This window comes from Toxorhynchites rutilus, chromosome 3, assembly GCF_029784135.1.
Source record: "Toxorhynchites rutilus septentrionalis strain SRP chromosome 3, ASM2978413v1, whole genome shotgun sequence".
In the NCBI taxonomy this organism is placed as follows: domain Eukaryota; kingdom Metazoa; phylum Arthropoda; class Insecta; order Diptera; family Culicidae; genus Toxorhynchites; species Toxorhynchites rutilus.
This window is the reverse complement of record NC_073746.1, coordinates 275711219-275855397: the sequence shown is the minus strand read 5'-3', so window position 1 is coordinate 275855397 and position 144179 is coordinate 275711219. Positions and strand designations below refer to the sequence as shown.

The window sequence follows — 144179 nt, the reverse complement described above, 5'->3', positions numbered from 1 at the left end:
CCATCCGATTCAAAGAGATTGGTTTTCATCTCATCCGTATAAAGGACTTAGTTCCAGAACTCCTCAGTTCAGTTAATATATGCCTTAGCAAACTGTAGTCGTTTTTTTCATATTCACCTTCGAGATGAAAGACTTTTCACGGCCAACACGACCTCTCAGATTGTTCCTGTATGGTACTCTCCGGACAGTGTCTGTACTGACATGTCTTCCAATGCACAATGGTCCATAAGGTGCATTTAAGTGGAAATTAGCATCTAGAGCTCGACAGTTATTCTCTAGACAAAAACTGTCTTCGACAAAGTTATTGCATGTGATAGAGCGCATATTTTGATGTTGTCACAAATAGGGTGACCAACATTTACGATGAAATAAAAATTCTAACTTTCTTATCTTTTTAGATAGAGGTAAACATAGTTCTACAATGTTTTAGCCCCAGTTAGTTAAGAAAACTTTTTAGAACAAAGTTTTTTTTTCTATCCCTTGAAATAACCGATATAGCGCTTTTTTCTAGGTTCCGTTAGGGTCACCATAAAAAAAAACGTTTTTTTGCTCTAACTTTTATATTGCAAATTTTACATGCAAATTGTCTTCAAACTTTTAGAGCTTACTAAGACAAATATTTTTCGATGCAGAACTTGTCAATATCTCAACTCTACTCAAGGTTATTGATATTTCTTTCCAAAAATTACGCTCTCTTCATTCGCTTGTCATTCTTTTTGGGACAAACATAAAAAATGTTCGTAGACGGCATTTGAAAGAGCATACTTGATTTTATATAATGTGGGATTTCCAAAATTATGTTATTTTTAGTATTTGAGTAAACTAAAATTGAAATCATTTTGGGTGAAAACTCATCAATAACTTTGAGCAGTATTTGAGCCAACGAACATTTTTCATGTTTGCCCAAAAAAAATGACAAGCAAATGAAGAGAGCGTATGTTTTGGGAAGAAATATTAATAACTTTAAGTAGAATTGCGATATTGACAAGTTCTGCATAGCAAAATGTTAGTCATGATAAGCTCTAAATGTCGTCCCAAGACAATTTTGATGTAGAGGTTGAAATATAAAAGTTAAAGCAAAAAAAAACCGTTTTTTCATGGTGTCCCTAACGTAACTTAGATAGAATACAACTTTCTGGAAGATCTTTATTCTCTAGGCAAAAACTGTCTTGGACAAAGTTATTACATATGATAGAACGTTCATTTTAATGTCATCAAAATAGGGTGACCAAAATTTTCGATGAAATAAAAAATATTTCATTTCATTTCATTTATTCATTCATAGATACTTGCAGAGTAAGGACTTCTCCTTTTTGAATTCTGCAATTGGATTCAATACGACCACATCTTAAATTTTGGATCCGAATTCAATGAACAACTATTTTCCTATTCTAATTTCTAATTTCTTCCTTCCAGCCAATCTATACATTCACGATTGAACCGTCCGCGTGATCGAATGATTTTAATTTCAGCTGGTAGCTGGTTCCACAGAATAATTGCTCGCACGAAGAATGAGTCTCTAAAATGAGAGGTATTTACTTGTGGCAGAACAAAATTTTGGGTTCGCGTGCCTCTAAAAGAAGTAAGCTTTTCAGAAAGATAAAGGGGACCATGATGTACTATTCTAAACAGAAAGATGATGTATCGCATTTTAAGAAAATTATGAAAAGAACATCCCAATAGCTGATGGTGAAGATGAGAAAACGTACTAATTCCGAATATCCATCTAACACACCCATTTAGCGTAATCCTCAATCTCTCGATAGCAGCTACAGAAGCATTCGATGTTAATTCCAAGCCATAAGTGAAGTAGGGTAGTAGGAGAGTTTTAAATAATCGTATTTTAACCGTGGCAGATAACATACTTGCAGTAAGCCTCAAGTGGCGCAGGCCAGCATAGATTTTGGAGCACTGAGTATTCATATGAGCATCCCACTCCAAATCATACTGAAAAATTTTTTTAAGCAAATTTGTAGAAACAAGTTTTTCTCTTGACAGTCATTCCATGCCAAACCGATATAGTGGTTCTCAGATTTTCGTCAAAAGTGGAAGCCTTGTTCTTTATCGCAAATTATGAGACACGTATTTTTTATTTTTTTGTTAGGGTGACCATTTCCATTTTAGGGTGGCCCAAAAAAACCATTTTTTCGCATTTTTGCCAAAAATGACTTTTTTCCAAAATTCATAACTTTTGAACTATTAGATCGATTCAGATGATCGACATATCAAATTAATGCCTTTTTTGAAAAAGTACAACACCTGCAGAAAATTTGAATACTGCTCTCGTTATTATTGATTGTATTCGTATATTGTATTCGTTTTTTTATTGTTCTCATAGTCTCGGGACCAAAGGCGCTATAGTTTCTTATATTTTTTTTCTGGAAAGCTGAGGATTTTTCACATAACATATCTCGAAACCAGGGAGGCGTTTTTTTTCGTTTTTGAGTTATGATTTTTCAAAGTTACCCGATGGTCCAAAAATCATTTTTTCCACTACAAAAAAATCATAACTTTTGATCTGCTGGACCGATTCAGATGATCGATATATCAAATTAAAGCCAATGAGCTAGTCTTGTTTGAAAACATATTATACTCTGAAAAAAAAGGATTTTGTTTTCGTAATTATTGATTATATTTGTTTTTTATAGCTAACATCGTTTCGGGACCAAGGGCACCATATTTTTTTTTATTTTTTTTTCCTGAAAGCTGAGGTATTTTCACATATATATATCCGAATACCAGAGAGGTGTTATTTTTCGTTTTTAAGTTATGATTTTTCAAAGTTAACATATAAAAAACTATAGCGCCTTTGGCCCCGAGACTATGAAAACAATAAAAAACGAATACAATCAACAATAACGAGAGCAGAATTCAAATTTTCTGCAGGTATAACATTTTTTAAAAACAGACCCGTTGATTGGCTTTTAATTGATATGTCGATCATCTGATTCGGTCTAGTAGTTCAAATGTTATGAATTTTTGAAAAAAGTCATTTTTTAGCAAAAATGCGAAAAAATTGTTTTTTGGACCACCCTAAAATATTTATCTAACAATATCTATTTCTTTCCTCTACCTTGCCATTTTAAATCACCACCAATCACCAATAAAAACAAAAACCAACACTTCCCAAGCAGTGGTTAAGTGTTGACACCAATCACTGATGAAAAAGTACGCTAATTCGCAAAGATCTTACTTACAAGAGTAAGATCTTCGGAGATATTTAAGGTGTACACTCAGTTTTGCGATGCCTAGAATAGAGATTGTTTTCAATTTTTAGGAATAAATAATTAGCAGATAACTTTTCGCGAAACTTTATTGCACGTACAGCTAGTTAAATGTGTGAGTAATAAATTTGCATAAAAAAATCAATGTATTCAAAATATTTTATATCAAATAAATGGAAAGTATCATTAAATAGCATTTGTACACTTAATTTTGCAATTGACTGTACGTAGAAACCATTCCAGTTGTTCTGATTCTCAGCTAATATTTTACCTCCACATATTGTAATAGAAATAAGCAGAAACTAACGAGAAATGATCAACCATCATACATGGTGCCTGTCGGGCAATTTTCCAGCTGCGGGTTGGAAAATAAATTGCCCTACCAGTCTCGACATATTTCAATCATAACTTCCTGCTCGCATGGGTGTGTGTGTGTGTGCTGTTCTCAAAACCATACCAACGGAAGCATAGAGGATCTGCCAATTCAAGTGTTCAGTCATTTTTCTTGGGCTTGGATCATTACATCGAAAAATGCAACCTTGCACAACGTTCGACAGAACCGATGATGAAACAATCGATTAGCGTGAATGCAGTTTTCTGCTGTTGCCTCCACATTTCACCAAAACTTTGTTTCGCGGAAATTTTCCAAATGTCTGAAGTTTTGTACCGTTCCATGGAGGGAGGGAAAAAATCACAGCTTTTGTGTTCGTTCGTATTCGGTGAACGCTGAGGAAAAATTAATATAGGACATGACGGTCAGAGTTGAGAACTTACAACAGATTCAACGTTTGGGTAATTTTTCTCCGCACCCGGGCGAACTTACTAACGAAGTCGAATATAGTGGGGAAAGTTTCACGCTGATAGAAACGCGGGCTGTCTTCTCTGTCAGATAGTGGGAAGGTAATTTGCCGAGTTTCGTGTCTACGAACGAGAACGGTGTAACAGGGGATCTTTTCATTTCCGGTCGAATCGGATATTTTTGCGTCCAGCCACCGGGGGAAATTTTTACTTAAAAATCTGATCAACAAATCGTGCGCACGCCTACAGAATATTTAATTTGTTGGTGAAAAATCCGGAACTTCAATGAAAGACATTGTGCCTTGTTTTCGTCTCTTTGTCTCTATTCTTAAATGATTGCGTTCCACGTGGCCGTAACCCAATAAACAAACCATCACAATCGCTCCAATTTCCCATCAAAACTTTACCCATTTCCAGATGATATAGTTTTGCAAGTGATCTAAATTTGATTCGCGGATTACAAACGAACTCTAGTCTGATTTGTTTTAAATTATCGTCTGTCTGGGAATATTGAAGAAACCGATCCCTGTATAGAAACACCACAAAATGTTATTTTGATGAGACTATATTGATTTCAGTTGTTCGATAAGGAATTTACAATATACATATGATACATAATGGTGGCATAATATACCTTCCTCCTACATATAACTCTTTGTAATGGAAGCAGTGGATTATTTTGAATAACATTCCCTAGAACACGATTGGATGCTGCCTCAATGTACTGAAAGAGTGCGAAGAGACCGGCGAACGGTGGAAATTATGCCACAGCTGTGATATTTTTTTTTCCGGGAACTGGCTTCTGGTTGGATAAATCGCAGAATCGTGCTGTCTAGTGGATGGCATTTTTCTAGAGTAAGATATTCATGAATTGTGACGAAACAAGAACGATTATTCTGGTTTCCAATTCTAGGGAAAGAGTCATCCTTGAGAGCACATCGCTCACTTCAACAACTCTGAAAAGCTTTTCAAGCGAAATGAGATTTACCGCACCGTAATCGATAGTGATCGATTTTCAACACAAGTTGGGATTCGCGAATTCGGATTGCAATGCGTAAACGACATTGGATGCTAGAAGGGATTTAGATAATCAGCAGCAATAACAAATCTTCAATAATAACTCTATTGCAGCTCATTAACTGAACAGATAAGATAAGCAGCGATTGCAATTTGGACAACCATATGGTGAACTGCTTTCAGGTTGATAACGAACCCCATTCGATAGCTGATAGCTGAACAATGAATCCTTCCAATCAAATAATCGCCTCTTATCAATTGCTCTGACGACACATGGAATTGATTTACAATTCCAATCCGAGATACAATCGGGCGAAACCTCTCGAAGCAGCTATTTTGGTGACAAAAAGCAGCAATGTTCTTCGTTTGTCAGGTTGTGTTCCCCGTGTTTCGTAGTCTCCATTCCGCTGGTGCTCAAATTAGCTGTTTCGCTCCCGGATGGATGTCTTTTTCAGGGAATTCCAATACAGATTCCGGAACTCTCGGTAGCGGAGATGATACATGCTTCCTCCACCCACATGGGTACATTCGATGTCGATGCGCCAGCAATCGCGCAAAAATTGTTAGAATGTTGCGTTGAAACTTGATATGTAGCAAAATATCGCAAATGTTATTGGAAATGGCATTCTGCAACTGCACTGATTGAGCTCTGTGGCTCTTTTTCATCTCATTTTTTGGTTATGTTTTTACTTCAAAAAGAGAAAGTGTATCAGTGTATGTACGCTACATACTTTTATGTTCTGCAGATTACGGAGAGAAGAATATCATTTGATTATCAGTGATAAAAGCGTATTGCATACGCTGCTAGCTCTTCTCGTGAGTCAGAGATGAAAGTGAATATTTCATAACGACACTGCCGGGCGTATTTCACCTTACACGACAATGGAAATTCATTACTCATCGTGAATGAAGAGCAACTCTTAAGATATATTGATCGAGACGCTGAAGAAGAATCGGTCTGCGGAGATTCTCACCTTTCAGTAATTTTGTGTCATAAATTATATTAACGATATTCGTTAATAGCTGGTATCATACTTAATCGTGTCGTTATTTACCTTTCTGTTCATACAATCGGAGATCAAAATTTTCTGGCTAGATGTGACGCGCTGAGATACTTGGAAATTAGAAGAGTGGTGTCTAAGACACGACCGTACTGTTATCGTTGGACTACGAAATTATTTCGCTCAATTCGCCTGTTTTATCACTTCGGTTATTATCTAAGGAAGATACGAAACGTAATAATTATTACTCTAGTAGTAATTGTTGTTGCTCGTTATTCGAATTATCTGCACAACACAAAAACACATTGAGAATGGGTATCGACTTTTCGGGGGCGAAGCACTTTTTCACTTCAAAATTTCAAAGTATTATTTCGTTCCCTCGGAAAATGATGGCGTAGAAAACTAATTTCCGGTGGCTTTCCATTAATACTCATTCCATTCTAAAGGCCAATTCAAATTTCAAATTTATTTACACTTTGTGCACAGTTCATTCTTGTTTGGTTTTGTGTGCTCTTTCACACTCTTGAATGAATATTCCGTTCTACCAGCAAAGGTTGTTGTTTACCTTTTTGCAAAGGTTTCTCAATTTTATTGTAAGGGGTTTGTCCTTCGAATAATATGATAGAATTCAATTGGAAATATTCCAAGAGTAAGAATGAATTATGTCTTACTTTCTGTTTTAAAGGGTAAATTACAATTGTTTGTCAACTTTATTTTTCGGAAATTTGCTTTTTCGACGACACGAAACTTGAGCGCTACGAAACTTGGGTGTTACGAAACTTGACATATCCAGATTTACACTTCAGATTTTCCTTTTTTCAGATTCCACATTTTTTTTAACTCACGCTATTAACACTTTGACGGGGTTTTGGCCAAAAAGTTCGTAAAAACCTGGAGAGCAGCACAATGCTTTATTCTTATACTAGATGGTGCCAGGGAACCCATCTAGCGTAAAATTTCATCCCCATCTGCCATATAAGGGTAAACACTACCCGTGTTCAGTACTGCCCCAACTCAAGATAAACGAGTAAAATATCGATAAAAATATTTATAAAACAATTATTTTTTTCGAAATTACATTTTTTATAACATTATTTCAAACTCGTAAAATGTCTTCTATTAAAACAATCCAGACAAAATTTTTCGGAGCATTCCGGGCAGTGACAAAATTGTAATTGGTAGAATAATACAAACAATGATGCCAAACTATGATATCGAAGTGTCCTACTATGTATTGAGGCCAGTAGAAAACGAAACGCACATTAGTTTTAACGTAAAACATGTATTGTAGCGCACACGTTTAATACTTTGGAAGATTTCGCGTGTGCAGTGCTACACTCATGGCCCCAGCGGAATAATTTTTGATTGCAGTACGGTACTCATGGCCGTCTAAGTGTTAAAAAAAATACGGTTAAATTTCTTTGTGCAATTTTTATCGAATACACTCTTTAGAATATACGAAATGTATGTGAAGTTTTGGCAAGATTTGACAAAATGTTACCAGAGTCGGAATATATTTCAGTAACAACAGAGTAAAGTTTTTTGTTGGAACTTAACTTCGTTCTACATTGTCAATCAGTTTCAATGTATAAATTACATTCATTGTCAAGTTGGCAACAGCATGAATTGCACAGCGTAGGGCTGATGCACAGCATGCACGCAGTTCAGAATAGGTGGTGTGAATGTTCATTAATTTTCGCTTTGTGAAAGTGCCGTTGAAAAATGAAAAAGATCCGTTATTATCGGATACTCTGACATCGGTCAATGCTGACATCACTCTACGAAAAATGTAACGATTCATTAAGAGTTTTCAAACGCATATTACTCAAAAACGTTATTGCGACATATGCTGTGTTGTATACCATTAGACAGGAAATTAGACAGCATTTTTTTGCTTAAAACATGAACAGTGAACATAGTGAAAAAAAATAACAATTTGACGATTAAACTGGGTATGTTTTCTTTCGATTGCACTAACCACTCACTTTCCTCCCCGACAATGTGAGTTGATGCGTATAATTAATTATTCTCCATTCACTGATAATAAGCATTTATTAGTTATTGTATTGTATGTGCCCAATCATATCGTGCTCAATTCGCGTTTTTATCGTGTAGGTCTTGCTACTAACAATTTATGTAATTGTGGTCTAGGATGCCATTATATCGAGCATGTTATTTGGTTATGTAAAAATGCAATTATTGAATTTAACTGGCTGATGATTTAGAAGATCGAAAGGGTTTACTTGCACTTATCAGATTATAATAATAGGGAAGTCGCTTTTTTGATATTATGCTTCCTATATATGTCTTCCTAAGAAACCCGCCTCACTCCCTCGAATGCAAAAGCCAATTGTACTTTCCCTTTCTTATATATAAGCAGAACTTAGCACCTAATGAGATCGAGCACTACAGCAGTTACACGAACTTCTCAAAAGAGCACTCATGGCCATAGAATACTCAATATACATCACCGGGCTATAGATTTATTATAAACAATGTTCCGGACGGGGGTCTCCGTAGCCACATTGGTTGCGCGTTCGCTTAGTAAGCGATCGATCGTGAGTTCAAAACTCAGGGCCCTCATTGACCATCTTTGTGTTGTTACAGAATAGCTACGTCCACGCAACAATCATCAGCGATGGAGATCGATCCACGGTCGAAATAAAATCGATTCATCCATACAACTGTGCTCTGCTCTGCAAGACACATCGGGCTGCTGTTCTATAAATACCTCAACAATGATCAATCAACTGTCTCCGCTGTCCGGTGGTCCAACTGTGGATAATGGAAGAACAGAAAGAATACTCTTACGCCTAAATGGCTACTGTGTGAATGTACCATATGTAATGGTATAGAAGGAATACTGGCGAATGACAACTGTGTAATGTGCTAATTATAGATATGATAACCATGTGACATGTACACGACTAAAATTCGTGTAAAAGTTGATGAAGAGAAATCGATCAAGTCACTTACACCCCTTGCATTCTAAGCCCCTCAAATGGAATAAGCGCGTTTCTAAATAAAAATTATGAATGAAAATCCACTCTCTTTTATCGAATTTAGATTCGATTGATTGCAGTAATACATTTTCTGTTGAATGAGGAAAGGTTTACGAAAGAAAATTGGATCAGATAATGATGAGGTGTCTTAAGGAAGGACCCGGGTCTGGAAAATCGAAAAAAATGATTTTTTTGTTTTTTGGGAAGCTTATGCCCTCAAAAATGTTGTGTGCGATATACTTTTTTGTTGGAAAATTACAGCCAAAAGTATGAGATCACCTCAAGGCTATTGTTTTGCTGTATGCATTTTCAAACGCGTTTTTCTCGAAACCATGTTTCTTAAACTGGTGGTATCGATATCTCAGGATCTACTCGACCAATTTGGCTGATTTTTTTTTATCAGCATGTAAGAATGAATTATCTAAAGCGTTGTCATCCATTGGAAGCGTTTTTCGATGTAATTTTCTACATCTTTTGTATAAGGTTTTTGTTGCTTGAAACCGATTCAGAGGCGATAACTGTGGATCATATTAATTGAGTCGAATTCCCAGTGAATATCTCAGATGAAGAAAATGGTAAGAAAGGATTCATTTCTTTCTCAATTTGATATTTTCCGCATCAGCTTACCATCGGCCAGTATGGCATACCCCCGATCGGGCCAATTTGCTCGCTTTCGACCGTAAACATTCTCACGAGAGAAATATCTTGTATGTGAGGGATGCTAGATCATTTTGACGTAGGATTACGTCTTTCGGAAACATATTGGGGTACAAATTGAAAATCGAGAATCGAGCACATCGCGAAAATTGTCCAATTTCAATGATGGATTGATGAAATTTTTGCGTCAATCGATTTCGGCACTCCATAACAATTTTTATATTGAATAAAATAATATATATCATTAAACTAACTATCAAACAATTGAAAAATCTCAACCCCTATCCTAACGGAAATACCCACTTCTGATTGGTCGAGATTGACGACACATGCGGCGGTTCCCTAACAGAGACATCAAACCAAGCTGCCTAGGGGAAATCGACATTGCAAATACATGAAAGTAAGGGGAGCTTTTGCTCCCACCGAGATGTGTTCCCAAATAGAGACATCAAAACCAAGCTGCCTGATGGAAATCGGCATTGCAAATACATGAAAGTCGGGGTCATTTTTATTTTGCAAGTGAGAAGAGTGATACGAATAATTCTAGCCAGAGATCGAAATGCTCGCCAATTTGAGACGAAAAACATCCGTTTTCACCCACAGGGAAAAATAGCTGAGAATATAAGAGGCGAGAGAATGTTATACGCTCACTTCGATTCTCGCGAGAAATTCAATGCTGATTTTTATAATAATGGTTTTTCACTTCTTCAGTTTGGTTTTGGTTTTTGGATAATGGTTTTTCACTTCTTCAGTACAGCTGAAAACGTTGCATGAAAATATGCGGCAATATTGGTTTTCATCGTGAAGTGAACATGAGATGGATTAATATTTGTACAATTCACACGCTGTCCAAATGCAGATCGTTTGAACGCTGTCCTAACAGACTAACGTTGGTAAAGTTTGCTATGATTTTTCGCTGCATATTTTCAGTACCAAATGAGAGACGAAAAAGCATTCTCGTTGAACTTCCGAGATAGAGATTTTCCACATCTCTTTCTCTCTGAAAAAGATTGTTCGGTGAAAAGGAAGAGACGAAAAAATCAACAATACACACAATTCATCGAAAACTAGATTGATTGACTGAATATTTATCGTGCATCCGAGCGAGGATTTCGATCTCTGATTCTAGCAAATAAAATTTAAAATTTAAACTTTAATGTTGGTTGCTTCGTGAAACTCCATATCAATGTCCGATCGTGTATTGTGAAAAATTCAGCACAAGGGTAGGTGTAAAATTGTATACGATAGCCGTTGTGTTAACCCTTTCCCGTACAACATAGAGTCTCACTACATATAGTACATATAGTATTAGATGTACATATAGTATTAGGTATTGTTAGTCCAATTAAAATTCGCATTGGGTTGAATAAACAATCAGAAAGTAAAAATTATAAAAGAAAATTACCTTTCCCATTTCAAATATATTTTCCCTATATTAAAGTAACATGTTTTTACTGATAAGAAAAATTGATAATTGTGTTCGGTATTGATAATTATCTTAGATTACATTGGTGAATTTTTTTTCTTTATTTCATCAATACATATCACAAGAGGCATCTCGTCTAGGATCATAGAGGGCGGTTCTCATCATATCTCGTTCCACTTCGGTATCCTTTATCTGATACGCACCATTCAACGACTGTTTATCATCCTTCTGTCATCATCACCCGTTAAACACTGGTGGAATGAACAAACAATACCCAACAACCAAACAAAACGGTCCTTTTCAGGTCCACCTAATCATTATCAAAGAGTTTAACGATGTAATTATCCAAAATCAACAGATAACCTAACGGAATCCTACGTCAATTATGCGGTCGTGTCTCGGACACAACCCTCCTGTGACCTTTTTTCAAATATCTTCTTCTTGAATGGCGTTAACGTTCCCTGTGGAACTTTTGCCGTCTCAACGTATGCATTAACTAGCGTCATTTATGAATACTTGTTTGAGATTTCTTAAGCCATATAACACGCCTTGAATGTATTCCGAGGGGCAAGCTCTAGAAGACGCGTGACCACAGTACAAGTCGAAGGAAATTTCTCTGACGAAAAAATCCCCCGGTCAGAACGGGAATCGAACCCGAACACCCGGCATGATAATGTGAGACGCTAACCACTCGGCCACGGGTGCACAAATATCTCTGCATGGCACGAATAAATGTCTTCAAATGTAATCATTATGAACAAAATGAGCAAACCATCACGATATTTCTGAATCATGTTCGATAAATCACACAAACAATTGTTTTCACCTACTTTGAAATGACCTCAGTATGTTTTCACAAAATTAAATGTTTTGACAACGAAAACATGTCTTCACATCTGGCAGCTATTTTATGTGCTTAGAGAATGCAGGAAAACAAGAGCGCGGACAGGAGAATTTATGCACGAATACTGGGAGAAAACGCTCACCGGAGAAATGGTTTCTTCTCTTCGCTGGTGGGCATGAAGTGAATAGATTGATGGAATCTCTCATTCATACAAGCTGTTTCTCTGAGCTTTATAGTCTCTGAGAGAAACAACTTATGGGCATATTATACTTCTGCTGGTCCATTCAACACCGTATGATTGGAAATTTAGAATTTGGGCGCCTTACAAAATAAAATTCGTAGCACTTTTGTTATTCAGTATCTAAAATACAGAACGAGTACAGATGACTGAGGGTTATCTCATCTAAGTACTGACGTAGTTGTTGCCTTACATTTTGAGAGCACGGTCAAGGTAAATCCATTCTCGCTTAGGGGGTGCGTATTACACACTTCTCCACTATTCGTGCACTCAAAGAATGGAAAATGAAACTTCAAATATACCTTAAACAAGTATTCAAATAACATCATGTAATAATTTTCATCCAAATTTTTAACAATGTTGTTTTTACTTCGGGTCTGTTATTATGATGAAGAGTTGGTTGAATTTATTTTTGATAAAATAGCCGGTCTTGGGTTGAATCAAATAAATAATGTTCATAATCGACAGAAATGCCTCTTGGATTTCTTGTTGACAAATATGACCGAAGATTTTTGTGTGACTGAATCATTAACTCCGCTTTGGAAAAATGAAGCTTTCCACACAGCTATCGAACATTCTATATTCATAGATAACACCCAAAAACCATTTGATTATGAATTCGAGGAAGTCTCTGATTACACTAAAGCAAATTACCAATCAATTAGGTGTAAGCTTAACTATATCATTTGGCAGGATTTATTTAGAAGTGTGGAAAACGTTGAAGTAGCAGTGACGACTTTTTACTCGATGATCAATGAAATTATAGAGGAGGAGATACCAACAAAACGAAAAAGGAGAAATATAAACACAAAATATCCGATTTGGTTTAATCAAAACATAAAGAATCTAAAAATAAAAAACCGACTTAAAAACAGAGTCGTACATAAGATCTAACCCTAAAAGTTTCTTTAATTACATAAAAACAAAATTCAAAAGCAATGGTTTTCCATCACGCATGCACTTTGACGATACCGTGGGGAATGACGCAGGAAAAATTTGCAACCTCTTTGCAACATTTTTTTCAAGAAGTTTATATTGTAACAGCTGAGGAGGACCGAGATCGTGACTTCTTTGCAAAACTTCAAGAATTTCCATGTGATGTTGGAGTCAGAAAACTAACTTACATTGAAATTTTTGACGCATTAAATTAGATTGATGTCTCGAAAGGGCCAGGTCCTGACGGAATTCCACCGGTTTTCATAAAAAAATTGGCATCTGAATTAACTCATTCACTTTTATGGCTTTTCGATAAATAAGTCATTGGAATCAGAAAGGTTCCCAAAAATATGGAAAAACTCTCTTCTTGTATATCCCAAAAATATGGAAAAACTCTCTTCTTGTATATCCGAAATAAGAAATTATCGTGGAGTAGCAATTATTTCTTGCATTCCAAAACTCTTTGAAGCCATAATAAACCAAAAACTTTTTCAACAAATAAAGACACGAAATACGAATAAGCAACACGGTTTTTTCAAAAGACGATCAACGACAACAAACTTGCTGGAATTTATCACATTCACTTTGAATGCAATGGATAATGGTAATCAAGTTGAAGCTCTATACACTGACTTTAGTAAGGCTCGTAAGAATAAGGATCGGATCGTGTTGACTTCTTCTTCTTCTTCTTCTTATATGGCACTAACGTTCCTAGAGGAACTCCGCCGTCTCAACGTAGTATTACTTGCGTCATTTTCATTAGTACTTAGTGGAGATTTCTATGCCAAATAACACGCCTTGAATGCATTCTGAGTGGCAAGCTCTAGAATACGCGTGACCACAGTGCAAGTCAGAGGAAATTTCTTTGAAGAAAAATTTCCCCGACCAGAACGGGAATCGAACCCGAACCCCCGGCATGTTAGGTTTGACGCTAACCACTCGGCCACGGGAGCACATCGTGTTGACTTACTCCTTCTTAAACTTCAAAAAATAGGGATAGATGTCAAGGTATTGAAATGGCTAAAATCATATTTGTCTGACCGCACGCTAATAGTATGATTTAATGGGAAAATTTCAAAACCAATATTTATTACATCCGAAGTTCCTCAAGGCTTTCATTTGGGTCCACTTTTGTTCATTTTATTTGTTAATCACGTTTGCGTTCTTCTTAACAGTGTTAAGGCACTTATCTACGCAGATGATATGAAATCGATATGGAAATAAAGAATGAAGAAGACTCTCAAACATTCAAAAATGAAATTGACATCTTTTATAATTGGTGCACTAAGAGTTTATTACAGCTCAATGTTAGGAAATGCACTTTGATGTCTTCTACAAGAAGAAGAACACCATTGAACAAAAGTGTTAGGCTGGGAAACCAACTCATAAATAGATGTCAACGAGTAAGAGACTTAGGCGTGGTCTTAGATTCGAAATTAACCTTTGTTGATCATTATAATACAATCATCCATAGCGCAAATAATATCTTGAGCTTCATCAAACGCTTTAGTTATGGTTTAGTTCCACGATCCGTACACAATAAAGACATTGTATATTAAATATGTCAGATCAATTCACGAATACTTTAGTATTGTATGGTCCCCCTATATAACTTCACACGAAGACAGAATTGAATCTGTACAAAAACAATTTTTATTATTTGCACTTCGTAAACTAGGCTGGTTTTCATATCATCTCCCTCCATATGAAGCACGCTGTATGCTAATCATTATTAAAAGCCTAAAAGAACGTTGGAACTCTGCCATGATTCTATTTAATAAGAAATACTAGGAAACCTAAATTTCTACGCACCGATAAGATACCTGAGAAACCCTAACATTTTCTACTTAGAAAACTGAAGAACGAATTATGATAAATATAGTCCTATCAATTGTATGATGAACTTCTGTAACGAACACAGTGAAATAATTGATGTAACCATGTCAAGGTCAATGCTTAAAGACTATCTGAACAGAATAAGATATAGTTAAATTTCATTGTAATATTTGGGCAGCATATTTAGTCTACGCTGGTTTGATGAAATAAATAAATAAAAAAAAATATTTTTGATTATGTAACTTGTTAAAATCCTCTTCTAAATTAAACGGATAAATAATCCAGTCAGCTCTCTTTAGTTTTTTTTTAGTTTTAAGTAAAAAATTTTAAGTAGTACTAACAATGTATCGGTCTACAATTTTGATTGAGACACTAAATAAATAAATAGATGCACACCATTGTTTAGGTGCAAAACGTGAGATTTTCTCAGCTAAAATCGAAGGAACTGAAACACGTACATGCAAAGCACGTGTACATTTAAAATGGCTGAACCTGTCAACATAATTGAGATGCATGATAAGACCACAAAAAAAATAATAAAATAATGAATCGAATATGCATAACCAGCGGAAATTCAAAAGTCGAGATATTTTCTGAGCCAGACCTCGAATATTTTTCCACTCCTGCACATGGTAATGTGAAATGAATACACAATTTCAGTGAAATTCCACCATTTCTATAAAAAACTGAAACACAAAATGCTTCAATCATAACGGGAAAATATATTTTTCATTGAAAACATTCATTTGAATTAGAACCACTTTTAAGTGAGTGAATTTTATGAAGTTCCACTACTTGTTCTGGTCCTCGACTAATGTTGTATTGTTCTAACCATTTGTGATATTGATGCGGTTCCTGAGAATGTATATAAGTGAATAAAAATGAAAATAAAATTAAAGTGAATAACTTGTTTATTTTACGCAGTGTTTTTCTGTTTACAAAAAAATCGCCCAATGTACGATTCTTTGAAATCAAAATATAAATAAGATCTGTTTTGAATATTGATTATTTGCCGCAAAAAAATACGAACAATGACTTTCATTTGAAGAATGTTCCACTGCTAAACCGCTAATGAGTTGAACATTGGAAGGAATCACAAAGGACAGACCCTTCACTTGCGAAATCCCCGAAAGGCAAATGGACGTGGATGAATGAATTCATGCGTGACATACTGCAGTAGGTAACAAGTTAAGCGCAACCGAAGCTCTCCTTCAACCTATCTGTTAGCCGGTTCCGTGTGAGAATGAACACAGAAAAGCTATATTCTGTTGTTTGGGTAAATGATTCATTCTGTGCAAGGCAATCACATCCTTTTCTCATTTCAAAGATAATAAAATTGTAAAATACTCCAGATGAATATATAATTAAATCCCAGTGATAGGCGCCGACTGCATCGATGGAAATTCCCAACATGAATAGGTATGTAACAGCGAGGGGGTTTCCCCTCTCATATCGCTGAGATTCATTTTTAGAAATTTCCGCAAAAATCCCATTTTTACGAGTTTGCACGCAAATCGGAACGCTCCCGATTGTCTCCCAACATAATTTTGCAGCACTCACACACACGCAACCCGCTTGGCCTTGCGACTGTCTTTTGCTGCAACAAAATTTTGTCCAATTCCTTCACGCCTAATGCAGCACAACAAAAAAAATATATACATCTCACTGTCGTCTCCTGTGTTGTATGTTGGTCCAATGAGCAAAACTGCCCAAACGATACTTTATACCGAAGAGGAGTGTATCCCAGCATTTGACTGACTGGTCGGTCGTTTCGTCGCTGGCTATCGGTCTTAGCATTGCTGTGTTGACTTAGTAGACTATTCAGTATCAATTCACACGCGATCGCGACTATTTGCGCGTGCGGCCGCTTTGGGCCTTCTTTTTCGGTAATTTTCGAGTGTTTGTTTTTTTTTCGTAGCACGCCTGACATCGTGCATCGTGTTGGATTTAAGTGACGTTACTTAATGTGCTGCTGACAATGCGTTTCGGCTTTCATGTAAGTCTGTTGAACTGGGTTTACGTTAGAGAAGATTTTTTGCTCACTCTAAGTAGATAGCGAATGATGCTCCGGCTTGGGTATGATTAAGTGAAGATCTCGAGAATCGATCAAGTGCGTTAGTCACGTGAGAACGACTCTCCGTGCGCCATCATTATATCATTTACATTCGAAACGCAAAACGTAATTACGGCAGGTGGTGGCGACCGGTGAATAACGACTTCGTGGTTGCGGAAGTTACAACAGCCAATTCGCCAATTCGTCGAGAGGGCAGCAAACAACAAGTGAAGATGAGTTCGGCGAAAGCACGTGGATTCGAACGAATTAATTAACCTGACTGCGCGAAGACGTCAGATGTAATAGATACAAAGCGATCGAGTTTTTGTGGGTTTAAAGTGAAAATAAAGGTTGTATGGTAAAGTTATGTATTTTAATATAAAACCAGCGTCCATTCGAATAGATTTTTTGAATGGGTGTTTTATAATGACCTTGCAGAATTTTTGAGATCAGATGAAAAATAAGGCAAAAATATATATCCACTTAATATTTTGTTAGACCGACCATCCATGGGATGGATGACAGCTTGACATCGGCGTTGCTTTGAAGCAACAAGCTTCGCTGTAGTTTCTGGTGCGTTTTAGTTCCGCTCAGTTGCAATTACTCACCATAGTGGTTGAATGCTTGTTGGACTGTTTTCTTGAACCTTAACCCTCAAAACAAACCTCAAAATTGTATTGGGTTAAGGTCAGGAGATTGTGCTGGCCATTCGAAATTTCTATTTATCTTTCCGTGAGCCAATTTTATATCAGCTTTGAGGTATGCTTTGGATCTCCACATTACTAGAACATATACCGACGACCAAATCTCAGTTTTTTTTTTGTTGCGAACTTGCTTTCGATTTAATATCTCCAGGCAGTCTTCCGAAAAACACTTACACATGTCCACGCGATGTGAAAATTCCATGTTTTTGTTTGAATTCCAACATGATTCTCGCTAGTGTTGAGTGTCTATCCCCAACACGAACAATGATACACAAACATAGACATGTGAAAACAAACACGATGTTTATAATTCAAGAACATCATGTACAAACATATCACCCGATGTCGCAGTATTCATTGCTTTCGTTTCGTTTCTTTTCATACACGGAAAGTAATTATTCATCCCAAAACATTTCTTCGTAGAATACTTTTTCACAGAAACGAACTTGAAATTTAGTTCGCATTTCAACAATTGCACGAACTAAGAGGCTATAAGTTCATGCACCAAAATATATATTTTTATTAAGGCTCATATGGCGTCAGCCTAACGGTGCCGGGAGTTCAATATTTTAACAATGTTTGCTTACAACTATGTTAGTAATATGTAACCGATTACTCGCGGTTGGCTCGAGGTTAGTATTACAAGTGTTCTCATAATTGGGATGTTGCAGTCTTTAGTGCTCTGTACGTGTGCCCGACATGGGATACTTCCTATTGGGATGCAGCTGACCGTTAATCAGCAACGACCCCCTAGTCTGCACCCCATATCTAGCGTGGTGCGTCTTTTTCGACTCGAGGAATCCAGGATAGAATGATCACTAGCCGACGCAATCATCAGCTCGTGTAGAGTTGTCATGAGCGGTACAACCTTTGGCTCTTGTTGAATCATCAGTGAACTGCACAACCTTCGGCCCGTGTATCTGTAAAGAGTGTGTGTATGTATTGCCGCGACTAAGTAAAAGTTTATAGATCGTTCATGCACATTTTGCAAGTCTGATTAAATAATCCTTGGTTTCGTTCAAAGAAAACATTCTCTGAATAGAAAGAAGCTTTCTATTTTTTTTTTGCGTGCATGTTGGCAATAAAAGTCTGGGGAGCCGACTGCACAGCGGGCGACGTCGTACAAATGCTGACCAAAAAAATAAATACCCAAAAATTAGTTTTAGATGCAACCTTCAGCGGCACACAGCAGAACCAGCAGAGAAATTTCAGCGGCTAAAACACACCATTAATTTCTCGATGTTATCACAAACTGAATGAAGCAAAAAACTAAAAGCTACACTTACACTGCACTACATATGCTATGTGTGCATGCGATTGCATCATCCTTTCTTCTCCTTTTCTCCGCTCGTTTTATAGCTCGGGTCGCGATCGTCGCGAACAAGCAGTATTGGCCATTTGTATTCAAAGATCCAGCCAAAATTGTTGCTCCCGTGGTCGAGTGGTTAGCGTCACGCCTAACATGTCACTGCTGAATAATTCAATTTTAGTACTTGTTCAAATAGCTAATAATAGCGAATGTTACATGAATTCAATATATAAATTGATGCGTGCACTAAATAATGATATGAAATGTGAAAAACTCTCATATCAATCGATGTTTATTTTGTTCAGAACAGAAAAAGAGGTTTATTTTATTTGCCCAATATGTTTGATGAAGCACCCATTGTCATGAAAGGAAAGCATTTTTTCCATGTCAACATACCAACACACCACGCGTTGAGTGGTGGTGGTGTGGTGTCCGATTCGTTTCTTCTACTCTACGCACTGCCGGTGCTTGGGGTGAAAATGCAAGAGAAACTGTACACCATGTTCGAACATCATGTGAAACATTGGGATTAAACATCGTATGTCCAAACATACCACGAATACAAACATGTCACATTTTCTAACATAGGTACGAAAAAATCATGTTTGTACTCAAACACAAAACTGTGAACAGCAGCTTGGACATGTTTATTCCGGTCGCAGTGTTTTTTGTGAAACATGGAAGACTGTCTCCAGGTAAACTTCTTTTATCAGTATTCCGTCCATGAACTTGAGTTCTCCGATGCCACACGATTCCGCAGAGCCCCAAACCATTATTCTACCTATACAGGAAATGGTAAAAATAGCACCTCCCCCCACACAGCCCTTTCTTCTATTTATTTAATTGTGCAGAGAAGGAGTCATCATGCATTTTGAACATAAGTATAAATAGGTTAGATATAAACCAAAGTCTAGTAAATCTATGACTACAGAAACATAATATGGATGAAAATAGCATTTTCTCCTACGTTGCCACTTTATCCGTAAAATTGTTTGTGGAGGGTTGTAATAACTTTGTAGCTAGGTGATGTATATTAAGTATCCTATGGCTATGATTGCTCTCTTGAGAAGTTCGTGTAGCTGTTGTAGCAAATTGTAGTAAAAATCATCGGGTTTTAAGTTCCGCTTATTTATAGGGAAGGAAATGGAGAACGAACAAGTGAGTTCAGGGATGTGAAACGAGCAAAATAATAACATAACTTCTAAGGAAGACATATTTGGGTAACATAATATTAAGATCGCGATTACTTAAGCTATCATGATAAGACATGTGTGAGTACACCTTTTCGAAATCAGCAGCCAGATAAATTCTTTAAATGCATTTTTTACATTACCAAACAATATGCTCGGTATCATGATATCCCGGACCCCAATTACAAAAATTGTTAGTAGCTAAATCTTCACGATGAAATCTTGAATTTAGAACGAATTGATTGGACATTAACCTGAACATCAATCTAATTAAATCTCTATCAAAGTTTAACCTTTTGAGCCAGGCTCTCGTCAAATCTATGGAATAGAGTAAAACCATCCAAGATCATCTCCATGATAATTCCAAGATCATTCCTTCATTCTGCCAGTTAATAAATGCCTATTTTCGGTAAATAGAGAATAATTTATCATACGCATCGACCCACATTGTGAGCTAACGTCGAATTTTAGGCAAAAAGATGGCTCGTTGCGTTGTAGAGGAATACGACAGACTAGTAAAATCGAAATAACATACCCATTCGTCCAATTGTTAACTTTTTTTACTATATGGTCGGGGTTGCAGTGTGTAGCAGACTGTAAAAAATCGAAATTGCATTCAACCAAAGCGACCCATAAACCCACAATATGGCCTCGGACGATAGTGATCGTTTTCTCCAACAAGGCAGATCCGAATCATTAACAGATTTTTCTGTTTCGGGCAGTTCTTGGGATCTGATGTCGTCGGGATCTGGTAAGTAAGATAGCCGAAGGGCTGCCATGAAGTGTAGAAGCGTGTTAATTGGACTGATCTGCACTTTTCAAAATTGCGTTCAACCACAACGAACCAAGTGTAATGCATTCTTGAATCGATTTATTTTCATTCATTAAGATATTATTATTTCAAACTGATTTGTCGTGACTTCTATATTGATCCCGTGATGCAGATTTCAAAGCGATTTGATTTCAGCGATCCTTGATATCCGGCCTTGATAAATCCTCAATTTTTTCAAGATACCAAACCTTCATGATTCGATGCGCCAATGTCCTCAATTCGTTGAAGCAGTAAATAGACATGGCTTGGATAACGAATTCAGTTTACTCAAGACGAATCTTATGGGGCAAAAATTGAGTGACTCAGATATATCTGTTGGATGCCAGAAGGCGTGATGTGAAATTTTTGTTTCCATTGACGAAAAATTTGAAGGCAAAGTTCAACAAAACCATGTATAAACATCATACAATTCAGAGGATTATGAGAAAATCTTTTTATGAATTATTTTTGTGTATTGATACGACTTCAACAACCCATGAAGAAGAAAAATAAATTCATTTTTCCCTTAATTTTTCAATACACATTTTTTACACAGATTTTCATCCTAAAGTACAGATGTACAGATTTTTTTCAGAAAATATTACAAAATTAAATGTGGAAACCCTGGTTGTCTCTGATGGACGTCCTGGTTACGTTTGTATTTGAGAACCACTCTCTCTAAACTTTTTTTTCTTATTTCAGCAATCGTACATTGGTGTTCTATTGTCAGTTTTCGGACACATGGGGGAATTTGTGGGCAGTTTGGAGCAGAATAAAACAGGCTTTGATCACGAAGCCTTCCCAACTAGACAATAACAACTGTATGCAATTTTAACATTTCTCAAAATGACGGGAACGGCAAACATGGTGCGAAGTATATTTGGGTGTGTAAACTTTTTTGGCATGTTTTGCTTCGGTTTGTTTTTGTTTTATGTGTCTCACGACATACTTATGATTACTTATGATAACTAAAATTTCAAGCACATTCGATTGGAAAATGATAAGTACTGAAAAAATTATGAAACAAATACACAAAGCAATTATTCCTAGTATATGTGAAAACAGGGGTGGATAAAAAATTTTAAACACCGTAAACACTGTAAAAAACATAGTTTACGTAATTAACTATGCTATATTTTTACTGCAAATTATTGATCTAATTTTAATATTCTTTTTATTATGTAGCATGTCCATTGCTGTATACAGTTCATCTTCATGAAACGATTGGAACAGTTTTTCAAAGATTCTATTCTTCGGTGAATTATTGGCAAATTGAAAGATTATCCATAATGTTCTTGACTGAAATTATGCTTTCGAGCCATGTATTTAGGAATGATAAATTATACTTATTAGAAATAATGTTTTACATTCATTGCCATTTGCCACTTTTTGTTTACTAGTGTTTAAGTTGATTGCATGCGAAGAGTACGGTGTTTATTCTGTATACCGTTTCGAAGATGTTTGTTTACGCCAAACAAACGTTATCAAAGCGATGCTTTGCATGAGAATTAGAAAAACGGTGCTCGTAAAGCGGTTAATTTACAATTTCTGTATTTTTGACGTAGGACTACGTCTAACCGGAAGATATAGGGGGTGAAATGGAAATCTAGGCACTGAACAAGTAGGAAAAAATACAAGATTTGGAACGCTTATAACTCGAGCATTTCTCAATAGATCGCAAAGGTTTTTGCATCAATTGATAGGAAATATATCTACGCATCTATCATAACGAATAACATTTAATTTTTCTTGAGATAAATAATTGAATAATTGTCAAATATCAAGCATTGTCAAAATGCACTATGTGCCCATTTTTGATTGGTCCATTTTGTGCTCCTCAAATCGTACCGACCAAAACGGGCAACCAGAGCAGCAGCGAAATAGAATGAAGCACGATTGGAAAGGAAAAAGAAAAAAATGAACGAAACATTGGTCGCAGTCTCACACATGCGTAATTCTGGAGCCAGCCAGTCAGCTTAAAAATCCCCGCTCAGCTGCCGTAACGATCACATTCTTTCTGTGGACACCGACTGGACAACATCGTTGCTGGACGAGCTGGACGGCGAGGGATCGAGTGCCTTTCTCAAGGCAAGAGAGTGGAGGTGGTAGCGTTGGAGTAAAGTAGAGTAGAGTTTTCAAAGGGGAGACGAATGAACTGCAAAAGTTTAAAGTCTCTATAATACAATACCTTCCTACCTTCCTTCCGTAACGATCATTCTCATTCAAACCGTACACCACATCGGTTCGCATCACAACACATCAACAAACCAACCCAAGCAGCCATATCTGGACACGGTAAAGGAGGAAAAGTGAAGGGAAAGGCAAAATCCCGCTCGAACCGTGTTGATCTGGAGTTCCCCGCAAGGGTAGCTAGGCCGAGCGCGTTAGTACCAGTGCACCAGTCCACCTAGCCGAAGTTATATAGTTTCGGCCGCCGAAGTGATCGAGTTAGCTGGCAAAGCTGCTCGCGACGATGAGAAAACCCGCATTCGGAACAGAACACATTCGGTTCGGTGGACATCAAGACAACAGGCAGTTGCAGCGAGTGGCGAGTGGCAAACGCAATCGCAAAACGGCATCAGGTAGCAGAAGTAAAAAAACTTTTCTTTATACAAACTGCTTTGGTGGCAAATCCAGAACAAGGCGGCATCGAGGGCGTTCGAAATGGTTTTTTTCAAAACCACGAGTACTAAGTTTTCTAAATTGGAACCATTCCATAAAACAAGGCGCTTTTCAGGGCCATTAAACCTTCAAAAAAAAGTTTATGAAATACAGTTCAATGCTTTCTAAAACAATATCCAAAATAATAATAAAACACAAATTATTTTTTCATAATTTGTTTGCCAGGATATGATGAGTATGTGAATTTGGCAGTTGTTCTGAGCTTATTGATTTTCACCAATTCTTAAATTGCTTCTAGATTGAAAGTACAGTAATTTACACTTATCTCGACATTTAGCTAATTGGACGGACCTGCAATGCGACATATTTAGTTGGACATTTTTGTAAACATAGAGTTCGGGGTCCAAATTATGACCCCACATTGAAAGTCGACACTGTACCACTGTCATCGCAAATGTTCAATTACAGGTTAAAATTACCTCCAATCCGATACTGAGTGGTGGTAATGCGACGTGCCATTGAATGTAATTTACTGTAAAATATGTCACAAGCTGAATGGGAAGAAATTTTCCAACTGTGAAAGCTGTGGCGAGTGGCAAATGCAATCGCTAAACAGAAAGGTTTAGCCGAACAAGATGGGGATATCGAGTGATAACAAAACAATAAACTCTTTAGATTGAAGATAATTTTGTGATCCTGAAAAGGACCCTTTTTAGCCTGCATGTGAATCCAACGAGCGAACAAATCGTAATGAATGTATTTTTTTGCCATCGCTCCCTTTTAACGCTCATTCGTTCGTCTCGTTGGACTCGCTCCTCTGGCTGAGTCTGCCGATTTGTCTCTATCCTGTGAGTGTGTACCGCTAGAGTATAAAACACGCGGACCCCAAAAAAATATCTTATTTTCTTTCAAACCGTAAACCCGTGTGGTTGTACGGCATCGGCATCGTGGACGTAACAAAGGAGGACAAGTTTAGGGAAAGGCAAAGTCTCACTCGAACCGTGCAGGTCTCCAGTTCCCTGTTGGTCGCATTCACTGATTGCTCCGCAAGGGTAACTAGGCCGAACGGATTGGTGCCGGAGCACCAGTATACCTAACAGCGATTATAGAGTTTCGGTCGTCGGAGTGCTCGAGTTGGCTTGCAAAGCTGCTCACGACAATCAGAAAACCCGCATCAAGAACAGAGCAGCTTCGGTTCGGCGCTCATCAAGGCAACAATTAGTTTCAGTGAGTGTGTTTCTCCGGCACGTCGCATTAAATGTAATTTACTGAACAACATGTCACAAGCTGGATGGGAAGAATTTTCCAAATGTGAAAGCTGTGGCTAGTGGCAAACGCAATAGCTAAACAGGAAGGTTTAACCGAACAAGATGGGAATATCGAGTGATAACAAAAACACAACACCAAAGGTTCTTTTCAGAACCATCAACATATTCATAAAGAGTAAACAGTAAACTAATCCATTTTTCAGGTAGATAGGTAGGTATTCACGTAGGAGAAGATATATTTAACAAAAGCTGTCCCCTTTGTATAGTCCTACGTCACTCCGGTTATATCCCCGACATTACCCACCCGTCTTTTTTTTTATCATCATATTATCTTTCTCTTTGGCGTTTGAAATATAGCCAGAAAATTTCTCATCCCTTGGGACTTCTTAATGCTAAAGGAAGACTAGGCTCTATGGAGTGCACGTATCTGCATGTTCGTGCTTAGTCTTGTCCTAGGGTAGGGGCTAAGGATGATCGACTTTTGGATGTCGGCCAACTACTTTTTCATATTCAGCACCTTTAACGCTTCCATTAGAGCCTTCGGGCAATTCCAGCTCCGAAGAGATCGTTCGATTGGATTGAGTTTTATGGCTAATGATCGGATTCCTTCCAAGGTGTAATTTTCTTCTACACTACTTGCAGAACGCAGCTGAACTGATACTCCGCTTGTGGCAAGTGCAGAGTGCTGGTTTCTCTACCCGCAACGCAAACAGTCTGGTATTGCGCGTTTTGATTGACGCCTTCTGCGAAGTATTTCCGCAGTTGTTGCACTTGGACAAACATATCAACGATTCCAACTCTTCCTTTTTTGTGTGTAACCCCCTCCCTCCCGCGCCTCCAGTGCATGCCGGCCTCTGTGATTTTTTTCCTTCTTTATTAAAGAGATTTTCAGCCAAATGCTGGTTCATCTCTAGGGCCTCTATGAATGATTTTCTCGCCTTCTTCTCAAGATTTTAAAGGTCAGTTTTTTGTCCTTTCAGCAAGGACACCTATTAAGACCAAACTTCATGTTGACGTCCCTGACGTCTTCGACAACCCAACAACTGGCGTGAATCGGCGTAGATCTTGAGATAACCAATGTAAACGGTATGGGTCACATGTTCTTCGCCATAACCATGTTTTATATTCATGACCGTTTTGCTTGAGCGACATGCTGAGGGGGTTCAGTGCCAGACAAAACCATAATAGGCTTGCTTTGAAATACCTCCTTGTTTATCTGCAGCTTTCATCGTGGCAATACCTTTTCCCAATCACTGCAGTGCTATAGACGGAAGGAGTCCAGACGAATCTAATGCTAATGGAAGCTAATAATTTTCTTCTACACTATCTTCGGAACTGATACACCGCCTGTACCAAGTGCAGAGTGCTGGTTCCTCTATAAAAGCACGAAAAAGCACTACTACGGCTTGACAATACATGGGTTCACGTTGTCAACTCGTTAAAATCTTCATGTAAACACTCAAACGGGAAATTCTATCCCCAGGTATCGCGGCGTTCACTATTTTTGTTCCATTCGATGGCTTAAGATCTGGCTAGTCAACAGTTCCGCTCATATGCAGACACGCGAAAATGACTTCATTTGTGAATAGCCCCAAAAGACGAAGACTCATGCTGTAACGGTATTCAAGCTCTGTCTGCAAAATGGGAAAAATTGTAGCTTACAATGGCCAATATTTTAAACGAATCATTTGTAAACAATTTTTCACAATAAAGTTAATTTTTTAAGCGAGCTTTGAACAAATAAATCAAATAATATTTTTTAATATCCATTATTTTATTCAGTGTTAATTATTTCTTTCGAAAATAGAAAAATGATCCCCCCAAACAAAAATTATTCAACATTTAAAAAGTTACAAGCGTGTGAAGTGGGAAGAGTTTTAAAAACACGTGCCCTGTGGCTCGCGGTTTTAGTTTTTTCTGGTTATCCTTAAGTTTCGGATAACCAAAAAAACCAAAACAGCGAAAGATCTATTAAGAAATACTTGTGTGTTTGTTCAGTGCCTAGATTTCCATTTTACCCCCTATATCTTCCGGTTAGCCGGTTAGTTCCGTAGTCCTACATCGAAATCAAATAGATTCTTGTTCAATAGAAACGTCTCTATGGTAAACAGTGTTTGGAGTTCGATCAAAATCGAATGATACACAATGTGTCATGCAAGTAAACTCTCACGAACATATAACCAAATATGAGAGGATCATTCAGATACTTGTATGAATGTCAGTAATCACTTGTGTAAAATTTAGTGATTAAACTAAGAGAGGAACGAAGACTGTTGATTGCATATCCGATCTGTATCAAACATCGCATACCATTTTCGAAGCCTGCATACAAGTTTGAACCGCATATATCGTCCCATTTTACTATAGCGAAACCCACTGCACAGAAAAGTGCAAAGTAATAAATGATACAAGAAAAATTACGTCATCATTCAGTCACCATTTGCGGAGAGCAGCGAATGGGAAAAAGAGATAAAACGAGAGAGTTTTTGCTTCTCACTGGAGGGGTGTTGCTAGTAAAACTATGCGTTCTATATGAATATACATATTTCAAGGGATAGCGGCGTTAAAAATGAAAAATATAATCTGACTACCCTTCTTTGAGCTTCTATCGAGCTAAATAATCATATAGTTTGCACTCTCTGAGACTTAAAAATCAGGATCTGCTACATTAGTTGAATATGAATCTTTCGCTTTGTGTGGTCCGTACGATCCTGCTGTTTCATGATGCATGGAGAGGTCGATATGCATATGTTATAGGCAATGAAGAAAATAAGCTTTCTGACCAAAAGCGTATATGATAGCTTTGCTTGCATGCTGGTGTGCAATAAAGTGCGAGCCGATGCAGAGTTGTCTCGTTCTCTTTTGTGTCGTGATTTGCAACACATAACAACAAAAGAATACCGCTGGGGGAAATGTTTCCTGAAAGATCATATTTGAACGAACGAAAGCGATTTTTTCAATGAGTGGATCATTTGGCAAACACTGATGGTAAATGAAAACAATTTTTTTCGCACGTTTTTAATAACGACTTCAGTTTTCTAAAAACAGTAAAACTTAAAAAAATAAAATAAAAATGTTATTGGTTCATGCGAAAGTGAAAGATATACGAGGTATGCTCATACCAAATTTGAAATAAATCGGTTCAGTTGAATTTGAGATATCGTTTACGCCATTTTGGAAAAAGTAGAGAAAACGATTTTAAAGTTTGTTGTCAATAATTTACTTGGTAAACAATGACAATTTCAATAAAAATTTTCCAAGAACATATTCTTGAATATCTAAACGTCAGAAATATGGAGAAAAAAATGGTTTTTATTTTTAGAATTTCTAGACTAGAATATCCCTTTAAAAACAGCGAGAACTTTGTAGCGCACCATTGCAGCTTGCCGTTTTTTAGTTATATCGGTTTCTAGAAAAAAGTCACAGGAGAGTTGTGTCCGCATAGTTGACGTAGGGCTCCGTTAGGCTACCTGTTGGATGCTGGTTTCAGATATGTTTGAAAAATTAGATCGTTAAACTTTTTGATAATGATTTGGTGGTCCTGAAAACCGTCCTGAAGACCGTTTTGAAGAAATCCCTTTTTGGAATATTCATTATCCCATCCGTTCATTTTGATAAGACTCATTTAGCAATTTAGCTGAAACAGAGCCGAATTTATCGTGTACATTTTTTCTCATGTTGTATATTACACAGTAACCATTTATGCGTAAGAGTATTCCTATCTTATCGATACACTTTTTTTTATCTATTACACATTAGCCATTCAGGCGCAAGATTCCTATTCTATCGATAGACAACACATGTGTCCTTTTTCGGCGTAAGAATATTCCTTTTGTTCGAATATTCACAATTGGACTACATACACAGCGGGACTGTTGATATGAGGCCATTGTTGTGATATAAATAGCACCAATTACCGACGCAGCAGATTGTATGTGGAATGAGAGGCTTTGATACCCATCACATGATAATTGATGCATGGACGTAGTAGTTAGAACACTGGTTTTCAACCTTTCTTACACCATCCCCCCCTTTAAGAAAATTAATCCCAATGTTTTCCCCTATCAGTATTATCTAAAAAAAAATCTGTAGCATATCAGTAAAATAATGAAAGAATACTAACGGTTTTCAAGTTATATTCGCAATAAATTTGATTTTGTACTTGCATCTGACTGTAAAAAATTTCCGCCAAAATCATAATTCTTGAGAACGTTGTCGAAAAGCACACCTCATGTCATCTTCGATATCTACTCTGTTACGGTGTTTTGTTTCCATCAGAAATCCAGATTCACATGAATACTACGCAAAACGACTCTCGTAACGCTTATCACGTATATCAGGATAAGAATCGATCATTTGTAGATCAATGAGCTTGTTGATCCGAAACTTTCGTCACTACCAATCGAAAGGGAGTTCAAACGATGTCCAAATCTTGTTCTTTGGCATAAGGAAAATATGTGTCAAGTTCAAGTTGTTGCAAAATATCTTGACAAATAATGTACATTTTCTTTTTGTTAAGGTCTTCTGTACTGTTCCGTCGAATAACACACAAAGATGGTCAGTTGAGAGCCCTGAGTTATGAGCTCATGATTGTTTGCTTAGTATCGAACACGCAAGCAATTAGGCTACGAAGACGCCGCATAAACTTTCCTTGAGTGAAGATGAACACAACGAAACAAACATATTAAATCGGACGATCCGTTCTCGAGCGGAAACACATATTGGTTTTTGTTTATGAAAATTGAAATGAATCGTTCATATTTGAAACCATTTTTAACACAACTGCTACCATATACTATTTTACACTTACACTTGCGCTAAACGTTTTACAATGCATGAACGGTCATCGATATGAAATTTCGCGAAGCCTTTTTTTAATTGCCAGAATTAATCGTATCACTCACCTTACTTGCAATACAAAAATTCTTCCGACATACATATATTCACAATGTCGATTTCCCCAGGCCCCTTGGTTTTGAAGTTTGGGTTAAGGAACACATTTCGGTGGAACAAAAGTTCTCCCAACTTACATGTATTTGCAATGCCGATATCGCCAGGCACCTTGGTTTTGAAGTCTATAGTTTCGTCTTCTATACATATAAAAATGGGTTTCTGATTCTTAGGGACTCGGAAACTACTGAACCGATCAACATGAATATTGGTATGTAGGGGTTTTTCGGCCGGGGAAGGTTTTCGTGATAGTTTGAGACCCCTCCTCCCTCTCTAAGGGCCATACAAATGAAACACAAATTTCTACATAACTCGAAAACTAATCAAGCAAATGGTGAATAGACATTCCTCCCCTCTCTCTGAGGAGGGGGGCTGCCATACAAATGTACCATACATTTCCGCATAATTCAACAACTAATCATTGCATTGCTGAACAAAATTTGGCATGTGTAGGTTTTAGGGGGCAAGAAACATTTCTAAGATGGTTCAACACTCCTCCCACCTTTCTGAGGGGGGAGGCCATAGAAATGAAACACAAATTTCTGCATAACTCGAGAACTAATCAAGCAAATTGAACCAAATTAGGCATATGGAGGTTTTCGGATGCAATAAATGTTTCTATAATGGTTAGACTCTCCACCTCCCTCTCTAAGGGGGCTGCTATACAAATGAAGCATAAATTCCAGCATTACTCGAGAATTAATCAAGCAAATGAAACTAAATTTGGCATGTGAAGGTTTTAGGGTACAATAAATGTTTTTAATGTGGTTAGATACTCCTTCCCCCTCTCTAAGGGGGAGGGCTTCCATACAAATGAAACACAAATTTCTGCATAACTCGAAAAATAATCAAACAAAAAAAACCAAATTAGGCATATTGAGGTTTTAGGATGCAATAAATGTTTCTATGATGGTTAGACTCTCAACCTCCCTCTCTAAGAGTGGGCTGTCATACGAATGAAGCACAAATTTCTGCATAACTCGAAAACTGATCAATCAAATGGAGCCAAATTTGGAATGTGAAGGTTTTACGGGGCACGAAACGTTTATATGGTGAATACACTCCTCCCGCTCTCTAAGGGGGGACTGCTATACAAACGAAATACAAACTTCTGCATAACTCGAGAACTAATCAAGCACAATTTGGGATGTGAGAGTTTTTGGGTATGAGAAATGTTTCTATGATGGTATGACACCCCTCCATTTCTGGAATGGAGAGGGGGTCCCATAAAAATATTACACATAGGGTAAATGATCTTGGTTTGTCCGATTTGGGGTGTTTTTACGCAACTAGTAAATGCAAATCGATTTTTCTTCATGAAAACCAAATATAATCGATACGAGTTTGGGTTTGTTGAAAAGCCCCAAGTCTCTAGTTGCTAATACTACCATAAGGCGTTGAAATTATTCAAATTTTTATGTTTTTAACGATTTTCCTCAAAGAGGAATTATGACCTCTGATCATGGTTTGTCCTGCTTTAGAAATCACCATTTTTGAATGAAAACATTCGGATTCTCAAGTAAATATTGCATTTATCATTGCTTGAGTTTACTGTCATCATATTGATCCATTCCTAATTTAGGCTTTCTTCAGAATATTGCATTTTCTTGGGCATTGTAAAAGTGTAAACACACTCAACATAAAGAAACATTATTCCTGCTATACGCGAAGGACACCATAAATAAACTGCAGCGCACCAAGCGGTTGCCATAGAAATCATGTGGACAAAACAACATTATTCAATTGGACAACTCATGATCAGAATTGAATTCATCTAAATGCGTTAATTTAATGGTTTAGCTATGTTAATCTATTACAAATGGTGTGCAAGCATGATGTTTACAATATTTGTAGGTGTTATAATCTAGAAAAGGTCTGAATACGTGAGAAATGATTATCTGGTGATCGACTGAAAGTTAGCTCGAATGAGGGGCGCGTTGACACCAATAGATGGTGTATTTTATAATCCTTTAAAACATGTGATTCCGTAAAAATATACAATAAAACTACTGTAAATCATGAAATAGACAATTTTATTTATATGTTTTGAAACACTCGAATACCTGATTTGACAAAGGTGTACTGAATTAGAGCATTCAAAAAAGTGGACAAACCATGATCATATTTTCGACTGGACAAACCAAAATCATTTACCTTATATCAACCAAAAATATTCAAACCAAACATGACAATTGAAAAATTTCGGAAAACTCTGAAGGAAAAAGGGAAAATTCGGACTATTTATTTTCTATATGTTCTACAATTACATTGTGACAAGTGCTGTTAGTCCATTTGATGTTTGCGCTAACGAAATTGATCTTTGTTCGAAACTGGAAAATGGAATTCAATGTGATGAAACGCACTCTTATATCTTCTTTCATCTATACCAAAAAAAAGGATCGCCGGATGTGTTGATAAGAGGAGAACTCGAGGAAGGAATTGTCCGATTTAGGGCTGTCTATATTTCTATCTTATTTTCTGTATAAAAAATTCATGTCATGTAACGGAGAAACATGTTATTTGCAAGTGGTTGAAAAATCTTGAATGAGAATTGTGTCTGGAAATAATCTGATATTATAATAATGAGTTTTGTTAGAAATACTAGGAATTTAATAGTACAAGGTAAATTAAACGGGGTCGATTAGAAGATCAGTCAAATGAACAGTTCTGCGATTGGACCCATGAATTTGCTCATAGTAAAAAAACGTGAATGTTTGAAGGTTTGCCGGTCAGCTAGTAAAATATATAATTTTATTTCATTTTCATTGTAATGAAATTGTTATGGAGTGCCCAAAATAATTGGTGCAAAACTCTTGTGAACCATCAGAAAATGACTGAGTAATAATTGGATGCTTCAATTACCAAATCGATTAACTCCATAAAACAAGATGTTGAGAAAAATGATAAAATATTATATGAGGGGCTTAGAATGCAAGGGGTGTAAGTGACTTGATCGATTTCTCTTCATCAACTTTTTATTTAGTTAATAATCCGACTGCAAAAACGTTCCAAATTAAGTTTGCTATAGAATCCGATAGATGAGGTTCTGACCTATCTTCCACATTGTCAAATACAGCTGGGAATGTATTTGCAGCGAAGTTATGACCAAAAAAGAGAGTCGATGTAGAGAAATCGATCAAATCACTTACACCCCTTTCATTCTAAGCCCCTCATATGTTTTATTATTATTTATTATTCAATGGCTAGAAATGTTTTGTCATTTAGTGGTGTTAATACTTATTATTGAAGAAATTTGTTTTGAATATATATACAGTTAGGGGCTAATCAAGTGCTTTGACACTAAAATTTAATAATATAAAAAAAATGGAGTTAATCGATTTGGCCAGTGAAGCATCCAAATGTGAGTATAAGAGGAAGCTTGTTCCTTCGATTTCAACCAATCAGAACTAGGTTCAAGTACCTAATTTAAGTAGTACTTAACCTTATGGTAGTACCTAACCTCATGGGTTTAAAGAAATTAGGTAGCTTAAGTATCTAATTTTTTTTAAACCCATAAAATTTCAATAAATTCCGAGCGTGTGCTATTAATCTGATAATCGAGTTGGAACGAAATTCTTCTTAACGCCACATTCAAGAAGCTAGTCTCCAGCCATACTTAGGTGGTGGTTATCGTGTTGTTTTATCTCCGTATATAATCTCCTCGGAAATCATCATCCAGTTTCCCTCTTTGTTTGCCGTTAAACAGTACAGCGAAAAAAGTTGACTTATCCCACTCGCGAGTATCACGCGAAAACAAACACTGCTTCAGTTTCATTCATGATCCTTCTTCACATTGCATGTTTACAAACTGTGGCAAATCCGATAGATAGCTCTCACTACCCCCATCCCATTTCCAAGAGTCGTGGGATGATTTTCCGACCCACCGGACCAGACCAGACGATACGACTTCCCGACTGATTGTTTATTTATATCCATCCCGAGAATGTATAGTGTCGCACGACATCTTCGTTGGCGACGTGCCTTTCTCTGCCGGTGGAATCTTGTGAGGCTATTTTTTACTCACTTCGAAAATAGTACTTGACACTAATGATAGTTGCCCGCCGGTTGAAGTACCCGTTATGAGATTTAAAAAAAAAGTGTCTGCGCCGCGTATGTGGTAAGACGACTGATAAGATGTCAGAGTAGCTTCGCATTGGAATCCGGTGGCAACGTTTTCGAATGTTCTTCTATTGAGTGTGGGATGAGGTGGGAGAATCCGCGTGGAGTAGGTTCGCTAATGAACGCGCTATTGTTGGCACATTGACACGTATTGTCACGTGTCTATTGAGGCAATAAGCGGAATTGTCGACCTCCACATATGATACAAGCTTCAGTTACCTACAGGTTGACAGATCACAATCAGATAAAAAATTTCCAGTTACATTAACACCTCTCGTTAGTGCTGTGAATTCCATACGAACAGATACCAAGTTACAAATTTTAACAAAAACAACCCTTCGTCACGGTTCGTTGGAAATTTATAATTATTCGGACACTTACCAGTCACGAAAGCTGTACACAAATGATGGCAATAGAACGGACAATTAACTCCCAGCCGATAATTGTACCCAATTAAGGGGAATTTTGCTTCGTTATGTATCGATGCTAAATTAAGTCTCGCTGATTTCGATGGGTTTGTGTGTCCAGAGAGATGGTCTGGTCAAGGTTATAAGCATTTTTTAAATCAAAATCTCCCTCAACGCCTGTAAAAGCCTCGAGCAACAACTTTATCGTATTGATAACAGCGTTTTACCACGGCAATTCTATTTGCTGTTCGTTTTGATAACAGAATAACAGCCGAGGGAGGAATTGAACAGCATCATCCGCTAGGATGCACAAAGTTTTTATATGTGGCAACGCCGATGCCATTGTGTCAAAGTGATGATAGCCGATAAAGAGCATCTTATCTCGGAGCCATTTCAGCACACCACGTACTCAGCGGATGAAGGTTCGGTGTAAGCTGATCAGGGCAAATGATGCGTATACAAAACTGTGTCGTATCTGACTGGGATGTGAGCGTTGTGTAGAGGGATGTTGACTTTTGTCCGATGTGTTGAGTGGAGAAAAATTCGTAGCAGTCTGTTTTGTTTACTCGGCATTATTTCTGTAAGAAATTTTGGATTGAAATTAGGGGTTCCTTAGGTACTAGAACTGGAATTTCCCCACGAGATTAGCTACAGCATAATCCTTAGTTACCTACCCCCATAAAATATCTCAACATTGGCATACTTATTTGACCTAATTTTTAATTTTTTTTAAAATTATTTAGAATGTTACAGTTACTGTAAAAAAGTTGAATAATTTATCAGTAGATTTCGCATAGAACCCTGTCACGCCCCCCCCCCCCCCTTTTTATTAGATTTTTTAAATTTCATACAATTCTGATCTGAACTCGATTCAGTCCCATTCCACTAATTTTTTTTTACGAATAATTTCTATTCATTTTAACCGTTCGATCCAGGCGAAGCGCGATATCGTTCCTCTTGTGATTTTTGTCATTTTCTGATGAAAATAAATTTAAAACGAATATGAAAATATATAATATAGAATAATATATTTTGTGATATATAAGTTTTAAATTCAAAATTAAATTTTTAAGTAAGTTTTCTCGACGGTGTTAATAATTGTTAATATTTTTCCTTGAAAGTTCATTTATTTTTCAAGAATTTGTTTTCATCAGACAGCTGGCTTCTGAGATTTTTTTTTAAATGTAATTTATGTAGCCTCCAGCGTATGTATCAAATTAAAAAAACTATCTGTAGAGGGTCTGGGCAGCGTCGGCTAATTAGACTTGGAAATGCTCTGTGGTAAACTGTACGAAGCGATTAATTTGTATGGAGTTTAGCGAGAGAAAATTACGATAACAGAAACATAATAGGGGAAAGTGGAGCAGTTTCGGACAAGGCTTGTAAAAAATAAGTGGTACAATTTTCAACCAAATTAAAAAATATAAGTGAGTTAGCAGCCCTTCCACCAACATATGTCATATACTTTGACAACTCCTGGCCGTTTATTACTTACGAAATCAACGAAGTGCCCTTTGTCATACTCGTTTCGAAACTTTTGAGCATGAAGTTGTAAGTATTTCCACAGTTCCTTCATGAACGATTTAGAAATTTAAGTACACCATCTCAGTTAGTAACTAAAATGAAAACGGGCAAACAACGGAGAAACAACGGTCTATTTATTAGATAAAATTTTGATATCTTTGGATAGTGGTGGGGCACATTCGGACACTGTTCAATACCTCATCAAATTTGTGTTTGATTGTTGTGAACAAACAAACTTCAATTTAGTGTTAATCTCAGGCCTGATGGTTCAGGATGGATGATGGTTCGAAACTACAAAAAGAAAACCCATAGAACCAGCATCAACGAAGATGAGATGGAAAGAGCTATCGAACGAGTTTCGAACGGAACGTTTTCATGATTCTATGCTCACAGATGGTCCAACTGGGTCCATTGGCTTTGCCAATTGCCCAACTAGCGGTTGTATGACGGGAAAACTGTTTCTCAATGTTCTGAAATATTTGAAAAGAGTAGCAAAAAGCAGCGTAAAAGAATCAATTTTACTATTGCTCGACAATCACACCAATCAGTGCAATTTGGAAACAATTAAATATTGCCGAGAAAATTGCATAATTATTGTATCATTTCCACCAAATGTCACACATCGCTTACAGCCGCTGGATGTGTCAGTTATGGCCCCTTTCAAGCAAAAGCTCTCAGTTTTCCAGAATGTTTGACTACATTTTTTTAAGACAAGGATTTTGATTGCTCAAATGATTTCACCCACTAGAGCGGAAGTAGCAACTGACTCGTCAACAATGCTGCAAAACATTGTGTCTACAGCACAGAACGATTTTACTTTGGCAACTTTGGCCTCGGAAAATGCCATCGTGGAAAACCACCACTCGTGGACGGAAGAATGCAAAATCACGAATTTTGACTGACTCTCCATAGTAAGCAGGTTCCTTTCAGACAAATACTGACAAACAGAAGAATGCATAAAATTCTGGAAATAAGAGGAAACGGAAGTACTGTTGATAAACACAACATTTTCAAGCATTTTTGCTCGTTGTCCGAAAGTGCCCCGGGATTGTCCGAAACTGCCCCACACATGAGGCAAACAAAAGGCACAAAAGACAAATAGGCAATTTTCAAAAATTCGAATAAACCATTCGGGATGAATTCGGGGGGGATGAAGGATGAATTCAGGATTGTTTTTGAAGTTTACAAAAAATATTAAAAATCAAGGAAAAAAACTGTCCGAATGTGTTCCCCTCTCTCCTATGATCTCTAATAAAGTCAAGAATAGATTGACGTTGCTCCCATGGCTCCCGTTGCTCATCATGCCGGGGGTTCAGGTTCGATTCCCGTTCAGGACGGGATATATTTCGTCAAAAAAATTTGTTCCGACTCGTACTGTGATCAACGCGTATTCCACAGCCTGCCACTTAGAATACATTCAAGGCGTATTGTATGACATAAGGAATCTCAACTGAGTACTACTAATAAAAATGACGCAAGTAATACCTACGTTTAGTCGGCGAAAGTTCCATTGGGAACGTTAGTGCCATTCAAGTAGAAGTTTAACGTGTGTTCTCCGAAAATTGTCCGAAAGGAAAACGTTTTTTCCGAAAACACTTTCAACGAAAACGAAACAGTTTCAACGTCCACGTCACGATAGCAATTCGTATCACTCTCAAATCTAGAATGGAAACACATTGTAAAGGGACAGATTGAGATGACTCTTCAGAATTTGGTTTTGTAGCTGACACAATAAGAGACAACTTTTTTAAAGTTGAAAATGAATGTTGATCACACAATAGGACAAATAGATTGGTGGTTGATCATCATCACCATTGTTTAGTCATAGACCGTTATTTTCTGTATTGTACGAAGAAGTCGTCTTCAATCTTCTTGGTCCGTTGCCGCGGCTTGCCAGTTACGTTGTCTGCGAAGAGTCGAAGAGTCGCACGCTGCGCGTTTATTTGTCTTTGTTCCTGGTGGTTCGTTATCCGGGTTGTCGTCCAACATACTTACAACCTACGACAGTCCACCGTAATCGTCCGATTCCCGATGAGATTGGGTTCTTTCAGCCGATGATACAGTTCGGGGTTAGATGTTCAGCATTACCTTGCCGTAAATCCCTTCGAAATTAAAACTACTCGTTCGATTGTTATTAATTATGCGTAGACACGTTGTATTTGCGTCATTTCTTCAGAACCTACCGAGTTGATTCACAGGCGGTTCCCAAAATTTTAAAGAGTGTCTTGTAGGTTGTGCTCAACATGTGATCGCGGTATCTACCGCAATCCAATTTTTCTTTATTTGTAGATTTGTCTCACAATACTGTCCACCCATAAAGTTTGATAATTACCCGGTGCAACGCTCTAACACTACCATATGTCCACAGTTCACAAGGTAGTCGATCAACTCCAGCTACTTTGTTGGTCTTCAGCACACCGATCTCCCCCTCAACTTTCAGGAGAACAGGGGCGAGTGTTCGGTAATATTTCGCGCGAACCCCTAGATCTGTTGCGACATGCATTCGTCTTCTGCTACATCGCCGTTTAGATGTTCGTCAAAATACTGATCCCACCTTTCGGTCACCTCACACTTGTTCGTGAGAAGGTTATCGTACAAATCAATTCAGGCTTTGTCGGCTTGTGGTACGTAAGCTTTCCGTGAACTGTTTAACTTTTTGTAAAACTGTTATGTGTCATTGCTACGGTACAGCGCTCCCATCGATTCGCGATCTCGATCTTCCTGTAGGTGATTTGTTTTTAGAACCGTGATTCATCTGTTCCCCTACTCCTTGTATCGTTCCACTTTCGCTATTGTGCGATGTTCTTTTTCTCGATTAACCACTCGCATTCGCCATCAAATCAGTCATTCTTTGGATTCCGATATGAAGGTCGCGAAGTTTATACATTGGTGCATCTTGCCCAGCATTACAAGGCCGGTTACCAACTTGTCGTAGTGCCACGGGGACAATGCAGCCGTCCCTAACATGGAGAGCAGGTGCTCAGATAGGCTACACTTTCCGTGGGGAGGGGGTGCCCTAACTTCCAAGTCGATATACGACCAAGGTAGTGCCGGAGTTCTTTACCCCATCTTCACTATGGCTGCGTCACTATAGATGTTACTGAACGAAAATCTAGTAAACAACGAATGGGATACATAAGCTATTGTCATCGACGAATATTGTTCGAAAAACATCGTGAAACGAGTATCTCGTTTCAAGATCATATTCTTCGATTTCCTCTAATGGTAGATTATCGATATTGATAGGAACAAACAATCGATGAAGTTCTTGTATACTCGATTTAGACTCAACACAAGGGATACATAAAGATTAATATCGGAAACAGGAAGTAGAGATACACAACTTTCACATACATACTGATTTTGAATACGTTTGAAAAAATCCATTATTCAACTCTTTGATAGTTATTTGATAACCTTGGAAAGGGCTGTTTTATTTGTTTGTTGGGTATTGTTCATTCACTCCATCAGTGGTACAATTGTTACGTTATTGGCAGAAGGTCGGCTATAAGTCGTTGGATGGTATATATTACGATAAAAGATGCCAAAGTGGAATGAGATATGTTGATAGCTGCCCTATGTGGCCCTGGACGGGATGGCTTCTGCGTTTTGCATGAATAAAATAATAAAAAGTATGTATGGATGAATAATAGATTCTCCACTACCTTTTTCGTTTCAAACAAACGGAACCGCATAAGCTCGCCGAAGACAAAAAAAGACAGATCAAATGACGATCCGTTCTCGATGCGCAAATAAACATTTATGGTGATTGATTTTAATATATTGTTAACTACGGCTTTAGCCGTACTGCCCAGCTTAGCTCACCCAGTGTTTTATATTTCTCAGGGTCGGCTTTGGCCCTCGGGAAGACTGTTCCGAACTTCTGGAAACCAGTAAAGCGGAGAACCGAAATGCGGACACGAGAAGTTGTCTGGACAAACGGACTGGCTTTGATGATAGAGGAAAATAGAGAATAGTTAGAGTTGATTTTTCTTTAAAATTGTATTTTTTCGGTTTATCGGGTTAGTATGGTATCGTAATCGTTGGGGCCCTTGCTGTCCTTCGTGGTCGTCGTCGTCGCGCTGCTGATCACCGTTGATGCTGGAAGGAAGGAGGTGCTTTCCTGGATTCTCCGAAATCTCAATCGCCCTGAAAGCTTCGCGTGAGAACGTGGTGGTAGGTGGTAGAAATCGATCAAATCACTTACACCACTTACATTCTAAGCCCCTCAATTAACTTTCTCCAACTTTTCCGCTCGTTTTTCGTTTCCTGGCTCCGGACAAAGTGACCAAGTCAAAACAATCTTTCCTTCTAAGTCACCTCCTTCCCTTTCCTCTCGTTCATTTCCTGCTCCCATTTCCTTCTTCCATTTCTTCCCGGAAGGACATCTGTCAATCCTGACAGATGTCTTTTTCGCCTGATGTCAAACCACGTCGGTCTGATGTCGGGTTAGTCGGTTTACATCGATTTTTTGGCAAGGTATTTACATTTAACAACAATTAGACCAGTCACAACAAAACAAAATTTTACTTACAAACTAAAGAGATATTATTTGACACAGACAACATATTGCGACCGATGACTTAAAAAATGATCGGTGACAATATGAATATTGTAAAAAAAACTATCCTGGGTGTCAACCTGTTTCCAACAAAACTGCTGCCAGAAAGTGTTACACTTACACTTACACTTCTGCTTATGCTTATGCTTTTTCTCGCTGTATAAACCTTCCTTGGGCAGAGACGAACCCAACAACACAGACAGCTCGAATCGGCCGATCCATTCTCGTCTGGAAATCCGATCCATTGCGAGGGAAAATTGTAACATCTTTGCAGCTGCTGATATAATTCATACGATTATCTTTCTTCTCTTTGGGTCCCTTTTGATTGGTGGCGGAAATCGCTTCACGTTTCGAAATGAACTGAATGCTCCTCGCCGCTAGACCGTCACATTAATGTATTTCTGATAGGCTGATGAATCACTAAGGGGTGGGGCTTGCGACGCAGTTCTCAAGAACTGAACACCTAGCGATCTGCCCCAATGTATGCTAAATTCTCTCGATTTAGTACAACCGCCGCCGCACATACAGTTATTTTATTGTACATGGTCATATTCGTATTGAATGAACAACTGAGATTGCTTGTACTAGTCGACCAACCAGAACGTGAGATTTTCGTTTAGATAAGATTCGAAGGTTCATTAAAATGAATTGTTATGGAGTACTCAAATCGACTGATGTAAAAATCTCATAAATCCATCATGAGTATCATACGTAAACGCATCGCGGCAATCGTTCAATTACGCTCCTAATATGTTCCCGAAAGATGTAATCTTACTCCAAAAATAAGTAACGGTCAAAGCAGGTCGCAACAAACTCCTTGGAAATTCAGAAAATCTCCAATGTTCGCTAGATGACCCGACTCCAGAAATGGGCTAATGAAACAAGTTACATTTTCCCATGGAAATCAATCAATTTCATGTGAATAAGTCTAGCCTCCGAAGATTAATGACTATTTGAAAATCTTGTTCCAATTTCAACTTTTCTGTCCACTCACTGCAAGGCATTTAAAGTATGATAAATGTTGAAATTATTGTCCAAATTCCGTCGACTCAACGGTTAGACCCAGCGTAATTCCGCCTAACTATTACCGAGGCATAACTCTTGACTCGGTACCGTGTAATCCGTCATCGAAGCCTTCAGCTGTGAGCACTCCAAAGCGCCAGGTCGTCTCCGCACCACTATCGATCAAACCACTGCTATTCAGGGAGACGAGGACATGAATTACGCTCGGTCTTTATCACCACAACCAGTTGTTATTAATATATCGAGTGGGACCGCTTCCTCCCATCCTCCCTTCGAGCATTATTTTCGTTAGTCAGGAAATGTATCGTTGCCCCGAAAAAAAGGTGTAAATAAGTTATTTAAGGGCACCACTCAATCAATTGCTGTATTCAGCATATCAGTACGCCAAATTGCGTGCACCACGCGGGGGAGGCGCTCAGTGCGTGCTTTTATCGCTTGGCATTCGGATGGATTTACGCTGCTACCATGATGACCTTTAGGTGCGTTTTTGGAAGCCTGCTTAATTTTCGGTGAAATCAGGTAATTGGCAAACACGGCATCGAATTTGATCGAATTTGTGGTTGTCAGCTGTGGAGTGTCAAGTCCGGAAAGCACAATAACAATTTTATGTGGTGAGACGAAAATTGGTATGGGTAACCGAAATCAATCAAATTGTGTCAAAATTCAAATAAATTTTTGGAACGCGATTAATTTTATGAACTAACAGAAGCATATTTACGATTCCCGCTTTTGGATACTCATTTTATTCTGCTCATTATTTACTCATTCCCAGGTACCAGTATTGAAAGGACATAGCCCAATAGTAATTCAAACAACAATGACTATTCTACGGATATTGTCATTCCCCTTCCTATTAAATCTGCTAACAGCTGTGACTTTCGGTGCTCCAACCATTGACAACTTCCAGCTTATCATCCTTCACAACAATGACATGCATGCGCGGTTCGAACAAATCGGGGCCTACGGTAATGACTGCCAGCCAGAGGATGTGGCTAGTAATCGATGCTACGGGGGATTCGCACGCGTTGCCCATAAGTAAGTACAAGACTTTATTTGATTGTTCAACCCACGTTGGAACGACAAAATGAAACATAAACTTAACGAAACAAAGTGCATTGACACATCTTAAGAAGACAGAAAGACAATCTCTTCTGAACGCTATTTACGTGCCATTGTTTATCCATCATCTGGTTGCCCACCGGCGATGAGATAATGGTCGCAGTGCGGAAAACAAGTGAAACGAACGGTCAATATAAATGAGTTCCTAGAATTCTTGTTTTGCACAGCGCCCATAAGCTGCTAATTAAATTACGATCAGAGCTCAATTGGTGTTTGTTGATAGGGATTCGGGAACAAAAATATATGATGTGTTGTACAGATTCGCAGCGCAGCTTTTGTTTGGGTAGATTCAAATTTCATATTTTATTTATCCTGTTTTGGAGCAATCTTTTGTATATGCTTCCGGTTTTAGGATGAATCCACGCTATTCAAACCCCTGGCGAAATCAACTTATGCAAGTTATTTTGCACATTTACGTTTGATATTAAGATTATACAGAGCAGAAAAGAAATAATCCAAATGTTTCAAATCTGGAAAATATGGTAGGGGAGGTGGGGATAATACGGACATGTTGAGAAGACTTTCAATTGTATCTTTGGAAACTCATGTTTCCCAAAACGTAAATGCAGTTTCTTACGATATACTGCTTTTCGAAATAATCGGTAAAAATATTTTACAAAAAAGTATTTTTCAATGTTTTTTACTGGTATTATAACAGACCGAAATGTAGAACATTGGCCGAGAAAATGGTCATGTCAAATTTAAAAAAACCGATCATGTACATTTTATTTCTTGGCCCACAAAAATACTTGTGCAAAATTTCAGCTCAATCCGACATGATTTAGGAGTACCTCAAAGCGGTGTTTTGATTTTTTGACCGTCGAATATCTCCCATAGGGTATTTCATCGTACAAATCAACCTTTGGCAGGAAGTCCTATATGAAAAATCAAGATGACCATTTTCGTTGGTACCCTAAACAATACGTTTTGCCACATATTCCGAAAAACAACTAGATTTTTGACAGAATTTCGAGATGACCGTAGATCTCGACGTTTCATGCAACTGAAAACATTTGGCATCAAAAAAACCCGTTTTCATGTACAACCCCTGCCCACCTCCCCTTCTTGGGAGATTTTCGATGGTCAAACAAAATAAAAATTTTGGGCGCTTTGCGGCACCTCTAAATAATGCCTGATTGAGATGAAATTTTGCACAGGTCGTTTTTCGGGCCTATAAACTAAATGTACGTAGTCGGTTCTCGGTTCGTTCTAAAGACTTTCGTGCGAAATTCCAACATTCGAGCTGGTCGTGACCCAAAATCGTGACGAAAAATAGAATACGGTCGCAGAAAGTCTGGTCCAGAAGTTGTGCGACCAGGAGTTAACGAAATCACACTGCTCACGAGACATGTGTAAATGCGGACTTCAACTAGATTCCAAAAAACCTGTATGTGACTGCCAAGGTTGGATGTTCCCGAAAGCCTCCGGATACAGAAGATTTTGAAGTTTGCCAAGAAGTTCTTAATTTGGCAAGCGATTTATACTTGTGTAAAGTGGAGTACACCTTTCGTTACCGCAAGTACCATGAATGGACAGGTGTATTTGGAAAAGTGTCTCCAAAAGCGAATTCTCCCTCTCCTGAAGGCTCACGACGGTTTGGTGATCTTCTGGCTGGATCTGGCATCATGTCACTACACGAAGGACGTGCTAGAATGGTATAAGGCGAATGATGTGGATTTCGTGCCGAATGATCTGAACTCCCCAAACACTCCGGAACTGCACCCAATAGAAATATACTGGGCCATTATGAAGGGACACCTTCTTAATCGACCTAAAGTGGTAAAGAATGTAGAAGAAATGAAGAAAGCATCGATTAATATCCAAAAAAAACTGTCAATTCTGAGGTCGTGCAGAACCTTATGGCTGGGGTTAAGAGCGAGGTTCGCGCATTCGTTTATAAAGGCAACATAAATTAAATGAATGAACTAACTTTATTTGTTTCGTCTTACCCCCTAAAAATTTCGTGAAAATCGGATAAAAACTCGAATTTTAAGAATGAATTTTGTGTGTGCGGATTTTAAACGGTACACCCTTTAGAAGTTTATCGCTCTAGAGAGGAATAATTTCACTCTTTCTATCTCATTGACCAGCAACTTAAATAGAACAAACAGAGAAAGCGAGCGACAAAAGAGTTGAATACACTTTCTGTCATGCATTGGAAGTAATTTCTACATCATACATCCCACCAGTACGATTATTTCAATAATTTAAATTTTTCACTCACAAATGAATTTACTTTTCCGTACATACCTAATATCGCTTCTCTGTTACCTCACAATCCGGAATACAAGTAAACCAGTTTTTTTTTTTTAATTCGTTTATTTTTACAGGCTCAGTTACTTAAGTTTAAAGGAGCCGAATTCTTAAATATATTTTTAAAACTATATATATATAGAAACAATTTTCTTACATCTATGGTTAGTAAGGTGGAAAACCGATTACTCGCGGTGTACTCGAGTTTAGAAGGGTGACATATTTTTAGGAGAAGGATGGGATATAAGGAAATTGTAACAATGTTGATGAACACTCAATTCTTAAATCTATTCGTATATCTATAGTTTATTTACATTTCAACTTATTCTACTATTTATAGCAAGGGGACGAAAAAAAGAAGGAAAGGTATAAGGGTATAAGGATGTAGGGACAATCACACACGAAGATCTATAGCTTTAAGGAAAACATATATATGGGACATGTAATCAAGGTCTAACCGAGCCAACACATCTCTCACCGGCACATTGGGCTGTCTTCCTCGGGCCCGAAGGGAGTTTTCTAAATTCGATCTGGCGACCAGATACACCTCGCACGACCAAACAATGTGCTCGATGTCGTGATAACCTTGGCCACAAACGCAGAGATTGCTGCTGGCAAGATTGAAACGAAAGAGTAGTGCATCTAACGAACAGTGATTGGACATGAGTCGGGAGAAGGTGCGGATAAAGTCCCGACTCAAGTCTAGACTTTTGAACCACGGTTTGGGATAATCCTTAGGGATAATCGAGTGAAACCACCGGCCCAATTCATCTTCATTCCACTTGCGTTGCCAGTTAGCGATGGTATTTTTGCGAACTAAAGAATAAAATTCATTGAAGGCGATTTGACGCTGATAAATATCGCCTTCAATCGCACCTACCTTTGCCAATGAGTCAGCCCTCTCATTACCCGGAATCGAGCAATGTGAAGGGACCCAGACAAAGGTAATGACATAACAGCGTCTGGATAAAGCACTCAAAATTTCTCGTATTCTCTCAAGGAAGTACGGCGAGTGCTTTTCCGGCCTCACTGAACGGATAGCTTCGACAGAGCTAAGACTATCCGTTACAATGTAATAGTGTTCAACAGGTCGTGAGGCGACGCTGTCCAGCGCCCAGTATATCGCTGCCAATTCAGCAATATATACCGAGCAAGGATTCTGAAGACTGTGTGAGGTGCTAAAAAATACGTTGAACACTCCAAATCCTGTTGACTCATTCATAGAGGACCCATCGGTAAAGTATATGTAGGAACGAACCCCAATCTAAGATAATCTGGATTTTCATGGATTTTCTCCTTCATGAACAGATCGAAATGTACAGAGGAATTGATGTAGTCAGGAAAACAAACACGGTTGGGAATATACGAAGAAGGAACAACCTGCATAGAGGTGAATTCATGATATGAATTCATAAATCCAGAATGAAAATTTAGCTCGATCAATTGCTCAAAATTTCCGATCACCAATGGATTCATAACCTTACACCGGATGAGGAACCGAAGAGATAATAAATTGAAGCGATCTTTAAGTGGGAGTATGCCTGCCAAAACCTCGAGACTCATGGTATGCGTTGAGGGCATACATCCCAACGCAATACGGAGACAAAGATACTGAATTCGCTCGAGTTTAATGAGGTGTGTTTTGGCAGCTGATTGAAAACAGAAATTGTCATACTCCATCACTGAGAGAATAGTTGTTCGATACAACATAATAAGATCTTCGGGATGGGCTCCCCACCAGGTGCCGGTAATTGTACGGAGAAAGTTTATTCTTTGTTGACATTTTTACTCAGATACCTAATATGGGCCCCCCAAGTACATTTGGAGTCGAATCAGAGCCCAAGATACTTGAATGACATAGCATGAGTGATCGGTTTACCCAAAAGTTGAAGCTTTGGTTTTGCTGGTCTATGCTTCCTAGAAAAAACAACCATCTCTGTTTTCTCCGTGGAGAATTCGATCCCTAGCCCAATGGCCCAGGTTGAAAAATTGTTCAAAGTATCTTGTAAGGGTCCTTGCAGGTCGGATTCGTTTGATCCTACGACAGACACCACTCCATCATCTGCAAGTTGTTTTAGGCTGCAATTTTGTGTAACGCAATTGTCGATGTCGCTTACATAGAAGTTGTACAAAAGGGGGCTTAAACATGAGCCCTGGGGGAGGCCCATGTAAGAGACCCGACTTACTGCCGAATCTCCGTGAGAAAAGTTCAAATGTTTCTCACAAAGCAAGTTATATAACATATTATTCAATAGAGGCGGCAGACCCCGAGAGTGTAATTTGTCTGACAAAACCTCTATTGAAACAGAATCAAAGGCCCCCTTTATGTCCAAGAATACTGAAGCCATTTGTTTTTTTTCGGCGTAAGCCATTTGAATTTCTGAAGAAAGCAACGCAAGACAATCATTCGCAATCATTCACAATCATTCCCTTGCCCCTGCGGAACCCATATTGTGTATCTGAGAGTAGGCCATTCGTTTCAACCCATCGATCACGGCGAAACAAGATCATTTTCTCCAACAATTTCCGTATACAAGACAGCATTGCTATTGGGCGGTACGAATTGAAGTCGGACGCGGGTTTTCCGGGTTTTTGAATAGCTATAACTCGTACTTGTCTCCAATCATCTGGAACAATATTATGCTCCAGAAACCGATTGAATAAGTTCAACAAGCGATGTTTCGCCACATCAGGGAGATTTTTCAGCAAGTTGAACTTAATTCTATCCGATCCCGGAGCAGAATTGTTACATGAAAGGAGAGCAAGAGAGAATTCTACCATCGAAAACTCGGAATCAAGATCGCACCTATCTTGTGGTATATCTCGAACAATTTTTTGCACAGGAGCGGAATCAGGACAAACCTTCCGTGCAAAATTAAAAATCCATCGATGTGAATATTCTTCGCTTTCATTCGTTGAAGAGCGATTTCTCATGTTTCGAGCCACTTTCCATAATTTTTTCATTGACGTTTCTCGTGACAAACCTCCCACGAAATTTCGCCAATAAGCACGTTTTTTCCCTTTGATCAAGTTTTTAAATTGATTTTCAAGGTCCAAATACGTCTGAAAATTTTCAGGGGTTCCACGTTTCCGAAAAGCTTTAAATGCATTCGATTTTTCTACATAAAGCTTGGAACATATGCTATCCCACCATAGATTGGGAGGCCTTCGACGAATAGTGGAACCTGGGATGGGTTTCGTTTGAGCGCGAACCGCGCTATCATAGATCAAACGAGAAAGGAAGTTATACTCCTCCAATGGAGGTTAACCATCTCTGGAATTGATGGCTAGAGCAATCGCGTCCGTATATTTTTTCCAGTCAATGTGTCTTGTGAGGTCATATGCCATGTTTATAGATTCAGAAGAATTCGACCCAATGGTGATGGAAATTTTGATTGGCAAGTGATCACTACCGTTGGGGTCCTGGATTACATTCCACTTGCAATCTAACGATAGTGAATTCGAGCAAAGCGAGAGGTCAAGAGCACTTGGGTTAGCAGGAGGTTTAGGCACACGTGTTGTTTCCCCAGTGTTCAAAACGGTCATTTTGAAGTTGTTAAAAAAGGTCATATATCAACAATGAACGATTGTCGTCGTACTGTTCCCCCCAGGCAGTTCCGTGAGAGTTGAAGTCTCCCAAGATCAATCGTGGCTCAGGAAGAAGTGAGCACATGTCAACAAGTTGCTTGCGGCTAACCGCAGCTCTCGGAGGCCAATACAAGCTGACAATACAGAGGTCTTTTCCTCTGATGTTTGCATGACAAGCAACAGCTTCAATCCCTCCAATAGGTGGAAGGTCAATTCGAAAAAATGAGTGGCACTTATTGATCCCCAATAACACCCCTCCGTATCTGTCATCACGGTCCAAGCGTATAATATTGAAATCATGGAAAGAGAGATCATCTCGCGAAGAAAGCCAAGTTTCGGACAGAGCAAAAACATCACAATTGAACTTATGAATTAAAAATTTGAATGTATCCAATTTAGGGATAAGACTACGACAATTCCACTGTAAAACAGTGATATCTCCGACCTCTCTATTTGAATTAGACATCAAGAGAGATAATCATTGCAAGGAGGGGCCATGTTTGCATCAATTGTTGCAAAATTGTCTTTAATACTGGAAGCATTGAGATGACAATGGTTCTGATGGAGTCGGAAACATTAAAACACTTGATATTTGATCCAAAAGGTCAGACAACTTTATAAATCCCGATTGGGAAGTTGAGCTGGACGGAAAAACAGGGACAGTTGGGGTTTTTGATGTCCCCTCGAGTGCTGGGTCGTTCGAAGGTGAACTATTCCCACGGAAGCCAGGAGGAACCTGATTTTGCTTGTCCGCTGCACTCGATTTTTTAGGCAAGCTAACTGGGGGTATCACCGAGGGGACTTGTTCTTGAACTTTGGGAGTGGTCACATTTTTGCGCCGGGGATTCCCTTTGAAAATGAACGGTGTGCCCCCGCTAGCTGTGTCCGCTTCCATTTCATCAACTGGCAACGTGGAAAAGGTATTGTGTGTTGAGATTGGTTGTTGTTGTTGTTGGGCCAGTGGAGAAGCTCCCTTTAAAATTTCCGCAAAAGTGCGCTTCGAGCGTTCCTTTAAAGAGCGCTTCTGTTTCTCCCAGCGACTCTTGTAAGTTTCACAAGCTGAGAGCGCGTGTGGGGATCCTCCGCAATATGGACACTTATGCTCAGTCGCACTGCAGGATTTCCCCTCATGTTGCTCTCCGCAAGTGGCACAGCGCTCCTTGTTGGCACAATAATCTGAAGTGTGACCAACTGACTTGCATTTGTTGCAAGTCATGGGCTTTGGCACGAAGAGTCGCACAGGTAATCTTAATTTGTCCACCATAACGTAGTCAGGGAGGGCGGCACCAGCAAAGGTGACTCGAAACGAGTCTGACGGCGTAAATTTAGTTTGGTCCCCATCATGGGTGAGTTTCCCGAGTTGGCGACAGTCCAAGATCTTTACTTCCATTGAGGGAAGCTTCTTGAACTTGCCTTTTCCTTCTTTTTTTATTTGTTCGCTCGTCAGACCCGTTTCAGTTATCACCCCCTCAATTTCTACGTTATGGGAGGGTATAAATGTTCTATATTCGAGAGTGAAGTGTTGGTCAGCAACAATCTCGTTTGCGTGTTTCCGTTCATTCACGACAACCCGCAATTTGTTCGGTCTAACCCTGCGAATTTCAGATACAGAAGTGTATCTGGCCAGATCTTTCATGATCTGAATCACGTTAAGGCTTTTTCCTTTTGGTTTTGGCCGGAGGAAAACAACCCACGGGCCAGTTCCAGGTGCATCTTCTGGATAAACTCTGACACGTGGAGCGGAGACAACAGAGGGAGAAGACGAGGACGAGGAAGAGGACGAGGATTGGGTTGGATCGGAAACATCAGAAGGGGGAAGCGAAATCGATGATGGGAGAGGGGGAGTGGAAGTAACAGTGGGTTCAGAAGGGAGGCTTGCTATTTTCTTAGAGGGGGGCTTGGAAGGATGAGCAGATTCGTCCCCAGAAGAATTATCTTCTTTTTGAGGGACTCGTTTATGTTTTTTCCCAGATCTTGAATGGGATTCATTATCGGAGATCTCCATCTCTGGAGATCCTCCACTATTCTCCATTTTACAAAAATTTTTGTCTTATTTCTAATCTACTATTGATTTTAACAATAATCTCAACAAAAAAATAACAAAACAAACAAACAAAAAATTATGATGATAATATTAAGCAATGAACATATGAGTTGAACAATAATATTAATATTAAATATGTGTACCTTAATATAAAAGTTGTTCCGATACTGCGCTCTACTGCCCTAACCAGGGAGAGACAGAGGCTACGCGCTATGGATCAACACAATAGCGCAAGAATAGCTCACACGGTCACGTGATGATAATTCCCGTTAACGACAGCCACACGATGGCGATCCCGTTATGCCAATGTTCAACAGCCGCCAAGGGCTGCAAGCTGCAAGAGCGCTGCTTCCTTTGTTCCACTTCACAAAAGGTCAATTCGAAAGCGGACAGCAATGACCTTCACTCGTACACTATACCAATCGCACAATAGTAAAAGTGGCAACGCACAATAACGACACTGAACTTTACTCGTCAAGAGTTGGATAGCGAAATGAAAAACCTGTTTTTGTGCGATCCCTTTTTGAGCAATTCCTCGTTTGTGTGACTCTTTTTGTGCGATTGTATCGTGAAATTGTATCGTGAAATCGTGAAATCACACAAACCAATAGCACAAACAACAAAATCGTGCGAAAGCAGTCGCACAAATGAGGAATTGCACAAAATCAAAATGCGATCGCACAAAAACAGGCTTGACTGTATAACCATCAGAGAATTGAATTTTGAAATTACTTAATGCTTATTTGCTTAATATCGAGGCCACAAAAATTACATCCACACGTGGAATCCTGTATGATTTTCGGTTTTCGTTTCCCTTTTTCCACTTTTGATCAGTAATCATGGTCATAGGGTGGCTTAAATAGTATAGAATAACATTCAGAAGGGATTCTTATTATCTGAAATTTAAAATTCTGTCCATATCACCCCCACTGTCCGTCTCACCCGCACCTCTCCTACCTGTTATTGTGTATTTCAACTAAGCTGGGAAAGACGAGGCTACCGAAAGTTTATGTTTATATCTTCTCTGGTGGTTACCCCTGACTTTTAGAAAATATTTTTGGATCAGTAATACTTTAAATCAGTCACCCTGTATGATTGAACAACGGAGAAACGAAAATCCATTTCCAAAGCTATATTTAATTCAATAATTCAACCCGTTTTCATTGAACATATTTTGCAAGCATACTCAATAATCACTCAAAAATATTTACTTCCCAGAATCCGCGAATATCGAGCGCAGGAGGCGAGCGGGGGACTGCCCGTGCTGTACTTGAACGCCGGTGACACCTACACCGGAACACCGTGGTTCGCAGTATTCAAGGATAACATCACTGCCGCTTTCCTAAACATTCTGAAACCAGATGCGATAGTAAGTATTCCTCGAGCTTGCGCCAGACCCCGTGCTAATCGATTAGTCCTTCATTTCTTAAACAGTCGCTCGGCAATCACGAGTTCGATCTTGGCGTGGAAGGTTTGGTACCGTTCCTGAACGAGGTGGACTTTCCCGTTCTGGCAGCTAATCTGGACCTTTCCAAAACACCCTCAATGCAAACTGCCAAATCGCTCCAGACTTCGATTGTGTTCACGAAGAACAACGTCAAAATTGGTGTCATTGGATACCTGACACCGGAGACGAAACAACTTACCCCCGTAAACACTGTCGAATACACGGATGAGATTGAGGCTATAAAGTAAGACCGATGCTTCTAAAAATATTAACAACATTTACATTTTAATTTTTCACAAACCATTTTGCAGCAAAGAAGCCGCCAAGCTCAAATCTCAAGGCATCAATATTCTGATCGCCCTGGGTCACAGTGGACTGGAGCGGGATCGGCAGATTGCGGCCGGTTGTCCGGATATCGATGTCGTGATTGGTGGACACTCGCATACATTCCTTTATTCGGGGCAGGCGCCGGATATCGACGTCCCGGAGGGTCCCTACCCGGTGATGGTCAAAAATCGTGCAGGCCGAGATGTTCCCGTTGTTCAAGCGTACGCCTATACGAAATATTTGGGTTCTATGAAGCTTCGGTTTGACCAGACTGGCAATCTGCTGGCGTTCGATGGAAGCCCGATTCTGTTGAACGGCTCCGTTCCCCGGGACTCGGATGTACTGCAGCTGTTGGATGTTTACCGACCAGGTATTCTGGAGCTGAATGAGGTTATCGGACAGACGCGAGTTTTGTTGGACGCTACCAGATGCCGGTTTGAGGAGTGCAACATAGGAAATATGATCACTGATTCTATGGTTATGACTTACGCGTCGACTAGGGAACAGCACAACGAACACTGGGCGGATGCAGCGATCGCGTTCATCCAAGGTGGTGGGATTCGAGCCTCTATCGAGGTCGGCGTAGATGGGAATATTACAAAGAAGGATTTGAAGACGGTTCTGCCGTTTGGGAATGCAATGATTCTAGCGGAGGTTACAGGAGAGACCATCCGGCAGATGCTGGAACATAGTGTGGCTCGGTATAACGGTCGGAATGGATACGGCGAGTTCCTGCAAATGTCCGGAGTGCAAGTCGTTTATGATCTCAGTAAACCCACCGGACAGCGAGTGGTTAGTGTAGAAGTGCGATGTGCTAAATGTACCACGCCTTCGTTCGCACCTATTTATGACTATGATCGGTATAAAATTCTGCTCAATCAGTTCCTGTGGGAGGGTGGTGATGGTTATGATATGTTTAGTGGTCGTAACTTCGAAGTGCTCACGTGGGGAGAGTATGAAATGACGGAAGAATACTTGAAACGCTCGTCGCCAGTTTATCCGGCGATCGAATGGAGGATTACACTGAGAGGGGAAGCCGACCCCGAGCAGGAGACTACGACGACAAGTAGTACAACCACCCCGTCAACCTCTACAGAAGCAGGAGGAGGCGCTATGGGAAGTTATAGAGCATCTACGACCGCCGCTGTTGTGTTACTTGCCATTGTTAGTAATGTTTTACGAAGATTTTCATGTGATAGCTAATTACTGTGTGTACAAAATTTGTACAAATTCGTTAAGCTTGCCAGGAAAAGTATTGTTAGAGATTAAGTACAAAATAAAAGCATTTCTTTTGTTGTGTATTGATTGTGGGATTGCTCTATTACCCTTTTCCGAATATCACTTTTCATTTTCTCCCCTCTCTTCGATCCTATCCTACCAATCACAGTAGAAAAAAAATATACTAGGATAACACGGGGTGATTTGGTCATATGGGGTGATTTGGACCACCCCTTTATCTCAAAAATTACACTTTGATCGTCAAAAAATGTGAGCTTTCCGATAGTGGTTTTAAGGTTTTTCCCGCTAATGAAACAAACTTATCGTGTTTTGTGCAGTAAAGTTCTGTTCGCCTACAGAATCAATTTGATGTAGCGAAACTTTGATGTAGCGAAACTGTAAGTTTGATAACAATAAATGAAATTAATTGCATTTTAATTTTTGCGTGTTGTGTGGCGTGACATGGATACGTTTCTGTGGGGTGAATTGGTCCTACAGGTTTGAGACTTTTCTTTGGTCTAATTGATTCCAGATGCCGCTGAATTACAAAAAGAGGATGGACAGACAATGTGCTCCCGCGGCCGAGTGGTTAGCGTCATAACTAACATGCCGGGTGTTCGGGTTCGATTCCCGTTCTGGTCGGGGGAATTTTTCGTCAAAGAAATTTCCTCCGACTTGCACTGTGATTACGAGTATTCTAGAGCTTGCCACTCAGAATGCATTCAAGGCGTGTTATTTGGCATAGAAATCTCAACTAAGTACTAATAAAAATGACGCAAGTAATACTACGTTGAGACGGCGAAGTTCCTCTAGGAACGTTAGTGCCATTGAAGAAGAAGAAGATGGACAGACAATGTTGAATGAAGGAGGAGCTTTGACCAGGCGCCAAAAGTGTTTGAAAATGCTCGACCAACAGTGAAGATTCATGCAGAGTTCGAGATGGTGTCAATCCAACTTTTCTGGTCTGGAATCTGGCGAAGACACCTGGTATCGATCCCATAACATTGTTACTGATTGTAACATTATCCCAAAATACTTTACATAAACATAAGTATGTTTTTTTCGATGAAACACGCACTGGACCAAATCACCTCCCAGACGGTCCAAATAACCCCGCATCAAATTTTAATGTCCAAACATCATCTCTTTCATTTTATGATATATTTGGTAGATTGAAGATTTATATAATGATTAAACATTTTTTATTGGGAGAAAACAAGTGTAGCTCAGTATACAATGTGACATTTTTTATTTAGACCGTATTGGTTTGGAAATATTAGGCGATTTGCTTAGGTAGTCCAAATTCATCCCTTTTCCCCTATGCACTAAAAATTGAAGGGGTTGTATTCGAGAAACGACCGCCAAGGACGTAGGACTACCCAATATTTTTTTTAATTTGTTGGTTTATGTTTTCGGATACTATTTGCGAATACGTCGAAATTCCATAAATAACTCTTCAGTAAAAAGTTCCGGGGACCCCGAAGAGTTTTAATGGCTTGCGTAGTTTTTTAGAATCATTTCGAAAAGCAGCGATTCTTTCTTGCTTTTGCGAAAACAATACACTTATTGGTCATATGTCGCAATTTGTTTATTTATATCAAGTATTCTTTTTAAATTTATATCAAGTACTAGCTGACCCGGCAAATTCCGTCCCGCCCAAAATTTATTTTTCGTTATCACATTCACTTTTTTTTACTAAGCGCACGTTCATAGGTCCCATCGCAGAGCTGTCCATTGATTGATTTTCTAATCTACCCTTTAAATTCCTAGTACTTCAACCAAAACTCGTCATCATAATATCAGATTATTTTCAGACACAATTCTCGTTCAAGATTTTTCAACCACGTGCAAATAACATGTTTCTCCGTTGCATGGAATAAATGTTTGATACAGAAAATATGATAGAATAAAGACAGCCCTAAATCAGACAATTCCTTTCTCGAGTTTCGCTCTTATCAACACATTCGGTGATCCATTTTTATTTATATAGATAGAAGAAGATATAGGAGGGCGTTTTATCACATTAAAAAAAAAATCAATTGTCATGTTTGGTTGGAATATGTTTGGTTGAAATATGTGTATTATTTTTACGGGACCTCCTCTCCATTTCAGAGGAGGAGGGGATGCCATACCATCATAGAAACATTTCTCATATTCAAAAACCTTCACATGGCAAATTTGGCTCCATTTGATTGATTAGTTTTCGAGTTATGCAGAGTTAGGTTCGGATTTAGAGAATGACACTTTTTAAAACGATTAATTTATTAGGACACAAACTTAGCACTACGCGATACAAAGGAAAAAGAGACCGAGCCACGTTGTCGTGGCTCTTTTATAACGTTATTTGTGCTTGTTTAGCACATTCCTATTGCTGCCCATGGCTTGCGCGCCATGTGCTCTGATTGGTCGCTGGTAAAGGTGTTGATTTCCTAACGGCTCCCCGTCTACTTGAAATCGTCCTCGACTTTCCAAATATTACTGCTGAGGAATCAACCTTGGTTGTCTTATAGATGGAACTGTCGCCCGTACTTCCGTTACTACGTTTCTTCTTCTTGGTCTTCCCTTCTTGTTATGATAATCTTTTCTTTGCTGCAGGATGATACCAGATTACTCATAGCCCAAACGAGAATAATTCCGGTTACAAATGGTGTTGTTATCGAGAATGATCCGAGCCATAGCCATTTTAGTATTCCCAGCGTGCCTTGGATGCTTGTTGTAGTCAGGTTGAGCGTTTTGATGTGCTCTCGGTGATCGATATGGTAAGTCTGTAAGTATTCTACGATCTATAGCTTTTGTTGCATTTACCTTTAACCCGATCGTTGGTATAAATGATCTGGCGGGTATATCGGTGTCTTTGTTGGAAAACTCCTCTCCGTTTATGTTTATGGAACAGTTCGATAGTTGTATTAGGAATGATCCAATGAGTTGTTTCTGATGAGTCAAACAGTTTGATGACATCGTCACATTCGCATTGCTTACAACGATGTTGAAGTCATCAACCTTCTTGATAATATTGTTGCCGTATGCTTTTTCCATGAGGCAGTCTTCTGAATTTCCAGTTAGTAGTTTCTGAGTACATTCTTCGATGGTTTCTAATAGCGGGTTGTTACAAATGTAGATATTTCGTAATTTAGGACAATCCGTCTTTACACAGTATATTTGTGGTCCGGTTAGAATATAATTGTAATGTAGATATATCCTTGAACCGTTATTAACTATTGACTCCAGGTATGTTAATTCATAGTTGACATCTTTGATTCGAGGAATTTTGAGGGCATAAACAATGGATTCTTTGCTATGCATAACATATGCACTGGCTATGTTCAAAACGTTGTCGAGCGAGTCCAATCTTAGACCGTTGTTGATTATGAATTGTTGCGTTGCTTGTAGTTCTTCATGTGTGACGAGTCGGCTGCTTGGGATGCTGAATCTAGCTAAGGTGATCGCCTCCTCGATTGCTTCTAATTGATTGATTAATTCATCTATATTGAATAATAGGTTTACTGAATCGAATCCATCTAGCGATTCGTTCCTAATCATATCGCTATTGGAAGCTAATCTTCTTCTTCTTATATGGCACTAACTTTCCTAGAGGAACTCCGCCGTCTCAACGTAGTATTACTTGCGTCATTTTCATTAGTACTTAGTTGAGATTTCTATGCCAAATAACACGCCTTGAATGTATTCTGAGTGGCAAGCTCTAGAATACGCGTGACCACAGTGCAAGTCAGAGGAAATTTCTTTGAAGAAAAATTTCCCCGACCAGAACGGGAATCGAACCCGAACCCCCGGCATGTTAGGTTTTGACGCTAACCACTCGGCCACGGGAGCACGAATTGGAAGCTAATACTGATATTGATTTAGTTAAATTTACTATTCTGTCTTCAAATTGTTTATTTATTCTTATCTGTTTATCGTTTTGTAGAATGAGTGAATTTGTAGTACTGTTAATTATCTTCAAATCGTCTGCATCTGGGCTTCCTGAAATATATTTCCATGCAGTACCTAGGCTATTCCATCTTTTGAATCTCTTGTTCCCTGAGTGTTTTAATTTTTTATATGTGCTCATTAGTTTGTATTGTTTGGCTTTTATTAATGGACCTAATAATTTATTATTTACAATCTTCTTCGTGGCGGCTTCATCCAGAAAATTTATTGTGGTTTCTATAATTTTTATGTCAATTTTGTGCAGAATTCTGACGTAATTATTACTAATCCTGGCCTGTACTAAAGGAATAACTGCTATTGGGTTGCGGTTTAGTTCGTGAACGTGTATGTCCGCCATGACAATCGTTATTAATAGGCATAGTCTGCAAATAGAGGTAGTAGGGAGTGTCTTGTTAGTGTACAGTATCATTCGTATAGTTCTATGTATGTCTTTTCATGTCTAGTTTATGTGTCTTGATACCGTGTTCGTCCGTCACAGTTTTGTATGTTTGTTCTTTCATTTCTATTTGTCGGTATCGTTGGGTGTAGGGTGTTGGTTTCGTCTTACTTTTAACGAGGACATGTTTTTGGCTAATTGTTTCGTACTTCTGGTTGTCTTCTAAATTTATTTTTGAGTTGTGGAGTGTTGCCTCCCGGGCAATGTTATCGCTAGCTGTCTGTATCATTTTCATTTTGTGAAACTTCTCACCCTCTTTGACATAGACGTCAATAAAAATGGTTTCTAAAGGCTTTCCGTAAATTCTCCTGGTTATAGGTATTTTGAACGGTTTCCGTTCGTATTTAGAGAATTTACATTCGTTGCAATTTTTGGCAAATGATTTGACTTTCAAATTCATGTTGGGAAAATAGACTGATTGTTGGACTTCATCCAATGTGGGTATCCAATTTCTGTGGTTGAAATTGTGACTCTTTTGTATAAAGTCCTGCTGATCACTCTCTGACAGAAGGTCGGGGAGTTTTAAGTTACAAAACTCTACTTTCATGCCTTGTTTGAAATGTTCTTTTAAATTTTTGAGCAGAGTTTTGCAACCTCTGGTGGCGCGAAAATTCCATTCGTAGTTCCTGGAGACAGATGGTCTCTCAGAATGCTTTTGAGTTGTTCCTCCGAGTAACTCTCGGAGTGGAAGATGTTTCTGTTAAATCCTGGAAATACAGAAAACATTATGTGAGGACTTTTATTTCTTTTATTAGATATGTATAAAAAAAATTGATTCTTGAACCGGTTTATGATTTCCGGCCCGTAGATAGGGTCGTTATCGTAAACTTCGTTTTCCAGTACCTGTTGGTTGTTTATTTCGGCTTGAGGGATTCTAGAGAGTCCGTCAGCCACGACGTTTTGTTTACCTTTTTTGTAAACAAGTTTGAAGTCGAATTGTTCAAGGTACAGTCGCTGTCGGGTTACCCGTCCGGTTGCGTCGGTTAATTTCAATTCTTTAGTGAGGAGTTCATGGTCGGTGTATATTGTAAAAGATCTCCCGTAAAGATAGGGGCGGAAAGTCTTAGCAGAAAAATAGATAGCAAGTAATTCTTTTGCCGTCGCGGAGTATTTTTCTTCGGCTTTCGATTACGTCCTAGATAAGTACGCAATCGGTTTCTCCTTACCGTCTACCATCTGTGATAGTACACCACCAATGGCAACATTGGAGGCATCGGTAGTTAGAATAAATGGAAGGTTAAAGTCTGGGTATGTTAGTATAAGATCTGATGTCATGATGGTTTTCAAATTTTCGAATGCAGTTTTGAATGAGTCGTCAATTGCTATTGTCTTGTGTTTCCCTCTTAACTTGGAAGTCATTGGTTTCGCTATGTGAGCAAAACGCGGAATGAATCGCCTGTAATAGCTGATCGTTCCTAAGAATGACTTCAGTTCTTTAGGATTTTGGGGAAGGGGCCAGTTTTTGATAGCCTCAACTTTTTTCGGGTTAGGTTTCACTCCCTCGGTGGTCACCACATGACCAAGGAATTCAACCTCCCTTCTCAGGAACTCTGACTTATCGCTCTGTACTTTTAGATTTGCTTCCCGCAATGTTTGTAGGACCTTCTTTATGTCCTGCAAGTGTTCCTCCAATGAACAAGAGAATATTATGATGTCATCCATATAGACGAAGCTTCTAATGTTCAAATGTTTTCGGAGAACAGAGTCCATTAACCTTTGAAATGTGGCATTCGGCATTCGAACGAACTCGAATTTACCTCCATCCACATTAAAAGCTGTTTTTGGAATATCTTTTGGTTCGATCTCAATTTGGTGGAAACCACTCGCGAGATCTAGAACCGTGAAGTATTGGGCTTTTCACAGTCTATCCAGAATTTCGCTTATTTCCGGAATTGGATATCGATCTGCAGGAGTCTTCTCATTTAACTTCCTGTAGTCGATAACTGTCCGGTACTTTTGTTTTCCTGAACTATCCAATTCCTTTGGCACCACCCAAATCGGTGATGTCCATGGGGAACAGGATTCTCTCACGATTCCTGTATCTAGAAGTTTGTTTATTTGTTCCGAAACCACATTTCTGCGATTTCAACATAAAATTATCGTTGCGGAATGGTTCGAATTTTTGGTTTGGTATCTGTGATTTATTTGAAATGTGTACAAGAGCTATGTTGTCTTTAGCCGAGTACAATCCTGGTTGTAGTGCTATTTGCGGTGTTAAGTTTATTTCGTGGTCAATGAGGAATGTACCATTTTCGGTGGTACCGAGGGGAATTATATTGTTTTGATGGATATGGAGATCTACTGATGAGGGGTAATATTTTGAAAATTCAAACGTTTTATTATTTATTTTCATTTGGTGGCCTTCAGTATCAATGATGGCGTTCATTTTGGAAAGGTTTTCGTATCTAATCAGTCCGTCAAAGAACTTATGGAACTTGAAAACGTAGTACGGCAATTTTTCCGAGAATGCTTCAGGGAAAAGATTAGCATGGATCACTTTGTTAATATAAAATTTACCGTTTTTGTTCGTAACCACGCAGGGATTATTAATAATTTTGCATCTTTTTATATGTTCTGGATTGATATAAGATTTGTTCGCTCCCGTATCCACAAGGAAATTCAAAATTCCTTTGGAGGTCGGAAAACGAACATATGGTATAAAGTTCAGGTTTCTTCGTTTGCTTTCCTGACTTGGTGAAAATTTATCTCCTCTACATCGGCGTTATCATCGGGGGCATCGTCCTCCCGTTCATTGTCGGAGTAAACTGGATCATCTACTTCTTCTATTTCATTATTATGAGCTTCCATTCGTTCCTTTGGAACAAACGGTTGTCTTCTAAATGAATTGTTAGCGGGCGCGTTTTTATACTGGGTGTTCGGTTGCACATTCATTCGCGTAGTTTGTTTATTATCACTGGCACTTCTATCGTAGCCGTGGTTGTCGTTCCGTTTATATGAGGTGTTAGGTTGCATATTTGTTTGAGCATTTTGCGGCTTGTAAGGTTTTACATAATTTGATTTGGTTTGGATTGAGTTTGGGTGAGGCCTTATTCGCGTTTCCGCATTTTGGTTAAGCATTACCGCTTGGTAAGCTTCTTCCAAATTCATTGGTTTTGAATTTCGAATAATGGAACCTAATGGTTCCTGGATATTGTCTAAATATTTTGCCACCGTTATGATTTCTATGATTTCGTGGCCGCTCAGTGGGTTTGATTGGAGGTTTGCTTTCAACCTTATATTTGTCTCTTTAATTTCGTTATAGAAACGTATATGAGTTTTGTCTCCCTTCCGGATGCGGAATAGGGAAGACAGATTTGTGGTGAAGTCTTTTTCATCACCGTAGTGTTCTGTTAGTACTTTTTTTTATACCATCTATCGTATTCGGGTTGCCGTTCGCAGATAACAATGTGCGGGCTTCCCCTTTAACTTTGTTTTTTATTGCCCGTAGGTACAGGCTGGTTAGGGAGTATCCCCCGTCTTGAAGTTTGACTTTGAAGTCATTATATAGGTCGTCGACCTCTTCCAGCCAAGCTGAAAGTTCTTTCTTATTACCCGTAAATTCGGATAGGTATTTAAATATGTCGGGGAGTTTAAATGCATCTCCACCGCCCTGCAGATTTCTTTCTGCTAGTTGAGCACGCAGCTCGTCGAGCTCAGCGCGAAGCTCTGTTACTTGAGCGTTTCGACACTCCTCCACATTTCGTGCGGAGATCTTATTTCTGAGCTCCTGCACGTAAGTTTTAAGTTGCTCGATTTCGTTTGCACGCGTGTCTGCTGGCATGATATATATATATATATATATATATATATATATATATATATATATATATATATATATATATATATATATATATATATATATATATATATATGTATACGAACACTCTACTTACAAGAATTTCATATGTCCGTGGGACCAGCTTGTGCGCGGATTAAATTGCGTCGTCCAGAGGGCTGCTTTCGACTTCTCCAGAGCGGTTGTTTTAATCACTTTTTTAACACTACACTCGCGCTGGTATCCCACTTCTGACACCAGTTAGGTTCGGATTTAGAGAATGACACTTTTTAAAAAGATTAATTTATTAGGACACAAACTTAGCACTATGTGATACAAAGGAAAAAGAGACCGAGCCACGTTGTCGTGGCTCGTTATTTGTGCTTGTTTAGCACATTCCTATAGCTGCACATGACTTGCGCGCCATGTGCTCTGATTGGTCGCTGGTAACGCAGAAATTTGTGTTTCATTTGTAGGGCAGTCCCCTTTAGAGAGGGAGGAGAAGTGTCGATTCACCATACAAACGTTTCGTGTCCCTTAAAACTTGATTAATTCTCGAGTAGTGCAGAAATTTGTGTTTCGTTTTTATGGCAGTTTCCCTCAAAGGAGGGGGGGGGGGGTAGAGTGTCTAATTTGGCACCCTTAATGTAAGACGTAGTCCTACGTAAAACAATTGATTTCAAAAACTAAAAGTCGATTTTCTCAAAATGGTCACCTCAGATTTTGATGAAATGGTAGATAAATGGGAGATAAATATGTGCCCTAAACTCTGTCATACATCGTAACTTGTGCATATTTAGGGCTAAAAAGGTTTTTTCAATATTTTATTGAAATTAAGTTTATTTCTTCTTTCAGTTTCTGTACCAACCCAAAATAAATAAATAAATAATAATAATAAAAACGTTTAATGAGTGTTATGTAATATAATAAAACCTATGACATTTTTCGACATTAAATTCATTTTTATTCATCTGATCTTATACCTTATGTACATGTTAACTTATATTCTAAGAGATACAATCATCATATATTTCCTATTTTTATTTTATCTAACATTTTGAAGACTTTGGGATCATCTACTGGATTTGAAAATCTTTCGCTGCGATTTTATTTTCATCTACAGGAATAAAGCAATGAAATTTTTGTGTTCCAGATTGAATAGTTCCTCAAGCTCACTTGCCTTTTTTGTATGCTATTCTTTGGATACGTAACAGAAATTCAATTTCGTGATGCGTTTGTCATTTTGCTAACCTGCTCAATCATAAAGATCTAGTGCTGTTTGGATTGTGTTTCCGTAATCTTGACTTGCTCTCTTTGCCATTCGTTTTAGAGTCTCTCCTATTGCATCATCTATTCCGGTGGGAGGTGGCAAAGAAATGCCATTCTGCTTCTAGTCCGTAAACTTTCTTGAAATTACACACACTGGCGCAATTCTGGCGTTTTTGTAGTGTGCTGCCGATGGAGCGGACATGTGAGTCATTTTAGTAGAATCGATTATTTTTCTGACAAATTCTATCAATTTTTCTATAAACAATTTCTATTCATAGTCGCAGTGTCGTGAGTTAAAACTTCTTAAATAACTTTAAAGCTTACGTTTTCTAGTTTACCATCTTTTTTGTAGTATATTTCAAGTGGGTGAACAGTTGCTTACGAGTTGTTCCAGTGATAACCCTGTGCCGCATTTTGAATTATGAATGAATAATTCTTTGAAGAATCACAAATTACTATTATTTTTCCTTGCGTCAAAGATTCTTTTATTATTTCTCAAAAAGCAGACTGCTGTTTGTAATTAACATCATTTCTATTTTATTCCACCATCTTCGACAACGTCGTACAGACTGAAACCTTAAGATCTAAATTATTCTAAGTTTCTTATTCTAGTACTGAACACATTCTTGGACAGAGTAAAATCAAACACGTCACTAACATTATTAAAAGATCGTAAACACAAATTGAAACTATTGTTGAAACCATAATACTATGGAATGGTATAAGAAATAACGATGAATTACGAAAACGACGGGGAGGAATATTCCAAGGAACTTGACGTAACAGTTCGGGACAGTCCACATCATGCTCTAAGAGTTTGTCTACTTAATCAACGAAATACGGCACCAATTCATCGATTAGTTTTAAAATCGTTTATTGAAATCAGCCATTTGTTGGAAAACGATTTCTTCTTTTCCGCTGTCCTCTAATAGAAGAGTTGTTTCTTCATGAATTGATGATTTGGAAACACAATCCAAACAACACTAGAGCTTTATGATTGGGCAGTTAAACAAAATGACAAATGTATGTAAAGGCAAGTGAACTTCAGGAACTATTCAATCACGCGAAAACAATATCGGGAACACATAAATTTCATTGCTTTATTACTGTAGATGAAAAGCAGCTAAAATGTTTTCAAATTCAGTAGAAAATCTTCAAAATGTTAGATAAAAAGAAAAAAATAGGAAAGATATGATGATTGTATCTCTTAGAATATAAGTTAACAAATACATGAATATGAATAAAAATGAATTTAATGTCAAAATATGTCATAAGTTTTATTACATTTGATTTGAAATAAAGACCTCTTAAACACTCAATTTGGGTTGGCTTTCTGCACTGAAAAAAGACATAAACTTGATTTCAATGAATTATTGAAAAAGTTTTTGTTAGAAAAACTTTTTTGCCGTAATTATGCACAATTTGCGATGTATGGAAGAGTTGTAGGGCACATATTTATCTACCATTTCATCAAAATTTTAGATGACCATTTTGAAAATTACTTTTAGTTTTTGAAATCGTTTTTTTTCTCAGTGAGGGATTTCAAAACATATTTTTTTAGTATTTTTTTGAAATTCAATTATTTTTCTGAAATTCTTCCATAGATTCCTTTTTTGTAGGGCTTACCATTTTCGAGTAAAAAAAAATTATAAAAAAAGGTCAAAAATATGTTGCCCTTTCCTTCGAAAAATTTTCGAAGAACTGAGTATGCCAAGTTGCTTAATTAAGTCTTCACGCCCAGAAAGTTTAATTAAGTTCTGAGAGGGTCATGCCAATCCCATAGACGAGTTGTCGCGAAATCCGTCCTATGAAAAAAAAGAAAACAAAGTTCTTTTTCTTTCAACAAACAAAATACCAGATTTATTCTCTAAAAAAAGTTTCTCTTTTATTGTTCTGTTATCATAAAACGATACCGTTTGTCGGTCGTATCACTGTCGAATGTTTTGTGTTTTAATCTTATACTCCACTCAATCTCGCACTATAAACTAGTCTTCAATACAGTCTAATCTTTCTCGTGTTGGAATGTTTCCAGTTTTTTTTCTTCTCTACTTTATTATGATATCAATGTTTTCTTCTTATCGGCCTATTAATTTAGTTTCCTTGCGTAGCAAATAGAAGCAACAGGAGTGGTTCGATCGGTGTTAGCTCACTTAATTTAAGGATTTCTGAATTTCTCTGCGTCCGCATTTCGGCTCGCATGATGAAATATAGTCATCATTAGATTCAGTACTCTTCTCTCATTCATGGCTCATTGTTCTGCTGTTTTGTTTGTGCTTCGAGATGAGATGAGACGAGATGAGATGGGGATGCCTTGCAGCGAAAAGTGACAATGATTGATGTTTTTGCCCTGCTGATGCCATTTCGTAACGATTATTTTGAAAATTAAAACAAGGACCGCTCGTTTTGAATGTGCCACTCGTGGGGGAAAAACCGTCCGGAAGTATAGTATGTGTTTTCGGGAAGTCCATGTGATTACTTTGCATTTATTTTGTTTCATTGAGAGCCGCAGTCCGAACCACATGTAGTCCCGCGGAAAACACTTGACGGTTTTCCCCCCGCCAGCTAATGATGAATGATACTAACGATCTCTATGCTACGGAGATGATTGATGTTAGGGATGGGGAATGGTGTGTTAGGTGATGATATGATATTTATATTTTGGCCGATCGACTCTCGCCATTGGTTATGGTTTCGCCGAGAACGCGCATCGTGTTCGAGTAAGAGGAATCAATCTGCGGGACGACCTTCTCGGCCGGACGGATGTTTTTAATGAGATCCGATAGTGACAGGAAGCTTTGACGGCCATTGTCAACATCCCGGTCGGAGTGAGACATTTCTTCTATTTCGCGAGTGATTTGTTTCAGCTTTTGCTCGACCGGGATATCGTGATGGACAAGTACTTGCGCCGCTTCATGCTGCAGAGGTTCTTCGGCAATTTCGGGTTCATCGTCCTGTTGGGCGCGTCCCTCCGATTCATCCTCGTCTTCGATCTCGTGCTCTTCCTCGTCGTGTTCCTCTTCATCGTCCAGTAATGCATCCTCATCGCTACCGTGCGATTCCTGGCTGGCTTCGGACTCTGGCTCGGCCGGAAGTGGGTTTCCACTCAGCAGGGCCGCCAGCGGGGAAGTTTGCTCAAAATGGTGTGGGGTGGGAGTGGTTGAAGAATGAACCACAGGAACCGGCGTGGGCTGGACTCGAACGGTGGTGCTCGCGTAGGATGACGATGCTGACTGGGGGGTCTTGGAAGTGGTTGTGATGGGACGGCTGCAAAGAACCACATGTTATTAGTTCCACATTGATACAAATTATTCGGCGACAAGATTGAGAGCGGAGGGAACTATATGAACAACAAGAGCTGGACAGTTATTAGGGAAAGCAACACCTACAAGCCGAGGGATAGAAAGAAACAAAAACAACTACGGTTCTGTTCCGAACGATTTGTGTACACTCTACAAATTTTGGTTTGTTTGTGTTGTTTTGTAGGCTAAGTCGTTCTGTAGTCTGTTCTTCTGAACGGGTAGTATTGTCGGTTTTTTATTTGTTTAATCGTGTAATGAACTAACTCCAAAACCACCAACCAGATGTTAGCGAATACTTTTTTCCCTAGGATTATGATCACTCAACCGGTTAGTAAATACTATTTCATTATTTGTGTTGGTTTGCTGTGTATGTGTACTCTAATGATGGAGGGATTGCTGCGAACGCTACTCTCCAGCGATGAGAGCAGGTGAAAATTTGAATAAAGGGTGTGTCACATCAAATTGCATCACGGAAAAAACGCTGTAGAAATTCGCCCAGTAGACCGATCCTTTTGAAAATTTTAGACAGTAAAATAAAAACTATTAAACAACTTTTGGCATTTTCTTTTTATTCATACTTCGAGCCCAAGCCCGTATGCTCGCACCTTCCTCTTTACCCCGTCCATAAGGTTCTGTACAACGTCAGGTAGTAGTTTTTTTTGAACAGAAATCCATTTTTTCTTGAAGTCCGCCTCCGATTTGACAACTTTTGGGTTCTTCCGGAGGGCCTGCTTCATAATCGCCCAATATTTCTCTATTGGGCGAAGCTCCGGCGCGTTGGGCGGGTTCATTTCCTTTGGCACGAAGGTGACCCCGTTGGCTTCGTACCACTCCAACACGTCCTTTGAATAGTGGCACGAAGCGAGATCCGGCCAGAAGATGGTCGGGCCCTCGTGCTGCTTCAATAGTGGTAGTAAGCGCTTCTGTAGGCACTCCTTAAGGTAAACCTGCCCGTTTACCGTGCCGGTCATCACGAAGGGGGCGCTCCGCTTTCCGCAAGAGCAGATCGCTTGCCACACCATGTACTTTTTGGCAAACTTGGATAGTTTCTGCTTGCGAATCTCCTCCGGAACGCTGAATTTGTCCTCTGCGGAGAAGAACAACAGGCCCGGCAGCTGACGAAAGTCCGCTTTGACGTAGGTTTCGTCGTCCATTACCAGGCAATGCGGCTTCGTCAGCATTTCGGTGTAGAGCTTCCGGGCTCGCGTCTTCCCCACCATGTTTTACCTTTCGTCACGGTTAGGTTCTGAACCTTGTATGTACGCAGGTCCTCCCGCTGCTTGGTCCGCTGGACGAATGAACTTGACAAATTCAGACAAAATTATTGGCGACATCCCGGACCGAACTTCTCGGATCCCGTCTAAACTTAACTACGCGCTTGTGATCTTTTTCACTGACGGAGCATCCATTTTTGCCGTTCTTCACCTTCCGGTCGATGGTTAGGTTCTCGAAGTATCGTTTTAGTACTCTGCTGACCGTGGATTGGACGATTCCCAGCATCTTACCGATGTCCCGATGTGACAACTCCGGATTCTCGAAATGAGTGCACAGGATTAATTCACGACGCTCTTTTTCGTTCGACGACATTTTTCCAAATTTCCGGCCCGTAGATAGGGTCGTTATCGTAAACTTCGTTTTCCAGTACCTGTTGGTTGTTTATTTCGGCTTGAGGGATTCTAGAGAGTCCGTCAGCCACGACGTTTTGTTTACCTTTTTTGTAAACAAGTTTGAAGTCGAATTGTTCAAGGTACAGTCGCTGTCGGGTTACCCGTCCGGTTGCGTCGGTTAATTTCAATTCTTTAGTGAGGAGTTCATGGTCGGTGTATATTGTAAAAGATCTCCCGTAAAGATAGGGGCGGAAAGTCTTAGCAGAAAAATAGATAGCAAGTAATTCTTTTGCCGTCGCGGAGTATTTTTCTTCGGCTTTCGATTACGTCCTAGATAAGTACGCAATCGGTTTCTCCTTACCGTCTACCATCTGTGATAGTACACCACCAATGGCAACATTGGAGGCATCGGTAGTTAGAATAAATGGAAGGTTAAAGTCTGGGTATGTTAGTATAAGATCTGATGTCATGATGGTTTTCAAATTTTCGAATGCAGTTTTGAATGAGTCGTCAATTGCTATTGTCTTGTGTTTCCCTCTTAACTTGGAAGTCATTGGTTTCGCTATGTGAGCAAAACGCGGAATGAATCGCCTGTAATAGCTGATCGTTCCTAAGAATGACTTCAGTTCTTTAGGATTTTGGGGAAGGGGCCAGTTTTTGATAGCCTCAACTTTTTTCGGGTTAGGTTTCACTCCCTCGGTGGTCACCACATGACCAAGGAATTCAACCTCCCTTCTCAGGAACTCTGACTTATCGCTCTGTACTTTTAGATTTGCTTCCCGCAATGTTTGTAGGACCTTCTTTATGTCCTGCAAGTGTTCCTCCAATGAACAAGAGAATATTATGATGTCATCCATATAGACGAAGCTTCTAATGTTCAAATGTTTTCGGAGAACAGAGTCCATTAACCTTTGAAATGTGGCATTCGGCATTCGAACGAACTCGAATTTACCTCCATCCACATTAAAAGCTGTTTTTGGAATATCTTTTGGTTCGATCTCAATTTGGTGGAAACCACTCGCGAGATCTAGAACCGTGAAGTATTGGGCTTTTCACAGTCTATCCAGAATTTCGCTTATTTCCGGAATTGGATATCGATCTGCAGGAGTCTTCTCATTTAACTTCCTGTAGTCGATAACTGTCCGGTACTTTTGTTTTCCTGAACTATCCAATTCCTTTGGCACCACCCAAATCGGTGATGTCCATGGGGAACAGGATTCTCTCACGATTCCTGTATCTAGAAGTTTGTTTATTTGTTCCGAAACCACATTTCTGCGATTTCAACATAAAATTATCGTTGCGGAATGGTTCGAATTTTTGGTTTGGTATCTGTGATTTATTTGAAATGTGTACAAGAGCTATGTTGTCTTTAGCCGAGTACAATCCTGGTTGTAGTGCTATTTGCGGTGTTAAGTTTATTTCGTGGTCAATGAGGAATGTACCATTTTCGGTGGTACCGAGGGGAATTATATTGTTTTGATGGATATGGAGATCTACTGATGAGGGGTAATATTTTGAAAATTCAAACGTTTTATTATTTATTTTCATTTGGTGGCCTTCAGTATCAATGATGGCGTTCATTTTGGAAAGGTTTTCGTATCTAATCAGTCCGTCAAAGAACTTATGGAACTTGAAAACGTAGTACGGCAATTTTTCCGAGAATGCTTCAGGGAAAAGATTAGCATGGATCACTTTGTTAATATAAAATTTACCGTTTTTGTTCGTAACCACGCAGGGATTATTAATAATTTTGCATCTTTTTATATGTTCTGGATTGATATAAGATTTGTTCGCTCCCGTATCCACAAGGAAATTCAAAATTCCTTTGGAGGTCGGAAAACGAACATATGGTATAAAGTTCAGGTTTCTTCGTTTGCTTTCCTGACTTGGTGAAAATTTATCTCCTCTACATCGGCGTTATCATCGGGGGCATCGTCCTCCCGTTCATTGTCGGAGTAAACTGGATCATCTACTTCTTCTATTTCATTATTATGAGCTTCCATTCGTTCCTTTGGAACAAACGGTTGTCTTCTAAATGAATTGTTAGCGGGCGCGTTTTTATACTGGGTGTTCGGTTGCACATTCATTCGCGTAGTTTGTTTATTATCACTGGCACTTCTATCGTAGCCGTGGTTGTCGTTCCGTTTATATGAGGTGTTAGGTTGCATATTTGTTTGAGCATTTTGCGGCTTGTAAGGTTTTACATAATTTGATTTGGTTTGGATTGAGTTTGGGTGAGGCCTTATTCGCGTTTCCGCATTTTGGTTAAGCATTACCGCTTGGTAAGCTTCTTCCAAATTCATTGGTTTTGAATTTCGAATAATGGAACCTAATGGTTCCTGGATATTGTCTAAATATTTTGCCACCGTTATGATTTCTATGATTTCGTGGCCGCTCAGTGGGTTTGATTGGAGGTTTGCTTTCAACCTTATATTTGTCTCTTTAATTTCGTTATAGAAACGTATATGAGTTTTGTCTCCCTTCCGGATGCGGAATAGGGAAGACAGATTTGTGGTGAAGTCTTTTTCATCACCGTAGTGTTCTGTTAGTACTTTTTTTTATACCATCTATCGTATTCGGGTTGCCGTTCGCAGATAACAATGTGCGGGCTTCCCCTTTAACTTTGTTTTTTATTGCCCGTAGGTACAGGCTGGTTAGGGAGTATCCCCCGTCTTGAAGTTTGACTTTGAAGTCATTATATAGGTCGTCGACCTCTTCCAGCCAAGCTGAAAGTTCTTTCTTATTACCCGTAAATTCGGATAGGTATTTAAATATGTCGGGGAGTTTAAATGCATCTCCACCGCCCTGCAGATTTCTTTCTGCTAGTTGAGCACGCAGCTCGTCGAGCTCAGCGCGAAGCTCTGTTACTTGAGCGTTTCGACACTCCTCCACATTTCGTGCGGAGATCTTATTTCTGAGCTCCTGCACGTAAGTTTTAAGTTGCTCGATTTCGTTTGCACGCGTGTCTGCTGGCATGATATATATATATATATATATATATATATATATATATATATATATATATATATATATATATATATATATATATATATATATATATATATATATATATATATATATATATATATATATATGTATACGAACACTCTACTTACAAGAATTTCATATGTCCGTGGGACCAGCTTGTGCGCGGATTAAATTGCGTCGTCCAGAGGGCTGCTTTCGACTTCTCCAGAGCGGTTGTTTTAATCACTTTTTTAACACTACACTCGCGCTGGTATCCCACTTCTGACACCAGTTAGGTTCGGATTTAGAGAATGACACTTTTTAAAAAGATTAATTTATTAGGACACAAACTTAGCACTATGTGATACAAAGGAAAAAGAGACCGAGCCACGTTGTCGTGGCTCGTTATTTGTGCTTGTTTAGCACATTCCTATAGCTGCACATGACTTGCGCGCCATGTGCTCTGATTGGTCGCTGGTAACGCAGAAATTTGTGTTTCATTTGTAGGGCAGTCCCCTTTAGAGAGGGAGGAGAAGTGTCGATTCACCATACAAACGTTTCGTGTCCCTTAAAACTTGATTAATTCTCGAGTAGTGCAGAAATTTGTGTTTCGTTTTTATGGCAGTTTCCCTCAAAGGAGGGGGGGGGGGGTAGAGTGTCTAATTTGGCACCCTTAATGTAAGACGTAGTCCTACGTAAAACAATTGATTTCAAAAACTAAAAGTCGATTTTCTCAAAATGGTCACCTCAGATTTTGATGAAATGGTAGATAAATGGGAGATAAATATGTGCCCTAAACTCTGTCATACATCGTAACTTGTGCATATTTAGGGCTAAAAAGGTTTTTTCAATATTTTATTGAAATTAAGTTTATTTCTTCTTTCAGTTTCTGTACCAACCCAAAATAAATAAATAAATAATAATAATAAAAACGTTTAATGAGTGTTATGTAATATAATAAAACCTATGACATTTTTCGACATTAAATTCATTTTTATTCATCTGATCTTATACCTTATGTACATGTTAACTTATATTCTAAGAGATACAATCATCATATATTTCCTATTTTTATTTTATCTAACATTTTGAAGACTTTGGGATCATCTACTGGATTTGAAAATCTTTCGCTGCGATTTTATTTTCATCTACAGGAATAAAGCAATGAAATTTTTGTGTTCCAGATTGAATAGTTCCTCAAGCTCACTTGCCTTTTTTGTATGCTATTCTTTGGATACGTAACAGAAATTCAATTTCGTGATGCGTTTGTCATTTTGCTAACCTGCTCAATCATAAAGATCTAGTGCTGTTTGGATTGTGTTTCCGTAATCTTGACTTGCTCTCTTTGCCATTCGTTTTAGAGTCTCTCCTATTGCATCATCTATTCCGGTGGGAGGTGGCAAAGAAATGCCATTCTGCTTCTAGTCCGTAAACTTTCTTGAAATTACACACACTGGCGCAATTCTGGCGTTTTTGTAGTGTGCTGCCGATGGAGCGGACATGTGAGTCATTTTAGTAGAATCGATTATTTTTCTGACAAATTCTATCAATTTTTCTATAAACAATTTCTATTCATAGTCGCAGTGTCGTGAGTTAAAACTTCTTAAATAACTTTAAAGCTTACGTTTTCTAGTTTACCATCTTTTTTGTAGTATATTTCAAGTGGGTGAACAGTTGCTTACGAGTTGTTCCAGTGATAACCCTGTGCCGCATTTTGAATTATGAATGAATAATTCTTTGAAGAATCACAAATTACTATTATTTTTCCTTGCGTCAAAGATTCTTTTATTATTTCTCAAAAAGCAGACTGCTGTTTGTAATTAACATCATTTCTATTTTATTCCACCATCTTCGACAACGTCGTACAGACTGAAACCTTAAGATCTAAATTATTCTAAGTTTCTTATTCTAGTACTGAACACATTCTTGGACAGAGTAAAATCAAACACGTCACTAACATTATTAAAAGATCGTAAACACAAATTGAAACTATTGTTGAAACCATAATACTATGGAATGGTATAAGAAATAACGATGAATTACGAAAACGACGGGGAGGAATATTCCAAGGAACTTGACGTAACAGTTCGGGACAGTCCACATCATGCTCTAAGAGTTTGTCTACTTAATCAACGAAATACGGCACCAATTCATCGATTAGTTTTAAAATCGTTTATTGAAATCAGCCATTTGTTGGAAAACGATTTCTTCTTTTCCGCTGTCCTCTAATAGAAGAGTTGTTTCTTCATGAATTGATGATTTGGAAACACAATCCAAACAACACTAGAGCTTTATGATTGGGCAGTTAAACAAAATGACAAATGTATGTAAAGGCAAGTGAACTTCAGGAACTATTCAATCACGCGAAAACAATATCGGGAACACATAAATTTCATTGCTTTATTACTGTAGATGAAAAGCAGCTAAAATGTTTTCAAATTCAGTAGAAAATCTTCAAAATGTTAGATAAAAAGAAAAAAATAGGAAAGATATGATGATTGTATCTCTTAGAATATAAGTTAACAAATACATGAATATGAATAAAAATGAATTTAATGTCAAAATATGTCATAAGTTTTATTACATTTGATTTGAAATAAAGACCTCTTAAACACTCAATTTGGGTTGGCTTTCTGCACTGAAAAAAGACATAAACTTGATTTCAATGAATTATTGAAAAAGTTTTTGTTAGAAAAACTTTTTTGCCGTAATTATGCACAATTTGCGATGTATGGAAGAGTTGTAGGGCACATATTTATCTACCATTTCATCAAAATTTTAGATGACCATTTTGAAAATTACTTTTAGTTTTTGAAATCGTTTTTTTTCTCAGTGAGGGATTTCAAAACATATTTTTTTAGTATTTTTTTGAAATTCAATTATTTTTCTGAAATTCTTCCATAGATTCCTTTTTTGTAGGGCTTACCATTTTCGAGTAAAAAAAAATTATAAAAAAAGGTCAAAAATATGTTGCCCTTTCCTTCGAAAAATTTTCGAAGAACTGAGTATGCCAAGTTGCTTAATTAAGTCTTCACGCCCAGAAAGTTTAATTAAGTTCTGAGAGGGTCATGCCAATCCCATAGACGAGTTGTCGCGAAATCCGTCCTATGAAAAAAAAGAAAACAAAGTTCTTTTTCTTTCAACAAACAAAATACCAGATTTATTCTCTAAAAAAAGTTTCTCTTTTATTGTTCTGTTATCATAAAACGATACCGTTTGTCGGTCGTATCACTGTCGAATGTTTTGTGTTTTAATCTTATACTCCACTCAATCTCGCACTATAAACTAGTCTTCAATACAGTCTAATCTTTCTCGTGTTGGAATGTTTCCAGTTTTTTTTCTTCTCTACTTTATTATGATATCAATGTTTTCTTCTTATCGGCCTATTAATTTAGTTTCCTTGCGTAGCAAATAGAAGCAACAGGAGTGGTTCGATCGGTGTTAGCTCACTTAATTTAAGGATTTCTGAATTTCTCTGCGTCCGCATTTCGGCTCGCATGATGAAATATAGTCATCATTAGATTCAGTACTCTTCTCTCATTCATGGCTCATTGTTCTGCTGTTTTGTTTGTGCTTCGAGATGAGATGAGACGAGATGAGATGGGGATGCCTTGCAGCGAAAAGTGACAATGATTGATGTTTTTGCCCTGCTGATGCCATTTCGTAACGATTATTTTGAAAATTAAAACAAGGACCGCTCGTTTTGAATGTGCCACTCGTGGGGGAAAAACCGTCCGGAAGTATAGTATGTGTTTTCGGGAAGTCCATGTGATTACTTTGCATTTATTTTGTTTCATTGAGAGCCGCAGTCCGAACCACATGTAGTCCCGCGGAAAACACTTGACGGTTTTCCCCCCGCCAGCTAATGATGAATGATACTAACGATCTCTATGCTACGGAGATGATTGATGTTAGGGATGGGGAATGGTGTGTTAGGTGATGATATGATATTTATATTTTGGCCGATCGACTCTCGCCATTGGTTATGGTTTCGCCGAGAACGCGCATCGTGTTCGAGTAAGAGGAATCAATCTGCGGGACGACCTTCTCGGCCGGACGGATGTTTTTAATGAGATCCGATAGTGACAGGAAGCTTTGACGGCCATTGTCAACATCCCGGTCGGAGTGAGACATTTCTTCTATTTCGCGAGTGATTTGTTTCAGCTTTTGCTCGACCGGGATATCGTGATGGACAAGTACTTGCGCCGCTTCATGCTGCAGAGGTTCTTCGGCAATTTCGGGTTCATCGTCCTGTTGGGCGCGTCCCTCCGATTCATCCTCGTCTTCGATCTCGTGCTCTTCCTCGTCGTGTTCCTCTTCATCGTCCAGTAATGCATCCTCATCGCTACCGTGCGATTCCTGGCTGGCTTCGGACTCTGGCTCGGCCGGAAGTGGGTTTCCACTCAGCAGGGCCGCCAGCGGGGAAGTTTGCTCAAAATGGTGTGGGGTGGGAGTGGTTGAAGAATGAACCACAGGAACCGGCGTGGGCTGGACTCGAACGGTGGTGCTCGCGTAGGATGACGATGCTGACTGGGGGGTCTTGGAAGTGGTTGTGATGGGACGGCTGCAAAGAACCACATGTTATTAGTTCCACATTGATACAAATTATTCGGCGACAAGATTGAGAGCGGAGGGAACTATATGAACAACAAGAGCTGGACAGTTATTAGGGAAAGCAACACCTACAAGCCGAGGGATAGAAAGAAACAAAAACAACTACGGTTCTGTTCCGAACGATTTGTGTACACTCTACAAATTTTGGTTTGTTTGTGTTGTTTTGTAGGCTAAGTCGTTCTGTAGTCTGTTCTTCTGAACGGGTAGTATTGTCGGTTTTTTATTTGTTTAATCGTGTAATGAACTAACTCCAAAACCACCAACCAGATGTTAGCGAATACTTTTTTCCCTAGGATTATGATCACTCAACCGGTTAGTAAATACTATTTCATTATTTGTGTTGGTTTGCTGTGTATGTGTACTCTAATGATGGAGGGATTGCTGCGAACGCTACTCTCCAGCGATGAGAGCAGGTGAAAATTTGAATAAAGGGTGTGTCACATCAAATTGCATCACGGAAAAAACGCTGTAGAAATTCGCCCAGTAGACCGATCCTTTTGAAAATTTTAGACAGTAAAATAAAAACTATTAAACAACTTTTGGCATTTTCTTTTTATTCATACTTCGAGCACAAGCCCGTATGCTCGCACCTTCCTCTTTACCCCGTCCATAAGGTTCTGTACAACGTCAGGTAGTAGTTTTTTTTGAACAGAAATCCATTTTTTCTTGAAGTCCGCCTCCGATTTGACAACTTTTGGGTTCTTCCGGAGGGCCTGCTTCATAATCGCCCAATATTTCTCTATTGGGCGAAGCTCCGGCGCGTTGGGCGGGTTCATTTCCTTTGGCACGAAGGTGACCCCGTTGGCTTCGTACCACTCCAACACGTCCTTTGAATAGTGGCACGAAGCGAGATCCGGCCAGAAGATGGTCGGGCCCTCGTGCTGCTTCAATAGTGGTAGTAAGCGCTTCTGTAGGCACTCCTTAAGGTAAACCTGCCCGTTTACCGTGCCGGTCATCACGAAGGGGGCGCTCCGCTTTCCGCAAGAGCAGATCGCTTGCCACACCATGTACTTTTTGGCAAACTTGGATAGTTTCTGCTTGCGAATCTCCTCCGGAACGCTGAATTTGTCCTCTGCGGAGAAGAACAACAGGCCCGGCAGCTGACGAAAGTCCGCTTTGACGTAGGTTTCGTCGTCCATTACCAGGCAATGCGGCTTCGTCAGCATTTCGGTGTAGAGCTTCCGGGCTCGCGTCTTCCCCACCATGTTTTACCTTTCGTCACGGTTAGGTTCTGAACCTTGTATGTACGCAGGTCCTCCCGCTGCTTGGTCCGCTGGACGAATGAACTTGACAAATTCAGACAAAATTATTGGCGACATCCCGGACCGAACTTCTCGGATCCCGTCTAAACTTAACTACGCGCTTGTGATCTTTTTCACTGACGGAGCATCCATTTTTGCCGTTCTTCACCTTCCGGTCGATGGTTAGGTTCTCGAAGTATCGTTTTAGTACTCTGCTGACCGTGGATTGGACGATTCCCAGCATCTTACCGATGTCCCGATGTGACAACTCCGGATTCTCGAAATGAGTGCACAGGATTAATTCACGACGCTCTTTTTCGTTCGACGACATTTTTCCAAATTTACGGAAAATTGACAGTGAAGCATGGCCAACGTGATCTATACACTCTTATCTGATTATAAGCGAAAGCTGAAGATATAATTCCTAAAAATTAAATTTCTACAGCGTTTTTTCCGTGATGCAATTTGATGTGACACACCCTTTAGTGAGGCGAACAGCGGAAAAATAACAATATTTGTTAATACTATCTCGGGTTTTTGGAGGAAAAGGATTGGAGGCACTGTATTTTTTTCGTGTACAATAAAAAAACGTTATGGAATCCCTCCCCGTTCGAGGATTTTTTTGCTGACAATCATTTCAATTCAAATATCATGCAGATAGTGTATACATCGCTCGGGGTTGTTTTTCGAATGAAGTCGTTATTTTTTATAAGGTTTAGTTATAAATATTGTTATGAATATGAAATGTGGAATTTGATCAAACGTAGGCAATGACAAAGACAAACTCTGATAGGACTATCTGCCGAACTTGAACTGACTCACATCCAAAACCTGTTAATGACTGGTGCGAGTTTTTGGCAGGAATAAAATTATGTTAAACTTACACATTTTAATGTGTTCACACAAATTAGCCCATGAACCCACATAAATTCAATATTCACCCTGCAAAAAATAGCGCAGAGAAGGGATACTATATAGTCATGGATTTTGATGACATTTCAAAAATCACTTATAACTTCAAGATTTTACGCTTTGTTCCGCTATTTTTTGCGGGATGTAGTCATAAATGATAATTAATGATTTAATAAATTTAATAAATAAATTTAAATTTGTGTTTTCTTTTGTGCAGCTGCCATAATTAGCAATGATATTTCCACCAAACATTAGCGACATCGACATCCTTGTCGTCTCTGTTCACTATCTGTCTTTTTTGCATGTTTGGTTATGTATTTAGCTTCAAAATATACACGAAAAAAAAATTTAATGGTGTCGAGAAACATGAAAATATTGAGAAAGTGTTTCGACGACGAAACTTTAATATTACTGATACGAACGCCGTAGGGATGGTTCGTCAGTCCGTCAATTGATTTAGGCGATTCCCGTTCAAAACTTTCACGTGTCGGTACACACTCAGAATGCAGTAGAGGCGAAATATTTGGCACGTACTGATGAAAATGACCCGAATAACACTACGCAGAGAAAGTTAGGTGCATTAGTACCATCGCAGGAGTAGTAGAAAAGTTTGAATTGAAACAAGTTTAAATTGCGAAACAGAAAAATCGCTTTGGATTCGCCATTTCCTGATGTGGCACTACCGTTTTAAGAGAAACTTTTACCGTTTCATCGTAAGTATCAAGTCGTGTCATTTTTATTAGAATTTAAAGAACGTTCCTATTTCTTTCTTTTCTTTTCGATTGAGTCAAAGATGCTATCGAAAAAACGAAATTCTGGAAATTTGGTGGCAGGAATGTCCCTGGAGAATCTTAATTCCTGTATAATTTTCTTCCTCTTAATCACTTATTCAATTTGGTGAACTACACTCGAAAAAAAAAATCAAATGTGTCTCCAAATTTCAGTTCTCTATGTCCGTACTTTGTACTTCCGGTAATGTTTTCGGAAAACAGATCCATACGGTTTCACACAGGACTGCTACATCGTTCATCTCAAACAGTCAACACTGTTTCGTGAAACATCGTTCCACAACTTCGAGCTTTATATGTTATTAGCTGACTCGGCAAACTTCGTCCCGCCCAACATTTTTTTGTTGTTATCAATACTTTCAAACATTCATGTTTTCTTTGTAAGCGTAAGCGAACTGAACTTAAAAACTGATTGATCTTCCACCATTTACAATTACCTTTTACTATAAAATTCCTAGTACAGGTAAACTTCGATATAACGTACATTTCACTTTCAAAATTGTACGTTGTATCGAATTGTACGTTATATCGAAGCATAATAAAGTACTCACAAACGTAGTCTATAATACATTATTGTGTTGCTGGTTTAATAAAGTTAATGAATAACTTCAATCAGAAGACGAAGCCAGTCTTTTTCATGATGTTTCTCTTCATACTGTTGATAAAAGGTTGATTCATTCAGAATCCGGAATCACAAAATCATCTGTATTTCGGAATTGATTGAAGGTACAAAACTTGTTTTAGCATCACAATACAGATAATTCATTGTTTTATCGGAAAAAAAATATTGAAAAAAATTATCCTTCACACTTTGGAAATGTGTACGTTATATCGAGGTAAAATGTACGTTATATCGAGTGACGTTATATCGAGGGTACGTTATAACGAGGGTACGTTATATCGAAGTTTCCCTGTACTTCTACCCAAAACTTGTCATTATAATATCAGATTATTTTAGACACAATTCTCGTTCAAGTTTTTACGTCCGCTTGCAAATAACATGTTTATCCGTTACATGGAATAAATGTTTGATACAGAAAATATGATAGGATTGCGTTTTATTTACATCAAAATCCATTTCCATGTTCGAACAAAGATCAATTTCGTTCGCGCAAACATCAAATGGACTAACAAAGCTTGTTACTGTGTAATTGTAGAACATATGGGAGTTGATTTTTCTGTTTTCCCATTTTCTTTCAGAGTTTTCCGAAAATTTTCAATGATCATATTTGGTTGAAATATGTGTAATATTTTTATGGAACTCCCTCTCCATTCCAGAGAAGAGAGAGGTGTCATACCATCATAGAAACATTTCTCTTACCCAAAAACCCTCACATCCCAAATTTGGCTCCATTTTCTTAATTAGTTCTCGAGTTATGCAGAAGTTTGTGTTTCATTCGTATGGCAGCCCCCTTCCCCTTAAAGAGGGGGTAGGTGTGTTGAACCACCATAGAAATATTTATTGCTCCCTATAACCTCAATATGTCAAATTTGGTTCAATTTGCTTGATGAGTTCTTGAGTTATGCTATCCCTCCCTCTCCATTCAGTGAGGGGGAGGAGTATCGAGCCACCATGGAAATGTTTCGTGCCCCCTAAAACCTTCAATTAATTGTCGAGTTATGCAGAATTTTTTCGTCTCATTTGTATGGCAGCCCCCCTTAGAGAGCGCGGTGGGGTCTCGAACTACCATACAAATTTTCACGTCGATTGTTTCAGTAATTTCCGATTCCATGAGAATCAGAAAGATAGACAGAAAGACAGACAGACCATTTGTATATACAGCCTAGGGTGCTAATGAATGTATGGCAAAAATCGACCCTAAAATTTCAAAAAGTTACCCTATACAAATTGTTTACCACCTCGAAAAAACATCCAATGCCAAATTTCAGCTCAATCAGACTTAAGGAAGAGTGGCGCAAAGCGGTCAAAGTTTGAGTTTTTTGAAAATCGAAAAATCACCCAAGGAAATCGGGGTTTTCAAAAAGAAAAGTTTGATGCCAAGTGTCTTAGAATTGCATAGAACTTCGAGATTTACTGTTATCTCGAAAAATTTTTTTTGTCAAAAATTGACTTTTTGGCGCTTGGTCGTTTTTTCCTCTGAAAAGTTCATTTTTGACGAATTTTTTTTTCGAGATGACAGTAAATGTCGACGTTCTACGGAGTTCTCAGACATTTGGTATTAACTTTTTTGTGATTTTCGGGTTTTCAAAAAACTCAAACTTCGACGGCTGTGCGACACTAGTGAATGAAGTCGTGGGTTTTTCGTGGGAATCAACACTTTTAATCAAGTTAGCCTTGAAGATTCGAAGGTTACTTTTTTCCCATACATCCATTGGCACTATATTCGGCATTTCGAATTTTCGATACTGAATTCTGCCCGTTTGAAACCATATATTTTTGGGCATCTCAATAGAATGGTCCTGCCAATTTACAGCTTGTTGAGCTATAAATTTTTCGAAGCAGACGATACAAGTAGGTGGTGAAATGCAACCCAAGGGATGGGACGGTGATAAATTACCGAAAACCGATAATTGGAAAGAGTGATAAAATAACGGTGGAGGGAAACCTCTATTCGTGCCAGTGAGTACAAGCGAAATAAATTCAGGCAGCTTCAATCAATTTATGACTCAATTGAATAAGACCCAAGCGACTATACATTTGACTTTACTAAGACAAAGTGCAGGCTCATATATTTTGACACTGAATGATATGAATTCAAATTAATATAAAAGAAATGTCGTATATTGTCAATACATGGCAACACTTAAACATATTTTGTGTTGTACTTATCGCATCGGGTCATACTATACGGCTATTTATAGACGACAATCTGTGCTACAAGTGTCGTTTGAACAGTGTTGTGATTGTCCTTTTCAGTCTCAAGTTATAGCGCGTCAAAGTTGGAGTCCACCAAGCAAGAAATTCGCCATATTTTATGTTTTTACTACCTGCGAGGTAAAACTGCAACGAAGGCGGCCGAAAAAAATCGTGTAGTTTATGGACCCGATACTGTAACGATTCGCACAGCACAGCGTTAGTTTGATCGATTTCGTTCTGGTGTAGTGGCTGTCGAAGATACACCCCGTACTGGTAGGCCAATCGTAATGGAAACCGATAAAATCGTTGAAATCATCCAAGTAGACCGGCATGTGAGCACTCGCTCGATTGGCCAGAAACTGGATATAGACCATAAAACCGTTTGGAACCATTTGCAGAAGATTGGATTCCAAAAAAAGCTGGATGTATGGGTGCCACACGAGTTGACGCAAAAAAATCTTTTAGACCGAATCAACGCCTGCGATGCACTGCTGAAACGGAACGATTTCGACCCATTTTTGAAGAAGATGGTGACTGGTGATGAAAAGTGGATCACGTACGACAACCTAAAGTGAAAAAAGTCGTGGTCAAAGCGCGGTGAGCCGGCCCAAACCATCGGCAAGCACAGATTGACGGCCAGGAAGGTTTTGCTGTGTGTTTGGTAGGATTGGAAGGTAATCACCCACTATGAGCTGCTCAACTATGGCCAGACCCTCAACTCGGTTCTTTACTGTGAGCCGCTTGACCGTTTGAAGCAGGCGATTGACCAGAAGCGGCCAGAAATGATCAATAGGAATGTTGTTGTTTTCCACCAGCACAACGCTCGGCCTCACACATCGTTGATGACCCGCCAGAAGCTACGGGAGCTCGGATGAGATGTCCTATTGCAGCCACCGCATAATCCGGACCTGGCTCCAAGTGATTATCATCTCTTCCGGTCCATGCAAAACGCTCTTGGTGATACTAAGTTGGCCTCAAAAGAGGCTTGTGAAAACTGGCTGTCTGAGTTTTTTGCAAATAAGGAGGGGGGTTTTATAAGGGGGGGATAATGAAGTTGCCTTCTAAATGGCAAGAAGTTTGCGAACAAAACGGTGCATATTTGACTTAAATTGGATAATTTTAAGTATGTTAAATAAAGCGTCAAATTTCGATCAGAAATACGACATTTCTTTTTCCCCAACCCTATACATTTGTTTATTTAGGATACTCGACCATTCATGAGTAGTGGCCGAAATAATGTTTCATTATTATGCAAAATTCTGTAAGAAACAAAAAAAAAATATTCGATTTCCCCTTGTTGATAGATTTTACAATGTGCTAATAGTTTCCATATATAATTTCATAAAGTTAGTTTTTGTGAAGGTTGCTAAAGTTGAACAGCACAAAAGAAAGTCTTTTTGCATCAAATCCTTACCTAGGACGAAGAATGAATTCACTACGACAACTCAAAATGCAAAAGATCGTATGTAAATCTCGGTCAACCAGGAACATCAATGCCGGTGCCGAACGAGTGGCCTTAGGATGTGGTACGGAAAAATTGATATGACAACACTACATAATTTGTCGGCCTCCATTTCAAATCGTATTTTTGAAGTGATTGAAATGGAGGAGGCCATATCAAATGAGGGGCTTAGAATGCAAGGGGTGTAAGTGACTTGATCGATTTCTCTTCATCAACTTTTTCTTTAGTTAATAACTCAACTGCAAAAACGTTCCAATTTAAGTTTGCTATAGAGTCGGATAGATGAGGTTCTGACCTATCTTCCACATTGCCAAATACAGTACGGAATGTATTTGCAGCTAAGTTATGACCAAAAGAGAGAGTCGATGTACAGAAATCGATCAAATCACTTACACCCGTTTCATTCTAAGCCCCTCAAATATTAACTGCTGGATTACTTTGAACATGAGCATTTGGAAAGCTCTCACTACAGTTCTTCAGTTATATTGAAGTGAATTACAGCAAAAAAAAAACTTTACCGAATTCCTCGAACTTCGCCCAATAGATAAAAATCGATAATTTTTTATCAAACCTTTGAGAAGAAAGCCTGAATGAATCGGGATGCACCAATAATGAAGAGATTGTGAAATGAAAGAGCCGCTCTGGTTGGATAGCGGAGTGTCCAAAATATGATACGGGACATAAGGAAAAAGAAGTTCACAATTCCATTAAAACCACGTAATTATTTTTTCGCTATACTTCTCTTGAAATATATTTAAAAATAGTGCAACTTTAGCTCCTTCTGGTGATAACTTGTTCAGTATCAAAAGAACACTTCGCGATTTCTAGCAAATAGTCAGAACATGCAATGATTCCTCTACGGACACTGAAGAGAAACCAAATACTACTGTTCAAGCTTCCTCCGTTCGCATCTATTATAAGGGCCCTAAATCAATTGATCGTGGGTTCAATCTCAGAATCCTCAATTAACATGGTTCTAAATGGCTTTTTACATGGATGAATTGAATTTCTTTATAAATTTTAACATCTATAATATTTACAGAAATTGCTGAGAGAGAGGGACACTAGTAAATAGACGAAACGATGTTATAACAAAGTAACCAACATTATAATTTTCTACGTCTGTTCACCTGTATTGTTCACAACTAACGGCTAACAGACCAGTCTTGCTCCTGCCAGCGAGTGTTCATCATCTTTTTGGAGGCTCGGTAATGTGTCATGTTGCAAATGAAATCGTGGTGCGATTTGGTTCACAACTTCAATACTATCTGAAACTTGATGAAATGATACAGAGTGTTCGTTTCCATGCCATTTCATCCTGCTGCAGAGCGCTTGAGTGGTCTTGCACCCGAACACATTTTTCTGCGTTGAATCGGTTTTAATGTTTTATTGATGGAATAATGGTATTGATGACATATAATCGTCCATGAACGTGTGTAAGTCAACAAGAACTATTTCGTACTCGTCGTATTATTCTCGTGGGGGAAATAATGAACCATAACTCAAACATGTACAGCTGATACAACAGTAAAACCTTCTACTAAACACTTATTTCAAAAAATTCGATTCTTCTCAAAATAAAACGCGTCCTACGTCGGAAATGCAGTCGTGTCCAATACACATTTTTTCATATCTAACAAGTGATTCTACTCGCATTTCGATCAATACATTTTGTAATTACTTTCCAATGACGCAGCATAACTTGATTATTTTCTCCAAGGGTTAAAAAAAAATTATTATTTAATTAATTAATCAATCTAAAAATTATAAAAAATTAAGAAACAGTAAACAATAAAAATGCGTTCAATTGATTATGAGACTTGTATGAGAACGAGGAAGCATTTGAAAAGGAAGTCATACATTTGAAACAACTATCCGTGAATTTCACGACTGTATACATGTTATCGTCTCGAGAAACTCATTCAAGTTCAATGGAATACACTTACGAAATTTGGGTCGATCTTGTAACATAATTTGAATGTGACTCTGCAAATTTGGATGAATAATTGTTACATTGTGTATCAATTTAACTCTCACATAACTCATTCGACAGAATGTCTGTGGGAAAATTTCATTTTGCCGCCATCATCACTTCCGAACTGTGAGTCGAAATTCAGTTTTATCAGAGCAACGAGCATCGTTACTATACAGCTCCTATAAATATCAAATCAATATCTCAGCTCTGTAATGCTGTTTCCTTTTGTTTTCCAGAGAACGTGTAGCATTTCTGGATGATTGAGTAGACAGCGATGTAATAAAAAAAATCCGCTGCTAATAAGAAATGACTGTTGGATTGTTTTTCTTTCCAATCAGTGCCTGCAATGGATGACAGTTCGTGATCGGTATAGATAGCTTTTACAGTACTGTCAATCGAAGGCCAGCAGATGGTAAATTCTTTGGATTCCTTTGAACGGAGGATTCGGTTTCGCTTGGGGGAGGGCTGTTGAGTTAGGAGTTAAATGAGCGAATGATATTAGCGGAAATTGAAGTCTATCAACTAGTTCCAGTAGTGGGGTGAGGGGTAAGCAAAGGTTATAAACATAAAGATGGTGGAAATGGCGTTAGCTCACCTATTTGATTCATCATTCTTTGCTATCGGAAATATCTCAAAATTAGTTTTGAAATCGTTCAATTACGTTTAGTTTTGTCTCTTTTTTTGTTTCTGTTGTTGCTGAGTGAGGGGATCCCGATACGCAACGGCTGTATCTATATATTTTCTAAACTATGTTTACGGACACCCAATCCGAAGATTGGTGCGATGAGATTTGAGATTTGATTGCAATTGGTACACTATTGATAACGGTGTTGCGTCTGCTGATTGTATTGTAGATTTTCTTCTTTTCTTTACGATTTTTGTTTTCGAGTGGTTTTTTATTGTTTGTTTATCTGTGGTTCAGTGTAATTGGAACTATATTTACCCCTGCGCCGACGAGACGGGGATGCTACCGTAATTGTAGTAATAGCATCTGGTCTGCTCGCAAATAAAATCTTTCACCGCCAGACAGTCCTCCGGTTCCCATCGGAGCGTGGGAGCCTTCAGATGGACGCATCCTCGTTCGATGCCGCTGCTGCTGTGGGTTGCAATAGAAGAACAAAAAGTAGAAACGGAAAAAGTTAGTTTGATAATTGGCGCACTTCTGCGGCCGTGGGTGACAGCCTAACATGTAATCACGGGGACACACAATACTCTTTCTATGGAATAGTACCTGTCACGAGCGGTACGCTGGGGCGACGTGTTGCTGTTATGATCCAATGGGTCCAGTCCTGCCGCAGCATCCGTGGATTTCTCGAAATAGTCAAAGGTGGCATTGAATGGCAACCCGGTGCTCATCCAGAGGAACATGCCCGTGCCCAATCGATTGCCAGACGTCCAGAAATTGTATTTGCTGTAGCCTACGAGCAGAAATTGAATTTCCGATGACACGATGAAACCGTGGTCGATTGACGGAAGTGTGGGACGCCCCGAACTTACCAGCATTCTGCAAGTACTGCGTCATTGATTCCACCTTCTCTTTAGTTTCGAACGAGGCCAGCTGCAGACCCAACGAGCGGCAGTACTGGTACGCGAGGAAATAGTTCAGCTCGGGCGAATATGGATTCATCCGACTAACGAAGTACTGAACGCCATCCAGCTGGATTGTGGTGATACGTTGACCTTAAGGGAAAATAGAATGAAAAAAACGTTTCCATTTTAGTACTCGTATAAAATTATTTTTCCCATGTTGATCATGTGAGCTTTATGCCGTTCACGAGAATTATTGCACACTTTCCAGACATTCATCCCGTCCGATGGATGAAAATAGAGAGCCACGTGTGCCACATATCGCGTGTTAGCCAGGAGTATACAATAACCAATTATGTTATTTGCCAATTTTACCTCGGATAGATACGATTTCCGTTTGGCACGTAGCCTTCGGTTCAAGTATGGTTTATGTAATAATTTAATATTTCATAATAGTAATAATAATAAAGTTTAACTGTTCCTATTTGCAGTTCATCGTGGGGAGAGTTGCAAAGTATAGAATTTGTCACCAATTGCACTGACGTGGGAATTCATTGTCAAAAAAGAAATGATTGCAGCTGAACGATGGAAGAAGACAATACGTCTATCATAGAGTTCAGACTAAAAAATGACGGACGCAATCAATTCTCAAAAGTTGCTGATTGATTGTTGTTGGCCTAACATTATGATAATCTATAACTCTTATATATGTCATCATTCATCCACTACATAATTGCATGGTGAATCACGAAATATAAGTCGCAAAAAACGAGAATTTTCTTTATACGTATTTTCTCATTCGTCGGTGAGAGCGAAAAGCGCATGGTTCTCTATGGTGAGTGATGGATCCTCAGTTAAGGCATCAACTCGCGCGCGGGTGTATCATTTCAGTGAAATTTCCATCGCTGTGTTTGAGACACGGTCAATCTAGTCAATTTCAACGACTTGGCGATTTGTCAATGCATTCCAGATTCGACCGCTAGGAGCGCTGGAATAACACAAACAGTCCGTCCAGATATCAAGTGACACGAGTTATAAAATCTGAAATTTTGAGTCAGGAACTCGAATCTGGTGGTTTAAAATCTGTATTTTGTAGTCAAAGGTCTAATATTATAACTAATACGAAGTACTAATTGAATTCGATTTTCAAGTATAGATTCCGAAACCTGAATCTCTTGGATCGAGTGACTCTCATTAGCTATAAATTGACAAAAACAAAACTAAGAGTGAAATGCAATCTTGGACGAAACTAAACAATATAATCTAATCATTGGGGGACAACGAAAAAATTCTTCCATATGAGGCCAATTTTAGGGCAAGACATTCAACCATGTGTAGGACTCCAACAGACCCGCATATATTTGTGCGGGTTCGTTTACGATCGAACGATCATGAGTTCATTCGCAGGACCCTCCCTTGATTATATTGTTTTCTGTTCTTTTTCGTGGCTAGAAGCGAATGATCTTCGTAATTTAAAACCTATATAATATTGGGTGAGTGAATTAATTAGACCCGTTTTCCAATTGAGGTCATAACTATTCATGGTTTCGTTGGAAAAAAACTGGCAGCACTTGTGTGCGAAAATATTATTGATAGACTCGCAAACGCAGTATTCGGCATTGGTCAGATGTGTATAGAAGTATGTTTGATTGCACTAAAAATGGGATATTTTTTGCCAAAAAAAACGCATTTGCGGAAGCATTACTTTTATTTTGTTATAATTTAAACAAAAGTGCAGCTCATCGTTTACTTGTTGAAGTTGACGATGAAGCTGTTCCAGACGGTACTACGTGCAGAAAATGGTTTAGATAATTCGAAGAAGATGTGATGATGAAGCCGCAGGAAGTCCGGGAGCACTAAACAAGTTTGGAGATGAAGGATAATTACTTCTTCAAAATCCATGTCATACACAACTAACAGTTCGACTGAAAAGTTCATAAGGTTCACGTATAGATGGTGCCTCTTGCAAAAATCTACTTGATTGTCACAAGGCACCATCTTTCAATGGATACGTGTCAAAATTTGACAGCAATCGGTCGATTGGTTCGTGAGTTACTGCATTGAGAGTGAAGTAACCTTTGTTATTGTGAAAAAATGGTAAAATCACAAATCAATGAAAACGATGGCAAAATTGCATGAATTGGGCTTCGAATTGCATCCGCATCCACCGTATTCTCTAGATCTGGCCCCCAGCGACTATTTTCTGTTCGCAGACCTGAAGAGAATGTTCGCTGGCAAGAAATTTGAGACCGATGATGAAGTGATTACCGAAATTGAGGTCTATTTTGGAAAAAGCAAAAGAGTGCTATAAGGGTATCGAAAAATTGCAAGATCGCTCTAATCGCGTGTTACTGTAGACCTCGCCAGACGACAATCGATGCGATTGAATCGATCGAATGAAGAAAACCGGCCAAAATGTAGACTTGTAAGTAGACGAATTTATTATCAACATGACAACGCCAGACCTAATGTTGCTTTTGTTATTTAAACCTACTTGGAAGCGCAAGACTGGAAAGACCTACCCCACCCGCCGTATTCAACAGACATAGTTTCTTCAGAAGACATTTGGTCAATGCAGTTAGCCCTTGCAGGCCAGTGATTCAGTTTTACAGAAGCCTCAACAGAATTGAATTGGACTACTTCAGACATGGAATCCGTAATTTGTTTAAAAGATGGACTGAGGTTGTAACTGCTGATGGAGCATACTCTGCATATCATTCCTATGTAGCATGTGTTCAAAATAAACATTAGATTTTAACAAAAAATAGGTTTGTGAATTAATTTTAGCCGCATCTCCAGGATCCACCTCTATCAGAATGAAAATAGTCTGCCAGTAAATCATATTACAGAGAATAACCTGAAGTTGGTCAACAGACATAAACCGAACATCGATTATTCTAATAGAAACTTCATCGCTTGAAATCCACATGAATAGGTCTTTGACACCAAAGTATAAGCAGCTCCCTTTTCTTCTTAACAAATATCCCTTGAAAAACAACTGCTGAACACACATTCTCAATTATGCACAATGACTAGGGGAAAAAGCGACTAGAATAAAAAGAAAAAAAACAAGGCAGACAATCGGATATCCCCGTCTGGGATATCTTAGGTAGCCGTGATCCTGATCTTCTGCTTCATCTATACCTGTTCCTCAGAAAGGCCGATGTCAACGTTTAATGATGTTTCCTTCGTTGTGTCCCTGCTTCATATCCCTCCTATCCGATCTATAAACTTTTACTTAGTCGCGGCAATACATACACACACTCTTTACAGATGCACGGGCCGAAGGTTGTGCAGTCCACTGATCATTCAACAAGAGCCAAAGGTTGTACCGCTCATGACAACTCTACACGAGCTGATGATTGCGCCGGCTAGTGACCATTCTATCCTGGATTCCTCGAGTCGAGAAAGACGCACCACGCTAGATATGGGGTACAGACTAGGGGGGCGTTGCTGATTTATGGTCAGCTGCATCCCAAAAGGAAGTATCCCGTGTCGGGCACAAGTACAGAGTATTGGAGATAGCAACATCACAATTACGAAAACACTTGTAATACTAACCTCGAGCCAACCGCGAGTAATCGGTTACATATTACTAACATAGTTATAAGGCAAACATTGTCGAAATATTGAACTCCCGGCCCCGTCAGGTTGACGCCATATGAGCCTTAATAAAAATATATATTTTGGATAAAAAAAAAACAAGCTCATTCGAGAAGATATCATGGACAATAGAAAGTTTAGTCTGTAGTTTAGACTGAAACCGGATAGTTGTTAACATAAATATTGTAAGTAAATCAATAGTTTTTTTTTAAACTAAAGTACCACAACGAAGAATCTTTAGATTTAGTTCATATTTCATTAATAAAATATTTCAAAATATGCCGTGAAAATTTTGTGTTCTCATTGTATCCCACAGAAGCTGACAAAACCTTATAAACATGGCCGCGTTGTGAGATACAAATAAATGATGAAACAGCGGGGATTTGAAAGACGTGTTTGACATATGAATTCCCGCGAACCAGTTCCGGTAATGTTTTTTTTTTATCCCATTTATTTATTTATTAGGCTCATTAGCATTTTAGCTGTAACAGAGCCGAGTTTTATTCGTGTACATGTACATATGTTTATGTTTCTATAAATTGTAAATTACACAGTAGTAGCCATTTAGGCGTAAGGGTATTCTTTCTGTTCTTCCATTGTTCAGCAGACCGGACAACGGAGACAGTTTTTTTTTAATTAAAACGTTTTTTTTACAGGCTCAGTTACATAAGTTTAAAGGAGCCAAACTCTTAACTATATTTCTACTAGCATATATTTACATGTTTCCTTAATTCTATGGTTAATAAAATAGGAAACCGATTACGCGGTCGACTCGAGTTTAGAAGGGTGACATATTTTCAATAGGAAAAGGATGGGATGTAAGGAGATTGTAACAATGTTCACACTCATACTCACATTCTCATTCACATTCACATTCACACTTCACACTCAATTCTTAAAAACTATAATTACATCTAATATGTATTACAATTCAACTTATCCTGATGAAAGGGAACCGATAGCTCGCAAAAGACGAAAAGAAAGGGTAAAGGGTTTAAGAACAATCACACTCGAAGATCGATAGTTTTAAGGAAAACATATATTTGGACCATGTAATCAAGATCTAGCCGAGCCAACACATCTCTCACCGGCACATTGGGCTGCCTTCCTCTGGCCCGAAGAGATTTTTCTAAATTCGAATTGGCAACAGCATATCCCTCGCACGACCAAACAACGTGTTCGATGTCGTGGTAACCTTGGCCACAAACACAGATATTGCTGTCGGCAAGATTAATACGAAAGAGTAGCGCATCTAACGAACAGTGATTGGACATGAGTCTTGAGAAGGTGCGAATAAAGTCCCGACTCATGTCCAGACTTTTGAACCATGGTTTAAGGCTAACCTTAGGGATAATCGAGTGAAACCACCGACCCAATTCATCTTCATTCCACTTGCGTTGCCAGTTAGCGATTGTATTTTTACGGACTAAAGAATAAAATTCATTGAAGGCGATTTGACGCTGATAAATGTCGCCTTCAATCGCACCCACCTTTGCTAATGAGTCAGCCCTCTCATTACCCAGAATTGAGCAATGTGAAGGGACCCAAATAAAGGTGATGACATAACAGCGTCTGGATAAAGCACTCAAAATTTGTCGTATTCTCTCACGGAAGTACGGCGAGTGCTTTTCCGGCCTCATTGAACGGATAGCTTCGACAGAGCTAAGACTATCCGTTACAATGTAATAGTGTTCAACAGGTCGTGAGGCGACGCTGTCCAGCGCCCAGTATATCGCTGCCAATTCAGCAATATATACTGAGCAAGGATACTGAAGACTGTGTGAGGTGCTAAAAAATACTTTGAACACTCCAAATCCTATGGACTCATTCATAGAGGACCCATCAGTAAAGTACATATTATCACAATTGATACGCCCATACTTTGCATTGAAGATCGTAGGAACGATCCCCGATAGAAGGTAATCTGGAATATCATGGATTTTCTCCTTCATGAACAGATCAAAATGTACAGAGGAATTGATGTAGTCAGGGAAACAAACACGGTTGGGAATATACGAAGAAGGATCAACCTGCATGGAGATGAATTCATGATATGAGCTCATAAATCCAGAATGAAAATTTAGCTCGCTCAGTTGCTCAAAATTTCCGATCACCAATGGGTTCATAACCTTACACCGGATGAGGAACCGAAGAGATAATAAATTGAAGCGATCTTTTAGTGGGAGTACGCCTGCCAAAACCTCGAGACTCATGGTATGCGTTGAGGGCATACATCCCAACGCAATACGGAGACAAAGATACTGAATTCGCTCGAGTTTAATGAGGTGTGTTTTAGGAGCTGATTGAAAACAGAAACTGCCATACTCCATCACTGAGAGAATAGTTGTTCGATACAACATTATAAGATCTTCTGGATGGGCTCCCCACCATGTGCCGGTAATTGTACGGAGAAAGTTTATTCTTTGTTGGCATTTTTTACTCAGATACCTAATATATCGGAGACAGTTGATATTGATCATTGTTGGGTTATTTATAGAACAGCAGCCCGATGTTTTTTGCAGAGCAGAGCAGTTGTATGGATGAATCGATCTAATTTCGACCGTGGATCGATCTCCATCGCTGATGATGGTTGCTTGGACGTAGTTATTCTATAACAACACAAAGATGGTCAATTGAGGGTCCTGAGTTTGAACTCACGACCGATCGCTTAGTAAGCGAACGCGTAACCAAGTGGCTAAGAAGACCCCCAATTCCGGTAATGTTGTTGTTGTATGTTGTAATGTACCGTATTTTCAGAAAAATGTGAGTATGTCCGATTGTTTTAGTTAGATTAATACCCAATTATTTTTAAAATCAGTACTGGTGCTAAGGCCACAAAATGTTATGGAAAGCTTTGTTAAAAAAAAAATCCTTAAGCGTTAATTTGAAAAATTTTAGGCGGAAACTTTCAAAATGTAGCTTCGGGGTGAAAATGCACAAATATGTATAGAAAATCAATTATTTCTTCTCCTACGGTCATTTAAATTATAATGTAAGGGTTTGAGGATACAAAAACCTGATTGAATCCACCTAAAGGTGTGATCATGTCTTTCCATAACTCGATTTAAACATTGATCTGCCGTCATCCGGAGACCATTCGGGTCATCCTAATGTGGCCAAAACCCTTGAAATGTTCACCATTAAGCTAGTTTTGACAAACCAAGACGTTCGATATGTCGCATGATGGGATTTGGTTCTGGTCATTCGCGGTGTTTTTTTGTAAAATAGTTTTTTCTTACTTGATTGTATAGTAATTACAAGTAACTGATTACTCATTCAACTCATCAAGTATCGGCTAGAAATGAATTTATATGTTTAGCGTCTATAAATATTGCTTTGATGAGTTGAAAATATGTTTCTTTACAATAATATAAAATAGAAACGAAAATGCTATTCAGAAAAATATTATTTTCCATGCAATTTAACAAGTGGTTCGTTGAGAACCATTGACAAGAAACGGCTTCAGATGGTTATTGAACATGTCAGATTAAAAAAGATTAAAATTAAATTGCATTATACCTCTGAAAATTTATGTTTGTTTTCAGTAATACGTTTGATCAATTTCAATCAATTTCGCGGTAATCAATTTGCCCCCGGATGACGGTACTGTATTTTCCATTGAATAGTGCTAGTATGTGTTTAATATCCATTAATTCCACGGTTCTACAGAGTTACACGAGACGCAGCATTCAATTTTGTAAAATTGGCGTAATCATTCGGCATAATGATTTAGAAATTAATTTTGAAAAATTAAAACGTATTAATGTAAAGAAGTAAAGCGACATCATCGCGGGTCAAGCAACTCTGACAATTCGATGACAATTTTTTAAAACAGTGCGTTTTTAGATACTAAACTCATCCTTAGCTCAGTATCATGGGAATCAGTATATGGGAATAAATTCCATAAATCACGTGGGAGCAGTTGATTCGATTGTCACCGGATGCCCATTCTCTATCGTGGATTGACCTTCCATGCACCTTTTTTCCCGACCGTTACGACAAACAATCCGCGTAATAAATTAAAGCGCCGTTTAAAGAGTGACAAAGGTCAAATCTACTCGGTCACAATGGTAGGCATTCTGGCCTGACAGGTTATGCTCCAAATTGTTGAACAATTTATTCATACGAGAGTGACCCTCCAATCATTCTCGGAATATAAGCCGACCCTCGTTCAGCCGGGTTCACATTCCCGGACACGAACACAAACCAATGAAAATTTCAGGAAGTTTCCTCCAAGGATAACTTTTTCGCCCACATCTGGCGGTTCGAGTATATAGAGTGGAAATAAATCAGAATAAGTGGAGCTGATGTATGCAAAAATAGAAGCAACTTTCCTGCCGTTTTGGGACTTCCCCCGTATTATTGGTGAACCTTAGCATTTTCTTCGAAAACGGTGGCTGATATTTACATTAGTGCTGACACACTGGCGCCGATATTTTAGCCGTAAATTTGGGGTTTTGTGTTTTGGGATTACTGATGGAGTACCACCAAAGTGTACATATCGAAAACAACATAGCGACAGCCATAGGTGAGATGGGTTATGGAATTAATTATGCCGATCACGTGTGCTTCAAATCAACCTTTTATTTGGGCAGGTGAGGACCATATTTCATCAAAATTTCAAATATTGTTGTCGATGACAACGCTAATTAGCATTGGCGCTCAGATTAAATCAGTCTCACATTTGTGCTGCGAACACAAATATTTTACTTATTTCCTCGCGTGACGAATTTTGGACATCCAACTAATGGAAAACACAACAAGCATTAGTCAAAGTAATATTTTTCAGAATTTTTTGAATCTCTCGGTAATCGAATGCGTCAACCACTTCATTACTAAACAAACACTCGAACGGAACGGTGGTTTGGGAGACCATCGCAATGCTTACATTATGCTTGTTTGTTGAATTTTAGGATGACATATTCCTTTATCGGAAAATAAAGAAAGAATATTTAAAAAATGGGTACAAGATGGTAAAACTATTTTTGACGAACTTTGTGGAACATGGCATTTTTATGAATTTTTGAAACTTCGAATTTTGTATGTTAACAATCATTTTTAGACACAAATTATGAATTCTGATGTGATTTAAAATAAAAAAGCTCATTATCAATCTCCTTCTAAATGCAGCCATTCTCGAGATGTTTAAAAATATATTTCTAATTTATTGTCTTTTTTGTAATAAATAGGCTCTTTCAATATGTTTGTCATGTTACACCGTCATGTTCAAGAAATTTTATGAGTTTGCTTATAATTTTAAACAACTTTTTCAAATACATCATTATGGTAAAAATATATGTTTAGGAGTTACGTTGAAAAATATTTGAAGACATGTGGGTTTATACAAAACGTGGCGATAATGTTTGTCAATGTAACTCCTAAACATGTAGTTTTACCACAATGATGTATTTGGAAAAGTTGTTGAAAATCATAAGCAAATTAATAAAATTTCATGAACATGGCGGTATAACATGACAAACATATTAAAAGATTATTTACTAAAATTATTAACTATAAAAAAGACAATAAGTTAGAAATATTTATTTAAATATCTCGAAAATGGCTTCATTTAGAAGGAGATTGATAATGAGCTTTTTTGTTTTAAATCACATCAGAATTCTTAATTTGTGGCCAAATATGATTGTTAACATACAAAAATTCGAAGTTTCGGAAATTCATAAAAATTCGATGTTCCACAAAGTTCGTCAAAAATAGCTTCACCATCCTGGGCGCCTTTTTCAAATTTTCTACATGACTTAAATTAAAAAAAAAAATTAAAAGTCAAACAATTCCCAAATGCTGCGGAAAACTCATATTTCCTCCAACCCAAACGGAATACAAACTTTCGTTCGAATCAAAAATACAAGTTTTTAAAATCGGCATTTTTAGATCGATTTCATTTAGAATTGCACTTCTGTAAATATCGAAGCAAATGGTAGAAAGACGGTGCAAGGTCCTGGCTATACGTTTCATACATCAAACTTCTCAACCAAGGCCCCTTAATTTTTGGCGCGACATCAAAGCTGTGTTATCATGTTGGGAGTCGCATAATTCCGTGAAATCAATCCAGTTGTGAACAGTGGAGCACTGAATGAATCGTTGAATCCTATCATACACACAGCATATCCTTTTTCGGTGTCAATCCAGGCTCTTAAGTCATAGGTGTTGAATTCAAAATCGGAGCATTCTTATTTTTCGTTTTCCCTTAGGATCACATTTCTCAAGCATTTTACTAAAACCACCTCACATGAAATTCGGTATTGCATTACCTCGAGTTGCTTGAACCGACACAAATTCGAACGCAGAAACAATCTCACAGCCAACGGGACACTGGTTTTACGGTGACATACATCGTGCTTTGCTTTCTCATGAAAAACTTCCCCGCCGTGAGCGATCCATACCGTTTTTGCTACGAATGATTTTATTTACCCGCGGGGCTGTGGATCCATCATCGCAGAAAATCATAAAATCACAAACAGCTGGAAGCGATACTCATCAGTCGTCCTTTGTCACTGTCATAATATTTCTTGCGAGAGAGAGAGAGAGAGAGAGAGAGAGAGAGAGAGAGAGAGAGAGAGAGAGATAGTGCTAACCCAGCCATAGTTCAAGCGAAATGGATAATAAACATATTATTCAATTTATTAATCATCGTTCCGTGAAATTGCCAATGCAGATAGATCAAATACCGGAGCAAAGAATAAATTCTCTCGATTAAAATTCGTTTAAAGCTAAATGATTCAATAAACGATAAACCGAACCAAAATCCAGCATCATCCTCGACGACGGCAACATAATTAATGTGGTTTATCGCCGTTACCCACAGCTTAAAACACGGGGGTCAATTGAGCAAATAGCTTTCCACCTGTTTCCAGTTGCCAGTGCTTAGGCACCTAATCATCTAATAGATTTCCCAAGGTAAGACACTCGAGATCCCTAACAATTAATAACTCGAAAGAACCCCGCCAGCTGCTATACAAGCACAGTCAAATTTCTTCACTTCGTCCTGTTTTCACGGTTTCCACAGAAGGAGCCATGAAAACACAACCCATCGCTGCGTGTGGGAGTTGGGGATTATTATCGTCGCCTACGTGACTTATCTGCTGGTGTGGCAAAAAAAAACTCTCCAAGCTTCGAAGGATGTCGTTCAGCATTGAACAACTGACTCCGGATGGATGTGATTCTTGGGAAAAAAAGGCACTCGAAAGCAAGACAAGTGTACTGAAATTTTCATTGATTGAATACCAAAAGATTTTGTCGGATGGAGCAAATTAAATTACTGACTCGAATCGATACAATTGCAAGAGTAATTTTCAACGCGACGGATGGCTGCAGTGCCATGGACGGCTGATAATGGTTTAATCAAATGCATTGTTATGCCTTACACTTTCCCGGGTTCGGTGGTGAACAGTGATTTTTCCAACGTTACCTGGAAAAAGGAACAAGAGAGATAATCAATATGGTTTCATACGTTGTTGCAATATGTTAAATTGTATTCGTAAACATACTATCTGATGGGTTGAAGAATTTGCAGTAAAACAACGTGTAAAACAACAAGTGTAAACAAACAAGTAAAACAAATTTTGGAACACAGTTAGAACATCGTGAATAAATTTAGATTAACAAGGTCAAGGTCTATTGATATACTACTACGGTTGAAAACAATGTTTTGTCTCACTCGTCGCAAAAATAAATAACAAGTGTGAGTTTGATCCGAACAACAGTATTTTTATAGGGCTGTTTAAAAAAAAGTTTATGTTATGTTTACGACAGCTTGAACAAGCTTGAAAAGTGTTCCGTTATAAAACTCTTCATTGTGGATGGTTTCTTCTTCTTCTTCAATGGCACTAACGTTCCTAGAGGAACTTCGCCGTCTCAACGTAGTATTACTCGCGTCATTTTTATTAGTACTTAGTTGAGATTTCTATGCCAAATAACACGCCTTGAATGCATTCTGAGTGGCAAGTTCTAGAATACGTGTGATCACAGTGCAAGTCGGAGGAAATTTCTTTGACGAAAAATTCCCCCGACCAGAACGGGAATTGAACCCGAACACCCGGCATGTTAGTTATGACGCTAACCACTCGGCCAAGGGAGCACATTGTGGATGGTTTACCGCCAACAAATATTCATACTCAAACGGGAAAAGCGTACAAGAGGTCTGCACCTTCGTTATCAGCTGTATAAAATAAAATGTTGACAGGCTTGAGATGATCCACATTATGGGTTGTCAAGCCCTAAAGAAGCACCAACAAGATATATAACATGGTTCTTGATGTTCCACGATTGACGGTTTATGGAGACGGGAGAGTTTGGCACATTTCGCAAACAAGAACGTAGAAAAAAAAGTATACTTTTAAGCTGAGTACTTGTTCTTGTTCTGAAGGACATCTGGAGTACGGAGATCTGCGACAATAAGATGATTTAACAACAGTTAATCTTCAGAGAGTTCACTGCATACAAGACAAAGAATGAGCAAAGAATTGCTCAAATCAACACTCCTCTATCAATTACAAAAATGTTAAAGGAATGTTTTTACCGGTGAGCGCTACCCGTGAAACAACGTGGTTTGACATATCAGCCATTCCATACCAAACCGATATAGTGGATTTCCGTGAAAAGTGGTAGTTTTGTTTCTTAACGCAAAATATTAAACCCGTATTTTTTTATTTATTAGGGTTCTCATTTCCATTTTGGGGTGGTTTGAAAGTCGTTTCTGTCCCCTTTTTTCTTTTAATGATTCTGATGATCGATACATAAATTTGAAACCAATGAGCCATGGGCGAACAATGAGCTTCTTTCAAAAAATAATGAATTTAGAAAAATCATAACCCAAAAACGAATAAAAAACATCTCTCTAATTTTTGGATGTGTTATGTAAAAAAACCTCAGCTTTCAAGAAAAAATCTAAAAAAATTAGTCGCCCTCTATCTTTTTTTTTTTTTATCTTCGCTTATTTTTCGTCGGCCTATTTCCGCCACTTTAGTGCCAATCACCGACATCAGGGAGGCGACTCCACCTGTTCCTACCTATCAGACTCAACAACTCATGAGCCGGGCCAACTTCTTTTACTTCCGCTCCGAAGGAAGACGTAACCAGAGATTTTTCGCCTCAGAAAATCCCAACGACGCCAGCTGGGATTGAACCCAGGCCGATCGGATTGTGAGGCTGTTACGCTAACCATACAACCACTGGCGCCGTCGAGCCCTCTATCTTTGGATTGTGTCACATTTACCCGAAACCCACTCACCCGAAAGACAGTTACCCGAAAGACATTCACCCGAATGTAACAAATACCCGAATGCGACATCTACCCGAATGTAACATCTACCCGAATTGAAACTTACCCGAATGCGACAGTTACCCGAATGTAACAATTACCGAATGTAACATCTACCCAAATGCGAGATTTAATCGAAAGAAGGATATATTCGAATAATACGTAAATTTTATTATTAGGAAGTATTTGTATATTTATTTCTGATGAGTGTTATATAAAGATCATAGTTCATTTCCATTCAAAAAGTTCGTATTTTTCGTGGGTAGTGCAATTTGGGAAATAGCGGCGTTGGATCCAATTCTTTTCAAAATAATAAAAAGTGAAAGAATGCAGTTTTATAACGTATTATGAAATTTATCTATTCATATGGATGACGCAGCCCGTTCATTTTAAAGAAAGCTAACAATTTTGGCACATTTTTTCCCGCTGTTGGGTGTGAACCACTGCGTCCATTATTTTGAACTATTGTGGTATACCCCTTTTTTATACTTCACTTCAAGCTTATCTACTACTTATTGATGAAGGATGAAGTAGACTGAAAGCTCTAGCGTAATAGGTGCCAATCAGGAATAATCTGTTTGATAAAATTCATAATCCTGATCGGCGACGCAGACCAAATTTCCTTGGGCTCCAGAATAGCTTTATCAAGGTGTTGAAGTCTGCGTCTAGTTAGAGCTCCGCAGTTACAGAGCAAATGTTCCGCTTTCGGCATTACAAAAGCGACAAAAAACATCTTGTGCTAAACCTATGTTCTTAAGATTGTATTTACTCGGGCAGTGTCCTGTTACAAGACCAGAGAATGTGCTTAAGTCATTCTTATTAAGGCTTAGCAGCTGTTGAGTAATTGTAATACTCGGCGTAATAATTTTTTTCGCCTGTTTAAGTTTCGCAGCCATCCAATTGGCTGTCACTTCCCTGTCTTCCCATTTTTTCAGCTCACTTTTCAACACACAGCCGGAGAGTCCACAAAATGGTTCGGGTCAGTGAATGGTGAGTTTGAGCCGTTCCTGGCAAGTTCATCTGTCGCTCGTTGCCCTCTATACCGCAATGGCCAGGAATCCAGTACAATTGTACCGAACTTATCTGACCTAATTGCCGTAAAAGGGAAATGCATTCCCAGACAATTTTTAAAGAGCACTTGAAGGCATTTAGAGCTTTAAGTGCCGCTTGACTGTCAGAGAATATGCAGATGTTAGCATGTCTATACTTTCTTTTGAGGCAGACATTTAGACATTCTATTATTGCAGCTATTTCTGCCTGAAAAACTGTTGGCCAGTTTCCCACAGCCACAGAGAATTTTGTTCTGGGACCATACACTCCAGCACCTGTTCTGATTCCCATTTTCGACCCATCAGTGTAGAACATGATTGAACCATTACGAACGTTGGGGCCACCTTCATCGCATACTGAGCGAGAATGTTCGATCACTCTGTATGGAATGTCATAATTGGTCCTAGGTTGCATCCAATCATTGTTCATCTCTGAGGCTGGTCCAATGGGTAAAAGATTCAAGATGCTCAAGTGACCAGTTTTGTCCCCGTCTAGTATTTTTTTGCATCATTTAAGCTTTAGAGCGCTTTTTTAGCAAAGCCCACAACTTCGAATCCTTTTACCTCTAAACTTATCAGAAGGTCGTCAACTACAAGTGACCAAAGGAGGGGTGATAAAACCCCTCCTTGTGGGCAACCTTTCGTTGCAATTACATATGTTGACGACCCGCCCAGCTCCGAGGTGATTCGTCTATGTGTGAACATGCCCTGGATCCATTTGACTATGCAGTTATCGAAGCGTCTTTTTCTCATCGCTTGTGCCATTGATAGATAAGAAGCATTATCAAAGGTACATTCGATGTCAAGAAACGCGCATAGAGTGGTTTATTTTGACAAGAGATATTTTTCAATTTTTGTTACAAGCGTGTGTAGCGCTGTTACTGTGGATTTGCGTGATTGGTAGGCAATCTGGTATTTAGATAATACATACGTATTATGACACTAAAATCCAATGTATATTATGAATTTATTGTATCGCAATAGAATTTATTCTGAGTTCACTATAAGAGGGGAGAAATCCTCATCTAACGAGGATTAAGAACTGAGGCCACCACGGCCGACAAGGTGATGCAATCTGAGAAGACCGCCGACCGTAATGCTCCAGTTAAACGTATGCCATCCGACGCTCGCTAATGCTCGGTCGGAATTAACTAAAGAATCGTCTCCTATGTTTCAAACAAACCGGGCAATCGATGGAACACAGGTTTGCTTGCGAGAGGCCGCCGCTTCCATTTTTGAATGATCTCAGGGCCTTACACGGAAACGAAAGAACACGGAATGTCAATTATGCCTATACTAATTTTTAAAAATTACACCGCGAAGTCTTCAAAATCATTTTCAAATTTCCTCATCAGAATTTCTTATTTCACTTCGTGTTTTTGTTGCTTTTTCGTGTTGTTTTGATTTAATCCTATTTATCAACAGGAGATTCGACGAAACTCACAATCCGATTTGTCGAAATCTTCCCTTCTCATTCGGATAAACATTCCATTCGGGTAAATGTTGCATTCAGGTAAATTTCGCTTTCGGGTATTTGTTACACTCGGGTATTTGTTGCATTCGGGTACATTTCCATTCGGGTAAATGTCCATTCGGGTATATGTTGCATTCGGGTATTTGTTACATTCGGGTGAATATCATTCGGTCATGTGTTACATTCGGGTTAATGTGTTTCGGGTAAACATGTTTCGAGTGAATGGGACACAACCCTATCTTTGACCATGTAAACTATAGAAAACAAATACAATTAATAATCACGAAAACAAAATGCATTTTCTTCTAAAGTATAATATTTTTTTGAAGGTGTTAGGTGTTAAACAGTGAGTAAATGGGAACACTGAGGAGTTTTTATTTTCGCTTATTTTTCGTCGACCTATTTCCGCCACTTCAGTGCCAATCACCGACATCAGGGAGGCGACTCCACCTGTTCCTACCTAACAGACTCAACAACTCATGAGCCGGGCCAACTTCTTTTACTTCCCCTCCGAAGGAAAACGTAATCAGAGATTTTTCGCCTCAGAAAATCCCAACGACGCCAGCTGGGATTGAACCCAGGCCGATCGGATTGTAACACTGAGGAGTTGTAAAGTGTACGAATATGATCGGATTTTTCAGTGTTGCGCTTTAAAGAATGTTCATTGCTTTTGTTCTTCCAGGTCGTGAAACTTAGGGGCCTCTTTGGAGATTGAAGGCAACCGTTCTATGCATCCATTAATGTTTTAATGGCAATACTATTGTTTATGGACGTTGTCAACAAGGGTACAATGCTGGGTTTAAAATGACCCATATCAGACTGCAGCAGAGACAACGTTGTTATTTAACTTTTTATATTATACTAGCTGACCCGGTGAACTTCATCTCGCCAAAAAAAATGATATGAATTTAAAAATGCCGATTCATTCACTCCCCCCTTGGGTGATTTTTAGATTTTCAGAAAACTTAAATTTTGACATCTGCGACAATAGTAAATAAAGTCCGAATGGGCTAATATTTTGCAGAGGATATTTTATCGCGCAAATCAACATTTTGCAGGGAGTCCCGTATGAAAAATCAATATGACGATTTTCATTGGCACCCTAAACCATACGTTTAGCCTCGTATTCCAAAAAAACGAGTCCCAGAGTGTCGATTTTTGACAAAAAAAAATTTCGAGATGACAGTAGATCTCGACGTTTCTTGCAATTTGAAGACAATTGGCATCAACATTTTTTTTTCGAAAACCACGATTTCCTTTACTCCTGAATGATTTTTCGGTTTTCAAAAAACTCAAACTTTGACCGCTGTGCGACACTAGTAAATGAAGTCCGATTGAGCTGATATTTTGCATAGGGTAGTTTTTCGCGGTAATCAACATTTTTAATCAAGTTCGCTTTGAAAATTCGAGACGGCCATTTTCATTGGCACTCTAGTGTTCTTATTGTTGCACCAATGAAACCTCAAACGATCGTTTTTATGTTATTTCTTAGCCCTTTATACTTTCATGAACTTTATTCAGTTGCTTTCTTTTAGTTAATAACAGAAAAAAGCGAATTTGGTTATTTGTATTGCAGTATCAAAAAATTACAAAAATTACAAATTACAAAAATTTGGTTATTTGTATTGCAGTATCAAAAAATTACACTGTTTTGAGAAAGCTGAGTTAGATAATTGTTAAAACTGAATGAAACTGAAGAAAAAATATTTTCCGGAGTTTTTTTCCATTCGCGTTTTCTGACTAAGCGATCGTTCGTGGATTCAATCGAAGAACTCTTCATTAATTGATATTTTAATCGGCCCAACGGAACACGAAGCTTAATTTCTCTCTTAATTCCCTCCTCTCAGAAAAGGGAATGTCGAACTACAGACACATTTCTCGTACCCAAAAATCCTCACATGTCAAATTTGGCTCCATTCACTGAATTAGTTCTCGAATTATGCAGAAATTTGTGTTTCATGTGCGTTGAAACTACAAGCACTCGGCGAGCGCGTTGTACGGTTCTTCGAACGCGTGAAAGTCAAGGAAAAAAGTTTACAGTAGACCCCTTTCGGGACGAAAAGGAGCCGGTGAGCACTGTTCACCGGATCCTGGCATCCCGGAACGTCGAGCAGAAGACCGATAGTGGTCGTCCGGTGAAGATCGAGAAGAAGAAATCTCTGAAAAAGCTGTTCGATGACAAAGGCGAGTTTTCCTACATCCACAGAACCCTCAAGCAAGGGGTCATCGTCTGTCGGGAGAAGACTAGATACACGGACGAGCAGATAGCGACCGTGAAGTCTTAGTGCCGGTGGATAACGAAGAATTATCGCCCGACATCGTTCGTGCTGGACGACGAGAATTATTTTCCGCTGTCAAAGCCGCACGTTCCCAGCAATGACCGGTACTATTCCAGCAACAAGGCGTCGACAACCCCCGGAGTGAAGTACAAATACAAGCATAAGTTTGAGACGAAAGTTTTGCTGTATATTGCAATCTTCGACAAAGAGATTTCAAGCCCTGGTTTAACAATCCGAGCGGACTTACCATCAACCAGAAGGTGTACCAGGAGGAGTGTCTGGAGAAGATTCTGGTTCCGCTCTTAGAGGAGCACCATTCTGATGGGAAGTACGTCTTCTGTCCGGACAAGCACGATCCCTTTGCCAACACTCACTGACTTTTTTTTTTGAAGAACACTCGTTATGTTTTCAATATAAAAAATACCGAATTCCTTCTTTTTAATTTTTTTTTACAATATCACTGATCTAATTTTTGCTATTGACCTCCCGTTATGTACTAGCAATTGCAAGTTTTTCCTGTTATACCAAATAAGTCATCAACGGGAGGAGCTTAAGTTGCAATATTTCCTTTCTTCGCTGAGTTCATAGAAGGAACGCTGCATTTGATTCGCAGTTGTATATGGATATTGTAACTCACAGATACATAAGTAGAACCTTATTGACAGCACGGGTAGGTAAGCACACAATTGTGCAGAACAAATTATGGGAAAAAAGGCAATGTTTCCATTTTCGTTAATTTCAACCATTTGTAGATTACGGAATCGTAATGTATAGCATATTTAACATAACATAAACGGTATTAACATTAACTTTATGTTAACTTTATGTTTTCTGATTTGGAACCCTTAATAAAAAAACGTAGTCCTACGTCAAAACAATGCACCTAGCCACGGTACGAGGAAATTTCCTGGGTAGATTTAAGTTCACGTTCATAGATATCTCGGATTTGCTCGGATAGTCATTATTTGGGAAGGTGTTTGCACTAGTGGAGTGAAAACCAAGGTTTTGGTCACAAACAAGATGATGAAGTCGAAGTGGTACATAGAAGAATGCCCCAGGAAACGCGTTCTGCCTTTCATAATATCATATGAAGGATCTGGGAAGTTTTGGGCTGATTTGGTAAATTGCCAGCACAGCCGGGTGGTTGTTTTGTGTTATCGTGGCAATGAGGTCCAACAATTCCATGCAAAAGAAAAAAAGGACAAAGGACAGGACAAACTACAGGTATGTAACGTTCGATGATGGAGATCACAAGGAATGTGTGCAATTATATCAGAAATGTCGTGTATAACGGCTTGCTATGCGTAACTTGCCAAACATGCAAAGGGTGCATAGCACATAGTGCATCAAATCAATGTCCTGGAAAAAAGGTTATGAAGATGGTCGAGTTTCGAGCGACATAGCATGCTCTGCCGCAACTATTTCGCAAATAGTGACGTCAGTCGTTGTGTTCATCTTTGATTGCCCACCTCATCCATGTAAAAATGCTATGTTCAGGAAGTAATTTATCAATTAAAAACGTACATGTTTGTAGAGCTCCCGTTTAATATGAGGCTAATGTGATAGTTTGGAGTGAATATTTAAGAAATCACGTCGAAGAAGACGGAAAAAAGTGATATTTCCATGTGCCATTTTCACTCCCCCACGTTTATAGAAACAAACGAAGTTTCATTATTTTACCGCTATGAAGGTGATGTTTTGAAGGCTCTCAGTGTCGGTGTGTATGTTGTGAGATAATAATCGCCAATTAATTAAAAAACAACCAGTTGAATGATTTCATGAGAATTTTGGCTCAAATTATCATGCAACCGAGAGTACTTTCAACATTGTTTTGTTTCTTCCATATAAATTCCATATTGAATGCAAATAATAACAACACGATATTTTACTTGCCAATACAGATACACTTCGCCTACTGCTCCACCTCTATATGTACCTCATTGGCATCAAATAATGCATAAACTAATCGTGCTCATAGCCTGATCCTGGCTTCGTTTTTTTTCTACGCATGTCAGATCGGGGAAATATTTCTCAACAAAAATTTTTTTTCGCATCGCTTGGAATATTATTTCAATACTTGTTAGGTATCTAACAATACTCCAATTTCTCTTGGGCTGCTAAAATGTACGATCTTAATTTGGAAGTATTTTTTTTTATGTAGAAAAACCGTGACTTCGAAGCGCCGGCAGAAAATTCTGTTCAGACTTGTTGAAAATGCAACAAGTTGATAAGTTTTTTACTGTAAGCGTTCTATTTAGGATGTACTCCTCTCTATTCCGCGAAGCAAATGACGTTAGATGGCTCAAGTCACGGTGTTCCCGAAGGCGAGTGGTGTGACTATTGTTTGCTACAAGGCGAGATTCAAAGTTGGCTGGAAAGTAAGGTTTCTTCTAAAATAAAGCGAGAAACTTTTGCTATCTCACGTCGTTCACCAGTTTTTTCAAGAAAATAATGAAAAATTTGATGAAAAAATCTAATTTTCATTTTTTCCTATATCAAAAATATATGTCAAATATATATGATAAATATATAAAAAAAATATATTCCCACCATTTTGTTCAACTGTTTCAATATTTATTTTTATATCAAAGGCAAATATGTGTTCTTCCTCATGTAAGGATTATGTTCTCTGTATATGTTAAAGTCGATTCCTTGCATAATTTCCACGACCTTATAGATAATTAAAACATATATATTTGACAGATTGTACCTCCAGAAATGTTGTGCCGAAATGATTTTTCGATATTCAATATCGTTGAAAAGTTACAGCAAACACTATAAGTTTACCTCATGAGAAGTAGCATAACTGTATGAATTTTTAAACGCGTTTTGCTCGAAACCATACTATTTCTGCTGGTGTTTCGTTTATCTCAAAATTTAGTGAACCGATTTGGTTGATTTTTTTTTCAGTTTTCAAAAAAAATTATCTAAATTGTTAAGTAGCCGTTTTTTGATACCTCAATTTTTAATTTTTTAAAGATTTTTATTTAGCGATTTTTGTTGAAAAAACAGCTAATTTTTATTCAAATGACCGTCATTTCGAGAATTTGAGGAACTTCCAAAAACCGCTACGTAACAAATTATAGAATTCATTTTTACATGCTAAAATAAATAAGGCCAGATTGGTCCACTAGATTCTGAGAAAAACGTACCACCACCACCAGGAATTGTTTTAGAGAGACCATCCACGCGCCCATCTACCAACAGCATAATAATCACTATATTGGCACTTAAAAAATACGAAATACATCATCAAATGTACCTTAATCTATCACCAAAATGTCCCAACACTCAACTTTAATTCCGACATCCGAAAAAAATTTGCGAAGATCCATTATTTTTCGTCCTTCCAGAGTAAGGTTCCTCCTTAAAACTCTCATATGAACAATTTTTGTTGATATAAAAAACAAAAATCTATAACGACCATCCCTTGCCATATCACTATAGAGAGCTTCGTCTTTATTTTAAAACAAAAATTTTGAAAGTGTTTTTCCAACAGAACTGAGCGCTCTCTCATACAGTAAATAGTGTTCAGAGAAAGAGGTAGGATTTAACCGATCAAAGATGAAGGGTATCCTTTAGAATATTTCGTCTAGTCATTTATCATAACGAAGGTGAACAAACACAGGAAATTTAATTTGACCCAATTAGAAACTTTAGTTCATCAACTAATAGACGAAATGTCAATGATAGTTGTGCGTATAATGGATTTGACAAACTTCTAACGCTTGTTGAAAAGTTAAAAGATGGAGTGTTCTCAAAGCATTTGCTTCAATTGATTATTTTTGACTTTTAATCAAATTGATGATCGATTGCGTTATATTCAATAAAAACAATTATCAATAAAATGTGGGCTACTGATGCGTTGAAAATTCAGGATGAATTTGTATATTGAACTCTGGGTGAAATGACACAGAACATTTGTCAAATTTTTAGATTTCTGTAGAATCTTCTATCGCCTTGAAGTGAAAAAACAACAATAACAAACAGATCTTCTTTCCTCTTGTACCGAATAACATACTTCAATAACACAAATAACACGCTTGATTATTTTTGGGTAGCAAATTGAAGTAGATGCGGATCGACAAACCAAACATGTATTGGGTCCGAATACAAATCAAACTTAAAACAAAGTTAAAGGAAATGAAATTCATCTGAACATAACCTGGACCGGAATTGGATGATAATGAGGATGCGAAGACGATTGTAAGGATCGCTCTTCTCTTAAACATGCTTGGCTAGGCTTGATCCAGACTGTGCGAAATCCGGAACTCCTTCTAATCACAGTTGAGCAGAGTGGGAAATGATTGCTCGAAAAGAAGTACGTACCGGAACCGAACCTTAAAAAACACAACCTGAGACAGAAACAATATTCAGGCAAGTCAACACGAACGAATGTTTCACTTTGATGTACCGCCAACAAGTGCATAATGTGGGTTGAGATTCGGAGTAGCACAAATTTGAGCCAGTTGTCAGTTATTTAACGACTAGTGTGAAGATATCACGTATTGCGCCTGTGGTTTATTCAACATCAGGTTTAGAGCTTACAGTTCGCTCCATAGGGGTAGATGGGGCAAATTGGTCATGGGGGACAAAGTGGTCACTTGTTTTTTTGGTAGTATAACTATTGACTATAGATGCCGTATTGATAGTCACCTTATGTTTGAAGAATTTATTAACTCAGTCAGTAAGGGGCGAACACGAAATTATTGCGACACCGAAAATGTCATGCCAATTTTCTTATAATGTTTAGAATCAAACCAAAATTTTAGGGTATTTTCATACATATATTTACTTAAAAAATCAAAAGAAAAGTTAATCGATGGAGCCTTGAGTGTAAAATTGAACGCATTTTTGCTTGATGCCCTCCATCAAAGTCTTTACAGTGTCATCCGGCACCAGCTTCTCAGTTTTTTTCCATTTTCTTAACATGTTCTTCTCGTCTTTGACTGTCTTCTTGCTCTTCCGAAGTTCCCGCTTCATTATTGCCCAGTACTGCTCCACCGGGCGCAGCTCCGGACAGTTTGGCGGGTTCATGTCCTTTGGAACAAAATGGACAGAATTGGCCTCATACCACTCCAGGACACTTTTAGAATAGTGGCATGATACCAAATCTGGCCAAAATAGCGGAGCTTCGTCGTCCTGCTGCAAGAACGGCAAAAGGCACTTCTCGAGGCACTCAGATTTGTAGATCTCGCCATTTACTGTGTCTTTTGTCACGAAAGGCTCACTCCTCAGTCCGCAAGAGCAGATGGCCTGCAAAACGAGATATTTGGAGGCGAACTTCGACATTTTCTTCTTCTTAAATTTGTCGTCCACATAGAACTTGCTATTGCCGGTGAAAAACTCCAACCCCGGAATTTGCTTAAAATCGGCTTTTATATACGTTTCGTCGTCCATCACACAGCAGTCATATTTTGTCAGCATCTTCTCGTAGAGCTTCCGTGCCCGAGTTTCAGCCGTCGATTGTTGCCGTTCATCGCGGTTTGGGAAGTTCTGTACCTTGTATGTATGTAGTCCAGCTCTCTTCTTTGCATTCTGGACGTAGCTCTGCGACATGCCGATCTATTTAGCCAAATCACGGCTTGAGACGTTGGGATTTGCTTTAATCATCCGCTTCACCTTTCCCTCCGTCTTTTTGTTCTCCGGTCCCGGTTTTCTTCCAGCTCCTTTGCCGTGGTCCAACGTCAACCGCTCCTGAAACCGCTTCAACACTCTGGAGACGGTTGAATGGTGAAAGTTCAACATTTTTCCCAACTGCCGGTGCGTCAGGTCAGGAAATTCCAGGTGTTTGGAAAGAATTTGTTCTCTCGATTCGCGTTGGTTCATCTCCATTTTCGTTGAATCGAAAAACACGACTTCGAGTTTGACAGCATGTAGACAATACACATCAATGAGAAAGTGTGCAAAATTTGATTGATTTTTACCCAATGGTAAAAAAGTTATGCCCTGTTGAATGTGTCGCAATAATTTCGTGTTCGCCCTTTAGAGCTGTCGCATGTCAAAATACAAATAAAAACAGAAATTGCTCTCTCGATAGCCATTCGGCCGTAGTTCTGTGCGCATGTTATCTAAGGAATTTATTGTGGATTTTAGTTTATTCGATCTGATATATTGGACAAATCATCAGTTTGGACGACTGTTCACATATTCTAGGAGAGGTGAACAGATATTTTGTTTAATTTCAGCGATTAATTAGCATAGAAATTACTTTGATATTCGGAGGCAAAGTGGTCATAGGTGAATCACGACTTACAATGTTCTGTTTACTAAAGCTGATATACCGCATCACATTCTGTTCTTGAAGAAGATACTTTTGTGGCATTGACCATGGATAAATATGCCACTCCAACTAAACCAAGCCTCATTATGTGGACTGGTATGTGTTTCTCACCACGTTTCTGTATGCTTGAGAAAATTTAAATTGAGACTATAGATGAATAGGCCAAGCTTATTTCATACATGCACCTACTCTATCAAATATGATTTGAACAAATTGTGACAAAAAAAATACACAAAACTATCCCATTTAGCTTGATATGTGCGAGTGGCCACTTTGTCCCCACTAGGTGACCACTTTACCTTCAAGCAAAAAAAGTTCGATTTTTCAACTTTTTTTCTAATGAGAAAATGTACTATTTTGAATTTTTATAGTAAAAGCCGTTTGCTATTCATGACAACAATGAGTTGATCTATAATATTCTTCGAGAAACGGGAGTTGAATCGGTATGTGGACGCTGGAAATGGGCATATTCCTTAGGGTGAACACTAGCCCCCGCTTCCCCTACTATTAACCAGATATTTCAAAGCCATTGAAATGCTATGCTTGCATAGCAGCACCACCATAGCAGAACAAACAACAGCACGTATAAAAACTGGCACTAAAATTGAAATTCCAGACCAAAGCATCGTTCTGCATGCTCAATCCAAATTGGCCGACGGTTGCGTCCAAATGCATTCAGTTGTGGTCCTTTCTCACACAATCCCCCATTCCGTTATATCCACCAGAGAGCGCCTTGTGTGGTTTGTCTTTATGCTCTGATTTTATTTTCCCACCATTCCTCGAGTAAGCCACTGTAAATGTGTGCTAAAACTGCACTACTTTTCGTCGATCCAGCCAGCAAAGCTCGGGTTGTCCCACTTTGGTCTGGTTCGACGGTGCTAAGCGTCTGCCCGTATTCAGAATTTTGAACAGAGTCATTCCGCATCTGGCCCGTAACCAGGCAGTGTTAGGTATGCCTCGCACGCCCCGACGTGAAAACGAGAAAGAAAGGTGCTTGTGTTTACATATTGTCGGCTTGGTACGGATCAGTTTCGGTAACGGTTTCGACCGGCATATCGAGCGGAGCTATTATTGCAAACCGGGGACGGATACCGTTCCTCAGGATGGGGAACGCCAGCGCACCAACCGTGATAAACGACCAGCACTTGTTGGACTGAATCAACTCCCGCACGGGGTGTCAACTTCATATTTCACGGCGTTGTTTTACCGAAAAGTAACACCTTCCGCAGACACCCGCAGCAGAAATGGCTCTCAAATAGCGAAACATTAATCATCTGTGCCACAAGGTACCTGTACTCGCACACTGCTGCTGTTCGGGAGGATTCTATGATTGCACTAACAGATGAGGGGCAGGGCTTCCGAACAGGCTTAACCGTGACAAATTGCCGGAGAAGATGTGGTAATTCAAGTAGCGTTAAAAACTTGCTGAAGGGTCGCGACATCTCAGGAGTTTGTGTCGACATTGAATTACGATGTCGGCCATGAATACATTTGCAGGCAGCAGGAAATCTAGTGAAAAGTCGGTTGGATATGTGACGGAAGTCTTTGGTCAATATGTGAATTTTGAATAGACTTAGAATGTAAAGTGTTTGTAAATTGCACAGTATTCGAATAAATCAATTACATAGAGAGGAGAAAATCTAATGAAATTAGAGTATAATAATGAACTCGATTTGTAAAAAATGGGTATAACGTGATGTTTCTGACCATAGCTTCCAGTATTGATACATAAAATCCCGTATCCAGCAAAATCCAGCCTGTTCGGCAAAAGACGTGAAAGAAACATGAGACTCTATGCGTAAAATAATTAATAAGGATCATGGATTTGAGTATAAAGAAAAATAAAGTTGTAATATTGTCATGTTGTACACTATTATTGGTCTTTCAAACATTTATTGGCCTTGTTGAAAGGGATGATGTATCTGCCACTAAAGTTTCTGATGATGATTTATTTTAAATTTTGATGATTTTATTAGAATTCTTCAACATAAAAAGTACGCAGTATTTTTAAATACTGAAAAAGGTGTTCTAGAAAAATATAGAGATTTATGTTCGAGACAAGACCGCATTGTTAACGCAGGACTGCGCAATTATTTTGCTTGTTTACCACTTCGACTGGAGGATCGGTGCCTTGCCGCTCTCTTTGTCCCATTTGCAATCACCATAATAGTTAGGTCGGTTGAATATCGGGACTTCGTTATCCACGTCTTTTATGAAAACAAGCGAAGGCCCGTGATTGCGAAACAAAGAGGCTTCAGTCGACATTTTAACATCCGCCGTTCCGAATCGGTCCCCTATGCCTAAAGCAATGCGAACATGGTTGATCCGTGTGACTGCCACAGAAAGCACAATTCAAAGGGACAAAATTGAAAGGTCTAGAACTTGAAAAACTCCTGAAAATGTGGAACGAGTAAGAGTTTCAATTGAGCATTCACCAAGATGGTTTGTGCACAAATATATTGTTGCTTCGCTTTGATTGAAAATTGAATCTCTACAAAATCATATCAACTCAGGAATTAAATGTACGTAATCATATCTGTCGCAAAAGGCATTGTGAAGACAATCTCTCTACATGGGTTTTTCGCGAGTAATGAAGAGGATCGCTTCCATCGGAGTGGGGTTGCAAACAAGCAGTACTTTCGGTACTGGCAAAATCCAAGGAAAATCAATGCACTATATTTACACTCTCCAAAGGTTACAGTATATAGATTTTTACCCGTCTCAGCATCTGAGACCGATTCAGCGCATGGAATGTCACTGAGCGATTGTTTTCAAAAAAGATTTGTTTCAATCCTCCGAAGTGGTTTTGCTCTTGAACTTTGTATCGAGAAAACCCGTCGTGTGTGACATTAAGTATTAGAAACCACGAATGGTTTTTGTATACAAATAAAGTTATAAACGGGTGGGGCTAATTTGCAACTCTCCACAGTGTTCGTACGAACGAGCGCTGCATTTGAATTCCGATCGAGCGATTTACGCACGCTATATTCGCTGTGGTATATAAAAGTTATACCTCACGATTCTTCTCGTTCCTTGATATAGAAAGCACAGGTAGGTAAGCACAAAAATGCACAGAACAAATCACGCCTAACTTTTTAATAGGACCTATCTGTTTTGATCGAATCTCTTCATTGACTTTCTCTTTCGATAACCACGACCTTGCAAACAGATGTTGCGCCTCTTTTGCCTTGTAGTTTGATAAACGAGGTTTCTCGCTATACTCCCGATTGCCGAACTCATCAGGAAATGCCTTCAAGGTGAAGGATGAAGGAAGCCATAAAAGGCTGCCACAATGCCGCTGATTTCTCCATCTCCCTCCCTCACCCCTCGCCCGAAAATCAATAATTTTGCGAAACAGTGTGAAGAAAATGATCGTTTTCGCACGCTTCCTATCGAGTAATATCAACCAAACTCTAATCGATTACTCACAAGATATTAAATTTTCATCTACCGTCGCAATGTATAGTGAAAAACGTCGGAAAACTCGAGCTAGTGCTCTGAAAGTTAAATTTTCATTTCTCAATTTTCCGCAATGGTTTTGTTTGTATTGGTGAAAGCTTCGTTATTTTTTCAACACTGATGCCAGCCAATATCATCGACACAGCTATAAAAACCACTCAATGAAATATTATTCCTGAGTCATAGCGTTGCATGTCATGAAAATCAATAAAATAAAATTGTGTTGATATCATCATTATTATTTTTATGTTTTATGGATCTATAATGTAAGTTTTAACATCTTTAACATTGGTTTAGAAAATTGCATTGCAGAGCTCGAAACACTGCCACGGCTGCCTCTGCTGTCAAAAATAGTAAACGGAAAAGAATTACATTCAATCAAAATGCCTCGGCCAACGAAGAGAAGGGATAATGCTCTCCAACGTGAATATGTGAAAAAAGTGGATGGGTCTGAGCCTAGGGGCACGAACGGAATCTCGACATAGGACTGTGATTGTGTGTAGTAATTGCATTTGAATTCAGTTTTTTCATTAATCAAAATCTGTATTTTTTTTCTTTTGATACATCAAATGGAAGCCCTAAAAAACTGTTTCTTGTTTTAACTTGTATTCTTTAAACGGGATAGATGAGATAAGGTGGTAGAGTCCGGAACCACATTCTGTTAAAAAATGTACACAAAAATATCAATAAAACCATTACTACCCTTCTTCTCAGTTTGTTCAATTATGCAGGAGAAGACAAAGAGTCATCATTTAAACACATGGCTTAATAATTAAGATCTTAAAATCTCTGACTACAGAAATATATTATAGATAAAAAAAGACATTTTCTCCTTCGTTGCCACGTTGTTCGGAACATTGTTTGTAATAACTTTATTTTATCTCATTGGATGCTAAGTTCTGCTTATGCATAGGAAAGAGAAAGGAGAATGGGCAAATGCATTCGAAGAAGTGAAGCGAGCTTCTACGGAAGACATATATGGGGAACATATTCAAGATCGTGACTACACAAGCTATCAGAATCTGTTATGCGTGAGAATACCCTTTCGATCTTCTGTATCAGCAGCCAGTTAAATCTATGAATTGCATTTTACATAAAGTTACATAAATTATTAGTAGCAAGACCTACACGTTAAAAACGTGAATCGAACTCGAATTGATTGGGCAACATGCAATACAATCACTGATAAATACCCATCATCCGTAAAAGGAGAATCATTCATTATACGCATCAACTCATATTATGAGTTAACGCCCGAATTTAGGCAAAAAGATTGCTTGTTACGTCGGGGAGGAAAACGAGTGGTTGGTGCAATCGAAAGAAAACATACCCTTTTAATCGACAAATTGTTAACTTTTTTAACTATATTCACTGTTCATGTTTTAAGCAAAAAAAATCTAAATAAATTTACTATCTAATGGTATATAACACAACATTTGTCGCAATAACGATTTTGAGTAATATGCGTTTGAAAACTCTTAGTAAATCGTTACATCTTTCGTAGAGTGACCCCCCTATATAGAAATCAAAGACATAGTCCTATGTCAAAAATACGATCAACGAAGGTAAATATTGAGGAATAATCAACATCGAGTTACTATGCGGAAGAACTTGTTATTACCGAATATTTGCCATTGACAGGTATGTTTAAAAAATAATTGCAACTATCAACGTCCCTTCTTCAAGCGCATGGATATGACACAATGTATTCTAAGATTCGTGCAAGTGAAGCGCCACACAGTCTGATAAGTGAATTGAACTATATACGTATAAACGCAAAACAAACGGTGTGCTTTGCTCTTCTCTCACAAACACTATTACTCCATGAAAGCACGTAATTTTACCTATACAGGTCGGACTCGATTATATACAGACTCGATTATATGTGATTCGATTAAATACAATTTTGGGCTTGATTATATGCAGTTTGAATGTTTTTTTTATATTTCAAATATGACGTATTTCAAGAAAAATGTTAAAGTGAAATTTAAGTGGCTTTTATATGTACAGTTGGGTGAAAATCGTGATTTTTGAAGATTTTGCCTGAATTTTTCCCAGCAATTGTTTATATCGATATTGCAGCCAAATTAAGATAAATAGAAGTTGGTTGTCAAAAAACTAATTGTAGATCGGTTACAAAGCGTGATAGAAACAATCAAGTTCAATATGAATTTTCAGGACAAAATTAATAATAACACATTAAAAATGACTAACTTTGAAGTTTTTCACTTCCAAAATGTTATTTAAATTCACTAATTTAGATGTTTTATAACTATATCCTGTACTAAATTTTCTCATCTTTCTAATGGAAGAAACAGAATCGTCTTCTGTAGCGTACTTTTTTAATGTAGCGCCTGTTTGAGGCAACAGAGTCCGAAACAAACAAAAAGTTCTATAACTCTGTCATTGTTGAAATTCGAAATATATTCGTGAAGGATTTTTTCATCAAATATGATCCTCTATCACCTCCCGAATGAATTTGGAATTCGGATGAAAACGGTATTTTATGACTTTAAGGGGATGAATCAAAAATGAAATTCTTCTATTGTATTCAAAACACGAAAAATATATGATATAAAAACGATTAAAAATATTTTTTTTGACTCGATTATATACAGGATTTGATTATATACAGTGAAAATAAATCCGAAACTGTATATAATCGTGCCCGCCCGGTACTGCTACAATGGCTTCGTTCCACCTTCACCTCAAATGCACCTCATCGACCATTGTTCGATAGTGGAAAATATATCCAACACGCGCTCTCTTGCTTCCTCTCTCTTTGTTTACAATTGATGGACGAATAGAGAGGAAATAAAATAATTTTTCTCGTGAACGAGAATCTTCTACACCTACAGTCCATTTCACTCGCAGCTTCAAAAAATGTTCAACTTTCTGGTTTCTGTTTTTTACAGTTTTCCAAAAAAACCATCGAAAACACACTTTCTTTTTGAAACATTTGATCGGTTTGATTCGAGAAACAGCGTATCAAACTGCTAAAACTTAAAGAAACATACGTTTCAAAAGGTCCAATCAAAAATCTTCTTAAATTGCTTGTCTTACCCCTGCTCCCTTTCCGGAAACGGACTTCACTCTGGATAGTACATTTCGCAGTATGCTATTTTTATCAAACGATGAATGAAGTGAAGAACCCTATATACAGTGTGCATCAATAATCATTACCGGATGATATGTCATTCTTGTAATGTTTTTCACCGAACTGTTGAATCCGACCAAACGCTGGTACCGACAGATTCAGCTTCTTTAAAAGGATTCTGAAAGTGATCGATCGAAACACAGTGCGAAAGTAGTCAAACGTAATCCACTGAATCACACATCCAATGCGCTTGACGTTGCTTCTTATAATTCGATTCAATGTGGGGATATTCGAGCTGGCTACAAATGCCCCGGCTCTGATTCGTCCCGAATGAAATTATGATTTCATTCGTCGCTCCTACAGAAACGACAGCTCGTAAAATCAGTACCGGATCATCACATTATTAGCTTTTTTTATGGCCAATAGTTTCCGCCAATGAATCGCCTAGCTATTTTAAGCTGACGCCGTCAATAACGGGAAAAAAAAACTAACGTTCCGCTATCGTCCTCGATAGATTCAATTAGTATTCTTTCCCACCGGACGCCATAACATTCTCGAAGCTAACGATTCGAATGGACAAAGGTTGAATAAATTGAAAAAGAATAAACACGAAAACAGAATTTCCTTATCCAATGTACACCAGCATGGCAGTTCGTAATGGAATTGTCGATTTTTTTGCATTTCTAGCCGACAACCATTCCTCGTAGAGCCTTTAATTAACAGTCCCGACAATGCGCTAATTGAATTCTATAACAACGCTTTGTGGGCCATTCGCATTCTTGTCGACATGAGGGGAATATCTGCAGGCTTTCGCTTTCGGTTCTTCGTGCCATGAGCCGAATCGGAAAAGTGTCCCACCGAGCACATTTTCCTCAATCACGTGGGTTGCTGAAAACACTCGCGGAAGGACAACAATATTATAATGCAAAATTAGGCAAAATTTTCCGCAATTTAATTTTGGTTAATCACAAATAAGTTTATGTTATTGTTTACAGCAAATTTCGTATACCCCGATTATCCGCGAAATAGTCGGGCTAGATAACCGCGTATAACAAAAACCCCAGATAACGCAATAAAGGGCCAAAAATGAGGTACAAACACGAAAAAATGATATTTTGGCATGAAAACTATGTTTTATCTATACAGAAATTATTGAACTATCCATCTGTAAGGTCCTGTACAACAGTGATCAGATAACGCGAAAGCCATGACCGAAACAATAGAGCAAGACTCTACCACTCACTGACAAATTTCTGGAAGGTTTACAGAATTATTATGGAACTCGCATTCGCGGATAATAGAGGTTCTACTGTACCAGGTGTATGAATATCAAACCGAAATTCATACCATAATTGTTATACATGCCAATGTAAAACTGTAATTTTAACGTTACATACCGTTATCTACTGGACGGTGTCGGTGACAGTGGGCAACATCGAGCCCGAAACCGGTCGACGAAAACAGGTAATTTTAACCCGTTTAATGTTTGTAAGGACTATAAGTGTTGTGTCTTAGTCCCGTGTCGCGTCTCGTGAGTGGTGATAATTGTCCTTACGTAAGCACAAACCAAAATTAATTTAAAAATGGAAACTTTGATTTGAGGAAAGTGGAACGTGTAGAATAACAGAAGCTGATAGAAAACACCGAAAGCTGGTGAAACTGTTAACAGTGAACGTTACCGAGAACATTCGAATTTATCTGTGCTCTACACCAAAAACGATCTACTCAACTGGGATCAACTGTATTTTTTTTTCAACAGACTTGGCTCCTTCCGTCTTCCATCTTCCATTTGTTTTCATCGACGGGTTATGCTTAGGGATTGCATTACCGTGCCAAAATTCCAATAACCAGTTATTCGGTAATGAAAATTTCATTACCGGTAAAACCGGCAAATTATCGGTGAAAAGAAACGGCTTTTATTTTATCATTATAGTTTACAAAAAAAAAAACATTTCGCAAGTTTTTGCTGGTTAATGTAATACTTAACACGTTGAGTCTCGAATTTTTCATGCTACGCTTTCCATTCAGCCCACATCAGGAGCATTCGCACAATATCAGTGTCGGTGTTCGCTCTCAAAGATATTTATTCTATGAAAAGAAAATAGTCAGAACATAGTCACATCGTAAAACATCCGAAAAAATTAATTTTTATTATACATCCTTATTATATAACTGTCAGTCCCAGTAGTCAACGTTTTTTCTAATGAAAAGCTCAACGTCAGTCCATAGGGACCGACACGGGGCTTAACATGTTAAGGTCTAGTGTCATTGACTGTGGAGCGAAGGGGGCGGACTGCTCCCGGGTATACGATTTTAGGGGTGCAGAATGAACCGAATTTATATGAAGAAATTGGATAAATATGATTGATTCTTTTTCTGTTGGGGGTGGGGGTGCAATTCAACTCTTCCACCCCGAGTACGAAAGCATCACTCGACGCCACTGTTAAGGGCACAGAGAATGTGAATTTTGTCGTCTTCTAATCTGGATCGGATCTCATTAACAAAGTTTCCAGAAAGGGAAAACGCCCGTTCAGAGTCCAATTATGTTGTACGTACAGTACGAAGAGCATCGAATACCATTGCACAATGGTCCAGGAGATGCATTTAAGTGGAAATTAGCATTCAGAGCTCGATAGTTATTCTCTAGACAATAACTGTCTTCGACAAAGTTGTTACTCATGATATGATCATTTTTATGTTGTCAAAAGTAGGGTGACCAAAATTGTCGATGAAATAAAAAATCTAACTTTCTTATCTTTATAGATAGAGGTAAACATAGTTCGACAATGTTGTAGCTCCAATTATTTGAGAAATCTTTGTAGAAAAAAGTTTTTTTCTATCTCTTGAAATAACCAATATAGTGCCTTTTTTATAAGTTAAGTTAGGGTCACCATGAAAAAGACTGTTTTTTTGCTCAAACTTTTATATTTCAAATTTTACATGCAAACTGTCTTCGAAAGACTTTTAGAGCTTACTAATACAAACATTTTTCGATGCAGAACTTGTCAATATCTCAACTTTACTCAATGTTATTTATATTTCTTCCCAAAAAACATGCTCTTTTCATTTGTTTGTCATTCTTTCTAGGGCAAACGTTTATTGGCGGCATTTGAAAGAGCATATTTCACTCTACATGATGTGTGATTTTTCGTGTTTGAGTAAATTAAAATTGAAATCATGGGTAAAAAACCATCAATAACTTTGAGTAGGATTAAGATACAGACAAGTTTTGCACCGAAAAATGTTGGTATCTATAAACTCTAAAAGTTGTACGAAGACAGTTTTGATGTAGAATTTGAAATATAAAAGTTAAAGCAGAAAAAACACGTTTTTTCATGGTCACCCTAATGCAACTTAGAAAAAAGCGTTAAATCGATTATTTCAAAAGATAGAAAAAAAATTTTGTTCTACAAAGTTGTTGAAAATAACTGGGGCTTCAACATTGTTGAACTATGTTTATCTCTATTTGTAAAGATAAGAAAGTTAGATTTTTCATTTCATCGACTATTTTGGTCACCCTATTTTTGATGACATAAAAATGAGCGCTCTATAATATGTAACAACTTTGTCTAAGACAGTTTTTGTTTAAACAATAAATATCTCCTACAAAGTTGTTTTTAGTGCATTCTATCTGAGTTGCATTAGGGTAACTATGAAAAAACGGATTTTTTTACTCTAACTTTTATATTTAAAATTCTACATCAAAATGGTCTTCTTACGACTTTTAGAGCTTATCAATACTAACATTTTGCGATGCAGAACATGTCGATATCTTAATCCTGCTTAAAGTTATTGATGGGTTCTCATCCAAAAACTCATGATTTAAATTTGAATTTACCCAAACACAAAAAATAACATAGTTTTGAAAATCACATTTTATATAGAGTGAAATCTGTTCTTTCACATTCCGTCAACATACATTTTTTAAGTTTGCCCCAGAAAGAATGACAAATAAATGAAAAGAGCATGTTTTTTGGGAAGAAATATTAATAACTCTGAGTAAAGTTGAGATATTGACAAGTTCTGCATCGAAAAATGTTTGTATTAGTAAGCTCTAAAAGTCTTTCGAAGACAGTTTGCATGTAAAATTTTAAATATAAAAGTTAGAGCAAAAAAACAGTTTTTTTCAAGGTGACCCTGACGTAACTTAGAAAAAAGGGGCTATATCGGTTATTTCAAGAGATAGAGAAAAACTTTGTTCTACAAAAAAGTCTCAAATAGTTGGAGCTACAACATTGTCGAACTATGTTTACCTCTATTTATAAAGATAAGAAAGTTAGATTTTTTATTTCATCGACAATTTTGGTCACGAGCGCTCTATCATGAGTAACAACTTTGTCTAAGACAGTTTTTGTCTAGAGAATAACTGTTAAGCTCTAAATTCTAATTTCCACTTAAATGCATCTCCTGGACCATTGTGCATTGTCATGTATTTGCCTCTGATGCCCTCTGTACGAAAACTCTTGTCCGTAGGTTTTAATCAATCCGTTTATAGACATTGAACTTGGGCTGGACGTTGATACCTTTGATTGTTGCAATCGTCGTTCAAGCTTTTCCTTGCTTTCGTCCAGTGGATTTTTTCCTCACATTATCGTTTGATAGAAAACGCCAAAATCATTATTAATTGTGTCACGACCACGAGGAGAATGATTATTCATATATGGGACCAAATCTGCATGTATGAAACGTCTTTTTGCAAACCATACAATCAGGGCTTCATGCAGCTGCTTCGAAAGTTATAATGCTCTGATAGCTGTTCAAACATAAATTGCAAACTGACGTCAGCTTCATAAAGGGTGCATTTCGTCCGCAATAGCAGTTCAACAGTGGCCAGAACTGGTTCGAGGGCATCAACCAACTCCTTTATCGCTGTCAATTCTTCATCGCTGAAGTTTATTTTGTGTTTCGCTTCAGATCGAGCAGGGATTTTTGAACTGAAGTTCGAAGGTCTTAGAATCGGCGCAACACTACTAGTTGTGTTATATCGATCTTATTTGATTAGAGGCGAATGAACTGAAAATTTTAAACCCTCTTAAAGCCAAAAAAGAAGAAGAAGATCTTATTTGATTCTCGAGTAATATTTCAAAGCGGCATAAAGGCAAATGTTATTTATGGTATGAAGATAAAAATTACTCGAATTATCGGTTATTGATTGTAAAATTAACGGTAAATCGGTAACGAAAAATGACCCGGTATTTTCGGTCAAAACGGTAACGGTAAAACTGGTTAAAAATCCCTAGTTACGCTCTCGCTGAACAGCGCTTTAATTCTTATGAAAATGTGCTTAAATTTCACGATAACTGGTTTGGCTCAGAAAACAAAAATTTGTGCCATGAATATAGAAAAATATGTAAAGGCAGATATTCCCCGGAATCATTATTTCACTGCTAGAGACAAGTTTGATGTACCAGAGAACCTTTGGAAACAGAAGTTATCGAGCTTTGCTATGGACGGTACATATACACCAAAACTAATAAATAAATGTTACATCCGGAATACTTGCTGCGATAAACGTGCTCCACGGATCATTTCCATTACCTGGAATAATGAATTGAAAAGTTGATTAATATATAATTATACATTTAGGACATTAATGGCACTGATCAAACTCAATTGCGGAAAATGGCCCACTCAGAAACTATACAATTTATATTTATCCTCGATAGTCTATTCCATACCCATCACAACCATTTCAATGTGTAGAATAAATTTAATTTCCGATACTTCATTTTTCAGCATATATCAACGTTGAAATATGTAGCGGCAATCGGGAAGAACGAGCAAAAACCCACCACAATAAGATGAGGGAAGAAAAATTGCGTTTCCTGCCAACAAAGTGGAACGCTTCGTTTTTTTTTTTTTCAAGAAAGCAGAAACAAATTCTTCCACCCTCCCGCACCGTACGTGGGAGTCCACAAGTCGATCAACATTTCGAAGGGTGGGATAATGAATCTGAAACGAAAAAGCAACTTGACAGGAAGCGTGACGCAGACAGACGACGGGTTGCAGAAAATGGGGTTGTCACCTAGCAGGGAGACTTTGGCGCTTCGATAATTCCCAGCAGAAGAGAGGAAGTGAAACACAACTAATTTTTTTTCGAATGGTGATCCTTCAGCCAGATGCGGGAAAGGTAAAAAGTTTTAACTTTCGGGCCCAAAATACCTTACCCCCAGCCACACACAACATAAAAAAACGAGAAAAGGTAACTTATCATTAAATGAGTTATAAAATTGGCAATGTACGTGGTTGATTTGAATGGCTTTTTTTCGTTTCAGAACTCATCCTCTCCTCTCTCATCCGAACACGGGGAAGTGAACTGTCGAAATGATTTGACCCAGATGGTAATGGTTTGAGCCCCAGATGGCGAAGCTCAACGAGCAGACATCCGGTAATGGAGAGGATGACAGCTGCCGCTTGAATAGGTTTGGTTAGGACAGGTTTTCCTTTCGGATGCTGCTACCCGGAAGGGAAAATTAGTTTACCTTTCCGCCTTCCAAATAATTGAGAGAAGGGAGGAGGCTTAGTGAACTTGTTTACTTCCTAATCGGTGGGTTGATTGTATTGACAGGAAACACCCCAGACACTTAGTGGCGGTCAGAATTATACTTTTTCATAGGTGTGAGATTGGGAAAATGAATATTGATAGGAAATAATGGGAATATGATGCGAAGCTAGAAGTAATGTGGCCTTATTTTCAAATCCGTTTCGTTTATTTTATTCAGGGTCATCAGCATTTTCAGCTGTAACAGAGTCGGGTTGAATCGTGTACATGTTATCTTATCGATACACATGGAGAACTCCACACTTTTATCTTTCAGCGCGAGAGCACTACGTTTGTTGAACTGTTCTGATGGACCGTACAGAGGGACAGTCGATAGGTTTCCATTGTTGTGTTATTAATAGCACGAATAGTCCAGTGTTTATTGTTGAAAGCAGCAGAGCGGGTTTGGGTGGAGGATGGTTGAGATCTCAATCACTGAAGATTGTTATTTGGGCATAGTTATTCTTTGAATCATTCTCCCTTTCCAGCAAAGACAACTCTCTAATTTCTCTGACTCTGGAAGATGTATGCAAATCGTCTTTGATGAACTGGATAACGCAAAATGCTGTAGATAGTGGCCATATGGCATCCACCAACCCAGGTAATCTCTCTTGGCGTTTTTGGGGCGGACAGTACACTGGTTATTGATTGTTTTCACAAGATAATAATGAAATACTAAATAATAATGCTCACTTTATCATGTCTCCAATCTCATCCCAATTGTATGTGATTATTAATAGAAAATCTCTCTCAATACTTCATTACATACATCTTCGTTGTATGTTCATTTGTTATAAATATAACTAATATGATATGTTAACTACACACGGCATTTAGTTATCAACATTGATGGCTGACTAACTATCAGGATAATAAGAGGTTTGTGGATTTATTCTCAGAACTCTCCATTGAATGATCTTCTGATCTTCAGACACAATTTTCGCTCAAGATTCTTGATTCACTTGCAAATAACATGTTTCCCTGTTACATGGAATACATGTTTGATACAGAAAAGTAAATTGTTATTCATAATTTTTATTTTTAAAGCACCTGAGAATCTAATCCCATTTTCGCTTCACACCAACGGAACACGAAGCCTATTTCCGCAAACGTGAAACTCAATTGGACTAACAATTGTAGAACATATGGGAATTCATTTAGATTCGATTTTTCATGTAACTTTTCTAAAATTTTACAAAGTCTCGAAATTTCATAAACTTTCAAAAATTTATATCTTGATTTTGGTGAGTTCGACATGGCACCACTATTAGTCAAAATTTTTTAATTTGAAGGGTTTCCTAATAAAAATATATAATAAACATATCGAAATGGGAGTTTTTGGAGATATGAAAGTTTTTAATATCTAATTCAAATTTTGAGTAAGATTTTTCAAGAGTGTATTTTAAATGTTATTTTTTCCTCAATAGCTAATTAATTTCCAACAACTTTGTCAAACATCATATTTAAATCAGTCATCTGGATTTTGAGTTACGATTTTTTGAAAAAAAATGAATGATTCCGAATATGCCCTCTTCAAAAATCAGTCGTAATTTAAATTGGTCATATTATAATGAAAATTGTGATTTTGGGTAGCTTCCATTATGAATACCAAGTTTCGAAAAAATCGGAGTGGGTCGGGTCGAAATTTGCTGTATTTTGGCCGATTTGGCATGGAATTGCTCAGATAGAAGAGTGCGTTATTTCGCCTAAAAATCCATTACCACTTCAGAACAAAGATCAATTTCGTTTACACAAAACAGCGAATGACCTAACAACCCTTATCATGATGTAATTGTAGAACTTATGAGAACTCAATATTCCTAATTTTCCAATCTTCCTTCAGAATTTTCAGAATTTATTTCGATACTTCTACCGCTTTATTAATCTGCGGGAAGGGACGAGTACAACAAAATAAAGACGGCTAAAATCGAACCATTTCTTCCTCGGGTTTCGCGCTTATCAACAAATTTGACCTTCCATTTTTATTTATAAAGATGATATTACAGCGAAACTCAGAGAGATAGAAGTTGTGTGTCAAAGAACAAATTGAACAAATTGTAAGAAACTTTTATGTTTCTTACTTCCAAGATGTTACTTGAATTCACTAATTTAGATTTTTCACAATCATATGATATACTAATTTTTTATCATTCACATGAAAGCAACGGAATTATCCCACGTGACGTAATTTTTGAAGTAGAGTCACTTAAATTGTTGAAAATCGAACGCTCTATGTTCGAATATTTTTCATCAAATAAGATCCTCTATCACCTCTCGAAAGATTCAGAATATATCTTTTTTTTGTGAGAAAGGAACGAATAAAAAAATAAATTCTTCTTTTATATTAAAAAAAAAATTTAAAAAACCAGGATTCGACTATACACTCGACAAAAAAAAGTAGAGGAACAGAGTGCGAAGTCGGACATTTTAAGTTATTTTTGACATACCGTAACTTCGTGAAAAATCAACGTATATTGATGGAATGTGCATCATTTTGAAGCTATAACTTTCAGAATATTTTACGTACGTGTTTTTATCTTGAGGTGTAGATGTAGTGGGCAACATTACCGGGAAGAAATTGAAAATCGATTTTTCTTTGTTTTTTTCAAGAATATTCTGGACTAACACAATTTTGCTACCAACTCAATAGCAAATACAATTAACCTTTTAGTTGGTTGAAAGAACGTTCCGGTAGGACCTTCCCACACCGAAATATCTCAGTTTGAATGAAAAATTACCCTTTTCATTTTTGATGATGAATAATTCGATAAACAACCATCGCACCGCAAATCGAAAGGCAGTTTTGAAAACTTCAATAAATTCTGCACAAGGATAATTTGTTACTTTGACGAAAATAAAATTATTTAAATTTTTTGCTTCGATTCACAAAAGGGCCAAAAACAGGATTTTTATAGTGCTTGACAAAATCCACTACAATTCTGCAAATATCGCAGTAAGTTCTAATGTTTGCAGGCAAATTTTAATCCTAGTGTAATCCCTAAACATCCATGAACGTTTCATATTGATAAGTTCAGCCGTTTTTTCTAGCAAATTTTTCAATGTTTGGAGTAAATTAGAGGAGCAATTAATCGCAAATCGTATCAGAAGTACAAAATCCTATGCGACTCTCTGAACAAGTGATTCGTAACTTTCGTTTTCATGCGTTAGCAAAAAATTGTGTTAGTCCAGAATATACTAGAAAAAACAAAGAAAAATCGATTTTTTATTTCTTACCGATATTGTTGCTCACTACACCTACACACACCAAGACAAAAATATGTACGTAAAATATTGTAATACCTGAAAGTTGTAGCTTCAAAATGATGCGCATCCCATGAATATGCGTTGATTTTTCACGAAGTTACAGCATTTCAAAAATCACTTCAAATTTCCGACTTCGCACTCTGTTCCACTAATTTTTTTTGTCGAACGTACATATATAGTGAAAAAAAATCGAAATTGCATCAATCGAGTCCGCCTTGTTGTAATCGAGAAATTGTTTTTTTGAGAATAGGAAGTTTATCGAAAATTAGTTATAAACTTGTTATACGTTATAATATTTAAACCAGTGCGTATTTTCTTAGCGTATATTCAGCACTTGCTTTGTTTATCTGTCACAAACGTTAATTCCTATCAACTTCTTCAACCAGTTCGCAACAAGCCGAGAATATAATTTAACTCATGTCTTTGTTGTCATCTCTTTGGAAATCAACTATATGGTAATTTTTTTTTTTTTTTTTTTGCACCAAAAGATAGCTTAATCTGTTAGCTACCACTTATCATTAATTTCATTCAAGTTTGTATAACTTGATTGGGCAATAAATTTAATTCAAAACCAGTATGTTTGAACGGTGTTTTCAATTTCAATGAGATAACCTAAAATGAGAGTTCAGAAAAAATCTTCCAAAATTTGCTAATTTGGCAAACTGTGCAAACTAATTTGGCAAAACATGTCATCTTTAGCAGAAAAGATGCCATTTCCTGTGCATGAGAGTCAAATGCGCAAACAATGAGCTATTTTAAAAGCTTAAAAATGGTTTGTATGTATGCGAGCAGACATCTCTTTCTGTTTTCTTTTCTCTTTTCATTTGGGATTGTGCAAAAAAAAGTCCTTACGACGTCAATGGGGATCGAACCAAGGCGGGCTGGAATGCAAAGTTACTTTACACGACCACGCTATCCATATAGCTGCCAGCGCTATTATAAAGGAGCGTGATATTATTGCACCTCATCATAAAATGAAGTTGGAAGGTGTTTTCTAAGACGATAAAGAAGAACATGAACGAGAATATATCTTTCTCTATCTGGGCCGTGTATTTGGCAAACTATACGGAAAGCTTTCATATGCTTTCATTTAAATGTGTCTCCTGTTTCGCTCCCTCATATTGGCTCTAGCATATACATGTATTGGTGAGTAGAACATTTTATGTTATCTTTTAGCTCATTTAATGTAATAAATCGGGATGCCAGAATATGTGCTAAAAATTTACTTTGGGTGTATGTTCGTGTATAATGTTTGAAAGAATGTATAAAGAAACTGAGTTAAAATATTAAGATTATCTAATCTTATAACAACAATTAATTTTCAACGTTTCTTTTTCGTTCCTTTCACTTCTCACCATCATCCGCAATTTTTAAAATTAGAAATTGGGAAGGAAGAGTCTATCAATCTTTGATATTTGATTATGACATGTCTCTAATCAAACCAGTCACCTTTTATGGTAAGATTTATGAATACATGAAATATCAGCTCAAACGTTCGAAAAACTTGGAAACGAGCTATGAGTTACTGTAGCAGCAGTATCCAAATTGTTACACACCAAGGAAACGATCCAAAAGGAAGGACACACGTGAATTAACGGAAAAAAAACATTTATTATCTATTGGAAAAATGAGTGTTACTGTGGTGTTTTATGACTGGTGCTGCTAAATCAACGTAGCAAAGTGAGTAGACGCAAGATATTCAAAATATTCAACAAAGCCTAGTACAGACGGTATACCACCCATTGTTTCAAAAACGTGTAGCTCTGCAATTTCTCTACTTTTGGAAACTATTCAATCACTCTGTCGTCAGTATCATTCTCGAGTATTTTTAAGAATTTTTTCGTTTTCCCAGTGTATAAAAAGGGTAATAAACGTGGGACTTACAACTATAGCGGAATCGCTGCTTCGTTTGCTACGTCAAATCTGTTTGAGCTTACTGTTTTGGAATTTCTCATGCATAACTATCTATACTAAAACGTTCCTGAAACTCAACATGGATTTATGCCATAAACATCCTCCTGCACCAATCTGCTCACCGACACATCCATCATTATCAAATCTAATCGAACGTCTCGATTGCTCTTGTACGTTACCCCATTGGCTCAGTTCTTATCTCGTTGATCGTTCAATGTGTGTCAAAAATGGTGGTACTTCATCGGAATAATTCTCAGTCTCATCCGGTGTTTCACAGGGCAGCCACATCGGACCTTTCTTGTTTTTGATGTATCTGAATGATGTAAACCTGATACTTAAATGTTTCAAGCTCTCGTCTGCCGATGACTTCAAACTTCACTACAGCACAATATGTCTAAAAGAAGCACATTCATCTAACAAGAAGTTGGTATTGTCTCCAAATGGTGCTCAATTAATCAAATGAGTCTGAATGCTGGCAAATGCTCGATCATTTCGTTCGCTCGTTGCTCTGAAACACTCCCTGGTATAGTTCAATACATAATACCATCGCCAATACGTCTCCGAAGCGTGAAAACACCGTTAAGGATCTTAGTGTTCTTTAAGATTCAAACCTAACCTTCAGAGATCACGTAGGCAGTATAACCACCAAAGCCTCATAATGTATTAGCTTCATTTTTTTCGTGCTGCAGAACAATTAATTTATGTACACTAGGGTGCCAATGAATGTATGGGAAAAAATCGACCCTAAAATTTCAAAAAGTTACCATATAAAAAATGTTTACCACCCCTATGCCAAATATTTGCACAATCGGACTTAAGGCAGAGTGGCGCAAAGCGGTCAAAGTTTGAGCACAAGGGGGGAGTAAAGGAAATCGGGGTTTTTGAATTTTTTTTTGATGCCAAATGTCTTAAAATGGCACGAAACGTCGAGATCTAGTGTCATCTCGAAAAAAAATGGCAAAAATCGACACTCTGGACTTTTTTTTTCGGAATACGACACGAAATGTATGGTTTCAAGTGCCAATAAAGTTTTGGCAGGCCTATTCCCACTTAAAGATGGCTTCAATTTATTATCTCTTCGGTTCTTCATCCGGTGTAAGGTCATGAACCCATTGGTGATCGGAAATTTTGAGCAGCTGATCGAGCTAAATTTTCACTCCGGATTCATGAGTTCATATCATGAATTCATCTCCATGCAGGTTGATCCTTCTTCGTATATTCCCAACGTGTTTGTTTCCCTGACTACATCAATTCCTCTGTGCATTTCGATCTGTCCATGAAGCAAGATATCCATGGATATTCAGATTACCAACGATCGAGGATCGCTCCAACGATCTTCGATGAAAAATATAGGGGTATCAATTGTGATAATATGTACTTTACTGATGGGTCCACTATAAATGAGTCCACAGGATTTGGAGTGTTCAACGAATTTTTTAGCACCTCACACAGTCTTCAGAATCCATGCTCAGTGTATATTGCTGAATTGGCAGCAATTCATTGGGCGCTGGACAGCGTCGCCTCACGACCTGTTGAACACTATTACATTGTAACGGATAGTCTTAGCTCTGTCGAAGCTATCCGTTCAGTGAGGCCGGAAAAGCACTCGCCGTACTTCCTTGAGAGAATACGAGAAATTTTGAGTGCTTTATCCAGACGCTTTTATGTCATTACCTTTATCTGGGTCCCTTCACATTGCTCCATTCCGGGTAATGAGAGGGCTGCCTCATTAGCAAAGGTAGGTGCAATTGAAGGCGATATTTATCAGCGTCAAATCGCCTTCAATGAATTTTATTCTTTAGTCCGCAAAAATACCATCGCTAACTGGCAACGCAAGTGGAATGAAGATGAATTGGGCCGTTGGTTTCACTCGATTATCCCTAAGGTTAGCCTCAATCCGTGGTTCAAAAGTCTGGAATTGAGTCGGGACTTTATTCGCACCTTCTCCCGACTCATGTCCAATCACTGTTCTTTAGATGCACTACTCTTTCGTTTCAATCTTGCCAGCAGCAAACTCTGTGTTTGTGGCCAAGGTTATCGCGACATCGAGCACGTTGTTTGGTCGTGCGAGGTGTATCTGGTCGCCAGATCGAATTTAGAAAACTCCCTTCGGGCCCGAGGAAGACAGCCCAATGTACCGGTGAGAAATGTGTTGGCTCGGTTAGACCTTGATTACATGTCCCATATATATGTTTTCCTTAAAGCTATCGATCTTCGTGTGTGATTGTCCCTATGTCCTTATACCCTCCATTCCTTCCTTTGCGGGTAATTCGTCCCCTTGCTATAAATAGTAGAATAAGTTGAAATGTAAAAACACTATAGATATACGAACAGATTTAAGAATTGAGTGTTCATCAACATTGTTACAGTTTCCTTATACCCCATCCTTCTCCTAAAAATATGTCACCCTTCTAAACTCGAGTACACCGCGAGTAATCGCTTTTTTACCTTACTAACCATAGATGTAAGAAAATTGTTCATATATATAGTTTTAAAATTATATTTAAGAATTCGGCTCCTTTAAACTTAAGTTACTGAGCCTGCAAAAATAAACGAATTAATAAAAAAAAAAGTGCCAATAAAAATAATTATCTCGATTTTTCATTCCAAACTTGTTGCGAAATGTTGATTTGCACGATAATATGCACTATGCAAAATATTAACTCATTCGATCATCGTTTATTAGTGTTGCAGACGTTAAAATTTGAGTTTTTTGAAAATCGAAAAATCACCGGAAATCGGGGTTTTCAAAAACTTTTCTTGATGCTAAATCTCTTAAAATTGCATGACACATCGAGATTTACAGATATCTAAAATTTTTTTTTGTCTAAAATCGACTTTTCAGACGGAAAAACGAGCAAGCGCCAAAAAAAAATTGTTTTTTTCGAGATAACAGGAAATCTTGTCGAGTAATGCAATTTTAAGACTTTGGCACCAACAATTTTTTTTGAAAATCCCAATTTTCAGTAATCCTCATTATTAAAAAAAAAAAACTCAAATTTTTACGCCTGTGACACTATTAAAAGAAGTTCGAATGAGCTAATATTTTGCAAAGGGTATATTATCGTGCAAATCAACATTTCGCAGCAAGTTCAGAATGAAAAATCGAGATAACTATTTTTATTGGTACCCAAAACCATACGTTTCGTTTCGTATTCCGAAAAAACGAAGTCCCAGAGTGTCGATTTTTGACAAAAAAACATTTTTCGAAATGACACTAGATCTCGACGTTTCATGCAATTTTAAGACATTACTCCCCCTTGTGTGATTTTTCGATTTTCGAAAAACTCAAACTTTGACCGCTTTGCGCCACTTTCCCTTAAGTCCGATTGAGCTAATATTTAACATAGGGTGTTTTTTCGAGGTGGTAAATTTTTTTTATGAGTTTATTTTTTGAAATTAGAGATGACCATTTTCATTGGCACCCTAATGTACACTGTCTGAAAGTGTTGTATTTTTGTTGGTTCGATATTCAGACACTGTTAGACGACTGCCTTTGACTTTGACGACTCTTTTCAATCTTCCAAGATATGAGGATCGTTTTCAGCTAATCGATTTAGATCTTCTTATAAGCCGAAAAGATGTGTCCAGACGTCTCTGCTATATGATCCCTTACAATCACACATCGATCGCCCAGCTTTGTTAAACAATTTCAATTTTGATGCATCTTTGTTAGATATAAAGATTTATTGTATCATCATGATTATAGAAATCTGATGATGCTAAGAGATGAAGAGGTTTTATGTCTATTTGAAAATAAAAGGCCTGAATAAGCAACACCTAGATAGGCTTTCCCCGGCTCAAATAAAATAAACAAACTTGTACAGATCGATGCAGCACGGATTGGGGATTAAGTGGTGTCTGGAATGCTGAAGAACAGAGTGAATTGGTGGAAAACTAAATTAAGTTTCTAAGTTTCTAATGATGTTTTAAAATATGATTGAATGATTTGCTTTGAATATGTTCTTATAAATTATTTACATGCAAAAGTGCACAGATGCACAACTCTATAAACACTATATATTTATAAATAAAAATTACACCATACATAAATATATAAATATTTTTTAAAAAATATTGTATATTGAAGTAACTGAAAAATTGTTTGAGCCTGATACTCAAGGCTCTAAATATGATTTTTGAAAAATTCCTTCTTACCAAAACGTAATTTCAGCATTGTAATTTTTTGGATCTTATTATTCTAGTTAAAAAAAAAAGAAATGACATGAAATTCTAATATAGAATGTATGAGGTATAGGGTTTTGGGTTTTGCAAGTTTATTGGATGAGGCAGAATAATTTACCTACTTGTGTTTAACTTAAAATGCTATCTGCTTCCTGATATGATTCGCTTGAAGCAACATCGATCGAGTACTGACTGATCCTAATAGTCCTGCCTCGAACGAGAAGGTTTATTATTGTTTTTTTGAATCTCATTTCATTCACTCCTGGTAATTTTATATATTTATCGGTTTGATCAGATGAATGTTTCCTGAATTCAGTAAGAGAGAAATTTTATTCCGGTTTTTTTATTTCCATTACATTAGGATTAAAGAACAGGGAGAAAAAACATCTCGAGAACAATGTTTTTCTTCTGCAAATGATGATTTTTCACTATTGCTCATACTGTTCTAAATTATTCGGCTTTCACGATGTGTTATAGTCATAGTTTATGTAATCAATATGTTTTACATTCAATATCATGAAAATAAATCAATCATATAGAACAAGCATTTTTTTGTAATGCTATTTTATTGAGATTTAAGATGCATAGCAATAGCTGGTCACTTAAAATGTCAAGAACATTGTACCAAACGAAAATAATATGAAATAAATATATATTTATGCAAAAAATCATTGGTTTCTGTTGGTTTTTGATAAAAAATATTATTTTCGTTATAACGTTTTCGGGAATTGTCTATAATTGAACGGATATTATCACAAATAAACTATTATGTGAATCCGTAATAATCATATACGTGTGATTATTACGGATTCATCTGATATCTGCAAAACTGGTGACTGTAAGAACATAACCGGCGTCGTTATCAACTATGTAAAGTTGGAATTACTCAAATTTGCTCTTTGACAATGTATTATCTCTCCCAATCAACATCCATTGCATTTTATGCAAAGTATAACTTCAATGCATCTCCAAGATGAAGCATAACATTCAACCACATGCTGCAGAAGAAAAATACTTCCAATCGCTATAAAAAAATGCATCCCCCCGTTAGCCACAATTATATATGGCACATTCTAAAGTTATCGCCTATGACGAATCATAAAATAACGCAATCAGATTACGAAAGAGACCCACAGCGATAATAAACTTTCTACGGCCGTAAAATTTATATCTCATTCCCACTTAATAACGATGATTTCCGTTATTAAGAATAAAATTTATCTACAATCATTTTTATGATTTAGAACTCGTTTCCGATTTATGTTAATGGGCCGATTAAATCATTTGGAACAACTGTGATAAATTTGGAATCTATATTTTCCATTTTCGACGGTCCGTATACGAAATCAATCGTGCAGTGGCGGGGTCGTAACCAATGAGATTTTACAGAGGTTTTTTTTATTTATTAAAGACACTTTACCACTACTATGACATTCGTGTCGCATTTACAGAGGTATGATTATTGCTTGTTTTACCACATTTATTTATTTTTTGCTTTATAAGAGTGGCTCTTTCACTGTCCCTCTGTTTCATGTTTCTCCGAACTAACTAAGCACCAGGGACACACAGAAATAATGCTTAACATTATCACCCATCTCAACGAGCCATTCCCGGGAATGTAAACCGGAAAATGAAACACCTCGCAAGAAGAAATGTTTTATGCAAATAACCATTATGCAAACGATATTCTAATTTAGAGAAACAGAAGATTTTTTCCTCTGTTTTTCCTCGGCGTGACAAGTGTTCGGCACTTATGGAATGACACCCTATTTCCGTTGGAATAAATCAACAAATATTTACATAGGACCTAATTCCGGCGAACAAAAGAAAAGAAGAACCCGACATACCTGCAACGAACGCCACCAAGAACGAAATACACACAACTATTGACCTCATCTTAAAACGCTCGGTTGGGTTTAATCTTGTTTTGTTGGTTTCTCTCTTCCAATTATTCCGTTCGATGACTTCTTGGATTATTTTCGACACTAGAAACTTGCACCGCGCACTTATACTCTCCGCTATCACTAGTATTCAATTTTCTATCCTTTCGCTTGGAGATCACAGATATTCACGAACCGAGTAGCAATGCCAAAAGTTGAAAAGGTTCCTTAGGACACACTAGACGGGAGTTTCTCCTCAATCACTTGGACTTTCCACTAATCGGCCTGCAAATCCACAAAGTACTCTGTGCACTCACAAAACGGGGAAGATTGAATACCACTCTGCAGCAGCAGCTAGATCAAATTCAACATATTTCTTCGAGCGATCTTGCACAACTGATCGACGACCTGGAATGCCAGCGACGATCAACTCTTCTGCAGTGAAGTCACCGGATCTTGGCGCGAAACGAACCTGCGGGAACCTCCAGTCAGCCAACCAATCAACCAACAAACCACTACACGGCCACCATAAACGTTCTTCTGTCTTTCTCCCTTACTCCCAGCTCCACAGGTGACGGCGAGAAAGGCTATGGGTATGCTCGGTTCAACTCTGTGCCCTCCTCACCACAACCGCACACACATCCGACGGCGGCATGAACGCGTATCTTGCGCTGGAAATCTACCTTCTTCTCCGCTTTCTGCTTGCTTTCTTTCGCGTGTCTTCATCGCTTTCTTCTTCTGCTTCTTCGCGCACTTCTTGCTCGCCGCGCATTATATCCACCCGCTTTGTCGTTTCCTCTCACCGGAGCACGAATGCTCCTCGTCGTCATTGTCGAGCATCATCTCAGTCATTCGCGCTGCCAAGATTTATCCTTATGTTGGACCGTGTGAGCCTTCCTCCTTCTATCCAGCGGGCCGAATCGATTTGCCTTGTTGCCGTGAGTGCGTTGAGACCATGAAGTATGATCAAAATAGTTAAATGAAAAGCTTTTTTTTCTTTTCTATGGGCAGGTTTTGTATCTATAAACAACAATGCTGGTTAATGATTATAGATTATGATGATGTATTGAACTCTAGAGGAATTAAATTCGGATAGTCCTTTAACCCTTTTTGTCTATAGAAAACATGGACGGATGCATAAAGCTTGAGTTCTCGTGCGGAAAAAAATAATATAGATATCATATTTGTATTTCTACGCAACATATAGAAAATAAATAATTTATAAATCAATAAATCAATTCGAAATATATTCATAGTGTTTATTATTGGTACATTAACTTTGTTTACACCTGCGAATGATTAGCCATTATTAACTTACTTGGTATTTTTTTCTTAGTTTTGACATTCCTCTAAAGCAGTGGTTCTCTAACTATTTTGGGCAAGAGACCCCTTATCCAGAATGAATTCATACCTCAGACCCCCATAGCCAAATTTCTTTGAAAATCATACTTTTTAGTTTTTTTTTATTTCTGAAAAAATATCAATTTAAAAACATTGCAGTTAGTTAAATTAGTAAACTCAACATTATTTTCTCATGGAGGTGATCTAGCGTAGTGGTAGTATCCGTATTTCTTTGCAAAAGGTCACGAGTTCGATTCCACTCCCGACATTCTTCCAAAAAATGGAAGTGAAGTGACAAACCAGCCAAAAGTGTTGAAAGTCACTATAATACAGAAAAAAAAATCTCATCATATAAAACAGAATAAATAGACATAAAATTTAGTAAATATTAAATTACTCACAAACTATAAAACCTTTCAAATCCGCAACTACACCTAAAATTAACTTTTAGCACATGTTTTGTCATCCCGATTTATTACATTAAATGAGCCTAAAAATAATAGAAAATGACTCTCGAATACTGGTAAGCATTTGTATAATATACTAGCTGACCCGGCAAAGTTCGTCCCGCTCAAAATTTGTTTTTTGTTATCAATATTTTCAAACATTCACGTTTTCTTACTATGAGCAAGTTCATGGGTTCAATCGGTCCAATCTTTTCTGTTGGTATAGATCTGGGGTTCTCAAACTGTTCCGGGTGAGTGACCCCTTTTCCAGAATGAAGTGATACCAAAGACCCCCATAGTAAAATTTCTTTAAAAATCTCTAGTTTTTTTTAATTCTTACCAATTTAAAAACATTGCGGTTGATGAAATGAGAAAACGTAACCTTATTTTCTTATTAAAATTCAACAAAATAAATATATACATGAAATTCAGTTATTATCAAATGTAACTAATAATTTTTAAACTTACTTACTTACAAATACTTAAGTAGGTAATTAATTTTTGAAACTAACTTTAAAATCGCAAAGCAAAGATTGAAATATGTTCCGGAAAAACAAAATCCTGCGTCAAAAACTATGGGTGGGTTATACCTAAAATACAACCACAAGGTTGACGTAGGACTACCGTTAGCTTAGTAGACATTTGACTGTATTGATTAAATTATTGAAAGTAATTAAATGAAACAATTTCCGAATTCAGATGCGAACACATCCCAATTTAGGTCAATTCATGTATTGTGAAAAGATTACATTCTTTGTTGCAAGTCGTATGGCATGATTCCTTGTTCATTTCATTCTTTTATCGTGGACTTTCAAAATATATGAACGAATGAAGGGCTAAACGCAATGTATTCTTCATTTCCCTCTGAATTTATTGCATCTCCCAAGTGTACGTACTTCTCGAACCGCCAATTTGCTTGATTTGTTGAACTTCAAGCACTCAGTTTTCATTTTGACATGTAAGTTGAAAATATGCGTTCAACTGACATGTCAAAATCAAAACTGAGTTCAATCGACGTTATCGACGTTATAGCAGCAAATTGTTATCAGAACTTTGCCAAACGGTACACGTAGAAGTTCAATTAGCTGAAGACATCAAGGAATGTCTTCCAATGCAGCCTTGAAAACCGAGCCAAAGCATTGTGTTCATACCGCTTTTGAAGTGTGCACATATTCCCGAGTGTAAAAAATGCATGCGGGTACAAAAGGACCCGCACATTGCATATATTCGAAATGCCGATTTCTCCAGATTCCTTGTTTTTGAAGTCTGTGTTGGGGAACTCATTCCGGTCTGCAGAAACGCATGTGAGTACAAAAGTACCCGAATCTTGCATCTATTTCGCAATACCGATTTCCCCAAGCTAATTGAAATCTGTGTTTGAAAAACTCATCAAGTAGCCGCACCTTGCATCAAATTAAGGTGGCGAGTGAACAGTATTGTATAGAAAATTTGCATTAGGCACCAATCAACGTAAAAAACGAAAACCAAGAAAACCGAACATTTATAATTTTCGGTGACAAGTTTTCTGAGCGCTACGCTCTTTTAAATTATTTTTAACCACTTCATTTAAGTTCATTTTCCGTTCATAAATTCATAAATTCATAAATTAGTCGATGAGTGTATTATCATTCAGGGTGGAAACTCAACCAGGAAAACCGGTAAAACCAGGAATGTTCATTCAAAACCAGGAAAAATTAGATGGATTAATGTTTTCAATTCTTATTTAAATGTGTTATATACATTGATCTTCAATCAGAGAGTCAACGGAGTTTTCGTCGACACTTGAGTCCCGTCTAGAGTCAAAGTCTCTAGTCGACGCAAGATTGATTTTTCATCGTTCAACAAACACAAACATAAAGAATTACACCATTTCTTTCGATTGTTCTGAAAAACGTGAGTATTAAGAAATCAATTACTAAAAATAATAAAAATAATAAAAATGAAAATAGGTGCTGCCAAAGAAGATTCAACGAAAATCACAGTCGTGGATACAATTCAAGAAATTCAAGACAACTGTAATTAGTCCTTTTCCACTGAAACGCAGAATACACGCACGAGTAAGGTCTTGAACTCATTTGGGCTATCTTTCTCAGCTAGTGGCAGGCATGATACCATGGAACTCTAGTGCTCTAATGCTTATCAAGAGCTTATTTTTCCGCATATGTTTCCGGAATGGTACCAAACATGCAGCTCAGCAGAACTAAAATGAGCTACCTGATCACATACGGTATTGAGCCATACTTTTTGAATGGCATCCTTCGTTTACTCGCAAATATATATCAATAGATAGAATAGAGAGAAAATAGATATCGTTATCGGATTCGACGAAACGTTAAGGTGAAGGTGGAAGCTAGCCATAAATGGCTGCCACAATGGCGCTCATTTCTTTCATCTCCCTCCCTCACCCCTCGCCCGAAAATCAATAATTTTGCGAAACAGTGTGAAGAAAATGATCGTTTTCGCACACTTCCCATCAAGTAATATCAACCAAACTCTAATCGATTACTCACAAGATATTAAATTTTCATCTGCTTTCGCACCGTATAGTGAAGAACGTCGGAAAACTCGAGCAAGTGCTCTAAAAGTTAAATTTTCGTTTTTCAATCTTCTGCAATGGTTTTGTTTGTATTGGTGAAAGCATCGTTATTTTTTCGACACTGATGCCAAACAACATCATCGAAACAGCTATAAAAACCACTCAATAAAATGTTATTCCGGAGTCATAGCGTCCCATGTCATGAAAATCAATAGAATAAAATTGTGTTGATATCAATACAATTATTATTTTTACGTTTAATGGGTCTATAATGTAAGTTTTAGCAACTTTAACATTGGGTAAGAAAATTGTATTGCAGAGCTCGGAACACTGCCACGGCTGCCTATGCTTTCAAAAACAGTAAACGGAAAAGTATTAAATTCAATCTAAATGCCTCGGCCAACGAAGAGAAGGGTTAAGGCTTTCCAACGTGAATATGTGAAAACAATACGATCAACGAAGGAAAATATTAAGGAATTATCAACATCGAGTTACTATGCGGAAGAACTTGTTAATACCAAAAGTGCCCCAATTCGCATGTGTTATAAATTTGCTCATGTTACGCTCGCGTATAATCAGAATCATATGCAAATGCACCTTCTATATATATATATTTATATTTGCAATTGTTCATCGGAACATATCGTTCATACATTTTACTTTAGTATTGAATTGTTATTTGTTTTTTTTTTCAAATGTATTCAAAGACTCGTGTCAATGAAGCGCCACACAGTCTGATAAGTGAATTGATCTATTTACGTGTGCTTTGCTCTTCTCTCACAAACACTATTACCCCATTTTACACGAGGGTTTACCTATACTACTACAATGGCTAGCTTCCACCTTCACCTTAAATAAGATTTCACAAAAGCAACAAATGGAGTTTGGAGGCGAATGAACTGCAAAGTTTAAAGCCTCTTAAAAACAAAGAAACGAAACGAGCAACAAATGGATGTTAGCGTCCGTTACTGAAATGTACCGAAGGAAACGGTGGAATTATGGTACATTGGCTCCGCTTTTCTAAGCTCAACGCGTGCACTGGACTTGTTCGACGGATTGAAGAAATATTTTGTAGCTAAACCTAATTTGAAGTGGGTCAACTCAGCATTGACGGTCCCCATGTTATTTGGAGAGTAGTGAAACAGTTGCATGAAGAAATTCGTGAAATCCGTAGCAGCCAAAACTAAGAGCTCAAGAATATAGGTAGCTGCAGTTTGCAAGACTGTTTGGGAAATCGATGAATTCCTCCAGTGCTTGTACAGACTGTTTGAGAACTTCCGTTAAGATGTGCGGAGTATGCTTGAACTATTGGATCAGCTGAAGTTTTGCGGAGTAAAATGGATCGAAAACCAACCGATGGTATAAATAGCCCAGAACATGCTGTCGTATCTTAAAACCTACGTAGCCGTAGTCTAAGCACAAAAGGAGCGTAAGTACAAAGATACACATCCAGATTTCGGTAGGATCTTTGCTGCTGTTTTCACAGCCAGTACCTTTAGAGTAGTTGCAGAGGCTTTTGATGGTAAATTGTTGGGGTCTTTTCTTAATATCAGAGCTTTCAGAGTGACTAGCATATATCACCTTTTCTATTCGTACTGACGAACCTTTTTAAACCAATAATGAATAAATTGATCAAGCCAGCACTTTTGAAAGGGAATCTGAAGTCCCTTATAAACGTAGATCTTTCTGATGGTTCGTTTCTGTTAAGCAGCAGCTAAAATTGAATTAGGATTCGCTGTAAAAGTTGCAATCAACAGTGTTGTGGAAACAATCAAGTTTTTGAGATTAATATCTTGATTTTTTACAGAACTGTAAAGAGTACTACATTTAATTTGATGAACTCAATGAATTCATCTTATTTTGCAAACAACTTGCAACTTAAATGCAAGCTTGTTATGTTTATTTGGACTTGAATTTGATCATGGCTTCATTCGTTCTACTAAACTATTAGTCATTATTGTAACAAATTCCTTCACGTAATACAAATTATACAGTATCATGAAAGTTTCAAATAAGAACAAGTATTAATGATTAGGGGTCGATTTTTAGACCTCGTCGACCCCCAAAATCAATATTCGTTTGTGTCGACCCCTTGGAAACCGATATCGACCACTTTGAAAAACCCTGGTATAGATAAAAGAAGATATAGGAGTGCGTTTCATCACATTAATATCCATTTCCAGTTTCGAACGAAGATCAATTTCGTTACCGCAAACATCGAATAGACCAACAACGCTTGTCAATATGTAATGCGAATTGAATTTTTCGAATTTTCCCATTTTCCTTCATAGTTTTCCGAAAATTTTCAATTGTCATGTTTGGTTGGAATATTTTTGGTTGAAATATGTGTAATATTTTTATGGGACCCCCTCTCAATTCCAGAGGAGGGAGGGGTGTCATACCATCATAGAAACATTTCTCATACCCAAAAACCCTCACATCCCAAATTGTGCTTGATTAGTTCTCGAGTTATGCAGAAGTTTGCATTTCGTTTGTATGGCAGCCTCCTCTTAGAGAGCGGAAGGAGTGTATTACCCATAGAAACGTTTCGTGCCCCGTAAAACCTTCACATGCCAAATTTGGCTCAATTAGAGAGGGGGGGGGGGGTGGTGGAGAGTCTAACCACCTTAAAAACATTTAGGAGAAGGAGAAGCACCGCCACACCATAATGTTCCCTCCTCCATGCTTGAATGTCTTCGTGGTATACTGTGGCATGTAAGTGCGACCTATTGGGCGATGGACCCAAGTTTTTCCGTCCGAGTCGATGGGATTTACCTTCGTCTCATCCGACCACAGTATATTTTGCCACTGTTTTTCCATCTCCGGACCGTTCCGATCGAAGGGGTTATTCGCGAACTTCAGCCGCGCCTTCAGATGCTTTGGTGTTAGCATCAGGGCCTTCCGGAGGCTTTTACCGCCTAACCCCTACTCCACCAACCACCGCCGAACTGTCCGGGAACTCACACGCAATTTCAGTTCGTCCCGGATCTTTTTCGAGACCTTGAAGGGATTTCTCTTGGAAGCTCGCTTTATGGCAGAGCCATCTTTCGCGGTCGTTTTCCGTGGGCGTCCAGTCGTTTCGGATTTTTTTGCGGTCGTGGAGGGCATTAAACACGAAAGTTTTGGATCGTCTCAAGATCGACTCTGCGATTTCGTGTTGACTGCTGCCTGCCTTGGACATTTTCCGGATGACCATCCACTGTGTTTCCGTGCAGTTGTGCGCGCGACCCATTTTTCGTTGAGTGCCGCTAGAATTCGAGAATTAAAACCTTACATACTTCTTATTTACATGATAAATACTTACCAGGATCCGAAAAACACAAAATACCACCGAGAAACAATCAATTTTCTTCAAAATTCGGTCGAAAGGAGAAACTGGTCCAAAATTTTGTCGCGCCTTTTCAGTTGGTAAGTATGTTCAAAACGTATGTTTTAATGAGTGACCATTGTTTTAACTTCAGATGTTATAAATTTCTTCGAACAATGCAAATTAATTGGGGTAAATGATCTTGATTTGTCCGATTTGGAGTGTTTTTACGCAACTAGTAAATGCAAATCGATTTTTCTTCATGAAAATCACCTATAATCGATACGAGTTTGGGTTTGTTGAAAAGCGCCAAGTCTCTAGTTGCTAATACTACCATGAGGTGTTGATATTATTCAAATTTTTATGTAATCATGTGGACAAAACAACATTATTGAATTGGACAACTCATGACCAGAATAGAGTTCATCAAAATGCGTTAATTTAATGGTTTAGCTATGTAAATCTGATACAAATGATGAGCAAGCATGATGTTTACAATATTTGTAAGTGTTGTAATCCAGAAAAGGTCTGAATACGTGCCAAATAATCATCTGGTGATCGATTAAAAGTTAGCTCGAATGAGGGGCGCATTGACACAAATAGAAGGTGTATTTTATAATCCTTTAAAACATGTGATTTCGTAAAAATATACTATCAAACTACTATAAATAATGTAAAATACCATTTTATTTATATATTTCGAAACATTCCAATACCTTATTTGACACAGGAGCGCTGAGTTAGAGCATTCAAAAAAGTGGACAAACCATGATCATATTTTCGACTGGTCAAACCAAAATCATTTACTTTATTGTAAATGGATTGAGGCACTGGACTGGATTATTTTTTCTCAAAGATTTGTCACTTTCTTTTTTTGCTTTAGCAGTGGTCTTAATGATTTGTCCGACACTGTAGTTATTTCAGCATATGAAAAGTGGAAAAAGCCAATGAAATTCACTGTATATCAAATACATTATTGAATTATAATGATTGGATATTCAATCTCAATTCTAACATGTCGAAAGCATCCGTTAATGCTTGTGTCCAAAAATTACCATAGCGCAAAGCACAAAAGCGCTATGATTTGATTATATGCTGTAAGCGTGTAATGTTTAGCATGTAATTAAATAACCCCAAGCATCTAATACACGTGTTTTGCACCGTCCGGACATTCGCCTCGACGCAACAGCACACGGCGAGCACACAGTTTAATAACAACTTCGGAATCCCGACAACGTGACCCTTTCGTAGTCCTGTTCTTGCCTTGCCAATGTTCAATAAAAGCGACACCACAGGTGTGAATGACCACTCGCCATCGTCGGTCGTCTTCGGTATGACTGTGCGGAGCTCATTAAACTGACCGCCGACCACCGGTTCATTAATGGGCTGCGGCGGCGGCGGTACACGGTAGCGTCTATCCTAGCCTCCCAGCTCACGGCGAACCTCTGCTTGGTTAATCATCATTAGAGGTTTGTTTTTTTTTGTGCGCTTCGTTCGTATTGATGATAAGGCTAAATTGATCGAGAATGCCACCAGGCAGGCATAATAATTTAATTCCCGTGTAGTGAGAGGAAATTGTCCCCCATCTGTTGAAGATGTTGAAAGAGCATGCAACGACGGCGGAGGGATGCTGTTTTGTTTATTATTAATATTATGCGAGTATATTGTTTTCCTCCGATCGTGTATTGGTTTGAAACTTCAGAACTGTCAGGAATGCCTTCGCTACCGGTCGGAGTACTCGAGCGGATAATTGTAATTATTCAATAGAGTAGTACTTGCTTTAGCCTTTCGATAATGAAGAAAAATTTCCATCAATTTAGATTGCTCGAAGTTATTTTCACCCTGAGTAATGAAAGAATTTAGACAATCTTCTGATTGGATCTTCTCCATGAATCTCCGTGTACAGTTCTTAGCGACGGCAAATAGGTCCATAAATCTTTCGAGGAACGAATATACCCCTCACCTTCTGCTGATCACTCGGGTACTACAAAGACCACATAATGACAAACCACCCGGGCGAAGAAGATGGCTCCAAAGATTGATGTCTAACGAATCCAGATAGAAATCGTGCAGAGTATGGAGGGAGAGAG

The 144179-nt window shown here is 38.1% G+C and overlaps 3 protein-coding genes across 10 annotated transcripts; 1 reads left to right on the top strand and 2 right to left on the bottom strand.

Moving 5' to 3' along the window:
• The first annotated feature begins 16806 nt into the window (after nucleotides 1-16806).
• On the top strand, nucleotides 16807-53597 carry LOC129777936 (protein 5NUC-like). 3 transcript variants are annotated; one of them, XM_055784540.1, is made up of 5 exons: nucleotides 16807-16975; nucleotides 42293-42555; nucleotides 51743-51893; nucleotides 51959-52215; nucleotides 52283-53597. In XM_055784540.1, the coding sequence occupies exons 1-5, from the start codon at nucleotides 16958-16960 to the stop codon at nucleotides 53499-53501; spliced, it is 1908 nt and encodes a 635-aa protein (XP_055640515.1). In that variant the 5' UTR covers nucleotides 16807-16957; the 3' UTR covers nucleotides 53502-53597. The 3 variants fall into 3 exon arrangements, with proteins under 3 accessions (XP_055640515.1, XP_055640517.1, XP_055640516.1); XM_055784542.1 differs by lacking the exon at nucleotides 16807-16975 and adding an exon at nucleotides 17058-17382; XM_055784541.1 differs by lacking the exon at nucleotides 16807-16975 and adding an exon at nucleotides 41517-42039.
• Nucleotides 53598-64803: 11206 nt separating this feature from the next.
• On the bottom strand, nucleotides 64804-66225 carry LOC129774249 (uncharacterized; the record flags this gene model as incomplete). The annotated part of the gene is made up of 1 exon (XM_055777957.1): nucleotides 64804-66225. A coding segment is annotated over one exon (630 nt), but the record flags the coding sequence as incomplete, so codon positions are not given.
• Nucleotides 66226-73976: 7751 nt separating this feature from the next.
• Nucleotides 73977-134880, bottom strand: LOC129777937 (uncharacterized). Of its 6 annotated transcripts, none has more exons than XM_055784543.1 (5): nucleotides 134427-134877; nucleotides 86125-86307; nucleotides 85860-86045; nucleotides 85571-85745; nucleotides 73977-75381 (listed from the first exon to the last, which is right to left on the bottom strand). In XM_055784543.1, exons 1-5 carry the CDS (start codon nucleotides 134473-134475, stop codon nucleotides 74769-74771), a joined length of 1206 nt encoding a protein of 401 aa, XP_055640518.1. In that variant the 5' UTR covers nucleotides 134476-134877; the 3' UTR covers nucleotides 73977-74768. The 6 variants fall into 6 exon arrangements, 3 of the variants coding, with proteins under 3 accessions (XP_055640518.1, XP_055640520.1, XP_055640519.1); XM_055784545.1 differs by having other exon boundaries at nucleotides 85571-85720; nucleotides 85859-86045; nucleotides 134427-134876; XM_055784544.1 differs by having other exon boundaries at nucleotides 85571-85723; nucleotides 85859-86045; nucleotides 134427-134874.
• Nucleotides 134881-144179: the final 9299 nt, after the last annotated feature.

Coding starts and splice junctions, on each gene's coding strand:
- LOC129777936 (XM_055784540.1), top strand. Junction 51,894..51,958: donor TTCTGAAACCAGATGCGATA/GTAAGTATTCCT, acceptor TTTCTTAAACAG/TCGCTCGGCAATCACGAGTT. Junction 52,216..52,282: donor GATGAGATTGAGGCTATAAA/GTAAGACCGATG, acceptor ACCATTTTGCAG/CAAAGAAGCCGCCAAGCTCA.
- LOC129777937 (XM_055784543.1), bottom strand. CDS start 134,475: ATGAGGTCAATAGTTGTGTGTATTTCGTTCTTGGTGGCGTTCGTTGCA. Junction 85,746..85,859: donor CCAGCGTACCGCTCGTGACA/GGTACTATTCCA, acceptor TTTCTACTTTTT/GTTCTTCTATTGCAACCCAC. Junction 75,382..85,570: donor CCCGTCTCGTCGGCGCAGGG/GTAAATATAGTT, acceptor GGTTCTTTGCAG/CCGTCCCATCACAACCACTT.